Here is a 144,179-nt window from a genome sequence, read left to right on the forward strand (position 1 = left end):
GCCCTGGTATATGCTGTCCATTAATTAAGTGGGCACCATGTACCAGTCCAAACAACCCTTATGGTGATTTAAGAGGTCAAAGATAACCTTAGAAAGCTATCCAAGTGGTAGCAGTGGAGAGCAGCCTTCAGGCATAGTCTTGAAGGAATGTTAAGCAGCTTGTTTTACCAAAATGCAACCTTATTGTATTGGTTAAATGAAAAGAGAACCACACAGTAGTTATACAAATATGTATTTATTATTATAAAATACTTCACAGTATCTGCTACACACAGATAAACACAAAGCAAACAATACTGTAGCACAGAAACAATCGTAAGTAGCACTAATACACAGTGGGATCCAGGGGGAGACGAAACCAATCAATCAATCAGTAAATTTGTAGAGCGCACTATTTACCCGTGAGTGTCTCAAGGCCTTGGGGCGGGGGGGTTGGGGTGCTGCTACTGCTTGAATAGCCAAGTCTTGATTAGCCTCCTGAATGTTAGTAGGTCTTGGGTCTGCCGTAGGAGGGTGGGGAGGGTGTTCCAGGTCTTGGCAGCGAGGTAGGAGAACAAACTGCCGCCGGAGGTTGCTCTTCAGATGCGGGGGACGGTAGCAAGGGTGCTGTAGGCGGAGCGGAGCGGGCGGTTCAGGGTGTAGAAGGTGAGTCGTCTGTTGAGGTATGCTGGTCCGGTGTTGTGGAGTGCCTTGTGTGCGTGGGTGAGGAGCTTGAAAGTGATCCTCTTGTTGATGGGCAGCCAGTGCAATTCTCTGGTGGGTTGTGATGTGGCTGTGTCGAGGGATGTCGAAGGATCAGGCGGACAGAGGCGTTCTGTATGCGTTGCAGTCGTTTCAGCAGTTTGGCCGGGGTTTCCGTGTAGAGGGTGTTTCCGTAGTCCAGCCTGCTGCTGACAAGGGCCTGGGTGACCGTTCTTCTTGTGTCGGTGGGGATCCACCTGTAGATCTTGCGGAGCATGCGGAGGGTGTTGAAGCTGGAGGAGGAGACCGCGTTAACTTGCTTGGTCATGGAGAGCGTTGAGTCGAGGATGAACCCCAGGTTACGTGCGTGGTCGGTGGGTGTCGGTGCTGCTCCCAGAGCGGTCGGCCACCAGGAGTCGCCCCAGGCTGAGGAGTTGGAGCCAAGGATGAGGACCTCCGTCTTGTCCGAGTTCAGCTTCAGACAGCTGTTCTTCATCCATTCTGCGACGGCTTTCATTCCTCTGTGGAGGTTGGTTTTGGCGCTGAGGGGGTTCTTGGTGAGGGAGAGGATCAGCTGTGTGTCATCAGCGTGGGAGATGATGTTGAGGTTGTGCAGTCTGGCGACATGGGCTAGCGGGCCATGTAGATGTTGAACAGTGTTGGGCTGAGGGATGATCCTTGGGGTACGCCGCAGATGATCTTGGAGGCTTCGGAATGGAAAGGGGGGAGGCGTGCGCTCTGGGTTCTGCCGGAGAGGAAGGAGGTGGTCCATTCCAGAGCCTTGTGTCGGATCCCTGCGTTGTGGCGGTGTGTGCGTAGGGTGCGGTTGCAGACCGCTGAGGGGGTTCTTGGTGAGGGAGAGGATCAACTGTATGTCATCGGCATAGGAGAGGATGTTGAGGTTGTGCAGTCTGGCGACGTGGGCGAGTGGGCCATGTAGATGTTGAACAGTGTTGGGCTGAGGGATGATCCTTGGGGTACGCCGCAGATGATCTTGGAGGCTTTGGAATGGAAAGGGCGGAGGCGGACACTCTGGGTTCTGCCGGAGAGGAAGGAGGTGGTCAATTCCAGAGCCTTGTCTCGGATCCCTGCGTTGTGGAGGCGTGTGCGTAGGGTGCAGTGGCAGACCGGTGAGGGGGTTCTTGGTGAGGGAGAGTATCAGCTGTGTGTCGTCGGCGTAGGAGATGATGTTGAGGTTGTGCAGTCTGGCGACGTGGGCGAGCAGGCCATGTAGACGTTGAACAGTGTTGGGCTGAGGGATGATCCTTGGGGTACGCTGAGATTATCTTGGAGGCTTCGGAATGAAAAGGGGGGAGGCGGACGCTCTGGGTTCTGCCAGAGAGGAAGGAGGTGGTCCATTCCAGAGCCTTGTCTCGGATCCCTGCGTTGTGGAGGCGTGTGCGTAGGGTGCTGTGGCAGACCGTGTCGAAGGCGGCTCATGTCATCGGTGGCGGCAATGAAGGCAGTTTTGGTTCTGTGGTTGCTGCGGAACCCGGACAGGGATGGGTCCAAGATGTTGTTCTCCTCGAGGTTTGTTGATGGTTTTCTCGATGACCTTCGCCGGGAACGGTAACAGGGAGATGGGCCGGAAGATCTTGAGGTCCCTCGGATCTGCCTTGGGTTTCTTGAGCAAGGCATTGATCTTGGCGTGCTTCCAGCTCTCTGGGAAAGTTGCGGTCTAGAAGGAGATGTAGATGGCCTTGCGGAGGTGGGGTTGATGTCGGTCCAGGTGAGCAGGGGGTTTCTGTGTCGTGGGGTCTGAGGTGTCGTTGGCTCTCGTGGTGGTCTGGTTGTCGATGCTGTCGAGGATTTCTACGATCTTGCGATGGAAGAAGGTGGCCAGGGAGTTGCACAGGTCTTGCGATGGTGGGATGTCGTTGGTGTTGGTGCTGGGGTTGGAGAGTTCCTTCATGATGTTGAAGAGATCTTTGCTGTTGTGTGCGTTGTTGTCGAGGCGGTCCTAGAAGGAGGTGCTTTTGGTGGATCTGATCAGGTGATGGTGTTGGCACATGGCGTTCTTGTGCGCTGCGTGGTTCTCTGGTGTCTGTTCGATATGCCTTTTCTTCTCTAGTTTTCAGCAGGTTTGTTTGGAAGTCTGGAGGTCCACGGAGAACCAGCTGGCATTCTTGTTGGTGCGTCTGTTGGAGGATTTCTTGATCGGGGCGAGAGTGTTGGCGCAGTCGTCGATCCAGCGCCTTTGGTTGCTGCCGTTGGGATCGGCGGTTGGGCTTTGGGCGAGGGCGGTGTTCAGTTGGTCTATAGAATAAAAACAAAATACAGCTAAATACAGATAAACACAATACGGGGCAGAAGCACAGTTGCAGCAGTGCTGGCAAAGGGAAGGGGGCAGATCGAGCGCAGAGAGCTGCGTTCTCGAACCTATGAGCAATCGGCAGTAGCAGGCTCATGGGGACACGGATGCTCAGGTGGTGCTGTGCGGCGTGGGGAGCAAGCTGCCTGACAGAACAGGGTCAAGGGTCGCTCTCCTCACTGCGCAGCAGCCGCCATATAAGGTGAGGTGGGAGGGAGGAGCAGCTGGGAGGCGGCAGCGGGGTGGTGAATGGGCGAGCAGGGGGGCGGGGCTGCAGGGGACGCAGTGGCAGGAAAATCAGGAGGGAGAGCGGGCGGGGGATACAGGAGGCAAAAGAGAGCAGAACACTATAACAGTGTAAAAAGAAAGGAATAAAAACGAAATACAGCTAAATACAGTTAACCACAATACGGGGCAGAAGCACAGTTGCAGCAGTGTTGGCAGAGGGAAGGGAGCAGATCGAGCACAGAGGGCTGTGGTCTCGAACCTACGAGCAAGCGGCAGTAGCGGGCTCACGGGGACACGGACGCTCAGGTGGGGCTGTGCGACGTGGGGAGCGACCTGCCTGACAGAACAGGCTCAAGAATCTCTCCCATATACCATATACCATATACCATGTACTAAAATAGTGGTATAAGAACCACAACTCGAGTCAAGACAGTGTCTAGAGGATGTAGAATCACTGGGACCCCAAGGAACCACCAAAGGTGAGCAAGTAGGGACCTCATGGAGGACGGGTGCAGTGTGGGAACATGACCGCCTGTTCCGTACAATTCTATGGGAGAGTTGCGGTTGCAGTTTTTAAGTTTAAAGACCCTTCCCAGTGGATTACGAAGAAGCCCTTTGAATCATAGGAGGTTGAAGAGCCACCTCACCCATGGATACCATAGCACCAGAGTTACCTATCCCAGGGAAGCTGGGTGCATAGGGCTGAAGTGGTGGTGGAAACCGCTGTTGATCTCAATGGAGCACTTCAAGGAAGAACCACTGCTGGGAAGAAGAAAAGTGTCCATTGGAATCCAAAGGTGGATTCTTGGTGAAGAGTACCTGGAAGCAGAGGGGACAGAGTCTGGGTCACTCAGTAGTGACCAGGGGCTTGGTAGACGAATGCCCACCGATGTCGGGTGTTTCAGGTGTGAAGAGGGGGTCCTTGACTCTGCAGCCAGGGGGACCAGGAGATGTCGAGGATGACCAGGAGCCAGATATGAGCTGTCCCACAAAAGATGTCGAGTGCTAAGGGGTTGGTGTCCGGCAGGAGCACCAACATGTTTTGGCAGTGGCAACCCATGAAGATGGTCAAGCAAAGTTAGGGTACAGACCAGCAAAGTCCAGTGGACTCACCAAACACAGGGGAGTCAGGGCAAACCAAGAGCAACCAGAGGAGCCCAGGAAAAGCAGTGTTGGCCCTCAAGAGGACCCACAGGACAGAGGCACAGGAGTCATGAGGGGACCTCTTGCAGAATTATAATGCAACCGGCCATGGAGCACTCAGTGTGAGGAAGCCAAAGTTCTTTGGTGCAAATGGTGCCAGAGTTTGGGGCTACTTAAAGCCCAGTGCACTTGTTTGGGAATGCCAACACGCATATGCACTTGCAAAAGTACGCTGTGTACAGGGGTACGGGTATTGCAGCCCCCACAAGGGATTCTGACCTCAAACTTGTTGACAGGGCAGATCGGACCTCAAGAGACTTGGAAAACCACCTCCTGTGTTGCTGGAGCCTTCGGAGTCCATAGGAGCTCAGGAGCAGCATACCGGTCAATCGTGATGTTGTGCCTGCAGTTGCAGTGTTGTGACTCCTTCACTCCAAGGGAGATATCCTCCATTGTCCTTGATGCTCCACAAGTCCTGCACAGAGCCTGTATGTTGCACAGGCACAGACAATGCCTCAGACTGAGAGGGAGATGAAGTCGGTCCCAAACAAAGTCCAGTGAAGTCCAGAGTGTCCAGATGGTCGAAGCTCAGTGCGTTCTGGTTCAGAATCTTGTCCACATCGAATCTAGGGTCCTACGGCCAGGTAAGCCCTCTTGTACCGACGGGAGAGATTTCAACAGATTCAGGGGACCCTCCCAGGGGAGGTTCAGGACAGTAGGAAGGTTACTCCCATATCCTTCGTCCAGTTTCGTGCCAGAGCAGGAGTCAATGGCTCCCATGACGGATGTGAACTGGACTATGCACAGGGACACTAAATGTGCCCCTCATGCAGATTTTTGGTCGCTGGCAAGCGCGCACCCACCCAGGTCTAATACACTAAATCCTGTCTGGAAGGTGGTCACACCTCCCTGTGACAGGATGCCCATTGTTCTGCCTTACCCTGCTCGGGCTTGGCTCAGCAGCAGGAGGGCAGAAATGTGTATCTGTTTGGCAGTGATCATTTTGGGCTGCCCGGGACTAGAAAGCTGGTACCGGGAACACCAGGTACCTCACAAAGCTTGTTTCTGAGGGGTGGAATTATACCTCCCACACTGGTTACCGGTGTGGGGGTATGATTCCACAATGTTTGATACCAAACACAATGGGATTACTTTCAGACGTTTTAGAGTTGGTCATCACGCGGGCGCATAATGCCACTCTATATGTCGTAAATAGCTGCAGCACTAACAACCCGGGAGAATGGACTCCATAGGCTGCAGGGGTGCCCTGCTCATGCAGTGGCACCATCTCACTTAGAACCAAGTACCCTGTCTTCAGGATTGTCAAGGCCTGCTAAATTGGTGACTTAGATATAGTAAACCTATATCTTAAGTAAGTGGTGCATGCACCAACTTACACAGGCTGCAATGGCAGGCCAGTAGATCAATTTTGCATGGCTTCTCATGGGTGGCATAATAAATGCTTCAGCCCATGGGGTTTCCTCTGGGGTGAACAACAAACAGAATGTCTGAGGGTCAACGTGAAATACTAATGTGTGTAATGGAAGGTACAATAAAACAGGTTGGATGAAAGTGCAATATAGAAATGTGAATTAACTGGCAGATTTAACAAAATATCCGCCTGCAAGTAGGGTCACTTGACCCTACTTGCAGGCGGATATTTTGTTAAATCTGCCAGTTAATTCACATTTCTATAATTTTTAACATTGGGAGAGTTGAGAGAAACCATTAAAATTGATTCCCTTCGACTCAATCTCTACCTAATTTTATTACATTACACATTTGTTTATTCACATTTGAGCACTTCAAAACAGTTACCCATATTTACTACAAACATAATATATTTTGGTTCCACCCATCACATATTTTATGTATCATCTACATCTAGTCAAAAAAAGTCATTACAACACTAATTGACTTTTACATACATTAAAAAACTTTCTCCTGGGTAATGATGACTAGGGCGGAACCGTTTGGGAACTGATGGGCACTTTTTCCCAATTGTGGGATTGTGTTGGGTAGCACATATTGCACTTTCATCCAACCTGTTTTATTGTACCTTCCATTACACACATTAGTATTTCACGTTGACCCTCAGACATTCTGTTTGTTGTTCATGCTTAGTATTGGGGCATATGTCTGACAGGGTCGGTAATCTAGCCTCTGGACCCTCTTTCTAAATGTTTGTTTTTTGGTTTCCTCTGGGGTACCTATGCCCTGGGTACATGGGTACCATATACTAGGGACTGAAAAGGGTACCCCAGTATCCAGTTTGGAGTGTCCCTAATTACATGACATAACATTTTAGGGAGAATGCAGATAGACTGGGGTCCTGATTAGCAGGATCACAATCAGACTAGTCAAAAAAGTTTAACATGAAGCAAAAAGTGGGGGTAACCATAAGAAGCTGATCCTACTTTCCTACAATGGGAAACAATTTACATTTAGTGGCAGGGGAGTTGAATAGCACATTTCGCAGTTACTCTCTTAGGTTTGACTCTAGAGTGGGACAGGAACTGGAAAATCCTCCACATAGAGTTTCCTACAGTAAGATGGACTGAAAAAGCAGCCTAGGTGCTGTCCTACGCTATAGTATAATCTGAGAGCTACAAATGGAAGGACTAACTCTGATCGGAAGGGCAAAATGACTTATAATAGACCTGGCAATTCAAGCTACATTGATTATTGTTTGGTTTATTGAAGGCTTTGGCCTCCTGTGCATGACATGGAAGTCGTCGAAAAGGATAGATAGCGACCACAATGCTTTGAGCCTCACTATACTTGACACTATAGGGGTGAAAGTTGCCTTAGGGGGTTTCCAGGGATTTGGGTGTACTGTTCCAATATAACAATCTAAGGGCCATAAAATGGGATTAGTTGGAAAAATACCATGCAGCCCTTGCAAAAGTTAATTATTTAGTATTAAAGTTTAAAGAAATTTTTTATTGAATAAAGAGATTGCAATAAACAAACTTACGTTACATTGTCAATGGAAGATGAATGCAATCAAAGTAAAAAATAATATTATGCAAGAGGAGGAGGGAGAAAGAATAAGAAAGAGAGAAAGAAAATAAAAGACAGAAAGAGGGAGGGAAAAAGCATGAAACATAGAACAATCTATATAAACTGCGTAATAAGCATAAATATAAAATCTTCCATGAAAAGGATCATATAATATCCAAAAAGATCTAAGTATCTACAATAAATGAGTAAAGTTATGAAAAATTACATCAAGGAGGTTTGGGGTACTTCCTCAATAGAAGGGGTATGCATTGGACGAGATTGAGCAGATAAATCTAAAAAATTTGGTAATTGGCAACCATAACAAATCACGTTTAATAGCAAGTGTAATAGGATAAACATATGCCCTGTCTAGTCTATGATTGAAACAGACACCATACCACCAAGCTTGAAAAGAGACGTTTGGTGCATTTTTCCAAGATTTTGTGATTTGTTGAAATGCCACTGCTAAAAGAAGGTCAATAATGGAGGTGTTAGACTCAAGGGAAGACCAAATGTCAGATAGGCTACCTAGAAAAATATGGGTGCGTGAAAAAGGAAATTTGGTGGAAAAATAGTATTAATTTGTTTCCATACTTTGGACCAAAAAATATGAATTAAAGGACATGTAAAAAGCATGTGTTCGAGATCTGCATGTGTATTTGAGCAGGACCAACAGGTAGAAGGGATAGAAGGATCTATTGTATGCAATTTAGAAGGAACGATTAAAAGTCTATTGTACACAAAAAATAAAGTTTGAGTGGTATTGGCTGCCCTAGAAGATTTCCTTAATTTATTCCATATATTGTGCTATAATGAGATAGGGAAAGATTCTCCTAAATCCATTTCCCAATCTTGTTCAATTGTAGACTTATCTCTAACAACAGGTATGTCTTGTAATTTTTTATAAATTTGTGAAGCCGAGGAAGAAGATAAAAGAAAAGGAATAATAAGAGAAGAGGACACCTTGGAAGAAGAGGAGTCAGTGAAGGAATCATAGCCAGTCTGAACAGCATTGCGCAATAGATTATAGTCATGAAGGAAGGAGGGAGGGAGAGAAAAACGAGATTGTAGAGAGGAGAAAGGAATACAAAGACCATCATGAAAACATTGATGAATCCAAGTGAGTCCAAGAGAGTGCCACGCTTTCCAGAAAAAAGTCCTATTCTTGATTCTAATAAGAGGATTATACCAAACAGGAGATTGTAAAAATCGAGCCCGATCATCAAGACCATTAAGAAAAAGAGGAAGAAAGAGTTTCCTAGAAGTTTTAAGAATAGGGAGAGACATCTTTTGTGGAATATGTGATAAAGAGACAAATTCCTTAAAGGTAAAGGGATGAAAAAAGGAGGATTCGACCTTAACCCATAATGAGGAAGAGGAGATATCTGATAATGAGTCCGATAAAAAAGAAATGGAATGGGAAAGAAAAAATGAAGTATGATAAGAGGAGAAGTCTGGAAAATTGACTCCACCTAAATGTTTGGGCCTTTAAGTTTGGAAAAGGACATCCTAGCTTTTCTGTTTTGCCACAAAAATCGAGAGAGGATAGAATAAATGTTTTTATAGCAAGACTTTGGAAGATTGATAGGAAGATTAGAGAGATAAAATAACATGATCGGAACTAACATCATTTTAATAGAGTCTAACCTACCCCACCAGGACAGAAATAGAAGATGCAATCTAGTTGTGCATTCCAATAAGGTGGTTTGTAAGTTCTTAACATTGAGAGCCACAGTTTCTTTAATTGATGGAGTAAACCAGAGACCTAAATATTTAATTTTAGAAGGACTCCAGTGAAAGGAAGATTCCAAAAAGTCAGCGTGAAAACAATACTTATTAAGAGGAAGAATTTCACACTTATCTACATTGAGTTTATAACCTGAGACCGTTGCAAAGGATGAAACTTCAGATAAAAAAGCCGGAATAAAAGTCTGAGCTTGGGAGATAAATAAAAGAATGTCATCTGCATAAGCAGAGAGTTTTAGATTGGTCTCTCCATAAGGAAAACCTGTGATAGCATTATTCATTCTAATTTTTGATAAAAATGGTTCCAAAGCTAAAATAAAAAAATGAGGAGAAAGAGGACAACCTTGACGAACACCTCTAAAAAGAGGAAAAGAAGAAGATTCGAGACCATTAGCAAAAATAAAAGACCTTGGAAAAGAGTATAATAATGAAATATAAGAGATGAATTTGGAACCAAAACCAAACGAAGAGAGAGTCGAAAGCATAACTGACCAGTTAACTCTACTGATAGCTTTTTCAGCGTCTAAGGCGATAGCAGCTAAGGATTTATTATAAGTATGGGATTTACTAAGGACATTAAAGAGGCGAGTATTATCCGAAAGATGACGTCCCTTGATAAAACCACATTGCTCCCTGCCAATGAGTTGGGGAAGAATTTTGTCTAAACGCAACGCCAATATTTTGGCAAAGATTTTGTAATCAAGATTGATCAAAGAAATAGGTCTATAATTTTTACATAAAGTGTGATCTTTGTTATCTTTGGGAAGAAGACAAATTAGGGCTTCCTGAAAAGAGCCCTCAGATTTCTGAGAGGTTATAAAGAAAGAAAATAACTGGTGAAGTTTAGGAACAAGTAAAGTGGAGAAATGAGGATAAAATTCTATTGCGAAACCATCCGGACCAGGGGCTTTGCCTTTTTTGAGGAATTGAATGGCTTCCAAAATATCTTTGGGAAGAATATCTTTGTCTAAAGAGGAAAAATCCACATCAGACAACGAAGGGGGAGGAATAGAAGATACATAATAATCAATGTCAGAGGATGAGGGAGGGGATTCCGGGGTGTATAGATTTTGGTAAAAGTTAGTAAATTCAGCCAAAATATCTTCATCTTTGTGGAGAGTGGTATTGGAAGAGGAAACAATAGATTCACATTTCGTTCGTTCCTTTTTAACCTTAAGGTAATTAGCAAGCACGTTACCAGCTTTATTTTGGGTAGAGTAAAATTTAGCACTGGATTTGAGCAAAAACAAGTTGGCAGAATTAGTAGATAGTTTATTAAAAGAAAGTTTAGCATTAATGAGTTGAGTAAGATCAGAATGGGATTTAGTGGTATAATAAGAGTGTTCTAATTGCTTAATTTGTGAGGTTAGAGAAGATAAAGATTGGTTTGCGAGGCATCTCTTCTTGGCAACATAGGAAATAATGAAATCTCTAGAGGCCGCTTTAAAGGTGTCCCAAATTAATTGAGGTGATGAGTGTGGAGATTCATTATCTGAAAAGAAGTGGGAAGCAAAGTCAAGGAAAGCAGATGTAAAAGCTTTATCCAAAAGAAGTGAGTTATTAAACTGCCACCTTCGAGTTCCTTTAACAGGAGGGAGTAAGTCAAGACATAAGAACACAGGAGCATGGTCGGAAATTAATATAGAACCAATGTCTGAATGAGTGATGAGTTGTGTCAGAGCCTTGGAAATAAAGAGATAGTCGATTTGTGACTGGGAAGAGTGGACGGGTGAGAAATATGTATACTCTTGTAATGTTGGATTACAGAGCCTCCATGAATCAACAAGAGATCTTTGAGATATAGTGGATGTGAATTGAGTATGGATAGGAGAGGGAGAAAAACGAGCGTTGGATTTCCTATCTAGAAATGGGTCTATAATCATATTACAATCCCCCCTGAGAATAAAGTAATCATCAGTGTATTGCATTGAGGAGGAAAGTATTTGAGGCCAAAATAACTTATCTTGTATAGTGGGGGCATATACGTTAAAAATAGTTAAAGGAATCTTGTTGACCAACAACGACACAACCACCCACCTACCCTCTGTGTCAGCATCCTGAGTGATAAGTTTAATATCTAACCGTTTATGACAAAGAATTGCAACCCCATTACGTTTCCCCGTGCCAGGAGATGCAAAAACATGGCCTACCCAATTACGACGTAACTTAGAAACTTCAATATCTTTGATATGAATTTCTTGCAATAACATTATGTCTTCTTTCAAATGAGCTAAATGAGAAAGAACATGTTGTCTCTTAATAGGAGACCCAAACCTTTAACATTCCAAGAAATTACATTAATTGACATCTAAAACTTTAGAAAATATCTCAAAACAGGAAAACTAATAAGCATTAGCATGAATAACCAATAGAAAATGTAACCGACATAATTAGAAATAATAAGACAGGAATAGAAAAGAGTATAAAAAGGAGATCTGGAAGAAAATGTAGGTAAAGATTTAAAATAGAATAATAGATAATTGAAAGATAGAAAAACACAGAGCGGAGAAAAGAAAGAAATGAGAAAGAGAACAGAAAAGAGGGAAAAAGAAAACATAAGATGAAGAAAACAAAAAATAGTCATAGAAAACAAACTAAACAAAAGACATACCACAGGAAAACAAAAAGAACAGGGATGGTGATTGTGGAAAAGTAAATGTTGCCATGTTCTGTGTCCCTACGTGTCCCCCATCTTATGTTATGTGTGCATGATTAATATGCATATGTATCCCCCATGTTTGATTAAAGACGCAATTACAGTTGTGTCCATCCTTAGTATGCCAGTTCCCAGTTCTCGTGAAAGCTACGAGTATTAGGCCTATGTAAAGTTACGTTGCCACGTTTCTCAGTGTGCACGTTATTTCATTGTAAAGTCCCCGTTTCTAGGCCTCAAAAGGGCCCGGACACCAGATTCAGCTCCTGTCTCCTGAACCCTCGCTGAGGAGCGATACAGCCCCCACCTGTATCCTCGACCCTTCACTTACTTCCTGCCTCACAGTGCCCGGCTCAGCCTGGCTCTGCCTCTGAGTCTGCCAAGAGTATGTTATGATTCTAGTTATCAGTCCAGCCCTCCTTCTCTGCATTCCTAAGCTACTGAATCGCATCAATAGTTTCCGTCATTGTCTAGCCTTTACGTCTCCATGTAGGAGAAATACTGCATTTAATGGTCATTTAATATTCTTCATCACGCACTACATGTAGAATAATGCATGCTCCAGTCTTAGAGTCTGTTAGCCTCTCCCCTCCTGACTCTTAGTTTATATCAACATGTTCTCTAAACATTAGATACTAGATAGGGTTTAGGTACATGTCGCCCTGACTCTCCAGACTCCAGTCTCTACTCCTAGCACAGAGTTCATAGCCCCCAGCTTCTCCTAGTAACACGTCATTGTCAGTTTGCGCGCACCATTAGGTTAGAGGTCCCGGCTCCTTAGGTAGCCCCCTCCATGTTTCCGCCCCATTTATGACATATTCTGTTACGTTTACATCACATGTCTATGTACACGCCTCTTGTTACACCCACTTTCACCCTTATCTTTCGCGACTGCTATTGACCACACCCACTGCTCCGCCTACTGTATTCATTGTAATGCAACTGTTTTAGTATATATGCTTGTGTACTGTTATTAAAGTTTAGCGCGCTCATTCCAGATCCTGCCCGACAGCTGTCGGGGCCCCCCTGTCAGGCCCTGTCATCCTATTCCTGTGCAGGTTGTCCTGTTCCTGTCCTTTATGCTATATTAAACCTGCAAACTCCTACTACCTCGAATCTTGACTCTTATTTATTGAGCTATCTGTTATTGCTATGTCCAGTAAAACCTAGATCCGGTATTATTTATTTATATACCACATAATGGCGCCCGAATAGGGACTTGCCCTTTCCCCACGCGCCGGTGAAGCCACGTATGCCCCCTGACCCTCTGCAGCCGTGACGGAACTCTTCTGCGCACCGGCAGATATTTCTGCTTCAAGTATCCCTCAGGCCCACGGAGGAGACGGAGGTTGCGGTCCAGCATCCAGACGAGGCGGTGGAGGAACGCGGCGAGTCCCGACCAGAGCCCAAGCCGAGAGTCCAAGGTCCGAGGTATCCGGAGGCCCACCCGTAACTGAAGTCCGAAGTTCGTCCATCCGGCGTCGAAGCAGTCCAGTCCAGTCCGAGGCCTTCCGTTCTTGCTGCCCGGTGAGTACCGTTGCTGGGGTAGTATCTAGACAGGGTCAATCTAATTGTCTCTGGTCCGTGGGGTTTGGTGGTACACAGATCCCAAAACGAAGTGTCCACTTCGGTGGATGCGGGTCCTGACGTGTCTCTTTATGAGACCGGTAAGTTTCGTACTGTTTTAGCAGTGCATCTAGTTTCTGTTCTAGTCAGTTCTGTTCTCGAGAAAATTCATGTATTCTGTTTTCCGTATTCCAGGTAGTATTCTGTTCGAACTGTTATTTTTAAACGTTCTTCATGTATTTTAATGTCGTGGTATGAATGTGGAGTAATTATCGTGTTCATTGTGTATTGTAATTACGTATTGTGTCTAGGTTACAGTTCAGTCATGCCCTTATTTTCTAAACTACGTCAGTTAAAAACCAGAAAAGGTCTGTTAGAAGCAGCAGTTCCTGTCCCGCCTAGGGACAGTCCAGGTCATTTTATGTATCAGAAGCATGGCATAAGTGCCATATTGTATCTAGATTTATGGGTAGAGTACACCAAACAGTTAGAAGAAAAGTATAGATGGCCTGTATCAGGCACATGGGATGCCGAGTGCATCATGCGAGTAGAAGAAGCATTATGGAGAAAGAAAGCCAGACAGTCACAGAAAGATGCCATCGAGTTATGGCGCAAAGAATCTCATAAAAGAACCGAAAAAGAAATCAGAAAGTCAGAATTAAGTAGAGAATCCTTAGAACGAGCCCAAGAAAGGGAACTAATCGAGATAGGTGAACGAGTTAAAACCGAACAGTCAGACAGACAGAGGCATGCCCTCATTAAGGGTATGTATCCTCTTCTTGCCGAGGGCTTGCCAAAAGCGACCCCGGAGGCATCCAGTAATTTTCCGCCACCCTTAGTTCCGACCAAGCTACGTCACAAACCGACCGCAGCTGATATTTTTATTTCGTCCTATTTGGACGACACAGTCCCAGAATATGCAAATCCGCCAGCTCCTGTAAATAATGTAAATCCTGCTCCTCCAGACACCGGAGTACCTGCTACGGTACCCCCGGTCCAGCCTACATTACAATTTCCCGCCGCGCCAGTACGGAGAGTATCAGTCGACGATTCTAGTTTAGGGGCCGCAGGAGGAGGTCCTCCTGGTACCCCGCCGCCACACCAACGTTTAACGTTAGTCGAGTTACATGAATGTGCGTTACAGCGTACGCCCAAATATAAGTCCGTTGCAGATATCCGACGAGCTCTTACTGAATGCCGCTATGATCCAGTTGCAGGTGATGATAGTACGGTTATATATTCCATCCGTGTAAGACGGGTGACCGGGTATTTGGACACCCTACCGAATATGAAAGAAGATCTAGACAGAATATATCGTTTTATCCGTACAGGGAATGATCCAGAAAGTATTGGCGAAGCCATGTCTCAAAGGAAAGCTGAGATCCAGCTCATGTTATTAAAGTTTCTGATTAATTGTTTAATAAGAGGACAAGATTATCCGACCAAAGATCCAGCCGAAATGAGAATCCTGACAAGGTGGAGTGATAATATAGCCGAGGGTAAGCACAGAACCATCAGTAGTATAGAGAGTATGTACAAGAGAATCCGTAAGGAAATAATAAGGTTACACGAACAACGCAAAGCAGCACAAGTAAGCGAGAAAGAGAACGACTCTTCTACAGAGGAGGTAGAGGACGAGAATTCCGCCAGAATAGCGTATGTAGGAAAATCTAGATTTCCAGACCGCCATTTACGCCTAGAACACAAGAAAACTGTCCCTCATCCAGCACCAGAACAAGGTTCTCTAGAACAAGTATTTCAAGCTACCGATCATATTTTGAAATCACGAATCGGTTATAGTGAGTTAAGTACTATGCATGAACAAGAACTAGTCCGATCAGCGGTCCGATGGACTACTGATTCTACCACTTTTCCAGACGAAATAGTGGCACAAATGTTTCTGAAACTGCCCCCAGCCGAGCAACGACTGGTGGGTATGTATATGATCCAGCACCTCATTACTCTGTATGAGGGTCAACATTCTGATCCAGGTCCGTTACACGATGTCCTGAACGAGTTACTCCAGTATAGATGGAAAGGTTTAGGTACCGATTTAATTAGTGTCATTCTAGAACAGCGCCACAAATATAGAACGTTCCTGAACCCGCATTTTGTTCATGTCTCACCTCCAGAAAGTAAACCCTTTTATATAGATAGACAGAATCCGTTACGAGAAGTACACCCAGTTAGGACAACAGATGGTGAAATGCAACGAGTATTTGTTTACACCCCGATTACAAAGATGGAACTCTTAGAGATGAAGAAATTAATTCCCTGTCATGACAAAGATCCAGCAGGGTTCCACCGAGAATTAAAAGACATGCTCCGTATGGGAGAATACACGTATCCAGATATAATTAAAATGTTAAAGGTCCTGTTGCCCGCAGGGGTATACGAGAAACTCAAGGAAAAAGAATGGGAGGTGGGAGAGAAAAAGATCGATTGGGCAGTTCTAGAAGCTGAAGATAAGATACGAGTACCAGGTACCGGTCTTGGAGAGAAATGTAAAGAATTACCTGAATTATTGATACAAGTTTTGCCAAGATTATTAACCACTAAAAAGGAAGACTGGGATGCAATCTCAGCCTGTAAACAGAAACAAGACGAAGACACTAGTGATTTTTATTCTAGATTTGAGAAATGCTTTAGTATTAACAGTGGCCTCAAGACAAGTAGCGAGTCATACCCTCATCTTTTTGTTACTAAATTAGTCGAGAATTCAAGTCCACAAGTAAAGAATCGAGTTTTGAAAGTCGAAAGTACCTGGCAAGCTAATACCCCGTCCCAAATGTTACAGATGCTCCAGTACCACCAGAATAGAATCAGAGAAGAGCAAGATCATGAAAGAAAACGTATGAAAGACACGAAAATGAAAGTACTAGTTGCACAATCTGTTCCTCAAGACAGTCAGAAGAGGGGTACGAATCAAGCCAGTCATCCTGCAGTTCCCGTTAAAGGGACATGCAATTATTGTAAACAGCCAGGTCATTATATAAACGAGTGTGCAGTTCTGAAACACAATATAGCTACTGGTAAGACTAAAGAAAGACCACGTCCGCCTAGACAAGAACAAGTTTCACAGACTTCTCAGCCACAGAATGCACAACAGACAGTTCCAGCACCGCAGCCTATTGCTGCAACACAGCATGTTACACAGCAGATGTACCAGTATGCGCAGTCTGAGTATCCAGAGTATCAACCGTATTCATGAAACAGCCTAGAGAGGGAGGTAGGCTTGCCTCTCATCGAGATACCTGTAGATCAAGAGGGTCCCTATGTTCATAGTCAAGTACTAGGGAAAGACAGAAAGTTCCTGATTGATACAGGGGCAAGTAGGACCACCATTAGTCACGCCGAAGTTCCAGGGGCTCCGCTCTCAGGCTCTAGAAATGTTTCCCTTGGATTTTCAGGAAAGCCTATTGTAAACGAGATATCTAAGCCAGTTACTCTAGAAGTAGGTCCATTGTCCCGCACTACTGATCTATTACTTACGAAGTCATGTCCAGAAAATTTATTAGGTATTAAAACACTGAAAGAATTAGGTGCAGTTATTTGCTGTTCCCCCGAGGGAATACGACTGTTTTTACGTGACTTCAAGGGTCACTATGTATTACGAGATTTTGATCCGAGATTGTCCAATGTTCCGCAGCATCTATGGGCGCAAGGCCCAACTGATGTAGGTTATATGCAAATCACACCCCATCGTGTGACTCTCAAACCAGGTGTAGTGTTACCACGAATCAGACAGTACAGATTGCCACCTGAGGCTGTAACAGCCTTATCCAAAATTATTGACGAGCTCATGGCTCAAGGAGTAGTTGTAGAAACTGACTCCAATGTATGTAATTCTCCGATCATTCCAGTCATGAAACGTACTGATCCAAATGCACCCCCAGTATATCGATTAGTGATTGACCTTCGAGAACTCAATAAATGTATTATTCCTCAGTACCCAGTTGTCCCAGATATTTCTTCCCTATTGACAGCCATTGATTCCGAAGCCTCATTTTTTACAGTCATAGACCTCAAGAACGCGTTTTTCAGTGTCCCCATTCATCCAGACAGCCAGTTTCTTTTCGGATTCTGTTTAAATGGAAGGAGCTATATGTTCACACGAGCTCCTCAAGGTTTCACAGAAAGTCCTAGTATTTACAGTCAAGCACTTAAGAGACAACTAGACAATATTCACATGCCAACTGACACTGCCCTGCTCCAGTATGTCGATGATCTACTGATCACAGCCCGTTCTGAACGTGCTTGCGAGCGAGCATCACTTACAGTCTTGTATTTCTTAGCAGAGATGGGGCACAAGGTGTCCCCTTCGAAGCTTCAATTCTGTGTCCAGCAAGTGATCTATTTAGGCCACTTACTGTCCAAGAGGGGTAGGCAGTTGACACCCGACCGTATCCAGTTAATAGCGAGTCTTCCTCAGCCCAAGACCCAGAAGGAGGTACGTGCTTTTATCGGCCTTACTTCTTATTGCAGACAATGGATTCCTCAGTATGCATTCCTAGCCAAGCCACTGATACAGTTAACGACACAGGAGGCAGCCGTATCGACTGTCCTCCCTTGGACATCTGAACATACACTTAGTTTCAATGAGTTAAAGAAAGCTCTATGCCAAGCTCCTGTTCTAGCTACACCGAACTACAGTAAGCCTTTTACACTTTTTGTCACAGAACGTGAAGGTACAGCATTATCTGTTCTCACACAAGATCAAGCAGGACAATACAAGCCTTGTGCTTATTTTTCTAGCACACTAGATCCTGTAGCCCAGGCTCTGCCTGTGTGCCTCAAGTCAGTTGCAGCCACAGCACTAGCTATCAGACAAAGTGATTCCATAGTATTAGGACATTCCTTGACAGTACAAGTTCCACACTCCGTGGAAGTTCTTTTAAACCGAACACAGACTCAACACTTGACAATTGCACGTTTAACAGGTTATGAATTGACATTGTTCCAGCCACACATAGAAATCAGACGCTGCAACGTTCTAAATCCTGCTACACTGTTACCGTCAGTTAATTCGAATCCTGCCACACATGACTGTGTGGAAGTAGTTAACATTATGACTAAGCCAAGACAAGATCTGACAGATATTCCATTACCAGATCCCGACCTGACACTTTATGTGGATGGTTCATGTATGAGAACAAGTACAGGAGAACTAGTAGCCGCGTATGCAGTGACTACTGACACTGAAGTTATAGAAACACACCGTATTGACACCCTGTCTGCTCAAGCCGCAGAGCTAGTTGCTCTGACCCAAGCCTGCATTCACGCCAAGAACCTGAAAGTCAATGTTTACACAGATTCACGCTACGCATTTGGAGTCGTACACGACTTTGGAGTGCTCTGGCAGGAGAGAGGTTTCATGACTTCTCATGGAACCAAGATTCAGCATGGTCTCCTTATTCAGGCTCTGTTAGATGCCATACATTTACCGACATCTATTGCTATCATGAAGTGCAAAGCACATACGAAAGTTACTGACACTATTTCCCAAGGTAATGATCTAGCAGATCGCACAGCCAAGCTTACAGCACAGACTCCAGACATTTCAGTTAATCCGACACAGACACATACTCCAGATCCGACTACCTGTATGACAGTTAAGGACCCCACTCAAGATGTCATAGATATCCAGTCACATGCTACTCCCGATGAAATCAAGAAATGGTCCGAACAAGGAGGGGTCCAGACAGATCAGGGATGGGTAACGAAGGGAAAAGCCACATGGTTTCTCCCCGACTCTATGGTTCAAGTCATTATCAATACCGCACATAGTCCAGCACATTTAGGAGAAAAAGCTATGTTGGATAGTATCCAGAACATTTGGTTTAACAAGCATTTACGAGCTGCAGCCAAGCAGAAAGTCCGTACCTGTATGATATGTTGCCAGTTTAATCCAGGTAAAAGTGTCCCGGTGGAACAAGGTGGATTCCAGCCCCCTGACCACCCTTTTGAAGTCCTCCAAATGGATTATATTCAGATGGAGCGATGTCGAGGTTTCAAGTATGTCCTTGTAGTTGTATGCGCTTTGTCCAGATGGACAGAAGCATATCCAGTTCCAGATTACACAGCCACGACCACTGCCAAGCAGTTGGTTCGTGAATTCTTCCCCCGTTATGGACTCCCTAGAGTTGTATATTCTGATAACGGCCAGCCATTCTCATCTGAATTGATGAAACACATTTCCCTTTTGTTAGGGTACCAGTGGAAGTTCCATTGTGTACGCCATCCTGAAGCAGCCGGTCTCGTAGAGAGACATAATCAGACCCTGAAAATCCGTATTGCCAAGATTTGTAAAGAGAAAGGTGTGGACTGGCTAGTAGCTCTGCCAGTCGCTTTATTTTATATGCGCATGGTCGCACACTCCAGATCAGGTCTGTCCCCGTATGAGGTCGTATTCGGCCGCCCCCCTAACATGTGGGGTACACCTAGACCCCGAAGTATTACAGATGTTTCAAGTAATATGCTGACAGATTACCTAGCTTCCTTGATGTCTGCCCTCAACTCTTGTCGTTCACAGGTTGCTGCCGCATTTCCAGACAATACCGAGGTGGCACCGCATGAAATCGTTCCCGGATGCATGGTTCTCGTGAGGAACTTTGATCGTTCAAGTCCGCTGGAGCCTCGCTGGAAAGAACCCAAACAGGTCCTCCTGGCCACCCGTACTGCCGTCAAGCTGGAAGGCAGGAAGGGCTGGGTCCATTTGTCACATGTGAAAAGATTTTTTGGATTGAAGTCTGTTACCAAGAACATTTCCGAGGATTTTAAGGACTGCCAAAGTACTATTCTTAAGGACTGTCCCGCAAAAGACAATGATACTGAACCCTCCCTGTTAGAGAAAACTCCGCAACAGGAGTATAAGAAGAAATTAAGGTCTAGTAAAAATAAGTCAGCCAGTTTGATTGTCTAAGTCCTCCCCTAGGTGAAACGGTTAGACCGGTTTCTGACATGTATAAAATAGACCCCCATAGTGAGAGAGTTAGTCAAAACTCAATCCGATGTATCGTTTTTCTAAGTTTCATATTGTTTTTCAGCCTTATGTTTACCTGCACAAGTTATGCATTTTATTTGTATTTTCCAGTTCCTCATGTAAATAAGTCTTCTATTGTTACAGTAGAGCACACGTTTAGTGATCTGCCTCCTCATGAACTATCTTATCGTCTTGCTATGCGTAATAATTCCTTTATCCGCATGTTACATTATTCACACCAGACCAGCAATGCCACTAATTGTTGGGTGTGTGGTCGACTCCCCCCTTTCCAGACACCGAAGGGAGTTCTGCCACTCTTTCCTTATCCATTTTCACATAACGGTTCATGTGGAGCATGGTCCACGTTAACGTCATCCTCAACAGATATGTCTTTTCTTAACAGTACATGTTTTCCAGACAAGCAAGGTCTTCCCCACAGAACAGGGTTAGATCTAGAAAATGAAGTTTATAATTTAGGTAATTATTCTTCGAATTTCATGGTCCTGAATGTTCAGTCTGATACTACTCCAGACTTTCCTGCTATTTCAGTATTACCAGTCAAAGGTGAATTATGTGTCCGAAATAATGGTTCCGTACATGTAGGACATAGTGATTGTACTACTATTGTCAAGTATAGTGACAGTAGGAAATCTATTTTCAAAGCTTCACGTCATTCTTATTTTGTTTGTGGTCAGACCGCATATGTTCGTCTGCCCCTCGAGTGGGAGGCAACCTGTTACATTGCCTTCCTACTGCCACCAGTTTTTCTAGCTCCACCTGACTATCATAGGAATTCCCACCTAGTACATACTAGACACAAGAGAAATCTCCCGACTGTCGATTATACTGAAACTACTCTAGAGCAATACATAGATATTAATAAAGGTGCCTTTCCCTATTTAGGTACTGTCGTGAATAGTAAACTGATACGTAGATTAACCAGAACCCTTGAAGCAGTAGTGATTGAGACTACTTCTGCTCTAAGTAATTTAACCGAAGAACAATCCTTTATGAGAATTGTCGTGCTCCAGAATCGTCTCGTCCTTGACGTCATACTGGCCGATAGGGGCGGGGCCTGTAGAGTCATCGGATCTAGTTGCTGCATTTTCATTCCTAATAACGCGCCGTCTGTTTATTCAGCCATAACCAGACTCCATAAAATTGCCCATATGTTACACCAAGATCCAGGCACCTGGACATGGTCCGGTTGGTTCTGGAATATGATTTCCGCCTGGGGATGGAAAGTATTGTCATTTCTGGGTATTGCAGTAGCGATCATATTCAGTTGCTGCCTCTGTATACAATGTGGCCCTGCGATTTGCGGCATTTGTGCTACCTCTTGTATTCCTAGTCCCAAGTCCCGTTCTAAATCCCGTTCCAAGAAAATTCGAGACGAGCAAATGATACTGTATGAAATGATAGATGGTATCATGAATATTGATGTTTCCTGATGGAAACGTAGTGACAAGGAGGGAATGTGGAAAAGTAAATTTTGCCATGTTCTGTGTCCCTACGTGTCCCCCATCTTATGTTATGTGTGCATGATTAATATGCATATGTATCCCCCATGTTTGATTAAAGACGCAATTACAGTTGTGTCCATCCTTAGTATGCCAGTTCCCAGTTCTCGTGAAAGCTACGAGTATTAGGCCTATGTAAAGTTACGTTGCCACGTTTCTCAGTGTGCACGTTATTTCATTGTAAAGTCCCCGTTTCTAGGCCTCAAAAGGGCCCGGACACCAGATTCAGCTCCTGTCTCCTGAACCCTCGCTGAGGAGCGATACAGCCCCCACCTGTATCCTCGACCCTTCACTTACTTCCTGCCTCACAGTGCCCGGCTCAGCCTGGCTCTGCCTCTGAGTCTGCCAAGAGTATGTTATGATTCTAGTTATCAGTCCAGCCCTCCTTCTCTGCATTCCTAAGCTACTGAATCGCATCAATAGTTTCCGTCATTGTCTAGCCTTTACGTCTCCATGTAGGAGAAATACTGCATTTAATGGTCATTTAATATTCTTCATCACGCACTACATGTAGAATAATGCATGCTCCAGTCTTAGAGTCTGTTAGCCTCTCCCCTCCTGACTCTTAGTTTATATCAACATGTTCTCTAAACATTAGATACTAGATAGGGTTTAGGTACATGTCGCCCTGACTCTCCAGACTCCAGTCTCTACTCCTAGCACAGAGTTCATAGCCCCCAGCTTCTCCTAGTAACACGTCATTGTCAGTTTGCGCGCACCATTAGGTTAGAGGTCCCGGCTCCTTAGGTAGCCCCCTCCATGTTTCCGCCCCATTTATGACATATTCTGTTACGTTTACATCACATGTCTATGTACACGCCTCTTGTTACACCCACTTTCACCCTTATCTTTCGCGACTGCTATTGACCACACCCACTGCTCCGCCTACTGTATTCATTGTAATGCAACTGTTTTAGTATATATGCTTGTGTACTGTTATTAAAGTTTAGCGCGCTCATTCCAGATCCTGCCCGACAGCTGTCGGGGCCCCCCTGTCAGGCCCTGTCATCCTATTCCTGTGCAGGTTGTCCTGTTCCTGTCCTTTATGCTATATTAAACCTGCAAACTCCTACTACCTCGAATCTTGACTCTTATTTATTGAGCTATCTGTTATTGCTATGTCCAGTAAAACCTAGATCCGGTATTATTTATTTATATACCACATGATGCCACATGAGGGAGATGAAACGATGGACGGAAAACTTCAGGACGAGACTGTAAGGGGCAAGACAACCCCAGGAAGCAATGAAGAAGATATGGGATGGTGAGGGACCATAGTTAAACCACCTAAAAAGGAGAAAAGGAAGAAAAATTTGTGAGAGGCAAACGTATGACAAGGAAATATAAAAACACAAACAATTTCACTATATCTGCACATAAAGCGAAATACAATAACAAGAAATCACCACGGGAGGAAGACAACAGCTAAAGACAAATAAAACAAAATACGGAGGATAGCAAGTTATGAAGCTTCAGTCTTCATGGTCGAGGAATGTCCATTTATTCCACTCTGCAGCTATTCAGGAACTGTTGAAGAAGTGCAGGATCTTTATAGGTGGTGGTTTTATTATTATACGTCACTTTAAAGAGGCAAGGATGGAACAGCCCATATCTCGCATTCAAACTGCGCAGCGCAGGCCTCATTTCCAAGAATTTCTTTCGACGTTCCACAGTGGTTTTAGCATAGTCCTGAGCAAGAAAGAGAGTAGAGCCATTCCAAATAATCTTCCCGCGTTGTTTAGCAGCTTGGAGAACCCGGAGTAGTTCCGTATATTCAAGAAAGTACAAAATAACTCCTCTGGGTTTGGTAGAGGAAGATGAAGAATTCGGACTAGGACCAAGGCGATGTGCGCGTTGAATATTCAAAACTGGAGATTCAAGAAGACCCAGAAGAGTTGGTAAAAAAGTTTGAAAAAAGGAAATCGGGAGTGGGACCTTCCAAACATTCAACCAGGCCGTAAATGCGTAGATTATTACACCTGTTACGATTTTCTAAATTTTCAATCTGTTGTTTAAGCTGCACTATCTCTCTGGACATTCACGGAATTTGGTCAGTGATACCTTGAACAAGATCAACACGAGATTCCAGTGCACCAACTTTCTGTTCAGTAATGGACCAGTTGGTCTCTAGATTAGATAAGCGAAGATTAGTTTCCTCCATATGAGGCTTGAGAGCACGCAGTTCTTCAAGAATAAGATTTGAGGAGTTCAAGGAAGATGAATTAGTAGGAGATGGAGGGTTAACTTTTATACGTTTGCCTGGTAGAGTTGTCGAAGTTGACGCTACAGAAGATGTTTTAGCACCTTGTTTAGAGTTTGAGCGAGAGACAGGAGTAGCAGACCCCTTAGAACTAGCAGAGTCTGTAATATTGTCATCTCTGGAGTCTTGTAAAACATTAAAGGGGTTAAAATCATCCAAAACTGCGTCATTGGAAAGAAGAGACCCATTTAGGTTGGTACGTGGCTTGGTCATGATAGAAGTCAAGGGGAAAACCACTTCCTGTTCTATGTATAGCAAGTAGACCATGAAGGTACCAACTGGGCAGGAGTAAGCTGAGGAAATATGCTATTCCGCAAAAACCAGGAGAGAATAGTGCCAAAAACAAAAGCAGCAGAGAGAGAAGGTCATAGGTGGTCCAAAATAGGGAAAAAACATTGATATGCCTAAAGAATTAGAGATTCATGTGAGGAACAAGCGGGAAAAACGCGTGCACGCCGAAAAACAAAATGGCGGCTGCGCCGCTGCGAGAAAATGCGGCAGCATAAAGGTCAAAAATGGAACAATAGCCTCATGTTCATGGGTCGTCCTGGCGATATGTGAGGCGCAGGAGAGCCATAAATTCCGGGTCCGGTAGGCAGAGTAGAGTCCTGGAATCGGCCGTTCCCTTACGTCGCAGCGGAGCTCCCGAACACCGCGGACATCTCCTTATGCTCCAAAGCCACGCCCCCAAGTGTTTAGTATTAAAGGAGGTGGATTTATTGTCCTCCCCTCCTCATGGTAAAAGAATCGATAAATTAAAGTTACACATGATGCATTGTATCCACAGATTAGGGATATCCTGGGCCAAGCCAAACAAGTGGGGAGGAAAGAACCCAAAGGCACGGTATGGTATAACCAGAAATGTAGTAAGGCAAAGGGCAATCTCTTAGCAGCAGCAAAATGTAACTCTCACCAGGACCTGTTGTGGTGCAGGTCTAGGTACAGACTGGCACTTGATCGGGACCTACTCTGCCTCACATCCTTCTGTTCCCGGCCACTGCCTCCGGCCAGATGACCCATCCCATCAGTAACAGGACCCTTTTAAAAATAGACTAGATCGGTTTGACCTTTTCTCCTTTCCTTGGGGATAGAGGTAGCTACCTCTGCTAACTCCATCTTTGCCAAGACACCTCCCAGCTTACCGAAAGAGGTTATCCACAGCTGGAGTAACCCCCACCATGATCAACAGGGGGCCTAACTTGCTATTTGACATGGTTCCATACCACCATGCCAGGGACAGTGCAGCCATAACGGCTACCACCCAACAGTGGCCATTGCCAACTGTCAGTACCCAGAACCACACCTTTAGCTCTCCACTGGCAGGCTTCTTTGGCTTTAGGGGATTCTACTGCTATTTTAGAGTGGGGCGTTACCACACCCTGAAGCAAACACCCTCCTTCCACTCTCTCTTCTTTTAACTGAGGAGCATCATCTCATGTTTAACGGCTGCCTGATTAGTCAGGACTTCTTATGGGGCAGGTAGGGCTTCACCAGAACCAACTTTGGAGTTCTCTCCAGCAGGAGCAGGGTCTCCCTGGCTCACTGGAACTTGGCTAAAAGTTGCCCTCCTTTCCTAGACCTTTTCCTTCTCTTCCTTTGGGGCTACTTGTACTAACAGCAGATTCAGCACCCTCAGAATCCTTGATAGAGGACTGATACTGGGCCAGTACCTCTTCTGGGCTCAGACCAACCTCTGGGAGGTCATTTCTAAGGAGATAGTCAGGTAGGGGAGTCTGAACTGACTACCTCGCTCTGCCAACTAAGGGACCCAGCTATCCTTAGAGGTACTAAAGCCACAGGCACAACAGTAACCACGCCAGAGGCAACCCTTACTTTTTTAGTCTCCCCTAGTAAATACTCATCTTGGGATACCAGCCTATCATGCACAATGGCATCACTGACACAAGTATCCCTCGGGGTAGTGATTGGGATTCCATTTACCTCCATGGGATGATAGTGTCTTCTCCCCTATGGGGAATCACCAGCTCATCTTCTGGCCCAGTTTCTCAGTTAAGAGCTACATAGATATCCTCATCTGAGAAGTAATCCTCTAAGGCTCCACTGACAACCCCAGTGCCTACCTTTTTCTTGGGACAAGTTGAGTCTACCATGCAGTGCCCAACCGGCTGACCATCAAAGCAAGGCCTCCAATCCATGACTTTTTTTTAACTTAGGGTCCCCACTACTCTGTTTATCACTAGAGGAGGGCTGGGATGTGCAATCCATCTTTCTAGGGGCCTTGGTCTCCGAAGGAGCTTCTTTGGTGGAAGTATACCTCTTCCCTTTCTCTTCTGTGAATCTGAACCGCCTTTCTTGGAATCTCCCCACTGATGATTTTTGGGAATCCTAGTATTAAGCCACTCATCAGCCATCTTAGCCAGTTTAATGGGACTAGAAAGTGCTGTGCCCACTAGATGGTGGTGTAACTTTTCTGATGTACAGTTTTCTAAAATGTGCTCCTTCATAATGAAATTATAGAGCCCTTCATAGTCCTGCACTGTGCCACCTTGTAGCCAGCCACCTAGTGTTTTTACTGAGAAGTCCACAAAATCTACCCAAGTCTGACTCTAGGTTTCCTGAGACTCCCTGAACCAAATTATGTACTCCTCAGAGGTGAGTCCAACGCCCTCTATCAGGGTGTCCTTCATGAGTTCAACGGACTTAGGCTCTGATTCACTCAGTGTCAGAAGTCTATCCCTGCACTTGCCTGAGAACAGCTCCCAGAGTAGAAAGCCCCAATTTTTCTGGTGTTTCTACAGGCCCTCTCAAAGTCAGAGAAACACTTGATTATACTGTTATCTTCTACATATTTGGGGACAATCCCTTTGGGAATTTTAAGGTCAAAAGTTTCCTCTCTCTCCCTATTTAGGTTTTTGCTGCCACCAGAGATGGAACATAGGCACATCTCAGTTCTTTCTTTTTCTACAGCCAAGAGTTTAGCCTCTAATTCTATCCTCTTTGATAGTTTCTGAACATCTGCATCCTCTGGTGTACTACCAGTAGTACTCCCAGTAGAGGTATTGTCAATCGGTGAAATGGAGACTTCCTCTTGACCCTCACTGACATTTCCCTCTTCTGTATTATCTGCATTTTCTTACCTTGCCATGGTCCTATCATTCTCAGCAAGCAGTATCTTTTGAGGTAGGGTGAGGCCCAATGGCAAGGTCTCATGCTTTGCAGCGTTCCTTACGTTTGGACACCTTAAGGTTTTCGTAAGGACTCAGGTTGAGTGCCTGGGAACTGCCCTCTGTATTAGCATGGTGTTTTAGAACAGTTGGAACCTTTTTTAGCAAGCTAGAACAAATTGACCAGACCATATTTTTAAAAGGGCCTATCTGTCGTGGATACTTTTAAAATTCCTGAACAACCAGGACTGGGGGACTTAACCAAAGCCCTAACAGACCAGATTAGAAAAAATTGAAAAACTCAAAAAAATATTTTTGTCTATCTAAAGTCAATTGCTGATTCTTTAGTGGAATTACAATACTGACAGAGTGGTACAATAAATGCAAAGTTTGGACCCCACAACTGTACCACCAATGTATGAAGCTGGCTCTCTATATAGTGCACCATAATGAGGTATACTGTGCAGAAAGTCCAGGCGAACCACAAAGGAATTGGTATTTAGCAAGCTTCGTCCATCCCGAAACTATTAAAGAATGTTTTACATTCTTTGTCTATGAAACATCAAGGAGCAGAGCAATAACTAAACAATGAAAACATATTCCTCTCAGAGCACAAGAATGAGCGCAGGGTTCAAAATCGGCTAGGAGTCCCTGCAGTTGATCCTTGTACCATAAGCAGTGCACTAGTAATGCAAGTTAATGACTTTCTTTGTTTTGTTTGCCCTGTGGTATGTGAGAGGGAGATGAGGGTTGCTGAAAATGAACACTTGAAAAAGTCCAGCTGATATGTTCGTATGTGTGGAATGTTCCTTACCCTCGGTGGAACCTGAACACAGACACTGCCACATCGAACTGTGAGTCCCTTGGCTCGAGCCAGGGCACTCTAAGTACCCCAGCACGGGAGACACAGTTCCTAACCCGGGTTAGATCATGGTAAGAAAGACAACCCATGCAACAGTTTGGAGTGTTCTCTTGCAACAACACAGGTGGAGCTCACCAGGACTCATTTTTGGGGGGATGGCACAGAGGCACTTATTTTTCCTCATCAGACTTTGACCCAAAGCAAGGCAGAGAAAAGCACAAAAGGAGAAACGGAAAGATGTAAACACGGCGAGATAAAGGGGCAGAGAGTGTCTGGTGGTGGATGAAAGGGGCATGAGGTGGAGTCAAGCCTACCCGGCATCGGGATTCAGCAGCCCTGACATTCAATAGCACCGGCCGTGGGCACCTGAGCACAACGTTTGGCCCCGGAGCCTATTCTTTTGGAAATTAAGCACCGATGGTAGAACCCTAACAGGTCTGTCAGGCATTGCAGGTCACATTCCTCGTCGAGTGGAGGCCTAGCACGAGTGACTCGGCTGGGCAGCATCCCTCCACAGACTCGCCACCAAGTGCCCTCACTCACAGCTTCCATGGAGTGAAGGTAGTCTGCACTGCTAGTGCTGCTAGGCCTAGTAGATAGCAGCTGCTGCTGCCATGCCCCTGCTCTTCAGACAGACCTCCTCACTATCTAAATGTTTCAGCTGTTTCACCACAGACCTTTTCTCTCACAAGTGTGAAACTGCAGACAGGTGGAGAAAATCAATAGCTGGCTTAAAAATGTCTGCAGATTTTATTTTTACCACACTCATTGCCAAAGCAAAAAAATCTACAAAAAAATGTCCTGAGTATTTCGAATGTTCCTAGACATTACATTACAGTGAGTTCTTGTTGTAGAAAGATCAATTGACAATTGATGTGCCCGCAGAGTAATAAAACGCGGCTTTTGTACAAATCACGACTGAAGCGTCCCTTAAATAAAAGGAATCATTATTACTCAACCCAAATAAATTCATTTTTACTACATTAGAAAGATGAAAGGAACAGTTGGTTGCCCCCACAATAGAAAAAGACATCTATGCAAGATGACGTTGAACCACAGATTTAGGGCCGAAACTCTCAGTCTGTGAGAAATGTAGAAATATTACCATCAGATGTCAACTAGAAGCATAAGGCACAGCAGGGCGCCCCACTGTAAAGAAAGTTAACCCCTGACCTCTAGTCCTGATTACGAGAGTTCTGGGAAAGGCCCTTCTGATTTACAGTCCTTTTGACACGGGAATCTGGCGCACTCATTACTCTAAGCACTAGCTGTGGATTCCTTTTGTTGGTAGGCAGACATTTAAGTTGTGGTTAGCTTTCATGTCTCTTGTTTGTGTGCGTCACATCTGAGTCATCCGGAGAGGTGAAAATAGGAATGGAAAATCTGGAAAAAAACATGACTCCTTGGGGGATGCTTCTCAGGCGTGTAAACTGCGTGCACTAGTTAAAGCACAGTTGCACGCATGCGAAATGGACGCCTTCATGTCTCTAAGTTGAATACGCATCCGTAGAAGGGCTTCCTTCCATCCTTACTCCCTCTCCAAACACCTATGTGCCTTCCTTGTTCCTAGAGGCTGGCTCATGTCCACCGAGTGCATTTTAAACCACAATTTCCTAAGAGATTGGCTATATAGCCAAGGGATTTAGATTTGCAGTTCTGAAAGAAATTTTCGAAGGGGGTGTGTGAACTATTTCTGGAATCCTGTGCCTTGTGGTATTTGTAGGGGGTTCCCATGAGGAAGATATTTTGAAAGAAAAAGGTAATTTGCTAAATTTTGCAGCTCCATTTTGTACAGTAGTGGGCTCTAGGCCCACATACTTGGAAATTATGGACGCAGACACAGTGGTATAGTAACTGGAGCTAGTCCAGGGCACGTGCTTGTGGCCCCATTTATTAGCAGGATCACTTGACCGGTGACGCCTGTAATGGGTGGGTTTAGAGCAGAGATCTTCAAACTTTTGTAGGTTGAGCCCCCACAGCTGAATTTTTTTAGATGTTGGGCCCCCCCACCACCTGACAGAAATTTTTGGACTCGACCGCCACGCGCACATTCCGGGCATATTCAGCGAATACCATTCAATACAATAAGAGTGTTTAGTAAACTGCAGGTTTGTGAGTGGGTGGGTGTGGTGAAATGACAGAGGCTTATTACACAGCTCAAAACACCACTTGTTTTCTAGGGCTGCCTGAATGATCAATGACTGATAATAAAAGGGAGCAAAGATAAAAAAGTCACATTACAAATGAATCGACAAAAAGAAGGGGGGACCGGGAGCTCGTTAACATTACAAATGAATACATACTTATTTATAACTATATTTAGCAATTTGCAAGCTGTTTAAACACAAGGCTGGCTGGCATTTTGCGCGCCTGCCTGTGTAATTTTAAAAGCAACTTTCAGGGACGTTTTAAGGATTTTGTGGCCTGTGGGCCAAATGTATTTTTGGGGCCCCTGTTCAGACCAGCTTTGATTTTATGATCTAGTCTCAGCTCTTTCATGCCTTCTTTGGTCAAATACTAAATGTGTGTACATAGGATATTCAGGGATAGTGATGTGTGTTTTCAGTTTGTAACACAACAGCAGTTCACTGGTAATACTGTAAATAATCTGTCACACCCTTCTATTTCTCATATGTGAGGTCATGTATTGATCTAAAATAAACTTTTTATATGGATGTTGTATGATGCATAAACACATTTTGTCTGCAAAATGTATGTAGTAGACTTATACACATTGAAAATTAATGATTGAAAAACGTTATTTACAACATTGTTTTTTAAAATGATTCAAGGCCCCCCCACCCCTCCCCCACACACACACTCCCACCCCCTTTGAAAGGCTGGGGCCCTGGGCCAGAGCCTACTTTTTGTTTTTTTACAGAGATTTATATAGCGCGAACTTGACCTGAATCAGGTATCAGAGCGCTTTACATAGCACCAGTTGCATTACATGAGGACATATTAATTTTCTTTGTCAGGCACGGGGAGAATAAGTGATTTGCCCAGAATCACAGGATGTTCAGCTTCAATGCCGAGACTCAAACTCTCTTCGTTCTGGGAAGAGCTAACTCTCCCAGGAGGGGGTTAATTCATAGAGCTGAAATGCTTCAGCTGCAGTGGGAGGCGAGGGGTCTCCTCTGCTAAAATCGAAAGCGTGTCTGTTTGTTTGCTTTCGTTTTTAGCAGAGGAGACTCCTTGCCTCACACTTTAGCTGAAGCTAACAGCTCCGTGAATTAACCCCCTCCTGGGAGAGTTACCCAGACAAAAGGACGGGCACCTCCTGCCCCATCGATCTCCCCTCCCTCCCCCTTCCACATACCGGAGTCCTCTTAGAAGATTTGCACGGAGGGAACAAAGGGCAGATTGCAGTGGAGGACGCGCCCCCCCCCTGGGAAGGTGTCACGCCCCCCCAGGGGGGCGCGCCCCACAGATTGAAGAACACTGGTTTAGAGTGTGGATCCAGCACAAACCTGGAACACTAGAAAGTGTCCAGCAGTACACTACACATTTCCCACAGACATCTGCTTAAAAGCCTAAAAGTGTGCTTCTCCGATCCACCCACTTGCACCCGGGTGTTTCTCCCTTGTGCTCCATGTTGCATTCTTGCTCTTGAACTTCATCCCTGCCCACTCCACGTTACTCACACGTGTGTGCTGCTTTTCCCTTCATCCACCATCTCCCCATTGCTTCATCTCCAACCTCACTCATTCTTTAAGTCCCCACCCATGCGGAACATTTTCTAAAAAAAATATTTCATTTTATTTTATTTGGTGGTGGGGAGAATCCTGCAGCTCATTGCTGCTGGCCCCTCCTCCTTAAAATGTGCTTTCTCTCTACTTTTTCATTTCCCATCTCAGATCAGTAGATTTTTTTTAAAAACTGGTCGCCCATGTCATTTGTAGGTGCGCGCGCATGTATATGCCCTGCCCACATTAAGACCCATGCGTGCACCTCTTTTGCTCATGCCGTGCGTTTCATTTTCCATCATATTCATTTGGAGTAGATTTTCACCCATAAAATACGACTAAAACTCTACTTGGAAGAGGGAGAATAGGAAAAAAAATAAAAATCGTTTCACAGACATCGCACGTTTGACCGATTTTACCTGCTCGTACAGTAGTGACTGACCTACATTATACCAATAACACAGGCTTAAAAAGATAAGGTATATATAGAGATAGAGATAGTACTGTAACATAGCATAAAACCAATTAAAGCTATCAATATAGACGATAAATTCCTCTATCTGAGTCATGAAATAACAGCATTATCAACTACCGTATTTGCCGTATGCCACCACAGAGAAAATGCCATTACTTCAACTATCGAGGTCTTGAAATCAACATTAAATAACACTCAGATGTCAGCTTGAAGCCACAAATGCACTCGTTTCAATAAATGAACACGTCTTAGTAACTGTTCTGGTGTCAGGGGACACGAGGCAAAGCTCTGCTGATACTATTGTAGGAAATCAGACCCTTGAACCAGAGGCTTAATTTACTGTTTGCAAGATGATGTGCTTTTTCCAAAACACCCTTAATGTAAAACCATCGCCTTAGAGCAACTGACTCCTCAGCCATGTTGTTTTCTTGCTCATACTAAGGGGCCCATTAGGATGGCGGGCGGATTGCCCCTGCCAGGCTGGCGGAAGCCACCGCCAGCCTGGCGGGGGCAATCCGCCCGCCATCCGCACCTAAATCCCCCCCGCCATATTAGAATGGCAGGGGGGACCGCGGCGGACGAAAAGACCGTCCGCCGCTTTTCCGCCCCGGTCGCCTTGCGATCGGGGTGGAAAAGGTTTAATATGGTGGCGGTGACACCACCAGCCATATTATGATGGCCTTGTGTAGATGCCTTTTCGTGGAGCCACGGAAAGGCATGCGGTCTTCACTCTGGGGGCCCCCTGCGGGCCCCCAGAGTGAAGGGGAGGTGGGGGCTGCACACAGGGGGTACCAGTGGTACCCCCCTTCATTTGCATAAACAAAGCGGCAGGCAACGCGCAGTGCCTGCCGCTTTGTTTATGCAAATGCATTAATGCATTTATAGCATTGTGGCGGGCGGTGCAGAGAACACCGCCCGCCACAATGCTATAAATGCAGGATGTGCCCGCCACTGTGGCGGGCACATCCTAATACCCCCCACGGGACCCCCGCCCTAATGGCGGGTGGTCCCAAATTCCGACAGGATGGCGGGCGGACAAAGTCCGCCTGTCATCCTAATGAGCCCCTAAGTCTGCCTACAGGATGATGCTTCCATCACCTCGTTCACACCTTGGCTCCCAAGACCATAAAGCCTTGATTAGATGCTCAACCAAAAAAAATCAATATTCTTGTGACAACTAAAGGTTGTCTTCTTCCTCTCTAACGATCTCTGTCGCTGGAACCTGCGTACTCCCTTTGTTTCCCAAAACCAGGTGATCCCAATAGGAAGCTTGTTTGTAGAAGAGTATACATTTGTGCCTTGTCTTTGCTAAGCAGGGATCACATTACGGTTGCCCTGGGACCTACTTATCGATCAATTCTGCGATTCACAGATTATATATATATTTTTTTGTGAATAAACATTTTAAGACTTCAGTTGGGATGGGTGCCTGCAGCGGTCCCTGAGTTTGTTGCCCCGCAACAGCCGCATGTTGTGGGAGGTTTGGGAGGTGGAGTTGCTGACAGCTGCCGATAAAAGTGATGGTGGGTCTCTGTATGGCAGCAATCCCTGCTTCATGCCCTGTGACGTCCGCAAGTAATAGCGAGGGGGGGGAGGATCACCGCCCCAAAACCAGTGCTTTAAATGGGCTGCTACTCACTTGTACTGAGTACCGGCACTTCTTACATTTACAGAGCCGAGTACCGGCACTTCTCCACAGTCAAGGAGAGTACCGGTACTCAGGGTCAGGTTAATAAGGTGGGCACTGGACTGGTGCCCGAGGGCCAGCTACGTGCCGTTTGTTTGACAGCATGTAGGACTTTGCCGTATGTATTATTCAGTTGTGGCAAGCAGCCCGATGGGGCCTGAGCGGCCTATTGTAGGCCTGCTGCAGGGGCAAGAGGGCCTCTGCTCTCTTCATACCCAGATGGAGCCTCTCCTTGTCCTCATCACCATCGATGGATGGAACGCAGGCACAAAGGGCCATTTTCACCCCTTGACCTCCCACTGGAGTCTGAGTGTCTTTCTCATGACTCACTAGTCCCTGTGATTCCAACCCCACCCGCGGGGTAATTGAGTCCATGATGGGCGGCATTGAGGTGGTGAAGATGTCTTAAGCAGCATCCCTGGTGCCCATGTGAGGTGGGGGAGGTCAACTGTACATTGGAGGCCAGTATTGTTCTTCCTCTGACCTCTACCCTGCTGGACTCTTCACAGACTCGGGACCCTGCAGTGTTCACTGCCTGCCAGTGCAAACTCTCTGGCAGTGGGGCCTCCTGCCGAGGGGAGAGGAGGGAAAATGGGTGTGAGTGAAGGTGCAGAGTTAGGGGGAAGGAGCAGAGAGTTTAAAGTAGGAAAAGGTAGAGAGGCAGAATCGGTAAGCGACGGTTATGGAAAGAAGTGGAGAGGTGTGGAGAGGGCAGATTAGAAATAGAAAGAGTGATAGGATACAATTGGGGTAACGAGAGTGGTACAGAATTAGCTACAAACGGGGGAGAGGTGAGTGCGGGAGGGATCTCAAGCTAAGAGATGTGAAAACAGAGAGTGTGTGTTTGAGAGGAACAGAATCAGGAGGTATTTGAAAAGAAATGTGTGGAATGCTTGTTTGTGTGTGTACACCCTTGAATATTTAAGGATTGCAGCAAATGAAACCAAGTAGAAACATTAAAAATGTTATATTAAGCAGCTGCAAATATTTTAAAACAAGAAAACATGAACATTGGGTGTGTCCCCTTCATTTTGCATATTGAGTTAACACATTTTGTTTGGATTGATACATTTCTCACATGTTTTGTTCTGTTGCACAACCGGTGTAAGTGTGTAAGTGCTAGAGTCTCTCTTGTCCTAGAGCACATTGATTATTAGCCTGAAAGTGCTAAAAGTACTGTTGATGGATTGGCTCATTCAGGGTATTAGTTGTTAATCTGCACAATGGAAAGTTTGAGACCACTATGCAGAAATATGCAAGGACAATATGAATATTCAATAGAAGTGTTTTTGTATCATGTCTAACTCCGCCTTTAACCCCACCCACTAGCCACGCCCCTAGCTCTATTTAATGAGTACCTGCACTTATTTTTTCCCATTTAAAGCACTTCCCAAAACTTGTGCCCCCCGGGGAGGTACCCCCCCTTTGCCCCCCCCACTGGCGCACAGAGCTTCTTTGACACTGCCACTTATGTGGAAGCATTTAGTGTCCCGTGGGTCTGAACCAGCAGTGGCAGGACTCTAGGCTTGGGGCATTATGAGACCACTTCATAATACATTTACACCAACAAATGGAAGTAGTGTTTAGTAAAATATGAAATAAAATATATTTCTTAAAAACACAAACTCTTTCTATAACTATAAGCTATATTCGGAACCATGAGACCGCTATTATAAAAGACAGTACCACTTCTAAAATATTGTACAAGGTGAAATAATATCTTCTGACTAAAAACACTAGTAAATTGCTGAGTCAAGGAAGGGTACAGAAAGTTTGTTGGTAATTCCTTGTACCTAGAAATGTAGCATCACAATTGAGGCACAATTCCATCTACGTAATTAGCCGGCTGCATAGGAAAGTTCGGTGTTAAGAAGCTGGCATTTCCAACAACATGTCTCCCAGTGCTGGTGAAACTGGTAAGCACTCTAGTTCTTTATTAGAACCCTGTGATTTTCACAGACGTGGTATGGAAGCAAGGCATAGTGGTTTGTGGTTTATGATGAAATAAAGCTCGTTCTAGGTTCAGTCAAATGCAGAATTTTGGTATTGTACACATACTTGATAAAAACTGTATTATGGTGCATTGAAATAAATTATTTTAAAATGAAAGTGAGGGATCAACGTGAATATCAGATGTCAGGATGGTATTTTGTCTCTACAATGCACTTCTGAGTGAGGCTGGATATCTGATTGTTGCCAGTTTGTACATCAGGAGACTTCAGGCAATGGATCTGGAATGACAATAACTTTTCGTCTCAGATCAATTGTTTTATTTCTCAATAATCAATTCCTGTTTTGCAAGAATTGATCCCTTTTGTCACAAACTGTTGGTCTTTACAGCGATTCGACCAGTTTTCCCTTTTTTAGGTCTCGGCCTGCGTAGGCTGCACTTGCGCAGTCTCGCCGGCGAGATCTTATGTTTTTCAATGGGGGCTTGAACCCGCCCCTCTTCTCAATTGGCTGGCTTCCTAAACGGAGGCCAGCCATTGGAGGAGAGGGGCGTCTGTCCATTTAAGCCCCGTGTTTTTGGGATTGAGGGGTGTGTTTTTTTAGGGTCTTTTTCTCCTCTTTCCATTGCTGGAATTTTACATTCCAGCCAATGGGAAGAGGAGAGAATGAAAAACACGCCCCCCAGTCCGAAAATGACGGGGCTTTTCGGAGAGCCGCGGGAATAAGAAGAGAAGCTGCCGAGTCCTCCGCCCCAGCCTGTGAGTGCTCGCTTTTCTGGCCTCTGTTCCCTGATTGTGCCCGTTTTCTTACCTGCCTCTATTCCCTTGTTGTGCTTGCTTTTCTGCCCCCCCTGTTCCCTCGTTGTGCTTGCTTTTCTGCCCCCCCGTTCCATCATTGTGCTTGCTTTTCTGCTCCCCGTTCCCTCGTTGTGCTTGCTTTTCTGCCCCCCCCTGTTCCCTCGTCCCTCGTTGTGCTTGCTTTTCTGCTCCCCCTTGTTCCCTCGTTGTGCTTGCTTTTTGGCCCCCCTGTTCCCTCGTTGTGCTTGCTTTTCTGCCCCCCCCTGTTCCCTCGTTGTGCTTGCTTTTCTGCCCCCGTGTTCCCTCGTTATGCCCGTTTTCTTGCCTCTTCTTGCCTCTGTTCCCTCTTTGTGCTTGCTTTTCTGCCCCCCTCCTGTTCCCTCGTTGTGCTTGCTTTTCTGCCCCCCCCTGTTCCCTCGTCCCTCGTTGTGCTTGCTTTTCTGCTCCCCCTTGTTCCCTCGTTGTGCTTGCTTTTCTGCCCCCTGTTACCTCGTTGTGCTTGCTTTTCTGCCCCCGTTCCCTCATTGTGCTTGCTTTTCTGCTCCCCGTTCCCTCGTTGTGCTTGCTTTTCTGCCCCCCCCTGTTCCCTCGTCCCTCGTTGTGCTTGCTTTTCTGCTCCCCCCTGTTCCCTCGTTGTGCTTGCTTTTTGGCCCCCCTGTTCCCTCGTTGTGCTTGCTTTTCTGCCCCCCCTGTTCCCTCGTTATGCCCGTTTTCTTGCCTCTTCCTGCCTCTGTTCCCTCTTTGTGCTTGCTTTTCTGCCCCCCCTGTTCCCTCGTTGTGCTTTCTTTTGTGCCCCTGTTCCCTCGTTGTGCTTGCTTTTCTTCCCCCTGTTCCCTCGTTGTGCTTGCTTTTCTGCCCCCCGTTCCCTCGTTGTGCTTGCTTTTCTTCCCCTGTTCCCTCGTTGTGCTAGCTTTTCTGCCCCCCTGTTCCCTCGATGTGCTTGCTTTTCTGCCCCCCCTGTTCCCTCATTGTGTTTACTTTTCTGTTCCTCCCTGATCCCTCGTTGTGCTTGCTTTTCTGCCCCCCCTGTTCCCTCGTTGTGCTTGCTTTTCTGCCCCCCCCGTTCCCTCGTTGTGCTTGCTTTTCTGCCCCCTGTTCCCTCGTTGTGCTTGCTTTTCTGCCACCCCCTGTTCCCTCGTTGTGATTGCTTTTCTGCCCCCCCCGCCCCCTCGTTGTGATCGTTTTGTCTGGCCTCTGTTCCCTGTGTGTGGCTCTGTGTGTGTGTGGGGGGGGGGCTCTGTGTGTGTGTGTAGGGCTCTGTGTGTGTGTGTGTGTGGGGGGCTCTGTGTGTGTGTGTGGCTCTGTGTGTGTGGCTCGTTGTGCTTGCTTTTCTGCCCCCCCCCCGTTCCCTCATTGTGCTTGCTTTTCTGCCCCCCGTTCCCTCGTTGTGCTTGTTTTTTCTGGCATCTGTTCCCTGCGTGTGGCTCTGTGTGTGTGGGGGGGCTCTGTGTGTGTGTGTGTGTGGGGGCTCTGTGTGTGTGTGGGGGGCTCTCAGTGTGTGTGTGGGGGGGGCTCTGTGTGTGTGGGGGGGGCTCTGTGTGTGTGTGGGGGGGGCTCTGTGTGTGTGTGTGTGGCTCTCTGTGTGTGTGTGTGTGGCTCTGTGTGTGTGTGGCTCTGTGTGTGTGTGTGTGGCTCTGTGTGTGTGTGTGTGTGGGTGCAAATGCAATAGGTCTCGCATTTGCGAGAGATTAAGCTATTGACATTGTAAATGACAATGCCATTTATTTATCTGTTATCTGTTTTCAAAACCAACACATAAATAAAAATGTTGTCATTTACAATGCCAATAGCTCTAACTTTGGCAAAGGCGAGACTGTTGCATTGTAAATGCTTGTTCTTTAGGCAATTACTTGGGAGAAAAGGTTTGCGATTCACAAAAAATCTGGGCCATAAAAATGATCAATTTGATTTTGGGGGATTAAAAAGGTATAACCAATTTTATAAGCAAAGGTAGGCAGAGTGATAATGATGACATGGTGGTTGCATAAAAAGTATGAAGCAGATGGGGCAAGCGAAAGTAAGGGGACAGTACAGAGGGAGGCCCTTGGTCTCAGTGGGATTGGGATTAAACACATGTAAGTGTCTAACCAACATGCTCAGACGTGAGTCCCTTGCTCACTTTGCCACTGGATTCAAGCAAGCCGGGCTGAAGACGGCTGTAATGCCAGAAACCGGTCCTCGGAAGCTTGTTTCCGGTCCAGGGAAGGCATGGCTTGGCAGATCGGGCTGGACTGTTCCCATGAGGCACAGGGTCAGACTGATTTGCATATAGCCATGTCTGAACTGGGGTGGCAGAGTGGGCTAAAGAACGGTGATGGATCAAACCCAGATCTTTTGACTGGGTGTGAGTGTTTGATTGGTTCAGATGCTCCGTCCATCACCACCCCCTTTTGTACCGCTTTGGCCGCAATAAGTGTGGCAGGGTATGCTCAGATGTGAGTCCCTTGCTCACTTTGCCACTGGATTCAAGCAAGCCGGGCTAAAGACGGCTGTAATGCCAGAAACCGGTCCTCTGAAGCTTGTTTCCGGTCCAGGGCAGGCATGGTTTGACAGTTCGGGCTGGACTGTTCCCATGAGGCACAGGGTCAGACTGATTTGCATATAGCCATGTCTGAACTGGGGTGGCAGAGTGGGCGAAAGAATGGTGAAGGATCAAACCCACATCTTTTGACTGGGTGTGAGTGTTTGATTGGTTCAGATGCTCCGTCCATCACCACCCCCTTTTGTACAGCTTTGGCCGCCATAAGTGTGGCAGGGTATGCTCAGATGTGAGTCCCTTGCTCACTTTGCCACTGGATTCAAGCAAGCCGGGCTGAAGACGGCTGTAATGCCAGAAACCGGTCCTCGGAAGCTTGTTTCCGGTCCAGGGAAGGCATGGCTTGGCAGTTCGGGCTGGACTGTTCCCATGAGGCACAGGGTTAGACTGATTTGCATATAGCCATGTCTGAACTGGGGTGGCAGAGAGGGCTAAAGAATGGTGATGGATCAAACCCAGATCCTTTGACTGGGTGTGAGTGTTTGATTGGTTCAGATGCTCCGTCCATCACCACCCCCTTTTGTACCGCTTTGGCCGCCATAAGTGTGGCAGGGTATGCTCAGACGTGAGTCCCTTGCTCACTTTGCCACTGGATTCAAGCAAGCCGGGCTGAAGACGGCTGTAATGCCAGAAACCGGTCCTCGGAAGCTTGTTTCCGGTCCAGGGAAGGCATGGCTTGGCAGTTCGGGCTGGACTGTTCCCATGAGGCACAGGGTCAGACTGATTTGCATATAGCCATGTCTGAACTGGGGTGGCAGAGTGGGCTAAAGAAGGGTGATGGATCAAACCCAGATCTTTTGACTGGGTGTGAGTGTTTGATTGGTTCAGATGCTCCGTCCATCACCACCCCCTTTTGTACAGCTTTGGCCGCCATAAGTGTGGCAGGGTATGCTCAGACGTGAGTCCCTTGCTCACTTTGCCACTGGATTCAAGCAAGCCGGGCTGAAGACGGCTGTAATGCCAGAAACCGGTCCTTGGAAGCTTGTTTCCGGTCCAGGGAAGGCATCGCTTGGCAGTTCGGGCTGGACTGTTCCCATGAGGCACAGGGTCAGACTGATTTGCATATAGCCATGTCTGAACTGGGGTGGCAGAGAGGGCTAAAGAACGGTGATGGATCAAACCCAGATCTTTTGACTGGGTGTGAGTGTTTGATTGGTTCAGATGCTCCGTCCATCACCACCCCCTTTTGTACCGCTTTGGCCGCCATAAGTGTGGCAGGTATGCTCAGACGTGAGTCCCTTGCTCACTTTGCCACTGGATTCAAGCAAGCCGGGCTGAAAACGGCTGTAATGCCAGAAACCGGTCCTCGGAAGCTTGTTTCCGGTCCAGGGAAGGCATGGCTTGGCAGTTCGGGCTGGACTGTTCCCATGAGGCACAGGGTCAGACTGATTTGCATATAGCCATGTCTGAACTGGGGTGGCAGAGTGGGCTAAAGAACGGTGATGGATCAAACCCAGATCTTTTGACTGGGTGTGAGTGTTTGATTGGTTCAGATGCTCCGTCCATCACCACCCCCTTTTGTACCGCGTTGGCCGCCATAAGTGTGGCAGGGTATGCTCAGACGTGAGTCTCTTGCTCACTTTGCCACTGGATTCAAGCAAGCCGGGTTGAAGACGGCTGTAATGCCAGAAACCGGTCCTCGGAAGCTTGTTTCCGGTCCAGGGAAGGCATGGCTTGGCAGTTCGGGCTGGACTGTACCCATGAGGCACAGGGTCAGACTGATTTGCATATAGCCATATCTGAACTGGGGTGGCAGTGTGGGCTAAAGAACGGTGATGGATCAAACCCAGATCTTTTGACTGGGTGTGAGTGTTTGATTGGTTCAGATGCTCCGTCCATCACCACCCCCTTTTGTACCGCTTTGGCCGCCATAAGTGTGGCAGGGTATGCTCAGACGTGAGTCCCTTGCTCACTTTGCCACTGGATTCAAGCAAGCCGGGCTGAAGACGGCTGTAATGCCAGAAACCGGTCCTCGGAAGCTTGTTTCCGGTCCAGGGAAGGCATGGCTTGGCAGTTCGGGCTGGACTGTTCCCATGAGGCACAGGGTCAGACGGATTTGCATATAGCCATGTCTGAACTGGGGTGGCAGAGTGGGCTAAAGAACGGTGATGGATCAAACCCAGATCTTTTGACTGGGTGTGAGTGTTTGATTGGTTCAGATGCTCCGTCCATCACCACCCCCCTTTGTACCGCTTTGGCCGCCATAAGTGTGGCAGGGTATGCTCAGACGTGAGTCCCTTGCTCACTTTGCCACTGGATTCAAGCAAGCCGGGCTGAAGACAGCTGTAATGCCAGAAACCTGTCCTCGGAAGCTTGTTTCCGGTCCAGGGAAGGCATGGCTTGGCAGTTCGGGCTGGACTGTTCCCATGAGGCACAGGGTCAGACTGATTTGCATATAGCCATGTCTGAACTGGGGTGGCAGAGTGGGCTAAAGAACGGTGATGGATCAAACCCAGATATTTTGACTGGGTGTGAGTGTTTGTTTGGTTCAGATGCTCCGTCCATCATCACCCCCTTTTGTACCGCTTTGGCCGCCATAAGTGTGGCAGGGTATGCTCAGACGTGAGTCCCTTGCTCACTTTGCCCTGGATTCAAGCAAGCCAGGCTGAAGATGGCTGTAATGCCAGAAACCGGTCCTCGGAAGCTTGTTTCCGGTCCAGGGAATGCATGGCTTGGCAGTTCGGGCTTGACTGTTCCCATGAGGCACAGGGTCAGACTGATTTGCATATAGCCATGTCTGAACTGGGGTGGCAAAGTGGGCTAAAGAATGGTGATGGATCAAACCCAGATCTTTTGACTGGGTGTGAGTGTTTGATTGGTTCAGGTGCTCCGTCCATCACCACCCCCTTTTGTACCGCTTTGGCCGCCATAAGTGTGGCAGGGTATGCTCAGACGTGAGTCCCTTGCTCACTTTGCCACTGGATTCAAGCAAGCCAGGCTGAAGACGGCTGTAATGCCAGAAACCGGTCCTCGGAAGCTTGTTTCCGGTCCAGGGAAGGCATGGCTTGGCAGTTCGGGCTGGACTGTTCCCATGAGGCACAGGGTCAGACTGATTTGCATATAGCCATGTCTGAACTGGGGTGGCAGAGTGGGCTAAAGAACGGTGATGGATCAAACCCAGATATTTTGACTGGGTGTGAGTGTTTGATTGGTTCAGATGCTCCGTCCATCACCACCCCCTTTTGTACCGCTTTGGCCGCCATAAGTGTGGCAGGGTATGCTCAGACGTGAGTCCCTTGCTCACTTTGCCCTGGATTCAAGCAAGCCAGGCTGAAGACGGCTGTAATGCCAGAAACCGGTCCTCGGAAGCTTGTTTCCGGTCCAGGGAATGCATGGCTTGGCAGTTCGGGCTTGACTGTTCCCATGAGGCACAGGGTCAGACTGATTTGCATATAGCCATGTCTGAACTGGGGTGGCAAAGTGGGCTAAAGAATGGTGATGGATCAAACCCAGATCTTTTGACTGGGTGTGAGTGTTTGATTGGTTCAGGTGCTCCGTCCATCACCACCCCCTTTTGTACCGCTGTGGCCGCCATAAGTGTGGCAGGGTATGCTCAGACGTGAGTCCCTTGCTCACTTTGCCACTGGATTCAAGCAAGCCAGGCTGAAGACGGCTGTAATGCCAGAAACCGGTCCTCGGAAGCTTGTTTCCGGTCCAGGGAAGGCATGGCTTGGCAGTTCGGGCTGGACTGTTCCCATGAGGCACAGGGTCAGACTGATTTGCATATAGCCATGTCTGAACTGGGGTGGCAGAGTGGGCTAAAGAACGGTGATGGATCAAACCCAGATCTTTTGACTGGGTGTGAGTGTTTGATTGGTTCAGATGCTCCGTCCATAACCACCTCCTTTTGTACCCAACATACTGCACACTTTTCAGCCTAGTGTTTCTGATGGAAGTCAATAGGCTCGTAATGTTCTACACTAGACGCTATGTTTAAGACTGAATGGATGGGTGACGTCTTTCCTTCTTGCAAGAACTGTGCTTGACGAATAGTGTGAGCCTGCGTGTGTTTTATGGGTGCACAGTTTTTTTTTTCAAAATGTGCATTGCTCCGTGAAAATCTTTCGAAAATGTTGAAGACTTAAATAGATTTACACTTTCCCACGCTAGTGTGAACATCGTGACTTTCAACATAATTTATGTCGTATATGGTAATTCCAGAGAACATTCTGCATATATTTCCCATTTTGCATAGAAATTCTGTAAAACCTTTCATGGTGGCTGGGTTTGTTTGGAGTAAATGTGATCTCACAATGCAACGATCTTACAATGTGCACAACAACTTTGTACTGCTGAAAATGATTTTAAAAAGGCTAATTGTGCAAAGGCCACAAATGGTGATCAAGAGGAACTCTGCTAAACACGACCAGAAAACTTTGCACGACCTCGTGTCCCGTGTGTGTATACACTTATACGCTCCCAGCTAGCTTCCAGGTAAACATTGCAAACTCCGTCCATGCATTGTACGAGAAGCTCAGAATTCGGTGGTGTGCCAAGGGAAGCAGAAGGTATTGGCATTTGAAAACAATATCACTTGCTGTGCAGGATTACCCCATCCTGTCTAGGGCCCTCCTCGGATATTTTTGTGGAACAGACGTTTTTCTTCCACTCCTATTCAGAAGGTGCAGTTCTAAATTCCTCCCAGGCCTAATCCCATTTTCGACAGGCCCCCACGAAAGTTCAATATCCTTTCTTTGTTTAGTAATCTCCTCGGCTTCGTCACGGATATTTTAAAACAGAGTGGGTCGTAGGAGGCGCTGACGTGATCAAAAACTCCGGCCTTATTATCGGCCAAAAATAATTAAAAACTGTCTTGCTTGCCGTGTAAACCTAGAAAAGGACGGGCCCTCTTACCAGAAGGAAATAAAACAGCAACATATAAGACACGAAATTATTTTATTAATTTGTATTGTCGCAAAACCACGTGAACGTTTAAGAAATGGACAAACTTGGCAAGCAAATATGAAGTATTTATTTATAACAGGTTTTAATTTGTATTACTTGTAAATATTGCGACGGTTTTCATTAACATAACAATAATATGATTGAATTGAATTAGAATAGGGTGGAATATTTAATTTATGAATGCGTGCAGGAGATAAAGTAAAGGGCAATGTAGGCTAAACTGTGCAGTATACATATATCACTCATGCCCTACTGCATCTATTCACGCATTTTTCGGCAATACCTCTTGCACATGCGCAGCTTCCAGTGCGCCCTACAATGTGACACGCACGTCTCATACACATCACAAGCGGGTGGCCTGGTTTGTTAAAAACAAAGGGGGAGATTTACAAAAAAGTAACACAATGCAGCGCAGCACCCTGTGAGGCTGCGCTGCGTTTTGTCACAAGTAGGGAGCAGGAGAGCGCCATATCTTCAGAGATGTGGCTGTCTCCTCCCCTTTCCCTTGCGCCGGCCCGCCGCCGGTGCTGATTACAGCTGCAGTGCGCCACCCACACATGTAGGCACCGTAGGTTTTGTACAGAAAGAATACTCTTCCTCAGGGCCCAAGTCCTCAAAAAAAAAGTGGGGGGGACGCTGACGTCACGACAGGAAGTGACATCACGAAAGTTGGCTTGCACATCAGACTCATTGCCTCCCTCGCTCACCCCTTAGATGCGATTGCATCAGAGAAGCCAGCGCGTGAACAGTGTTCTGAATGAGCTCCGATCTCGCCCCAGAGAGGCCAAAGAGTGAATGTGTGGCTCCATTTGCTCCAGTTATCAAGCTCCCGGTAAAATAAGTGCGGGGACGCCGTCCACCCATGTGGTACCCCGACAAGCGCCCTGCTCTTCCTGTACAAAATACTATGCCTAGATGAGGTAAAGCTTTTCCCGTTTTGTATGCGTACTGCACAGTGCAGCACGCATGCAAAGTCAGAAAAGGAAGGAGAAATTAAAGCATTTCTCCTTTCTTGCGCCTAGTTTAAAAGGGCACAGTTTTCTCACACTAAACCCAATGTACTGTATTCAGTAAATTGGGTTTAACGGGATAAACCTTGGGTGATTGCATGAGAATGCCCATGCCCCGCCCTTGGCATGCCCGCCTGGTGCAAACTAATGCGAAGCTTCACATTACTTTTACGTTATTTCCAGCACAAGTTTGGTGCTGGAAAGTAAATCAGGAAAAATAGATTTTGCGCCAAAATCTTAGTAATTCTCCCCCTAAGCTTGGACAAGATGGACAGCTTATCCCACTTTGTATGTGTGCTGCACAGTGCAGCACACATGCAACGTCAGAAAATCATGGAGAAATTAAAGCATTGCTAATGTTAGCGCCCCCTTTGAAGGGGCATCAACTTTTGACGCAAAACCATGTATACAAATCTTTGTAAATATGGTGTTGCTTCAAAAGGCATGGGTGGTTGCAACGCCCATGTTCCACCCATGTCATGCCCCGTCGGCGCTAAGTAACGCAAAGCCTCTCCTTCTGTTTCGTAAACTTCTAAAAACCTGGGGGCATATTACCAAGGCAGGCGAAAGGAAATTATCGCTGCTTTTGCATCCATTTTCGGCCGCAAAGCGGCAATAATTTCATCACCCTATTAGCAATCTGTCGCTAACATCAGTTAGCGACAGCTTTTAGGTGATAGCGAGTGGTTTGGGGCCCGCTTTGCATGTCAGCGATATTTATCGCTAATGACATGCAAAGTGGGCATACCCAACCTGTTAGCGACTGAAAGCAGTCGCTAACATCACTATCGCCTATTATCAGCGCAGTCGTAGCGATTATCGCCAAATCCTAATGCCTGCTCAGACCACTTCTTAGCCTGTACATCCAATAGGAGGTGGATATTCAGGTTAAGTCCCTATTAGCAATAGTGCCTGAATATCGCTGAATTTCCAGCGATATTCACGCATTTCGCCGCTATCGCCGGATATTTTATCGCTTTGGAGATAAACGTTGCTGATAGCACGTTATCTCTGTGATAAAATCCGGCGATGCGCAGCGATAAAAAAAATTTCGCTAAGCTTATTTAGCGTTAAATATCGCTACTTTAGGATAATATGCCCCCCTGGTTATTCCTATAACTTCACCCGTTTTCTCTGTTCAGTCGGTAGCGCTGGGATGCCCGAGGTTAGCTATGCGCTCTACAAATGCTCAATAATAATAATAATAAAGCAGTGCTTCATGCTTCTTTGTGCTACTTTGAGGGTGCTTTCCAGCACAAATCAAGTTTTGTGCTGGAAAGTAAATAGGGAAAAAACCCAATTTGGGCTGGTTAGCGTCACTTTTGTGACGCTAAGTTAGCGCAAAATGTTTGTAAGTATAGCGTTAGGGTTCCGTCCAATAGAGTCAAGGTGGTCTGGGCGACGGTCCCTGGTGACTGCAGACGGGCCTTTTCCTTGTATTGTTTAGAAATGGATGCTGTCAAACTGTGTGAGGGATATTTAAGTGTGCTGCATGCATGGGTGCATATGCCAAAGGACTTTGAGGTCTGTTTCTCCTTTGTGACTGACTGCGCAATTACCCATCACCCGGCTGTTGAGACTTATGTATTCAGTAGCAATTTTTCCAGCTTATTTTGCTTAATTGTAAGGTGTGTGTGGCGTGTTTGTGTGTTAAGCTAACTTGTTAATCGTTCTGAGATACATGACGATAGGAGTGCAGGGGTCCGCCCTTGAGGCGACAAAGTTTTCCAGCTTTTTTTAGCCTGCCTGGCTTTGGTGCCATGTTGTGCACATGAGGGTGCCAGGTGGTCTGTTGCCCGGGTTCTGTCTTCCATGATGAATATATCAAGTTATTCAACAGCTTGGAAGATTCCCCTTCGCGGAGCCTGCGGTCTGGCGGCCCTTCCCTCTCTTCCCGACATCATTACAAGCATCTTGAACTGGAAACACATATCCTGCTCGAAGTGCAGTGCCTCTGAGTTCACATGCGGCCTACAGAATGAGCTATTGTTCGCATTCATCGCCTGGCTCTCGGGCCCAGGCTCTTCTCAATTAGAAACGAAAACACAGGGAGGGATGGGATACGGGCGCTTCCAAAATGGCCCCGCTCGCTAAGCCAGCCCAAGAACCCAAGACACCAAAACAATAATTAGCACAGGAAGCTTAATTCCACTCCTTAATGGAGCAATTCAGAAAAGGGACGTCTGCAGCTCTTTCTGCAAGTAGTAACACATCGGTAGCCGGAATGATGTCAAGGCCTTATCCTTTCCATGCGTCATGAGACAACGAGGGCAGGGGTTTGATGCAGGAGTTGTCATTGAAACCAACAGACCCTGAATTCTAATCTAAGCCTTGGCACTTGACCAAACATAGAAGCATAGTTATGAATTTTGTGGCACAGGGCAGCTCAGCATGTCATCTTGCTGTGCTGCCCTGTGTTACAGGGAATGGGCAGGATTGCACCGTATGTATCCAATACAGTGCATTTTGGTCCTTTTCCCTTGCACTGGCACCGTTTTGGCAGACTAGCACCAACGCAGGAACCCTTGCACCATTGTGCAAGGTTGCCTGTGGTGTTGGCAGGATTCTTTTGTGCTGAAGGCCCACCTTCCTGCACATAACCAATCCTGAGAGGCTTTGTCTTCTTTCTAGGTGTGTTGCATTCTGCAGCACACAGCAGCAAACATAGAAAGAGGAAGAAATGAGGAGAAATAAAGATATTTCTCCTCGTTACGCCTCACCTAGGGTGGTGTATCTTTTTGGCGTATTCCCATGTTTACAATGTTTTGTGAATCTCGGAATGCTTCAAAAACCATGGGAGTTGTGTGGGAACACCTGCGCAACGCCCATGGAACACCTACCCAGGGCAGAGTAACAAAACACAGCGATTTGCACGGCGTTGCGTTACTCCATATTTTTGACTCAAAGCCATGCAAAGTCACTTTACATAGCTTCACAAATCTGACTTAAGGTTTGCATCACAACTCAAACCTGGTCATAAATATGGCCGATAGTTTTTTATTGGGCATGTCATTTAATCTGACTATGAGCCAAATTGAAGATAAGGATAATTGTCTAATGTAAAAATAAATGAGCAAATGTATGTGGTAAAAAAACTGCACGCTGTGTTTAAATCTCTCCGACTTTCAGGGTGTCAGGCCTCCCCACACTCATTGTTAACCTTTACATCATGATTTTAATAATCCACTTTAGATTGAATACCAGGAACAACTCTTCCGTGTAAAATGCCAAATGTTGCTGTAAAACACATTTTCTATGTAAATATCTAAAATATACAAGAAATGTATAGATTTAGGGCTGCTCGCTAGACGTTAGCGCTGTGAACAACCAAGAAATGACAATTTAATTAGGTGGCAGATGATCTGCAGGGACATATGCAGTTCATACCTGCAGTTTAGGCTATAGAAAAGCTGTAGAAGCAAATATATTAGAGTAGGATTGCAAATGGAAATCTGTGACTTGCAGAGGTCCAGAGAAACGGGAACTAATAGGAGCTGAGTTCCACCACTATTATTTTTACTTTTAAGCAGTTCAACTAAATTAAGTGAAGATTTTTACTGTTGTAATACATTTCTTTTTGCAGTGAACACATACAACCTGATATACTACGTTGAGTGGTTTTATCATGTTTACATGAGCATATGGTGAAATCTGGTGTCTATTTTTTAATGTATCTAAATTTCAATCAAAGTTATTTGAGACAAAAATGTGGCTTCATTTTATAATTGTATCTGATACTCTCTCCAAATATAATTGTTTCATTTGTATTCATCAAGAGCTGAGGGTGAATCAACACCATAATGTGTTTTGACCTTCACCTTCCACCTTCAAGTAGTTTGCCTTGACTCAACCCCATCCCAACTATCACGGTCTCACCTATGCAGCTACATTTAAGTTACACTTCGAACTCTGATAATTTGCATAGATTTCAGAGGCATACATCTTGGGCATCTATGTGTCCTGAAAAAGTGAAAATCAACCTATTGTAAATTGCCTTCCTTTATTTGTGATTTGGACTGATATATACTTCCAAAACCAAGCCCCTGATAACAATAGCATTAATTCAGCTCACCTTCATCCACATAGAACTACATAACCATAGAATGCCACTGAGAAGTCTACTTTAAGGATTAATGTTTAGTGGCCTGTGCCCATTATAGATGGACTGAGACAGAAAATAGGCCTGGGGACCAAAATAATGGTGGCCCCATTTCGTAAATTGGATACCTAAAAAGTGGCCCATTTGTGCAAATTGGGGCAGTTTTGAAGATGTAAAGACACACTGTATAAGTGTTTTTCAAGGTATGGAAGATTGCATAGATTTGAGCTCGCTGCAACCAATGTTTGTTTTAATATCAGGGAAGTCAACAGTAAAAACCAGTGCAGCAGACCATAAACAGGCCCACAAAGAGAAGAAGAAACGTCCCACACACTGGCCTGTCAGACCAGCCCATTGGGCACTGCTTGATTGCACTTCTGGCCAGTCTGACCTTGTGCCTCATTCATGGTAAACATACTGTATTATACACATACTCTGATGGACTTTAGTTCAGTCTTATTCAGCCATTGGATTATTTGGTCTGGAAACTTTCAGCCATTAACTTGAGATATTGTCAATCACACCTTGGATCAGTTCACAAGAGTATTTTACTCTCACATTGTTTCTATTCATTGTTTGGATGTAGGCTTCGACTGCCACTGGGAATTATTTTAATCTGAGAAGTACAATTTGTTATCAGAAATGTAATTTTTTATTTCAATCATGGAGTGTATACCCAAAAATAATCTATTCTTCAATTGTTTTGCATAGGAATCTTGCAATTCAATTGGTTTTGTCATCTCTCTAGCGCCGATTTTCGCAAAGCTTATATACAGTGGTAAATGAGCTCAAACACTATTAACACTGTGATGAGAAGGCTGGACACAATCACTGGAAAGTCAGCAGTTTCAGAATGTGGTCTTTATCCATGTTCATTTCTGAGAATGGCTCATGCCAAATGTCAGGCTTTTGCTCAATACTAGGGGGCCTATTAGGATGGCGGTCGGACATTTTTCGGCTGCCATCGTAGCGGAGATTGGGTCCGACCGCCATATGTGCGGCGGACCCGCCCATGGTATTATGATGTGACCGCCGCACGCATGGCGGTGAGTGGGTCCATCCGCCATGCTTCCAACGGTCCCGCCCATTGAATTATGATGGGCCCGCCACGCAGTCTTAACATTGTTACTGGCGGTGCTGGCGGCAGCACCGCTGCATCACAAAAACAAGGATGTTGTGCATTTCACTGCACTACGTGGCAGGCACTTCACTGCAGGCAGGCATTTCACTGCACTGTGCCTGCCACTAGGTGCAGTGACGAGTAGGGGGTATCATGGGTACCCCCCCAGTGCACCCACACCCCCAACACGAGGGGGGCCGGCAATGGGCCCCCAAACAAAATCCCCGCCAGCCTTTCCATATCAGAGAGACCGCCGAGGAAAAGCTGGCTTCCTCATGCATCCTAATCCGGACGGCGGAAAAAGCTAGGCACCGGCACCATTTTAGCGGTCCAGCTCCGCCCGCCAGGGCAGCGGGCGGATTGCTACCGGCGGAAAAGTTGCAGACGATTTTCACACCACCGTGGTCACCACCGCCATCATAATCTGACCAGCGGTCTTCAAGGTTACGATCGCGGTGTGAAGGCCACCACCGGCCCGGCGGTGGTGATCCGCCCGCCATCGTAATAGGCCCCTAGGTTTTGATTGACAGGCAACAGCCAAGCCCGGGTACTGCCCTCTCATTCCCCTTCCTAATGCAGTTTTTGGGGAAAACAAAATCAAGCAGCTTCCTGCTACATGAAGGAAAGTTGTTGAATCACTATGAAAATAAAATCTGAAACTTACGTTTATCCCCATTCACTGAAATAAATCTAGCACAAGAATGTGACAATATATCTTGAAGAGGAAGAGGTGTGGCGCAGCGGCTAGGGTGACTGACTCCGGAATCTGGTGATCACGGTTTGATCCCCAGCACCGGCGGCAGATTAGCCCAGCACCATGTGACTCTGGGCAATAGCTTGCTTAATCTTCCTGACGTCCCCCAGCGCTTAGAGACCCTTACAGGTGATTGTGCGCTTTACAAATGTGGATTATTATTATTATTAAATGGTGACCGAGGTGAGCTGCACAGTTGTCTCTGAGAGTCTGTATGTGTCGAAATACAGCACATTTGATGATAGTATTACTTCTTTATTGGAGCAGCTTAATTTGGCTCTTCCCTTACACTTTAGTTCTTGACACTGTTTCATGTAGATTAGCAATTCTTTTATTTATGGGTTCTAACTTTTAATAAACTAGGGGGGTTTGAATGTATTACTGAAATGCTCCATGATCAATCAATCAATCAATCAGTGGATTTGTAAAGTGCACTACTTACCCGCTAGGGTCTCAAGGAGCTGGGGGGGGGAGGGGGAGGCGCTGCTGCTAGTGGTCGAAGAGCCAGGTCTTGAGCAGTCTCCTGAAGGCCGGGAGGTCTGCGGTCTGTCGAAGGTGGAGGGGTAGGGCGTTCCAGGTCTCGGCGGCGCGGTGGGAGAAGGATCTGCCCCCGGAAGTGGTTCTGTGGATGCGCGGGACGGCGGCCAGGGACAGGTCGGCGGAGCGGAGTTTCCTATTGGGTACGTAGAAGGAGAGTCTATTGTTGAGATAGGCTGGGCCGGTCTTGTGGAGTGCCTTGTGTGCGTGGATCATGAGTTTGAAAGTGATTCTTTTGTCGACGGGGAGCCAGTGCAGGTCTCTCAGGTGTGGGGTGATGTGGTCTCGGCGTGGGATGTCTAGGTGTTCTGGATTCTTTGGAGTCTGCTGATGAGTATGGAGGGGGCTCCGGTGTAGAGGGCGTTTCCGTAGTCGAGTCGACTGCTGACGAGGGCGTGGGTGACGGTCTTTCATGTGTCCGCCGGGATCCATCTGTAGATCTTGCGGAGCATACGGAGGGTGCGGAAGCAGGAGGAGGAGACTGCGTTGACTTGGTTGGTCATGCTGAGCTTTGAGTCGAGGATGACTCCTAGGTTGCGTGCGTGGTTGGTAGGTGCCGGGGGGGTTCCCAGTGATGCTGGCCACCAGGAATCGTCCCACGCTGAGGGGTTGGGCCCAAGGATGAGGATCTCCGTCTTGTCTGTGTTCAGCTTGAGCCGGCTTGCCTCCATCTAATCGGTGACGGCCTTCATACCCTGGTGAAGGTTGGATTTGGCGGTGAGGGGGTCCTTGGTGAGGGAGAGGATCAGCTCGGTGTCGTCGGCGTAGGAGATTATATTGAGGTCGTGTAGTCTGGTGATTCGAGTGAGTGGAGCCATGTAGACGTTGAAGAGCGAGCGTTGGGCTGAGGGATGATCTCTGCGGGACACCGCAGACGGTTTTGGTGGTTTTGGATTGGAACGGGGGGAGGCGGACTCTCTGGGTTCTGTCGGAGAGGAAGGAGATGGTCCAATCCAGGGCCTTGTCTCGGATCCCTGCGTCGTAGAGGCGCGTGCGTAGTGTGTGGTGGCAGACTGTGTCGAAGGCGGCGGAGAGGTCCAGGAGGATGAGGGCCGCTGTCTCGCCGTTGTCGAGTAGGATTCTGATGTCGTCTGTGGCGGTGATGAGGGCGGTCTCGGTGCTGTGGTTGCTGCGGAAGCCTGACTGGGAGGGGTCCAGGATGCTGTTGTCTTCTAGGTAGCGGGTGAGCTGGGTGTTGACGATCTTTTCGAGGACTTTTGCTGGGAACGGAAGCAGGGAGATCGGCCGGAAGTTCTTGAGGTCGCTTGGGTCTGCCTTGGGTTTCTTCAGTAGGGCGATGATCTCGGCGTGCTTCCAGCTCTCAGGGAAGGTCGCGGTCTCGAAGGAGAGGTTGATGACGTTACGCAGGTGGGGTGCAATGAGGCTGTCCGCTTTGTTGACGATGTGGTGGGGAAGAGGATCAGACGGGGAGCCTGAGTGGATGGTGCTCATGGTCTTGATCATGTCTACGGTGCTCACGTTGGTCCATGTGGTAAGGAGGTCGTGGTTGGTGGGGTTCGGAGTGTTCGTCGTGCCGGGGTCCGAAGGGTTCAGCCGGGGGTTGAAGCTGTTGTGGATGTCGGTGATCTTGCGGTGGAAGAAGGCAGCGAGGGTGTCGCACAGGGCTTGCGACGGTGGGATGTCGTTGGTGCAGGAGCTAGGATTGGAGAGTTCTTTCACGATGTTGAAGAGCTCTTTGTTGTTGTGGGCGTTGCTGTCGAGGCGGTCTTTGAACGAGGCTCTTTTGGTGGTCCTGATGAGGTGGTGATGGTTGCGAATGGCGTCTTTGTGGGCTGCGTGGTTGCCGGGCGTTCTGTCGTTGAGCCAGATGTTTTCAAGTTTCCGGAAGGTGCGCTTGGAGGCCAGGAGCTCTGGGGTGAATCAGCTGGCTCTCTGGCTGGTGTCTCTGTCGGTGGGTTGTCTCACCGGGGCTAAGGTGTTGGCGCAGTCTTCCATCCAGAGTCTGAGGGCGGGGGCCCCATCCTCGCGGTCGGTGGGGCTGGTCGGTGGGCTGAGTGCGAGGTGTGTTTCTAGTAGTTCCTTGGTGACTTTGCCCCAGCGTCGGTGGGGGATCTGTAGGGTGCGGTGATGTGTGACGGGTTTCTGGAAGGTGAAGTGGATGCAGTGGTGGTCGGTCCAAGTGAGCTTGGAAGCGTGGCTGAAGGCAACGTGGGGGCTGGAAGACAAGATGGCATTGAGCGTGTGGCCGGCGATGTGGGTCGGGGAGGTGACGATCTGTTTCAGTCCGAGGGTGGTGAGGTTGTCGACCAGGGTGGAGGAGTTGCTGTCGTTGTTGTTTTCCAGATGGTAGTTCAGGTCGCCGAGCAGGATGTAGTCGGTGGAGGTCAGTGCGTGCATGCTGATGAAGTCGGTGATGGAGTTGCAGAATTGGGGATGTGGGCCGGTGGTCTGTAGACGAGGGTGCCTCTGAGGGTGGTCTTGGGGTCAGTGTGGATCTTGAAGTGCATGTGTTCGGCGGTGGTGAGGGTGTCGTCGGTGTTTGTGGAGACCTTGATGGTGTTCTTGTGGATGATGGCAATTCCTCCTCCGACTCTGTTGGTCAGGTCTCTGCGGGAGATCTTGTATCCGTCGGGGATGGCCACTGCGATGTCTGGGGTGAAGGCTTCGTACATCCAGGTCTCGGTCAGGAAGGCGACGTCTGGTGATGTGGTGGTGAGTAGGTCCCAGAGTTCGACGGCGTGCTTGCGTGCGGAGCGGGTGTTGAGCAGGATGCATCACAGTCGGTTGGGTCCCATTGCTGTGGGAGCATCGGTGTCGTTGTTGCAGGAGAAGTTGCAGTTCCGGCAGGAGAAGGGATGTTTGGGGGTGGCCTTGTAGCAGTTGATGGTCCATCCGTGGTTGAGAGCGATGAGGAATTTGGCGTTGTAGCGGTAGCGGGCGTCCTGGGTGGTGTGGAGGCCAGGGGATCTGGCGCTGGTCGTGGTCCAGGCGCGGATGGGCGCAGACAGGCTTGCCTTAGGCATGCCTTTGGTGCGCCAGCAGCACGCCCGCTGCGCGCAGCCGCGCAGCGGCCGTCATTTAAAGGGAGGTGGGGAGGGAGGATCAGCTGGGAGGCAGGTGGCGGGTTGGCAAGGCAGCGAATGGGCACGGGGGGGCGGAGGGGCGGGGCCGCAGGGGAGACAGCGGCGGGAAAACACACACAGCAGCGGGGGACGAAAGATAGGTAAACGGGCAGGGGCACAAGTACACAGCAACGGGGGTACAGAATCAAGAAAGGGCAGGGGGCGCAGGTACACAGTGACAGGGGTACCTGGCACGCAGGCAGCAGCGGCGGAGGACAGCAAACCAAGGTGCAGGGGGCACCAGGAGCACGAGACAGCAGGGCGAGGCGGCAGCAGGAGGATGGCACTGGCACTGGTGGCGCTGCAGCGGAGGGGGAGCGACCTACCTGGAAGGTGAAGGGTATATGATAACCCTTAATAGAATCATTTAATGAGTGCAAATTAACGTTAAATATTTTATTAGAAGTGTAGCACTTACTCACAATTATACAAATGATTTAAATGTAGCACAGCAATTTTTTGTAAGCATGATTTATTCTGCTTAATATTTCATACATGTATTAATTCTCAATGTGAATGCATATATTCAAATGTCCGAAGGCACGCTAACTGCTTTGTTAACTTAGTGTAACCAAAGGCCCTAAGTTTTTGAATATCAATGTTTAGATTTCACTTGAGAATTGCTTTGTTTGAAAATTCTCTCCTCTGTAGGTACAGATACAAGGCTTTGTTAGTTAGAACAAGGCATTGTTTGTCGGTTGCAATAATAAACTACAGGAGGAATTTCTTGACACGAAGAAGACTTGTTAACAAGATGGGAGACAGGTTCTCATGGCGTAGAGGGACTATTAGAAATAGGGGTCTCTAGTTGGCAATGGTTTGCACATTTGTCCAAATAGGAACCCTTGCTTCTAGTCAGGGTGAGGGAGTTATGGCCTTAGACAACCCCTGCTCACCTCCTTGGTAGGTTGGCATGAGCAGACAGGCTTATCTCAGAGGCAGTGTATAAAGCATTTGTGGATACATACAGTAATACAGTGAAAACTATACAAATGGACACCACACCAGTTTAGAAAAATAAGTAATCTTTATCTAAACCAAACAAGACAAAATGACCAAAATCCACAATACATATACCAAGATATCCTCATAAAATAGGTTATTCAAACAAATGAAGCCTGTTGCAACAAATAACTCCACCTGGAGCTATTATGATGTTGTGACAGATGAAAATCCAATATACTGCGCCGACCATGAGTGGCGTCACATAGATCCCCAAAGAACAGTACCTTGGCAAACGATGAAAGCAAAGATGGTGCACGGTGTCGAGGAGGTGATGCTTCATTGGCGCAGGGTGGCGTCGCTTCCTTACGACCGCAGGGGAGTTGATAGGTCAGTTCTTTACGACCCCAGGGGAGGTGAGGCGTCGGTTCCTTACTGTGTTAGAAAGGTGAGGCATCGGTTTCTTACTGTCGCTGGGGAGGGGATGTCGCAGTGGCGGCATGGTGGCGTTTTCTTACATCAGTGCCGTTTTGATGGATTCAGGACACCACCCATGTCCAGTATTGGCTCCGCGATGATGGAGCACCGGTGTCAATGAGGTCGGGGCTGCGATGTGAGTCGGGCGGTGCGTTATGCTCGTCACGAGCGTTGCTCACTGCTTCATTGCAGGTTGCGGCGTCGCACGCCAGAGTCGGACGGCAATTTCCCTCTGTGACAGCAGAAACAGCAGTTCCAGATGCAGGAGGACAGAGGGGATGAAGTCTTTGGGGGATATGTATAAGAAAGTGGAGGAGAGAGGCGTTAGCCTTCCTGGCTTAACCCCTCTCTCCTCTACTTCTAAAACGCAAGGCTGTACCATATTTACTAGAATGTAGCGCAGGCATGCATTTCCCCCTGCAATGGTGCCAAGTTTAGCAACTTAGCGCCAATGCAGGCACCCTTGCACCAGAGTGCAAGGGTGTCTGCGGGCAGGGGTGGATTGTTTGTGTGTATGAAGGTGTCTCATCCTGCACATAAACAATCCTAGAAATGCCATAGTCACTTTCATGCATGCTGCTTCATGCAGCACACATGAAAGTGACAAAATGTAATTTTTTAAAACGTTTGTTTATGTACAGGAAGGTACACCTTCCTTTACATAAACAAACAATGGCATTTTGATTTTTCCATGTGTGCTGCACAAGGCAGCGCACATGAAAAAAGCAAAAGCGAGGATAAATAATGCATTTCTCCTTGTTTCGCCATCTTAAGACCAGTTTTCACATAGTCTTAATTTTGGTGCTGCCTCCTATGTACGCCACTCTTGTACATAGGGGGCAGCGTCAAAATAAATGGGTGTTGCGGTGGAACGCCCATTGCAACACCCACTGCCCACCCCTTTCACGCTAACCATAGCATGAAAGGGGGCCTTATGTACAAGGCAGCATTAAGCCACGTTAAGTGGCTTAATGCTGCCTTGTACATAAGGCATAGCCCCTACACCACCACACCGTCACTATAGGTAACATTGTGGTAGCAATAGGGGCTTGTACATATGCCCCTATGTGTCTCTGAGACTTCAGAATAGCTCTACTTCAAGCCCTTGGAGATCTTCTTCAAGCAGGATACACTGCACACAGTAAAGTCATTGTCCTCTCCTTGGCAGAAACAGCCACTGCACGCCAACCCCAGACAGAACTCAGCAATGGGGCAGTACTTCTCCTTCAGTTTTCCCAGCTCTTCTCCTTGGCAGAGGTACCTCTTGAGTCCAGAAGTATTCTACAGTTCTGGGGTCTGGGCCCCAACATTTATACTGCATTTCTCTTTGTTCTCTTGTGGCAGAAAGGCTCTGTGCTCAGTCCAAATCAGTACTGTCTTCTCTGGCCCAGATTCCTGGCAGAAGGTGGAGAGGGCATTGTGTAAAGCAGACCAGGCCTATTCTGGTGCAGGGAAATCTCCTCCCACTAATCTAAATGCAGCCCAGGAATATCCAGTGCCAGCCTGACTCATTCAGGAAAGGCAGGACACCCCTTAACACCCCAGTGGCTGTCTGCGAGAATGCACATCCCTAGCCCTGTCACTCCAAAGCCTGACAGTCAATCCACAAACCAGCATTGGCACACAGGATGGCTAAGCAACAAAATACCCACTTTCTAAAAGTGGTATTTTCATTCAAACAATATAAATGTTTATATTCTGAGTTTAGCCATACTAAATTCCATCTTTCTATCTTCTCCCAATGGGAAGTTATACTTATAAGATGTAATAAATAAACTCCCATTTTATCTTATGGGACAGATAGCCTTTCCATAGTGAAAAACAAAATAAACAGTATTACACTATCAGGACATGTCACACACACTAGTACATGTCCTACCTTTCATAACACTGCACCCTGTCCACAGGGGTACCTTGGGCCTACCGTAGGGGTGACTCACATGTAATAAAAGGGAAGGTTAGGGCCTGGCTAATAGGTGCACTTACCAGGTAGACATGGCAGTAGAGACTGCATGCTGACACTGCAATGGCAGGTCTGAGAACCCTTTGAAAGGCTGCTTATGTGGGTGGCACAATCAGTGCTGCAGGCCCAATAGCAGCATTTGATTTACAGGCCCTAGGCACACACAGTGCACTGTACTAGGGACTTAGTAGTAAATCAAATAAGTCAATCATGGAAACGGCAACCTATAGCACAATTTATAGGGAGAGCCTATGTGCTTTAGCACTGATCAACAGTGGTAAAGTGCCCAGAGTCACAAAAAAAACAAAAACAAATCAGAAACAGGTAGGCATTAGCAAAATGTGTGGGGATAAACCCGCTGAAAAAGCCAGGTCTAACAGGGGCCCTCAAGGAAATGTTGCAAATTTCTACCTAGTATGATGGAAATGTACTGGAAAGTGATGACGTTAGTCACCTTGAATGCTTTGTGTGTTAATAGATGTTGTATCATTAATTAGAGAGCCCTTTAGGTTTTCACGAGGTACAGAACTCTGATGTAATTTTCTTATTTTGTAGTTTCATGCTATACTTTGTAGCCTTAGAGTTCTTTTTACACAAGACTTCCTCATACTGACACCTGTTCCTTGCTTCCCATAGCTTACTAGGATTTCCCGAAGTTAGTATATAGTGGGAGAATTTAGATTTTATCAGAAATACTAACGACTAGGTAGGAAGATCAAATTCTGCAAATAAGCTTTCAGACTCTTTTTCTCATCTTTTGTATTGCAGCCACCAAGCTTTTGGTGGGTTTTTATTGTTTACAGTGAATTTTATTAGGAGGTTCGGAACCATTCTTGTGATACTATATTTCTATAGTTTGTTTTTTGTGTGACTAATTTGTTACACTGTTATTTAAGTGACTTATGTTCACGTCCTCTTTCATCTCATGCAACTAATAAGGATCCACCAACCAAGGAGGGGAAAGCAGTACCAGCTATAGAGCGTTCTCCTTATTTTATAATTTTTTACGCTTGTTAACACTGTCTGGGAATTAGTTGCACCTTATTGGTTTCAGTTTAACAACCATATATAGCAATAAGCAACAGAAGGTGGCCAGTGAAGCTTTGCAAAGAGCCTTGTACTGTGCAGCAACATGTGTTGCTGTGTTTTAAATAACTTTTGAACCATTTGAGCTAGAAGCCGATTTTTTTTTACTAAAATCTGCAAATTGTGCAACTGATGATGAATTATGTGGCAAATGTGGCAAATATATAATTAGGCGAAAAACACCACCACAGCCGCACAATCACATAATTCTAGGGGCCCTGCCTATATTTACCCTGGGAAACAAAGCATTGAAGAGGTCACGAAGATATCTTCTTTTAGTAAACCCTTTTTCATCATCAAGAACTAATAGCGGAATAGCTATTTGTAATCATCGAACCACACAGTAGTAGAGTGGAGTGGTGTGGCTCACTGGTTAGAGGCGGCATACCCGAGAACAGAAAACGGCCTGGGACCAGGGTTCGATTCCCGAGGCGGCAGGGTCTTGGACCAGGATCAGCGGACTTGATAATTCTTGCCTCGGTGCCTACTCTAACCAGGGATCACACTCGGCAACTCTGGGCATTAAGCTTGCCTCATCTCCACAACAGCCCCTCACAAACGCCGGGGATGCCTGGTTTCACCTTGGAGACACCCAGGAGGGACCATCTCACAGGGAAAGCCAGGACGGGTTCCCCAGTGGTCTATAGCTCTACGAGGCCTGCGGTGCGGGTAGCAGTGCGCTTTACAAGACACACAATTTACAATTTAATTTACAAATTATTTAGTAAACAGTTTCAGAACTAGATTTAGCAAGGATATTGGATAGTAATATCGAAAATGTATTACTGTTTCTCCTTTCTTTTAGCATCAAATACAGTACAGTCTCCGACCAAAAACTACTAAACAGATTTGCATCAAATCACAAAAAGCACAATCTGTGTAACAAATTCTAGCTTCCTGCCAAATTTGTCTTTTTCTGTTCAGCAGTTTTTGCTGTAGCCCTGTCTAAAGAACTCTATGAAAAAAGGATGGGGATTTTGTATTTTGGGACCCTACTTTTTTCTCTGCCCCTGCTTGATGGATCATCATGAACATTTTGTGCCCAAAATAGTCAAAATGGTGCACCATTTTGGAAAGGTTTATGGGGATTAGTCAACCAGTGCAAAAGTTATTAGCAAAACAAAAATGTTTTTCCTATGGAACAACTACCTAATGGAGTCTGCATTTAATACTATGTGCAAGCGATAATCAAAAAAGTCTGTTCTTAGCCATATCCCAGCAAAAATGTTTTGTTGCTGTGCTATTACAAACAAGCTGGGAGGGATGAGGAGCAACACCGTGTGTGGAGGTGTTTGAAGATGGGAGACGGTGCATGAGGGAAAGAGCTGAAAAACACATGTACTGACATGGAATGCTGAGTGAACAAAGAAAAAAGCAGTTTCCATATGTGAGCAGGTGTAGTATACAAGTCAGCCTGTCAAAATGATTATAAAGAGGCTATGCTCCAGTGGAGGGACAGACACAAGATGAGGAAGGCAAGTCACTAAATAAGAATTAAACAAATGGAGTGACATAAAAGCAACCAATGGTAAGCAATGGGCAGGCTATACACCCACTCGACGTGTTTGGTAGGCAAGGCCAAAAAGAAACAGTAAAATGCAGTGTGCAGTCAGAGCAGACTGAGACAGTCTCGTCACAGAGTCGGAGTGCGTTGTGGTGTCCTCATGGTGACTCAGAAAAGGGGGTGGTGATGAACAGAGTGCCTGAATTTAGCAGACCACTCTTACCCAGTTCAAAGATCAGGGCTTGATCCATCACCGTTTTTTAGCTCACTGCACCATCCCAGCTCAGAACTTGGCTATATGCAAATTAGTCTGTTCCTGTCCCAGTGCATGATGGGAACAGGGCAAACCAAACTACCAAGCCAATTCTTGTACTGGGAAGGAAACAAGCTTCCGGGGACCGGTTTCTGCCATTTCAGGCGTCTTCGGCCCGGCTTGCTTGAATCCTGATGGTGCAATGAGCAAGGGACTCACATCTGAGTATACCCTTCCACGCTTATGGTGGACAAAATGATTCAGAAAAGGGGGTGGTGATGAACAGAGTGCCTGAATTAAGCAGACCACTCTTACCCAGTCCAAAGATCAGGGCTTGATCCATCACCGTTTTTTAGCTCACTGCACCATCCCAGCTCAGAACTTGGCTATATGCAAATTAGTCTGTTCCTGTCCCAGTGCATGATGGGAACAGGGCAAACCAAACTACCAAGCCAATTCTTGTACTGGGAAGGAAACAAGCTTCCGGGGACCGGTTTCTGCCATTTCAGGCGTCTTCGGCCCGGCTTGCTTGAATCCTGATGGTGCAATGAGCAAGGGACTCACATCTGAGTATACCCTTCCACACTTATGGTGACAGCATAGAGGTCCATTAGAGGTAGCCATTGGTAGCAACAGCTACCCCTGACTTCCTTTTAATAGTACTGGCATGGCCCATGCTAACCCTGATCCCAGGGGTCATTCAGGCAGGAATACAAAAGCAAAAAGGGCTCTAAAAAGTATAACAACATTCTGTAGTCTCATATATTTGCCTTCGACATGCCCCTCAACAGGAAACAATTTTAATAGCGCTTCAAAATGCTACTTTTAAGAACTATTACCCAATGTACGGGTACTTGATTAAGAAGACTGCATACCGCTGTAAGCTCGATTCAAACTCATGATCTTTATATCAAATGAGTGGGTGTTCAATGTACTGAGCCATACTGCAAGCTTAAATAGGGCGGTGGTAAAGGGTTAAGCCGCAGGGACGAGCCACAGGACCAACACTGTGATGTCATTGGATGAATGGTGTAATTTGTGCTTTCCCTGGAACTTTAGGGAACTGAGATCTATGCTGTCTTACAGAGACTGTTATAAAGTTAGGAAGGGATGGCATGTAAATGTCATAAGCACAAGCTTGTAAGTCATCTCCTTGTTTTATTGAAACAGGTCTAAGGCTCCAGCTTTAGCCTGGCTGATCTCCAAAGATCAATTAAGTTTGTGAGCAGGAGCCAGATCTGCGCAAACTGATAACTCGCTTCTACAACACTATGCAGAGCTCCTCACCAATTACCTCCCCATGGGCATGTCTTACATGGGAGGAGGACATAGATCAGCCTCTATCGGATGTGCAGTGGTGTTTCTGTTGAGGCCAATTGGAGCTACTCTCCCCCAACTATGCACTGCATCGCATTCATATTAAATTATCACACTACTTATATCATTCCCCACAACAGCTCTTCAAAGTGGGGCTGTCCCAGACCCTCACTGTTTGTGATGCCACTTATCCCCAGCTTCCTTTATCCACCTCGCATGAAAGTGCCAGAAGGTGGCATCCTTCTGGAAGGAGGTTTATACGATTGTAAATACAATCACCGGACACTCACACCCCACTGGTGGGTCTGCTGGTATATGTAAAAGACACATCCAGTACTCACCGCTATCTAAATGCCCTGCTACGACTATTGGCAAAAAGTAGGGTGGCCGTGCACTGGGGCAGAAACCCCGCACCCACGATCAAAGCATGGATGTGCGATGTGGCGTACTGCAAAGACCAATTAAGCAACTTCTGGATATTAATGCTGCTAGGATATTGTCCTTGGATATTTGGAGGTAATTTACCTCCTCTCTTCTCCACAGGGATTCCCGCTCACCAATGGTGAATGGGCTGATGATGGGGGACACCCAGATGGGGAGGGCTCTCTGCCATTCACTTTAGTCCTCTGAACGACATGTTGAGCCAAGATATCGCCCAACTGTCCACGGCCTTGTATGTGAGGCTCCATTGTAGGCCAGACACTCCCTCTGTACTATGACTGGGAGTTCTACTGATGTGATTTTATTGCCATTGTAATGAAACTCTAGTCTGTGCTTTTAGATTCCCAAGTTAAAGTATTTTGAGTTGCAACATTTGTATTGTGTATTGATCAGGATCGTTTACTCCGTGCTCTGCACCTGTTCGTCTGACATTGCTGTTACCATTACACCTCCTTCTCCTCCCCTTGCTTCCCTCCAATTTGTCCCTTCAGATGCTGTTGTTGTACTGGTTTATATCAACAAATGCCAATCATAACAATTTTAAAAAAAACGTTTGTCAGTGGTAGGCTTTTTAAAATTGTGTTTGACATTGCGCCCACTTTCACCTGAAGGACATTTTCATATTTAACAACTTCGTCCCAACAAATTCTCTTTGCCATTTATCAGGGCAGCTCCAGGCGTTTTTTCTGAGTTATCTTGTACTCAAATTGCTGTAAACTTCAAATAAAAAATATAGCCTTCCATGAACACAACGTTCAAGGAACATAATCAGATACGTCATCTGTTGAAGAGAAGGAAAGGACAGCGAGTGATACATACGACCCTCGCGAGAACAGAATGCTCTGGAACAGTCTTCTAAAATCCAGCCAAGGCGGACTACAAGCACCCTTCTGAAGGACAGATGAAACTTGCCAGAAGTCTAAGGGCCTGATCGCGCAACAAGAACAATCCATACCGCGAAAGTTTTCTTAGCATAAAAGGTCACTTTATTTAAGACAGGTAAACAGTATAGCCATACAACATTGTACATTAAAACATTCTTTATGCATAACCTTTAAATACCAACATTTAAAACTTCCCCACAAACCTTGCATCAGCAATTTCCCCAATGAACAGAACAATGCCCTGGTTTATTTCCTCCTTCCAATTTCCCGTTTCCCCCCCAACCCATAGGGAAGGATAAGCCCGCTCCTGACCATCCCATCCCCCCAAAAAGCGCCCTAAAAAGCACAAAAAACACACAATGGCACTGTCACCTGTCCTATAGTGACAAAACAAAATAAATATACAACAAATTGAATCATAATTACCAGAGGGAAGGGAGGGTGGGACACGAAAAACAAAGCGACGCGCGAGCCCTCACAGCGCCCGCTCTCGTCAGCCTGACACACGCCGCGCTGATTGCCCCCGCCCGCGAGCCCAACCTGGCCCACAATCCCTTGCGCGTGGATTGTTCCATTCGCGCGAACAATCCCAGGGGGACACCGGTTGACCGAAATCCCCCTGGGCCCCATCGCGCAACAAGAACAATCCATACCACGAAAGTTTTCTTAGCATAAAAGGTCACTTTATTTAAGACAGGTAAACAGTATAGCCATACAACATTGTACATCGAAACATTCTTTATGCATAACCTTTAAATACCAACATTTAAAACGTCCCCACAAACCTTGCATCAGCAATTTCCCCAATGAACAGAACAATGCCCTGGTTTATTTCCTCCTTCCAATTTCTCGGCCCCCCCCCCAACCCATAGGGAAGAATGAGCCCGCTCCTGACCATCCCATCCCCCCAAAAAGCGCCACCCAGGAAAACCAACGAGTTTTCCTGGTCCCCAACCCCCCCTCCCCTTAAAATAGCAAAAAGAACATTGGAATTAAATCTCACGTTTAGCAGCGCACCAAAGATTGTCACCCCAGAAAACAGACAAAAATTCCCGCACCTCCAACAAGTAATAGGCTTGACCCAAGTCAGAAAGATGAACCCCATCCTGACGAAACAGATCCATATCCTTACCTGTGATGTTTGCATGGCACAAAACCTTGATACCCATGTTATTGCAATAGCACTTCATCGCCCTGTTTAATTTCCTACGAGACTTTTCTATTGCAGCCTGATTACGCGCTCCCACCCAATGGGGCCGATAGATAAACTCCGTCCACACCACAGTAGTGCCTGCCCAATTTTCTTTGATAACTGCCAAATCAAGTTGCATTTGTTTCAAAATGGATAAACCAGAGAGGTGTACCAGGTCATTTTAACCTAAATGAATAATAAGGAGATTTGGAAGGCCTCTGACTGAAGATAACTTTGATAACAAAGGAAACAAATGGGACCATTTCATCCCACCCTGTCCGTTCCATACAAGTTCATGCCGTTTGCTAGGAAGACCGAGCTCTCTGCCATAGATCTGCTTTTCTGCAAAAAACGCTGCCCATTTGATAAAAGAGTGTCCCACCAGCCACGTGGTGTTTTTTCCCCTGGACAAGGAATGGTAAACTCGACCTAGACAGAAAAATTGAGGTTAGAACAGACACTTAAAACAGCATATAAACTTGCAACCTAACATAACGAGCAAGCAACCCGACTTCCACCTACCAATCCTCTTGATACCCTCCCAACCAAAGCCCAAGTTGTATGCCTCGGTCGCTGCCCCAATACGAAAAGAATGCGTCCCAAAAAGTAAGGGGTCCTTCCCAGCTAACGACAATGCTTTTCGCAATACCGACAAACACTGCAAACTGTTAATGTTATCACCCACCCGGTGAATAAAAATAGGCCCATGTCTAAAATCAGGCGAGCGAAGCAAAGAGAACCACTCCTCAATTGGACAACACCCTTCCAAACCACTGGCGTACAAAGAAATCCAAGTCCCCTTACCCATTTGATCCGTCTTGGAACGATATAACCATATTTTTAATACACCCTCCTGAATCTGAATGGCCCCGGAATGCATCCCCAGTTGCCCTTTGAGCCCCAACAACTCCGAAACCCTAAAAGCACCAAAAAACAACCAAATCATGCAAAGTCTAAAACGTGAAACTTCCCAAGAAGCATAGCAACAAACGGGCAAATGAGAACATCTGTAACTAAATCCTGCCCCAAAAACAACTGACCATAAAAGGAAACCCCAGCCAACTTCCCTGCAATAGTAGTATGTGACAGACCTTTATTAATCAAATGCAATACAAACTGCAAAATAAAAGATCTGCTCCCTGCAACCAGCCCCAAACTTCTGTGAGATTCAGCAAAAGATAAATATTCAAACCAGGCTTGACGATAACTGCATCTGGTGGAAGGCGCAATAGAGTTCTCAACCAGATCGGTTATTCGGAGTGCCCCAGGACCCAGATGTCTTGCGGAATGGCAGTTTTGCAGTGATCTGCTCCTGGCACCAACTCCCGGAATTTCTGCCAATTAAAACGAGACAAAGCATCCGCAATTGAGTTATTGATCCTTGGAATATCCCGGGCCCTGAACACAATATTGTACTTCAAACTCTGAAGCATAAAATGCCGTAACAGCTGAAGCACCCGCAGGTCTTTCGCCCTTTGATTATTTATAAGGTGAACAACAGCCAAATTGTCTATGTGAAACAACACACATCTGTCACGCATTTCCTTCCCCCACACCAACAAAGCCACCACCAAAGGAAACAGTTCCAAAAAGGCAATACTGCGGCCTTGCTGTAACCAACTGCTCGGCCAAGGCTCCGCACACCAACATCCTTCCCAGAAAATGCCAAAACCATTCTCACCAGAAGCATCCGAAAAAATTTGGATCTGCCAAATCGTGTTGTCTTCCAGAAAAAATATAGAAACTCCATTAAAATCCTCCAAAAATCTCAACCACAACTTAAGATCTTCTTTGACAGCTTTAGAAAGCCTAACGCGATGATGTGGAAGGGTGGCCCCAGACATCGCCATTCCAAGCCTCCGACAGAAAGTCCTCCCTGCACGCACCACCCGACAAGCAAAATTGAGATAGCCCAGCAGACGCTGAATTTGCCTGAGCTCAATATTTGTCTTATCAAGAATTTCCAGCAAAAAAGAACGAATTTCCAGAAGCTTGTCACGCGGCAAGCGGGCCATCATGGCAGTGGTATCAATCTCAATCCCCAAAAATGTGAGTTGAGTGCAAGGCCCTTCCGTTTTGTCAGGAGCCTAGTGGTACACCAAAAACCTCTGCCAAACCTTGAAAAGACTGCATTGCCTTGCCACACTGACCTGACTGTGCCTCACCAATGAAGAAAAAATCATCCAAATAGTGACAAACTGACTGATGACCACTAACTTGCACAAAACACCATTGCAAAAAAGTGCTGAATATCTCAAATAGGGCACAAGAAATCGAGCAACCCATGAGGAGTACCCTATCAACATAGAAGGCGCCATCAAAATACATTCCCAAAAGCTCAAAATCTGTGGGATGTATGGGGATCAAACGAAAAGCGGACTGCACATCGCACTTAGCCAATTCAGCCCCAACTCGAGCCACTCTCACCATACGGAGTGCAACATCAACAGACGCATACAAAACATTGGAATCAGAAGAAGAAATATAGTCATTAACAGATTGACCCTCGGGCCATGATAAATGATGGATTAATCTGTACTCACCAGCCAATTTGTTGGGCACCACCCCGAAAGGTGACACGATCAAATTGACCAAGAGGCATTGTGTAAACGGTCCTGCTATCCTACCAGCTTGTAACTCACTCAACAGCTTCTGCTGAACAATATGAGGGAGCTCCTTGGCAGATTTCAAATTATCCGACCATCGCAAAGAACGCGGCCCTTGATAACCAATTCTGAAACCCTCCAGAAAACCCCAAATATTTTTGATGCTGCCTCATAATCCGGGTAAAGCTCCAACCATGGCAACAAAGCCTGCAACCTAATGGGTGTAGGAGCCCTTTGGCATAACTGCTGGAAACGCATCCCCCCCCCCCCCTCTTTGGAAATTCCCTGGTCCTCCATAAGGTCGTTGGGCAAAACATTGAGTAACGGCGTGTTTTCCACCACATTGGGAGCACTCATGTTTAAACCTACAGAAATGTCTAATGCAAGATCCTCTGTTAAAATTCCAACAGGCACCCAAGGGAGGCAGTTGTCCCCTCCCAACCAAACCCGCCCCTGTGTGGGCGGGACGCTGCAGAAAGGGCCGATAAGTAATAGGCAAACCACTTGCTGTGTGAAGGGTAGCATTAGGCTGTGAAGCCGTTATCCACTGGAGCCAAAGTTCCTGATCCACCTCACCCCATGGCTTATCCTGAAACAAACCCACCCGCGCCCTAAACTCCTCATCATAATTCAGCCATGCATATCCCCCAAACTGCAAATAAGCTTTGCGGATGGTATCCATATATTTAAATAAAGACACCGCCCTGTCTTGATATTTTTCACAGTACACACTAGCATAAATTAAAAATGCAGCAGTCCAGTTCTCTATGGAACGAGTAACCCGTGGCCTTCGAGCAATCTCCCACTCCTCCTCCTTGGAACCTTCTTTAGCTTGAATGTCCCTATGCAAAAGTTTAAAAACATCCACAAATTCTTGTCGCCAAATACGCTGTTTAGTCATGTTGGAAAGGTGTATACCAAGCGGCATGGCCAAACCCATATAAGGCAGCTTCTTATGTCTATCACTAGAGACAGACACATTAGATGAGACAACGGTGCCGCCCCTCCCACCCGAAATTGCACGACTACTTGCTGATCCTGAAGGAACAGATACCTGTGGAAAATCCAAACCAGTCTCCCTTCTGGCAATGCATAACGTGTCATTACCCACCCGACTCCTCCCCCCCACCTGTGGACCCACAGACGGCTCAGACCAAGCAGCCCACCAACGAGGCTCACCTGAAGTTAACTGGGTCGCCCGCTTGGAGAAATCTGGAAGGTCATCCCGGCGTTGAAAACTTGGATTCCGCTCAGGAACCGCAGAGGAGTCCGTTCTTGACTCCTGCAACAAACTAGAACAATTATTTGAACCCCCGCCTTTTGCTGGGCGTCCACGAACCTGCAAAAAAGAAGCATCATCTCCTTCCAAGACATTTCCCACCACCATATCATCATCAGCATAGTCTAAAGCATCTTCTTGATGATCCTTTGCCACATTTAACTGAAAAATGTCTTTGCTGGTACCCGGTCTAAACCCATCCCCAATTCCCCCATCATATGTCTCCCAATTGGACACAGGTAACAGTTCTGTCAACCTGGCCGTGTCACCAAAATCCGCACCTGATTCACCCGGAAAAGATAGCCCTTCAGGAACAAGCACCTGTTCTGCCCGCAAACCTCTCGAGGTGCCAGGTGCTGCCGTGGCTCGCGAATGCTGAGTCAACCTCCGTCTGCTCGTGACAGAAGCCGTGGACTTACCAGAAGAAGCAGCCGGGACTTGTCCACGAATACCCGCCCCAGGCATCATAGGGGCAGAGTGCTCCACCCATACCCACTGACCTCTCTGCGGCCCCAAAGCCGAGTCAAATGGGACCTGTGGATGAGAAAAAGATGTGCAAGACAAAGGAAAGACAGGCGCTACATCTGCTGACCCATGCAACTGTTCCTCAGAATCCGGTACCATGGCAACCCCAGAACCATTCCCCGAAGGATTGGGCCTTGACGAAAACGGAACCTTGTCAGAGTCAGTTAAGTCACACAAAGCATATTGCCGCATCTGCATGCGCCTATCCAGGCTGCCAGCTCTCTGTGTAGCTCTCTGAGTGCAATAAACCGCTTGAGGAAACTCCAACACCTGGCCATCCTCGCATTCCTCCTCAAAAAATTCCCCAAGCGCGGACTGATTACTGCATGCAAAGTCTACCACCTCCAACTCATCCTCCTCATCGCTATCGACAGCATAATCCACAAGGGGGGCTGACAAAACTGCTGCAGGCACCGGAGGGGCTAAATCCACAGGGGGCAGAACACCCTTTGACAAGGCTTGCGGCCACGAGGCACCAACGCCCAACAACGGCTGACTTTGTTGACGGGGCCCACAAACCTTTTGAGGAGCAAAAGGGATGCCACGCGCCCCCACACTACGCAGTTCAACGGGGGCCCTCAAAATGTCATGTGCAGCCCCCTTTCCCTTTGTCTGCCTCAAAGGCCTGCTTTCTTGTAAAACAGGTGCCCCCCCCCAGTCGCCTCCTAGCAGCTGCAGGTAAAGCTGGGCAACTCCTGGACACCAGCCTACTAGCTGAGCTCCTCCTTGCTGCCCTTCCACTGCGCACACTAGACTTGCCTGTATGAGGTGGGACCGAGTAGCTGGCCTGACGTCCCCGAAATGTTCTGCATGCTGCCACCGCGTCCAGGACACCGTCTGACGCCATCCTCTTCGGCCTCTGAGCACCTGGCGTAACTGCGACAGACGCCTCAGGCCAGTGTAAATATCGCCGGTCCTCTGCCTACACACCTTCCACCATCATCCCGCCGAAACCGGCAAATTTGCCGCTGGTATGTCGGCCAAAACACACTTATTGCGCCACAAAGCACTCAGGAGTCGTCACACCACACGAAAAACAAAGCGACGCGCGAGCCCTCACAGCGCCCGCTCTCGTCAGCCTGACACATGCCGCGCTGATTGCCCCCGCCCGCGAGCCCAACCTGGCCCACAATCCCTTGCGCGTGGATTGTTCCATTCGCGCGAACAATCCCAGGGGGACACCGGTTGACCGGAATCCCCCTGGGCCCCATTCCTAAACCCATTTTGAGCCATAAATTTACATTTATAATGACTACGTTTACACCTGTTAGTCGTTCACAAACAGAATCCTAGAGGGAGTAAGTGATTTTACTAGTTCCTATTTCTCTGCAATGAGTGTGTAGAAATCTGCAGCAGCAAATCCCAGGCGAAGGGTCAGAAGTGGGAGGATCCAAGGTATGGTTAGCTTTGTTGGTTTCTGAACGCTCACAAATATGTACGCTTGTGCAGCGGAGTAACGAAAAGTAGCGGCTGCTGCCGGGCCCGGGTGACGAGATGGGGGGAAGAGGTGGGAGAGACGATGAAATACTAAAGAAAAAAAAAAACACTTACCTGTAACGGCTGGTTTCCACCTCCCCTACGTTATCTTCCTGCAGTCCAGGCTGGTAGCACCGGGGCCCGAAGCTTCCCTGAGCCAATCACGTTGCAATGCAATTACTGGTGGATTCGCATCAGTTAGATGCTCTATTCATCACCGAGACCTGGACTCACCTTGATTGTGAGATCGAACTGGGTTGGGCCTGCCCGCAGGATTATAAAATTTTTCACCTTCCTAGACCTAAAGGACGTGGTGGTGGGGTGGGGGTCATTTACAGGGCTTCCTGGCATATTGAGACCATTGACATGGACCCGGTTATTGGTGCTGAGCTACTTGGCCTATCTATTAATAGTCACTCTGGGGCTATTTTCACGGGGATCATTTGTTATAGACCGCCTGGGACCTTTAGTATCCAGCAACAATAGTCGTTGCTTACTACCATTACCAATATGGCTGCCTCCCACAATAAACTGATAGTCCTAGGAGATTTTAATTTGTGGTTGAATGGCTCCTTGGATGCGGGGCTGCTCAACCTTCTCCACTCCTGTGAAAGTATTGGTCTCCACCAATATGTTAAGGGAGCCACTCACAGTGCAGGACATCGGCTTAATTTGATTTTTTCGGTCCCCCAGCTAGTGTATCTGAGTGAAATTCTGCCCATGGATTGGACTGATCATTTCCTTCTCAAATGTTATGTTAATAACAGTGGGGCCTGAACACAGGTACAAGATGCTACCACTGAATTTATGTGTAGGGACTGGAAAGCCCTTGGGCGGTTGTGAACTACTGATGCAGTATTTAAGGTTGGAGACAGTTTTTCCCCAGATTATCAGGTTGATGAGAACTACGCTTCATGTGTTTTAGGATTACCACGAGGGTAGACTCTCTTGCCCCGCTAAAAAACGCAGGTACAAGGGCAGAGCCTCGGCTCCTTGGTTTAATGATTCTTTAAGGGCTTTAAAACTAGCCTGTAAACAGGCCGAAAGGAAATGGAGGCAAGGCTATACAGACTCTAGTAGACTGCTCTGGAAACCAAACTTGCCAAATATAAAGCCCTGATTCATAAATCCAAAGCCGACTACTTCTGCTCCACGATTTGTACTGCGGCAAACAGCTCTAAGAGCATTTTTCAGATTCTGAACGGTCTAACTAGTCCTGACTGTTCTAAAAAGTCGACTCCCCCTACGCAGGCTCTTTGCGATAACCTGGCTTTGTATTTCAAAGAAAAAATTGCTGCCATTATTTATGATCTTAGTACCACTTCCGACTCGACCTGCTCCATTAGTCAAGGGGATGGGGGTGCAGAGGACAGGGATGGGTGCCCTGGTTGGCAGCCTGCTGACATACTCTCGGAGTTTCCCCCCCATTACGGAGGAGGACCTCGGCAGGCTGGCTCGGGGTATTTCATCGGGATCACCTCTGGACCCTATTCCTCATAAAGTTTGGAAAGACTATGGAGATGAACTATTTCCTACCCTCTGTAGGATCTGTAGTCAATCGCTGGCTAGTGGCACTGTTCCTGCATCCTGGAAACAGGCCCTGGTATCCCCGCGTTTAAAAAAACCTTCCCAGGACCCGGAATGTCTAAAGAATTATAGACCAATCTCCTTGTTACCGTTCTCGGCAAAAATCATTGAACGTTGGGTGAGCTCGCTCCTTTCTAAACATCTGGAGCAAAATCAATTTCTGGATGAAATACAATTTGGATTTCGCCCAGCCCACGGGACCGAAACGGCTTTGCTCACTGCCATGGATGATCTTCGAATGAGCGCAGACAGAGGTCAAGCAGCAGCTTTGATTCTGCTTGACCTGTCTGCCGCATTTGATACGGTAAATCATGAGATCCTCCTGAAAAGACTGAGTGAGGCCGGGGTAGGTGGTGCTGCCCTGCTTTGGTTTCGCTCCTTCCTGTTAAACAGAAAACAGGCGGTGTCTCTCCCCCCTTTTCAATCTACATTCTCCCCGGTGCCACATGGGGTGCCTCAGGGTTCGGCAGTTAGTCCGATCTTGTTTAATATTTATTTGAAACCCCTGCTTTGCATTGATAAAGTCTCATCGGATCAATGCTATTAATTACGCAGATGATACCCAAATTATTCTATCTTGGGAGGGTGAGGAGTCGATCCCGCTGGAGACATTTCATGATTGTCTGCGAAACACGGCTGGCTGGCTACATAACAACTCATTGCAGTTCAACGCTAGCAAGACTGAGGTGCTGTTCTGTGCTGGAAATCGGATTCCTCGCCCTTTTCCGGATAATTTCTGGCCACCAGAAACATTCCTAAAAACGCAACCGTTCACTACTGTTCGCAATTTGGGCGTTATGCTGGACAATAAGTTGAGCATGGAAGCTCAGGTGGCGAAAACGGTGTCCTGCTGTTTTGCCCTCATTAGGTCCCTTCGAAAGTTCCTACCGCTACTTCGCTTACAGGCCCGGGCTTTGGTAGTCAGGTGCACCATTTTGAGCAGACTCGACTATTGTAACACCCTCCTGCTTAAGTCACCGAGTCTGCTGTTAGACAGACTTCAAAGAATCCAGTCCGCTGCCGCCAAGCTGGCTCTTGGCTGGCCTAGAAGATCCTCTGCCTCAGCGGCGTTGGCTGAACTCCATTGGCTCCCGCTAAGGCAGAGAATATCCTTTAAATCCCTTTGCCTGGTTTTCAAAGCCCTTCATGTGCTCGGGCCTAGCTCTCTGCAAGCTAAATTTGTTTGTTACACCCCAACTAGAGCACTTCGCTCAGCAACTGCATGTTTGGTGAGAGTACCCAGATTTAAGAAAGCAAGGGCTGGGGGTAGATCTTTTGGAGTCGCTGCTGCCAAACTCTGGAACAGCCTGCCCTTGGAGATTCGTCAAACAGAGGAACTTCTCCTCTTTAGGAAACGTGTTAAAACCTGGCTGTTTCCGAAGGTTTAACCTGTTGGGACCTTTCTGTCATATCCTCTGTTTGCCACCTTTGTGGAGCTTCAGCGCCAGGATGCCTGTAAGGTGATAGTTGCGCTTTATAAATCTCCTAAATAAATAAATAAATGCACCATTGTGATTGGTCTGAACGCCATGTTTCAGCGCTCAGATAGGGAACGGGAGGCTTTGCATGTTCCTCACCAGGCTGTGTAATGCAGCTTGGTGCAGAAGATGCAAAGTGCGCAGGACTGTTTGACCGGCCCAAGAGGACCGACCAAGCAGTCAAGAGCATTTAGGGAGTGTGCAACCTACTCCTCCCTCAGCTCTTGCAAACCTCACCCGAGAGTCACTGATGAAATAGGAAAACTAAAATGATATTAACCTTAGTTATTATCAATGTATTATTTATTTTGTACAGTGGGGCGATGCTCCTCCTCCTTAGCAAAGGAGCAGCCACTGATAAAGAAACTTGAGGGCCCCCTGCAAAGTACATGGAGGAGTCCCCCCACGCTCAGGACCCGGCCAGGATCTCTCAGGCCTGCCAGTGCGCATGGCTGGAAGCGGCACCCTGGAGCTTGGGCCTCGCACCATAGGGGCTGCAGGGATTATTGTTACGCCACAGCGCTTGTGAGCATTCAAGAACTCCGATCCAGCCCGTAGCATCCTTGAAATAGTCAACGTTTCACTTCAGAAAGGTCTGGAGTAACTCCCCTTCAAGAATGTGAAGGTAATAAATCTAGCTGCATTTCCGTACTGCCTAAATCGGGAGATCTGTGCAGTTGTGCACAGGGGAGATTGGAGCCAGGGGATATGCCAAATGGCATTCCTGTAGTAAGCCTGGAAACCTTCATCTGGCACAGCTTTCAAACTGTACTATTGAGACCATTTTGTGGACTATAAAAGATAAAGTGTAAATCGACGATCAAGAAGAGATGTAAATCTCCTCATAAACTTACACACTTAATTATGAACCATGTCCAAGGCCCTACTCACACTCCTTTTACTTCCATATTTTCCCTTCAGTTTACCCTTTTATTAAGCAGACTGTTGAAAAATGCATGACTAGAGTATGTGCAGGGATAGTGTGAATACTACACCACAGTCACAGGGGTATGCTGGCTCTAGTGTATCCTTTAAAAAGTACTCTCCTAGAGACATTCTGTAAATGAGTCTTCAACAATCAAGTCACAAATTAATTTGGACTCCTTTCTTGTTACTGGCATTTCTAAGTTGTGCCAAATTTAGACTCATATTCCAACACATTTCTGGTTAACATGTCCCTCAGTCAATTTACATTTCTGTACAGCATCAAAATTTAAAGGTCTTATTTATGACAGCTATGCTTCACTTTTGCACCACGTAAAGTGGTACATGTGGGGCTCTCATAAAGATTTATGAAGCCATGCAAAGCCACCCTACGTGTCTTTGAGTGGCCTCATAAATCATGAGTAAGGTGATGCACCACAAATTGCTGAGTCACTTTACTCTGCGCTCGGGAGGCATTCCGCGGGTGTCGCAGTGGGTTTTCCCATGCAATCGCCATGGAATTTGACCCTGTCCCAGATTTACAAAGAAATGTAAACCTGGGGAAGTGTCAAATCCCAACGCCTCCAGAGGAGGGGCCTAACGAGGAGAGATATGATATTTTCTCCTCGTTTTCTCCTCTTTCCATGAGTGCTGAAAAACTCAGTATAGTGTGTATCTCTGCCATGGCGTTATCTTGCAACATATCTATTTAAGTTTTTTTACTTTTTTGCCTCAGCACCCATGGCAAACATTCATGTGTGCTGGAGCCTTCTGTGCAACGACATGAGGTCTACACTCTGGAAGACCATGGATGTATGATGTTACCACGTGATCAAAATGATCGCGGTACATCACAACGCAGCTTTTACAACGCAAGTTGTTACCACGACTTGCGCTGTAGGGTGCTGGACTTAGGAATAGTATGATTTACTATTCCAACTCCAGCCTACGTACAGTAGGGAAGGTGTTGGAATAGTAAATCTACTATTCCTTAGTCTAGCGCGCCCTCCAGTATAAGTCGTGGTAACGACTTGCGTTTTAAAATCTGCGTTGTGATGGCACTGCGGTGTTTTGACCGCGTTGTAAAGGTTGTTTACCGAAGACCACACCAAATGTACACTTCTTTTCAGCGAGCGACTAGTGGCATCTCACTCGGTTGAGACAAACTGACATCGGTGGCAGCAACTAACTTTAGGATAAGGAACAGGCCTTTAACTTATTGCCTTCAGTGGCAAAGTTGACTTCTAGCCTCTCCCCTTCAGAAGTTCTGGAAGTTCCTTTCCACCCGGTCCTTAGCTCCACCCATAAGGGTGGCATCAGTTATTTGCTGTGCATGCACAAGTAAGCGTGGGCACGGAGTGTGCATCTGACACTTTACAGTGTGAAAAATGGAATTCATTTTCCTATTCCTGTACGTGTGTTGCAGCCAGACATGAATGTGATGTCGTCGCAAACCAGGGAACACTAATGTGAGCTTTAATTTGAGTTTATAAGTTTGAAAACTCAAGGACAGACGCATGTTTTGAGATGTAGGGTGTTAGACGGGGACCTGGAGGGTCGGCCGAGCACAAGGGGAGAGGCCTCCGGTGAGGGCCGTCTCCAGCGATCGTACAGACAAGTAACTCCCCCCCCCCCCCCACAGATGGACACCACACGAAGATCAGAGTAACACCTTTTATAGGCAGTTCTTGAAGTAAGGTAGTATGATACAAGGAGATCAGGACACGATGATCCTCTCAATTCTAGTCTCTAGTAGGGAAAGGGGGTAGCGGGACAGTCTTGGTACCTACGGGTACTGAGGTGAAACGGCGGTAGCTCACAATCCTCGAGCTCGGCGGTCGGACGGGTCGGACCGCGGCAGCGCCAGCAGGTCCCGAAGAGATAGTAGGTGGCAACGGGCCGCGGCAGCGCCAGCAGGTCCCAACGAAGATGGAAGTTATAATGGGCCGCGGCAGCGCCAGCAGGTCCCACGAGGATGAAGGTTGCAGAAGGCCGCGGCAGCGCCAGCAGGCAGGACGATAGTTCACAAGGCAGGGCTGCGGCAGCGCCAGCAGTCCGTCAAGGATGAGTTCTTCTCGGTGTCTCTCGACTCCAGGATACAACTGCCTTCCTGCTCTGGGGCTCCTCGGTTATAGGTCTGGCGCCCTTTGATGTCCGGACCCTCGCACTGGGAGGTCGGGAGGTCCGGGATGAGGGAGTCCAGACACCCAGCAGGGGGGTGGAGCCAGCACCCGGGGAGGCTGGGGGCGATCGGCACCTGGCGGGGGAGAGCCATCGACACTTCTTTCTCCCATTAGCCTGCCAAGTGGTCCGTTCACCTCCTGGATGGATGGTGGTGCCGGGATGGCGGGGCCTGGCCGGGCCCAGGGTTGGGGTCGAGCTGAGGCCACGCGGCCGCGTGGTGCAGTGTCCAAGATGGCGGCTGGGCCGGGCAATGGGGCTGCCGGGGGCCCGGGCCCGTGACACAGAGATATCCGGGAGCAGGCGTCCCGGAGGGGACGGGTTGCGGGTTGCCTCTGCGGGTAGCCCCCGGAGACCCGGTGTCTGGGCCCTGTCATGCGGGGAGGGAGCGAGCCCTTCGTGGGGCCTGTCCAACATGCGTCCCCCCCAGCTGAAGGCGGGGAGAGTCACCCATCCTCTTGGGGACTCTCCTCGTCGAGGCGGAAAAAGCGGGACAGGCCATCCGCGTTGGCGTGGTCTTGGCCAGGGCGATGCTCCACAGTGAAGTCCATCCCCTGCAGGGAGATGGACCATCGCAATAGTTTGGGGTTCTCCCCCCGCATTTGCATTAGCCATTGCAGGGGCCGATGATCTGTTTGTACCCGGTAGTGGGTTCCGAAGAGGTAAGGCCGGAGCTTCTTGAGGGCCCATACTACTGCGAAGGCCTCTCGCTCAATGGTGCTCCAGCGCTGTTCTCGGGGCAGGAGGCGTCTGCTGATGAAGGCCACTGGTTGGTCGACTCCCTCGGGGTTCAGTTGGGAGAGGACGGCCCCGATGCCATGGTCTGAGGCATCAGTCTGGACGATGAACTCACGGCTGTAGTCGGGGGCCTGGAGCACAGGAGCGGTGCACATGGCGGCCTTCAGCCTCTCGAAGGCCGCTTGACAGTCGGGAGTCCAGTTGACTGTTTTTGGAAATGGTCTTGGATGTGAGTTCCGTGAGGGGCCCCACAATGCTGCCATAGTCCTTTACGAACCGCCGATAGTATCCGGTGAGCCCCAAGAAGGCTCGGACCTCGGTTTGGGTTACGGGGGGGCGCCAGGACTGGATGGCAGCGATCTTGAGCTGGAGGGGGGCCACCAGACCGCTCCCCACTTGGTGTCCGAGGTAGGTCACGGACCCCTGGCCGATTTGGCACTTGCTGGCCTTGATTGTGAGGCCGGCCCGTTGGAGGGCCTGTAGGACCCCTCGGAGGTGGCGGAGGTGGTCTGACCAGTGGCGGCTATACACCGCGATGTCGTCCAGGTATGCGGCGCTGAACTCTTCGAGGCCCGCCAATACCTGGTTCACAAGTCGTTGAAACGTGGCTGGAGCGTTTTTCATGCCAAATGGCATCACTCTGAAATGGTAGTGTCCATCCGGGGTGGAGAAAGCGGATCGTTCTTGTGCCCTGGGGGTGAGGCCGATCTGCCAGTAGCCCGCCATCAGGTCGAAGATGCTTAGGTAGCGGGCCGCCCCCATGCGGTCAACTAGTTCGTCGGCTCGGGGGATGGGGTGAGCGTCGGTTCGGGTGACAGCGTTCAGACCCCGATAGTCGACGCAGAACCGGAGCTCGGGTGTGGTGCCCGGGGCCGCAGCTTTGGGGACCAGTACAACCGGGCTGGCCCAGGGGCTGTCCGAGGGTTCGATGACTCCGAGTGCGAGCATCTTGGAGACTTCTTCTTGGATGCAGGTGCGTACCCGATCTGGTACTCGGTACGGCCGGTGTCGGATAGGAGGACTGTCGCCAGTGTCCACGTCGTGCAGACACCAGGGGGTGACCCCGGGTGTGAGGGAGAATAGGTTTGCAAATTGCAGCAGGAGGGCCCGACAGTCTTGGCGCTGCTCCGGGGTCAGAGCCTCGGAGAGTTGGACCCCGTCCACTGAACCATCTTTTTCCCCGGCCCCCAGTAGGTCAGGGAGGGGCTCGGAGTCCTCTTCCGCCCCACTGTCTGTAGCCATCAGCAGGCTGAGCTCCGAGCGCACGAAGTGGGGTTTGAGTCTGTTGGCGTGGAGGACCCGGAGGGGGTTCCGGGGGGATTCCATGTCGATGAGGTAGGTGACGGGGCTCTTACGCTCGATCACCTTGAAGGGCCCCGTCCATTTGTCCTGTAAGGCACAAGGTTCGATGGGGGACATCACCCATACCTGCTGGCCAGGCTCGAATTCGATGGAGGAGGCATGTTGATCGTACCACTTCTTCATGTCCTCCTGACTGGCTTCAATATTGTCTTTGGCGAGCTCTCTGAATCGCCGGGTCTGATTACGGAGGGTCAGGAGGTACTTGTAGACGTCTGGAGGGGTCTTCAGGGGGGCCATTTCCCACTCTTCTTTAACTAGGCTGAGAGGCCCGCGAACAGGGTGTCCGTACAGGAGTTCGAAAGGGCTGAAGCCGAGGGACTTCTGGGGGACTTCTCGGTAGGCGAAGAGGAGGCACGGTAGTAGCACGTCCCACTGGCGGCGTAGGGGTTCTTCCAGCCCCATGATCATCCCCTTGAGAGTGCGGTTGAATCGCTCGACCAGTCCGTTTCCTTGCGGGTGATAGGGGGTTGTGAATTGGTAGGTGACTCCGCACTGTTGCCATAGGGATTTCATATATTTTGAAATAAAGTTCGTGCCCCTGTCGCTGACGACTTCCCTGGGGAAGCCCACTCGAGAGAAGACCCCCATTAAGGCTCGACCTACCACTGGTGCTGTTACAGTTCGAAGGGGAACCGCCTCAGGATAGCGGGTGGCGTGGTCCACCAGGACCAGGATGAATCGATGCCCTTGTGCTGTTCGGGGGTCCAGGGGCCCCACAATGTCTATTCCCACCCTTTCGAACGGGGTGGTCACAACGGGGAATGGTTGCAGAGGTGCCTTGAGTTTGCGGCCGCTCTTCCCGCTGGCCTGGCAGGTCGGGCAGGACCGGCAGTGGGTGGAGACGTCATTTCTCATTTTCGGCCAGTAAAAGTGAGTCACCAGGCGGTTGTATGTTTTGTCTTGCCCCAAGTGTCCAGCCAGGGGGACATCATGGGCCAAGTTCAGAAGGAAGTCTCTGAAATGGAGGGGCACCACCAGCACTCGACTGGCCCCCAGCTCCGCTATTCTTTGTTCGCTGTACAGTAGGTCATTGTCCCAATAGATCCAGTGGGCACCTGCGGTGTCTCCTGCGCCCTGGCCGAGCGCTTGCTGTCGCAGTCCCTCGAGGGAGGGACATGTCTTTTGCTCTTGCCGGAATTGTTCTTGGGTGGGCCCCCCTTCCTGACGCCACTGAGCCAGGTCCGGAAGGTCTTGGGGCTGAGCGGGCTCTTCGTGGGTTTGTTCCGGGGTGTCGGTAGGGATGGAGTCTCCCTCTGGAGCGATCGGGGGAGGAGGTGCTGGCCATTCGGGTTCTTCAGATCTAGGGATGGTGTCGGCGGCCATGGACCGGGTTGTTACGCACGCCCAGCCCGGGAGGCCTAACATCCCCAGGTGCTCTCTTCTTTCAACGGCTGCCCACGGGGAACTCTCGAGATCGTTCCCCAGGAGGCAGTCCACGGGGGCATCGTCGCGGACAGTCACTTTTAACATACCGGAGACTCCTCCCCATTCGAAGGGGACGCAGGCCATCCAACACAGGCTCTCCGAATTGTCGGCCGATCGAACGGGGCAAAGAACGTTTGGCAGAATTTGTTCTGGGGTCACCAGGTGACAATGGACGGCCGTCACACTGGCCCCTGTGTCACGCAGGGCTTCGGCCTTACGCCCATTTCTGTTCACCCACTGGCTGTATTTCCTGGTGTTGGCTGGTAGGGGAGCCCGCGGGATCAGGTCTCTTCCCCCTAGGCAGGCCAGGGTCATGGCGGCAGGTTCCCACTCGGGCTGCTCCTGCTCATACTCTTCAGGCTCTTCGGAGACTTGCTCTTCTCCTAGGGCGGCGGCAGCCACCTGGCGGGGTCCGGGGGTCTGGTTCTTTGGGCAGGTCGGGTCACTGGCATAGTGGCCGACTCGCTGGCATCGATGACACGTAACGTTGGCTCGGAACCCCGGGCGCATCGGGGGGTTGCCCCGGCCGGCCGGGGGCGGGGTATTGTTGGCGGGAGCGGCCGGGACGGCGTCTCTGCCCCGGCCCTGTCCTCCTCCTCCTCCTCGGGGACGATGATGACCTTGGTTGGTTCTGTTCTGCTCGTTTGGCCCACTCCGGGTCACTCGGGTGCTCTCCCATCGGTCAGCCTCGGCGGCGAGCTGCCGTGGGTCAGTCAATTTACTGTCGAGGAGGTGCTGCCTGAGCTCGACGAAGCAGTTGTTGGAGAGGTGCTCCCACACAATGAGGTTGAAGAGCTGTTCGTAGGTTGTTACGTTGCTACCCTTGATCCATCCCTCGAAGGCTCGGCTGAAATAGTTCACATATTCTATCCAGGTTGTACCCGGGATCCGGGTGCAGTTGCGGAACCTCTGGCGGTACATCTCGGGCGTCAGCCCATATCGACTGAGGAGGGCGGCCTTCATGTGGTCATAGGACGTCATTTGATGGTCCGGAAGCTGCAGCAGGGCATCCCGGCCTTCATTGACGAATCTCCCCCATAGACCGGCTCCCCAGTCACTTCGAGCGATCCGGTGGGCAGTCATGGCGATCTCGTAGGCCTTGAACCACTGCTGTATGTCGTCGTTCCGATAGTATTCACGGACCACATCCTTGGGGATGTGGACCTTCTGTTCGGTAGTACCTGGGGGGCGCGGTTGCTCGGGCACCCCTAGGTCTTTGTTCTGTTTGCGCATTTCTATCTCCGCTAGCTTGCACTCGTGTTCGTATGCCAGTCTTTTTTCTTCGAGTTCTCTCTGTCTCTGCTTTTCCTCTCGCTCTTCTTGGAGCCGTAAGTGTTCTAAGTTCATCTTTTGTTCTGCCAGTTTCAATTCTCCGTCTAATTTGAGCCGTGCCAACTCTAACTCGTGTAGTCTATTTTTCTCTCGTTCTCGGATCTCTTCCCGGGAGAGATCCCTTCTCCTTTCTTCCGTCAGAGTGGTGTTTGTCTCCGGGGCTTCGGGGTCCCGGGGTCCGGCGATATTTGTCTCTGCCCAGGATTCTAGGGCGTGTTTGAAGTCCTCTTTCGTGCTCAGACCGGTGGTGGCAATGCCTAGTTCTATGCAAAATTGTTTTAGCTCTCGGTGGTTGTACTCTTCCAGTTTTTCCATCTGGAATTTCTCTGCAGATCCGCTCTCTCTGGTCGTCATTGTGGATTAGTCGTAGGGTGAGTTACTCTCTGTACGGTTACGCGTTGGTTCGGATCGCGCCGCTGGCCACCAATGTTAGACGGGGACCTGGAGGGTCGGCCGAGCACAAGGGGAGAGGCCTCCGGTGAGGGCCGTCTCCAGCGATCGTACAGACAAGTAACTTCCCCCCCCCACAGATGGACACCACACGAAGATCAGAGTAACACCTTTTATAGGCAGTTCTTGAAGTAAGGTAGTACGATACAAGGAGATCAGGACACGATGATCCTCTCAATTGTAGTCTCTAGTAGGGAAAGGGGGTAGCGGGACAGTCTTGGTACCTACGGGTACTGAGGTGAAACGGCGGTAGCTCACAATCCTCGAGCTCGGCGGTCGGACGGGTCGGACCGCGGCAGCGCCAGCAGGTCCCGAAGAGATCGTAGGTGGCAATGGGCCGCGGCAGCGCCAGCAGGTCCCAACGAAGATGGAAGTTACAACGGGCCGCGGCAGCGCCAGCAGGTCCCACGAGGATGAAGGTTGCAGAAGGCCGCGGCAGCGCCAGCAGGCAGGACGATAGTTCACAAGGCAGGGCTGCGGCAGCGCCAGCAGTCCGTCAAGGATGAGTTCTTCTCGGTGTCTCTCGACTCCAGGATACAACTGCCTTCCTGCTCTGGGGCTCCTCGGTTATAGGTCTGGCGCCCTTTGATGTCCGGACCCTCGCACTGGGAGGTCGGGAGGTCCGGGATGAGGGAGTCCAGACACCCAGCAGGGGGGTGGAGCCAGCACCCGGGGAGGCTGGGGGCGATCGGCACCTGGCGGGGGAGAGCCATCGACACTTCTTTCTCCCATTAGCCTGCCAAGTGGTCCGTTCACCTCCTGGATGGATGGTGGTGCCGGGATAGCGGGGCCTGGCCGGGCCCAGGGTTGGGGTCGAGCTGAGGCCACGCGGCCGCGTGGTGCAGTGTCCAAGATGGCGGCTGGGCCGGGCAATGGGGCTGCCGGGGGCCCGGGCCCATGACACAGAGATATCCGGGAGCAGGCGTCCCGGAGGGGACGGGTTGCGGGTTGCCTCTGCGGGTAGCCCCCGGAGAGCCGGTGTCTGGGCCCTGTCATGCGGGGAGGGAGCGAGCCCTTCGTGGGGCCTGTCCAACATAGGGAGAGCCCCCTCACACTTATTTCCTGTTTATTCCTCCACATAGATGTTCTGCACACAGTTCTGTGTGTAAGCCTTACAGGGAAACCCCGCTTCTATTTCTGCCATCGTTTTTCAGTCTTTGGTAGATAATATAGCCAGCACCACAAACTTTCTTGCCAAATGTGTGGATCAAGAAAGTTGTAGCTGAGCTGCCTTAATAAAAACAGAACGCTCCTCTGAATCCAAATTTACTACAAACAGAGCTGGACTCTGGGATGCAGATATGTGTCTGCCAAACTAGGATAAATCCTCCGTAAAAAGCCCAAGCCATGGTTCCAGGTATTTATCACTGACTGCTTACCGCGTTCTCCATAGCATCACAATGTCTTACCGAGCTCCGGGCCAGGATCCTGATAGCCAGCTTCCCTGACAGGTTAGTAACAAACCTGCACCTTTACAGCCTTCTAAAAGTGCTGCTTGGAAGTCTCCTGGAAAAAGTCTGCTTGCTGAACTGAGGATTGAACACTGGAGTTAAAGCACTGCATGGAAGAGGCATCCACAGCCCAGGGTTCTGGAGAAGAGGGGGTGTGGAGAAGGAACAAGAACATTGATCATATTCAACAGTACATGGGGCCCCAGAAAGGACTGGCCTGCCCAACACTGTACCATGAACCATGGTGTGCCATTGGGTTATTCTAACAGGACCTCAGTGCCCTGCTCATTTCTTCCTTCTTAGTCACCTGAAGGAGTTTCAGAAGGTTGGTCCAGTAATAGGAATCTTAACACTGCCAACTATGCGTAAGCCCCCACGATGGCTTTGGACATTTCATGTTCTGAAACTTGACTGCAAGCATGTCAAATCATTCTCGACCACTGTACTTCCCCTTTACCTGGGAGCCTCAAGCATTCACGCCAGTGCTGCTGGAAATCCAGATGTGCATAGACTTGATGACAAGTGTAGTCCCTCAATGTACCCCGGTGCTCCTCTCGTTGCCAAAGAATCACTACGGATTTGCGGGTGGACCATTCACCCCTGTTTTCGGTGGTGGGGATTTTGATGCAGCGTAACCAGAGCCAAAGGTCATGGAGAAATCTGGAGGGTCTCCTACTGTAAGCTGACTCTATTGGCATTAATGTACCTGCACTGGACAGTCACTCCTGGTCCCTGCGACGGTTCTACGAGTCAGCTTCCACCAGTCAGCGTGGCTGACTGCATTGGTGTGCAGTCTGAGTTCATCACCAAGAACTGCCTAAGGGCTGCAGAAGGCAGTAAAGAAACCACGGAGAGCTAACTGAAACTACATACCAAAGGTGCACACGTGTCTCAGAGTCATGCAGGGGCAGCTATTAAGCATATAAGACATTCCCCAGACATCCTGATACAGGTAGCTCTAGTCTTGACTGCTTCAGTACCTTGGTAGCCTCCATTTAGCAATACTATGGTATTAAAATCTGATGCTACTTCATTTATCTGTAACAATTTCTTGTTGTATTCAGAGATTAAAATACGTTTTTTTATTGAACTCAAATGTTAAAACGCTGAATGGGCTTTTATTTAGTAATCATTTTGAGTATGCTTATTGAGGTCCCAGTTTCTAGCCCACAATTTCTTCAGAGTAAGCCAGGCATTGCTTTTTCTAGCTACCTTGAGGATCAAGGGCTAAATATAGGTAAATCTTATTTACCGATTCATTAATACCGAATTTTAAAGATTCGGTATTTATGAATAGGTAAATAAGATGTAGGTAAAAATTCGGTAATTTTTACCGAATCGGTAGGATTCGGTATTTACCGATTCGGTAATTACCGAATCTGTATTTGCCATTGATTCCTATGGGCCTTGAAGCCCATAGGAATCAATAGCAAATACCGATTCGGTAATTACCGAATCGGTAAAAATACCGAATTGCCAAGGGGGACAGGGTGTCACTTTGACACCCTGTTACACCCCTGTTTCTGGCTTGTGTGCCATGTGACACACATACATGCCCTTAGGGCACAGATATGCATGTACACAGGAATTCGTTATTTACCACCCAATGGTATTAGGTGGTAAATAACGAATTCTAAAGGCTCTGTAGCACTGTTTAAAGTGCTACCTACATAAGAAATTACAGATTCGGTAATTTTACCGATCAGTAGTTTTACCGAATCTGTAAAATTACAGATTCGGTAAAATTACCGAATCTGTATGATTTTGCAACCCCTACATGCCAATGTCCAAATACCGGTCGGAAACGTCCGAAAATCGGTATTTTCGGCGTTTCCGACCGGTATTTAGACACCTACATCTGGCCCCAAGTGCGGAAGCGATGTAGTTGGTGTCCAATTTTGAGCCCAATATTCATCCTGTGCCCTTTCAAGCATTTCTCACATAACCTTTACAGTAAGGGGACTTACATCCTTCTCCCAAAACTATGGGACAGAAGGAAAAAAGTGAGCACTCACTGTTGGCAGAGACCAGGATCATCTTGTACAAAACCTCCACCATTCTGGGTTAAGAGACAGAGACACATGCACAGACACACACACAGACACACACACACTCTCCCGCTATCTCTCTCTCTCTCTATCCCACTCTCTCTCACTCCCACTCTCTCTCGCCCGCTCTCTCTCTCCAGCTCTCTTTCTCTCTCCTGCTCTCCCTCTTTCTCCCACTCTCTCTCTCTCCTGCTCTCTCCAGCTCTCTCTGTCTCCCGCTCTCTCCCACGCTCTCTCTCGCTCCCGCTCTCTCTCTCTCCCGCTCTCTCTCTCTCCTGCTTTCTCTCTCTCGCTCTCTCTCCTGCTGTCTCTCTCTCTCCCGCTTTCTCTCTCTCTCCTGCTCTCTCTCTCTCTCTCGCTCTCTCTCTCTCTCTCTCTTGATAACTATCTTGGCATTAATGATAAACGAGAAGTTATAAATATGGGAAGAGGCTGGGTTTTAGGTCTTGCCTAAGACAGAACATTTGGAAAGCCCTTTTGTTACCTTTCAGGGAGTGTAGAGGCTGCCCATTGCTTACCATTGGTTGGCTTCACTGTCAATCTCCTTTATTTGCTTCTTATTTGCCAGCTTCTATACACCTCCTTCTTATTTGTCCCTACCCTGGAGCATGAATGCATTACTTATGTCCTTATACTGCTCGCTTTTTCAGCCGCTAGTTTCTTCTTTTTGTGTAAGCATGCTACGAAAATGCGTATGTTTTTCAGCTATCTCCCAAGTGTACTTCTCCCCCTCCATGTTCCTTCTCAGTCCCATCCGTTGTCCGTGCTTTATGCTGGGCCCCAAATCATCTACTGCACATCTGCTTGCCCCCAGCACCTTCCACCTACCCTCCATTGTACATGTGCTTGCTCCCAGCCGACTTGACCACTCTCTATTATCCATCTGATTGTCTCTGGCCCTCCTGACCACAATTCTGTGTCTTTCTGCTTGTCCCTACCCCTTCCTGCCCACCCTCCGTTGTCTATGTGGTTGCCCACACCACTCCCCATTGTCTGTGTGCTTACCCCCAACTCCTCCAGATGATTCTCCATTGTTTGTGTGCTTATCCCTAGCCCCTCCAGCCCACCTTCTGTTGTCTGTATGCTTGCACTGAACCCCTTCAATTGGCCCTCTGTTGTCTGTGTTGTTCCCACACTCCTCCCACCCACTTTCCGTTTCCGTGCTTACCCCAGGCTCTCCTGCCCACCCTCCGTTGTCCATCTGCTTGACCCAGTGTAATGATGGGGCACACACATGGGGCACTAGGACCTGCCCGAGGGAGGACGAAGGCAGGCGGATATGGAGGAGCCAGGGACTAGGGAAGGCAGTTAGCCAGGAAACCAGGATGAAGCAAGACGTGCAATAAAGGAGCTAACCCTTATACCCTGTGTCCGCGTCTTTATCCCTGCTAGGACACTACATCTGGCGACGAGGCGGAAAGAACCTGCAGCGTGAAGAGGACGGCTAACTAGGTGCACGTCCCTAGAAGCGTACCCTGTGGGAAGCAGCCAGCACTGTGAGGCCGGTGACCGCGTGGCGACCGAGTCTCAGCGCGAGCGTCCTCGCGCGCTGGGAGCCCACCCCAGCCATCCGGAAGTGTGCTCACTAGCCCGGAGCTCACCCCGCTGCACCGTGTGTGTGTCTGGGGGCTGGAGCGCGAAGTCTGGCAACTCGCCGGGAGCCCACCCCGGCGGTGAAATAATAAAAGAAGGCTGCCTCACCTGATGCCCATACAATGACCCCCGCCTGAGAAGAGAGCGTGGGCTGACACCGACGATCGATGAGTGAGAGGGAGCTGCAGTGAATGCAGTTGTGTCCCCGATAGAAGGCCAAATCTTGTTGCACACGAGATTCTCACGGCGGCCATCTTGAAGTCAGGCAATTTTGTCCAATCCCCTGACAAGGATCTTCGGTGGCCATCTTGAAGTCAGGCAGAGACCCTGAAAAGTAAACAAGCACTGGCGAGTGCAAGAGGAAAATAAACAAGCACGGGTGAGTGCAAGACAAAAACAAACAAGCACTGGCGAGTGCAAATAAAAAAGTAAACAAGCACGGGTGAGTGCAAATGGAAAAGTAAACAAGCAATGGCGATTGCAAGAGAAAAAACAAAAAATAAACAAGCACTGCGAGTGCAAGAAGAAAACAAACAAGCACTGGCGAGTGCAAGAGAAAAAGTAAACAAGCACTGCCGAGTACAAGAGGAAAATAAACAATCACTGGCAAGTGCAAGAGAAAAAATAAACAAGCACTGGCGAGTGCAAGAGGAAAGCAAACAAGCACTGGTGAGTGCAAATACAATCAAAGAACCGACAGAAAGGAGCTTTGTCGGTACACATTCGGCTTAACGGGATCGCGCAATGAATGACCCCGTTCCCATGGGCGTGTTGGGAGTCTCATTCCTGCGCCCTCCGGAGCCCCTCACTCTTGAATCTGGCGGGATATGGGTTTGCGATGACAAGAATGGCTAGAAGACTTCATACACTTCATGAAAGGTTCCCATGTAATAGATGCTGGACAACAGTTGATTGCTCTCAGGAATCTAGTGGGCAAAGAAGTTGGACAGATCATAAAAGAGTTGCCCGCTGAGTCTGCTGCCTCATATGAAAAGGTCAGTGAAGCACTCAACCGGAAGTTCCTGCACAAAAAGAATGTTGATTATGAGCGATATACATTCAACCTGGCCTCACAAGAGAAAGGTGAGCAAATGGGTGTATTTGTCACACGTCTGAGACGCTTAGCAAGATATTGTGACTTTGATCATTTCTCCACCGAGGATGCCCTCCGATTGAGAATTATAGAAGGCTGTCTGTCAGAGCCTTTGAGACGCAAACTGCTCAAGAAAAGTTACCCGCTAGAGGAAATTGAGGAAATGACAAGAGTCGATGATCAAGCCGACGAGCATGCGAAGAAGATGGATGCCGGGAGAAATGAGAAACGTGAACAAGCGTTCAAGATGCAGTCTCGACAAGCGCACGGACGGTCCCCACCTCAAGCGCGCTCCTCCAGATCCAAGAAGCAATACCACCCTTCAAGTCGTCAACGCAGAAGCACAAGTCGCACCAAGAAAAGATCAGAAAGACAACTGAAGTGCTACAGATGCGGCTACGATTTCCCACATGCAGACGCATGCCCAGCACTAGGCCAACGATGTCGGAAGTGTGGTAGAGACAATCATTTCGAAAGCATGTGTGGGACGTCGCTCAAGAATGATCAACGAGAACATGCCCGGCAATATCGTCCCTCAAGCAGTTGTCACCATGTCAGAACAGTACAGGAGTGCGAGTATAAAAGTGGATGTCAAAGAAACCACTCCACTGTCTTGGGAAGTTCACGACCTATCTATCATATCAAGATCACACGATACAAGCCTACATTCACGTCATCAATGGGCCTGAGGCAGACTGCTTACTAAGCCTGCCCACCGCAGAGCGACTAAAGTTGGTGGACATACTGTACAAAGTGGATGACAAACCAGACATTACTCAGAAGTTCCCTAAGCTCTTCCAAGGTATCGGGAAGATGAGAAACTGCCAAATAAGACTGCACATCAACAAGCAAATCACACCAGTGGCACAACATCACCGATAAATCCCGTTTCATCTGCAGGAAGCCGTGGAGAAGGAGCTCCAAGATTTACTCGAGGCTGATATCATAGAGAGAACTGATAGACCAACGCCATGGCTCTCCCCGGTCGTAGTGGTTCCAAAGAAAGGAGAGACAGACCGAGTCTGTCTATGTGTGGACATGAGAGCACCCAACACCGCGATAGAGAGGGAGAGGCACCCAGACCCCCACATCAGTGACATGATCACGTCACTCAATGGAGCCAAAATATTTTCAAAATTGGACCTTAACAAAGGGTACCACCAACTGGAGTTGCATGAGCGATCCCGATATATCACGACATTCTCAACACATCTAGGGCTGTTCAGGTACAAAAGACTCAGTTTTGGGGTATCCTCAGCCGCGGAAATCTTCCAAGAAGAAGTCAGGAGAACAATTCATCACGTTCCCCATGTACTGAACTATAGTGATGACATCCTGGTATATGGAGCAACCACTCAAGAACATGACACGGCGCTAGATCGGGTCTGCCATGCACTGACGGAAGCCAACCTCACGCTCAATCAGGAAAAGTGTGAATTTCATAAGCCAACGCTGAAATTCTTCGGCCACGTCTTCTCTGGAAATGGCATGAAACTGGACCCCGAAAAGGTAGCAGCGCTAAATTACACACCGAGCCCAGGTGACGTTGGTGACGTGCGCTCGTTCCTGGGCATGGCCAGCTACTGTTCCAGGTACATACAAGATTACGCCACAATAAGTCACCCCCTGAGAACGCTCACCAAACAGGGGCAGCCGTTTCAGTGGTCCACTCAATGTGAACGAGCGTTCAGAGAGATCATGCAAGCTGTGGAGTCTGCTGAAAACATGGCTTACTTCAATCGAAAAAAGAAGACAGACAGTGGATGCCAGCCCCGTAGAGCTAGGGGCCATTTTAGCACAGTATGACAGAGATGAAGATCAACGGCACATCGTAGCGTATACCAGTAGGAGTCTGACAGACACGGAGAGGACATACTCCCAGCAAGAAAAGGAAAGTTTAGCTGTCATATGGGCCTGTGAACATTTCCACATCTTCATCTTCGGGAAGCATTTCACCCTGGTCACTGATCATCAAGCTCTGATCACAATTTTCGGAAACCCTCGAGCCAAAATGCCACCACGAATAGAGCGATGGGTCCTCAGGCTACAAGAATACACGTACACCATTATACACAAGCCAGGGAAAGCTGAAAACCCTGCTGACTACATGTCCAGACACCCCTCCAGGACCAGCAAATCCAAACAATCAATTGCGGACGAATACATCCACTTCGTGGTAGATCAGTCCAGACCTCCTGCTGTTCCACTGGAAGCAATCTGTGAGGCAACACAGTCAGACGTCATCCTACAAGAAGTGACACGTGGGATACAGACCAATAGCTGGCGACATTCAGAAACCAAGGGACAAAATGACCAAGAGATGTCAGCGTTCAAACACGTCCATGATGAACTGTCAATAGCGACAAATGGTCTCATCCTAAGAGACACTCAAATTGTGATTCCATGACAGCTAAGACAAGGGGTCATAAATCTAGCACATGAAGGACACCGGGGCATAGTAGCCACGAAAAGAGCACTCCGCGAGAGAGTCTGGTTTCCAACACTGGATCTAATGGTGGAAACAACACTGAAGGATTGCCCACAATGTCAGCTAGTGAGCCGTCCAGATCCCCCTGCACCGCTGCAAATGTCTCCACTGCCGGAGGGTGTCTGGCAACACATTGCCATTGATTTCTTTGGGCCATTCAAGTCGGGCCAATATGTCCTGGTCATCATGGACGAATATTCCAGATTCCCCATTGCGCAACTGTGCACATCCACAAAAGCCTCCAGCGTCACACCAATTCTAGATGAAGTCTTTTCTGCGTGGGGCATTCCTCAAGTGGTAAAATCTGACAATGGGCCCCCATTCAACAGCCACAACTTCGCCGAGTTTGCTCAACACCTAAACTTTAAACACCGGAAAATCACACCACTATGGCCGCAGGCGAACGGCATGGTTGAACGCTTCATGGCCACAGTCAAGAAAGCCATTCAGCAGGCGGAGCTCACTCAAAAGAGCATTCAGACGGCGCTAAATGAAGTACTACGGGCCTACCGAAACACGCCCCACTCCACCACGGGCAAATGTCCGGCCACCCTGATGCTAGGCCGATTAGTGCGCACCAGACTACAAATGATGAGTGTCTCGGCGAGTGAACAGTATCCCGATTCGGACCATGAGGAAATTGCGGCCGTGGACAATCTGAAGAAAGAAAATATGAAGGGCTATGCGGATGAACGTCGACATGCCTCTCATGCTGAAATTCGGGAAGGAGACTGGGTGTTGGCGCGGCAAGACCAACACCGAAATACTGACTGCAAATATCATGAGACTCCGCTGAAAGTGGTGCAACAGAAAGGAACTATGATCACCGCTGAAACCGACCGAAGACGAGTCACCAGGAATGTGGCGCACTTTAAGAAGTGCAGCCCTAATGTCAAAGAACTATTGACTGAACCGCTAGTGGAGAAAAGGGAACCAGAGACACCGTTCAGCCGCTGTCAGGTATTGATGGAGACTACCGATGAGCACGAGCGAGACATCCCTGATCATCAGTCGCGCCCCAGACGGACCATTAGAAAACCGTCTCGCCTCATTGAAGAACTTTAAGCGGCGATCTTCAGCGACGTGAAAGCAAAGGGTGTAGATAGATTGCTATGTTTTTTCTATTTGTTTACAGAGGGGGGAGATGTAATGATGGGGGCACACACATGGGGCACTAGGACCTGCCCGAGGGAGGACGAGGGCGAGGGCGGGTGGATAGGGAGGAGCCAGGGACTAGGGAAGGCAGTTAGCCAGGAAACCAGGATGAAGCAAGACGTGCAATAAAGGATCCAACCCTTATACCCTGTGTCCGCGTCTTTGTCCCTGCTAGGACACTACACCCAGCCCCTTCTGTGTCCTCTCCATTCCCTCCCACCACTACCTCACTCTCTTCCTCCATGTTGCCTTAGCAGAGCAAAAAGATAAAACTTTACTTTTAGTTATGTTTCACAGCAGCCGAGCTTCTATGCAGCATGGCAGCAAAACATTTCTAAAGCCGATAGCCCTTGTAAGTAAGATCTATTGGTTTTGCCAATGCTTCCTATCGGATGGTTGAAATCAAGATAGTTACTTGCAGGGAGCGAGTTCCACAGTGTAGTCATTTGTAGTGAGAAGGAATTTTATTGGAAGAAAGGATAGGAAAGAGCGGGGTCAGTGTTGAATGCAGTGCTCTGAAAAAGTGGTAGATGTTGCAATTTTGGTGAAGGAAGATGGGTTCTGAGCATTGATTGGCAGGAAGAGCTATGCATTGCACGGAGGGTGACACGTCTAGCCACAAACAGCCATTTTAAAGGCTGAAGTTTGGGAGAAATTAGTAATCTAATTTTCAGGTTAAGTAGTAGTCTTGCAGCTGCATTTTGGTTTCTCAGTAGTTTCAACATCCCTTGATTGGATGTTCAAAGGTATCAAACTCTGGTGCTGCCTACACCACAGAGTACTAGATTGATGGTGACAACCCTTTTGAAGAAATCCTATCTAGTCACCCCATCCACAGCTGGACTGGGAACAGGAACCAGCCCAGGCAATTTCGCTCAACCTGCCCAGGGATGTGTTACTGAGAAGGGCTGGCCTGGGTGGGGTGAAGTGGGCGGGGGATGCTAGTGTCAAGCACCACTGCTGTTTTTGCTACAGGGTACCAATGCTGCAGCACTACTGCAAAACTGGCCCCCAGTAACAAAACAGGCCCTCACAGGTCAAAAACCGGCTCCTGCCCTTCGGCCCACGGGGAAAATGCCCGGTGCCCTCTACAGCCAGTCCGGCCCTGATCCCATCATGTGCAATGATTACTTCATAAATTGGTTCACTTAAATTATTAGTGAGAAGGTCATATCCAGGGTTATACAAAGATTATTTACTTTAGTGGTGCTGGGTTTAGGGAAGTGAACCGAGCTCTTTTGCCCAGACAATGGACTGGTGGCAATCATAGATACTGATACAAAATAATTGGGAGGATTTATTTCCACAATTTACTTGAATTGACCTAGTTGCATTTTTAGGAGTAATAACGCAAAATAAAAAAAAAATCGATTTCTAAATCAGGTGTACCTCACTTGAGCTGAGTCTTTTGGCAAGCATGGTGGTAGTTGAATATTTAAAACAGACGAATATCTCAGTTTTTGATATGTTGAGTTTAACTCATCAGTACCTTTGGTCTATGACTAGAAGGCACTGGCAGATTGGTACAGAAATATAAGGAATACAACTTGAATGGGCTTTACATGTTTTGTATCTTGTAGGTGCATCTGCATGGGTGTGAAGGCTGAACTTCAAGGTGGAGATCAGTTTCAGAAGTGGTGTGAGGTATGACTTTAAGAGGAGGCGGAGAGGGGGAATACCAGTGGGACTCCCTCGAGCAAGGGAAAAGGAGGGAGAGGCAGAATAAGAGATCTGTTGGTCAGGAAAACGTCAATCCGGTAAAGGATGGTGCCTTGGTTCCTTATCATGTTATGTCTCTGGAGCACAATGGCATGATAAACTTTTTCAAAAGTAGCTAGCAGGGGTATATTTTGTGGGACCTTGTGTTCATTTTGTGGGATCTGGTCATAGGGCTTTCTTATTATGAATTATTGAATAAAATGAAGAGAGCAAAATTCCACAAATCCCATAATGCAATGTGTTGTTCAATAAAAACCCAGGATTGGCAGCACTGTGTTGTGACGACATCGAGTACTGTGGTCATTATAGAAGTGATGCTAATTGGTTCCACGTCATATGTCACTGTCACCAACAGAGGGACCAGGCTTTGGGGCGTAGAGCATGATGTATGCTTACACCTGTGGATAGGACTTTCCAACGCTGCATTACTAGAAGTTTTGCAACTTCAAGTAATTTTTGTTAGAACCTTACAAACCTTGCCATGTGCGAAGGTGGAGTAACAAAAGGTGATGGGCGTCAGTGTAATCCTTGGCAGCCACTTATCTCTGATTGACCAACCCACATCCCATTCGTCACTTCCAGATGTCGCATGTTTGATGAAAGGAATGGTGCGGCTGTTGAGCGGAACCTACTGGGATTTCACACTGCCACTCATGGTTAAGAGCAGCTCTAAGTGACAGGGGGCAAAACAGTTCCCAGCAGCCAGAAAAATTCTGTCTGCAAGGAATAAGGTCTCCGACGGAGTCTGGAAATTCACCCACCTTCAGAAAGAGTGCAGTTGTCCAAACGCGGGTAAGCTGCAAATTCGTCTATTACTACGTGTAGGCCCACACTTCGAGTACGAAAAGAACAACTGCAGATAGCAACAACAGACAAGCTTTTGTCCAGAATTGACTGCATGTGTCATTCATGCAGTCAGCCTTAAAATGTTTGCTCATTTTCAGTCAGGGCAGAGAGGGATATCTTAAGGATTTTGGGGCCTTGGGTCAAACGTATTTTGGAGGCCCCTTTTCGGAACAGTTTTGAATTTATCATCCAGTTTCAGCTCTTTCATGCCCTCTATGGCCAGGTCACTGGCAGTGCTCAGGCACACTTTTCCAAATTCTAAATGTGTTTACATCTAATATTGAGGGATAGTGATGTGTGTTTTCAATATTGTAACACAGCTGCAGCTCACTAATATTACTGCAAATAATCTCTGTCACACGTGAGGTCCTGTTTGAACCTAAAATAAACTTTTTATGGATGTTGCTTGAAACATTTCTCGGCAAAATGTCTGTAATAGACTCTCACCCATCACTCACAGTAAACTTACTTTAAAGGAAACTGTATTAAAAAAAATCTAACAATTATTCAAGGTAATCAGTGCAAGACGTTCTGCGAAACAGAGCTGGCTGTATCAGTAGGCCCCCTGAAAGGCAGGGCCAAAGCCCACTTTGCCCATGCCTGAAAAGGTCTCAGAGGACAGAAGTAGGAAGCAAGAGTTAAAGCCCGAGGGGCGGAGCAACACCTGCAGCCCTGCACTTTGCATGAACCTCTGAAATGTTGTTTCTACTCTCGACCCTGCGCTCTATAAATTACAGGGCCGGTCTACAAGAAGGATAATTTAGTGCACCCCGAAGGTATATCCCACTCAGGGAGCAGGAAAACACAGCTTTCATTTTAACAGTGGCAATGCGAGCAATGACGCACATCCTGGCACTTATTTCACTTTTATAAAATGGAAAAAGAATTATGAAAACTGGTGGTGGAAATTGGCGTGGTCGGTGATTGCACCGAATTGACAAGGGAGGAGAGCAAGAGAGCACTGTAACTCTGCGTCATTCGGAAAAGCTCAGTATAGAAACACAGATTCGCAACTGTTTTGGTGCTTCTAATTGCAATTTAGTTTTAAAAAAAAAAATAGGCACTTACGATTCTACAGTCAGCATTCAGTTTTCACGGAATCTGGAAAAGCGCTTTAGACCTCGCTGGGGATATAAATAACCCTGAAATTCTATAAATTGGAATTTTTTTTTTTTAGATTTTAAAAGGCTTTTATTGGCATCAGCACGAATAAACAGAAGCATACAAAAATATATATATATATAGGTGGAGTGTACATTAGCGTTTTTTTATATCTACAGTCCATTTGTGGATGCGCGCTCTTTTCGTTTGTTCTCCCTCAGTTACGAGGAGGGAGAGAAAAAGGAAGAGAAAGAGGGGGAGAGAGAGAGGAAGGGGGGGGGTCGTTGTCCTTTACTGGGGTTTCTTCAGGTGGTCGTCGAGTGGGCCCCACATGTGTAGTTTGGCGTTGTGTTCTTTCGAGAAGTTGCCTGTGATGTTGTCTGCCCCTCTCAGGAAGGTGACCCAATTAATCCATGTTTTAAAGTTTGCTTTGGCTGTGTTCTTCCAGTTAGTCAGTATTATTTTAAGGGCTGCTGTGAGGAGTAGGTCTAGTAGTTCTCTCTCTTCTCTACTCTTTAGGTTCGCGGTCAGGTGTTCTGTCGCCAGGCTTACGAAGCTGATTGTTAGGTCGGCTTTGAGCATATCATTTATGAAGGTGTTGATCTGTGTCCAGAACCTCTTGACTTTCACACAGGTGAAGATGAGGTGTTCGAGGGTGCCTTCTTCTTTCTGGCAGTTCCAGCAGTTGCCCGATTCTGCGATGCCGACCTTGTGGAGCTTGGATGGTGTCCAGTAGGCCCTGTGGAGTAGCCAATACTTTGTTTGCGCTAGTTGTGGGTGACTTTGTTTGTTGTCGCTGAGCTCCACATTTTTGCCCGTTCTATTTCATTCAGTTGCCTGCCCAGGAGCGTCTCCCATGCGTTGGTGGCTTTCTTGTTCTGCGCCAGCGTGGAGGGGCTCAGGAGCTTGTAGATCTTTGCAGTTTGGTGACCTGCTGAGTTGAGGACTTGCAGGTACTTGATGATGCTCGGCTCCCCTCTGTGTAAGTTCGCTTTCGTTATGGCTGTCTTGATCTTGAGGAAGTTGTAGAGCTCTTGGTTTGGGAGGTCGTGTAGCTGCTGTAGGTTCTGGAACGTCAGCGGTCCTTGCTTGGTTTCCGTCTGGTTGGGAAGGCTGATACCTTTCTCGATCCATATGTCGTTGTGCATTGTCGCTCCATGATAGGTTACTTTTGTGTTGAACCAGATAGATTCCCATGCTGTGCCTTTCAGCTTCTGCGCCATGCGTCTGTCTACTTTCATCAGTGCTTCCCTCGTGTGTTTCAGTATGGCGTTAGTCTTTTGTGGGTGTCTGTTTGCTGTTAGAAGGGCTATTGGCTTGAGCCCTCCCAGGATGTCTTGTTCAACCTCTAGCCATACTGGTTTGTATGTCTGTGTATCGTCTCTCCAGGCAATACCCTGTCTCGCCAGGCATGCCGTTTGGTATGTTTTGAAGTTTGCCAGATTGAGGCCTCCAAGGTCCCTTGTCAGTCTTAGTTTTTGTAGGCTTATCCTGGGTTTTTTGTTTTTCCATAGGAAGATGTTTATGAGTTGGTCTAATTTTTTGTGGAAGGCTTCTGTCATTGGGAGTGGTAGCATTGTTAGCGTGTAGTTTATCGCTGGGGTTATCATCATTTTGATGGTTTCTATTCTTCCCCACCAGCTTATGTATTTTGGCGACCATAGTTCCAGCCTTTCTTTTATTTTTTTCAGTGTGAGGTCCTCGTTGTGTTGGAGCGTTGATGTGAGGTCTCTTCCAAAGTGCAGTCCTAGGTATTTTAGTGGTTTCGTCTGCCATGCCAGTCCGGAGTCGCCTAGGACCTCTCTTGTGTGGACATTCATTGGCTTGCACTCCGATTTCTCCTTGTTGAGTTTGTAGCCTGAGGCTCCCGCGTACTCTCCTATTGTGACCATGAGCGCTTTTATTGACGGAGAGGGGTTTGCTGTTGTGATTAGGATGTCATCTGCGTACGCCGCTAGTTTGACTGTCTTCTCTTTGATCTTGACGCCTGTTATACCTGTGTTGTCTCTTATTCTGGCTAGAAGGGGTTCTAAAGCCAGCAAGAAGAGGCCGGGGGAGAGGGGGCATCCTTGTCTGGTGCCTCTTCCCAGCGTGAGCGTTTCGGATGCGCTCCCGTTTACCACTATTTTTGCTTTTGGTTTGTTGTAGAGGGCCATAACCATTGCCGTGTATTTTTCCCCCAGTCCGAATCTCCCCATGCAGTTCCTCAGGAAGGGCCACGAGACTCTGTCAAAGGCTTTTTCCGCGTCCAGCGCTATCATGACTGCTTGTTCATTGCTCCTTGCTGTGTGGTTGATCAGATGGCGCAGTAGCCTTGTGTTGTCCTGCGATAGCCTGTTTTTGATGTATCCCACTTGTGAGGTGTGGATGATGTCTGGCAGAACTCTGTTTAGTCTATTGGCCAGGACCTTTGCGTAGACTTTGCAGTCGACATTTATTAGCGAGATTGGTCTGTAGTTCTGGGGATATTGTGGGTCTTTCCCCTCCTTGGGGATTATGGTGATATTGGCCTCGCTCATGGACTCCGTCATCTTCCCGTTCTGGATGCATGTCGAGTACGTTTGTGCCATTAGCGTTTTAATGTGTTTGCCGAAGGTTTTGTAGAACGCTGTGGAGTATCCATCTGGTCCTGGCGCTTTGTTCTGTTTTAGCTGGCCTATGGCTGTTTCAATCTCTTTTTCCGTTATGTCGGCTTCGAGTGACTCCCTCTCCTCCTCCTTGAGTTTTGGCAGATTGGTCTCATTGAGCAGAGTTAGTCCTGCATCTTTGCTCAGGTTCTTATCCTCGGCATATAGCTCTTGGTAGAATTGTCTGAAGACTTCTAGTATTCCTTTGTTCGTTGTTTGGGACTTGTTCGTTTGATCTGTTATTGCTGCTATCGTGTGCTGCCTCTGTTTTGCCTTTAGGTAGGATGCCAGCTGTTTCCCTGCTTTGTTTGCTGCGCATAAGTTGACTGATTTGAACTTTGTTAACCAGGACCCTGCCCTCTCGCTTAAAATCTTGTTCAGTTCATATTTCTTTTTTGTGAGCAGGGTGAGCGTGTTCTTGTCTGTTATGTTTGCACAGTGACCTCTCTCCAGTGCTGTTATCTCCTCCTCTATCTCAGAGATTTTCTTGTGTCTGCTTCTGTTCATCCTGGATTTGATGTTTATTAGTTTCCCCCTTAGTGTTGCTTTGAGGGCGTCCCATATGATGTCCTTCCCTACTTCGCCATTGTCATTGTGCTTGAGGTACTCTTTAATTGTGGCTTCAATTTCTTTCACGTTCTCTCTGTTCTGGAGGATGTCGTCGTTGAGCCTCCATCTTCTCGTTGTGCTTTCGTTGTGTTTGCCACTTAGCGTGAGTGTTATGTGAGCGTGGTCCGAGATAGTTATTGGAGCTATCTCCGTTTCTTCTATAAGGTGCGTGTGGGTGTTGGACATCAGTATGTAGTCAATCCTGCTGTAGGAGTTGTGTGGGTGTGAGTAGAAAGTGTACTCACGCGCCGTTGGGTGCTGTAGCCTCCATGGGTCTGCTAGATGCTGTTTGATGCACAGGTCTTTCAGGGTGTTGTTGTTGTTGTTGGAGTTGTGGCTTGGTCTATTTGGGTGCCTGTCCGTTGCCTGGTCCATTGTCCTGTTCATGTCCCCGGCTATGATCAGGAGGTCCTCTTGGGGCAGGCCGGATAGTTTGCTGTCCACTTCCTGCCAGAATTGTTTATTTTCAGAGTTTGGGCCGTATATGTTGACCACGTGTATTCTGTCGCTCCCTCTCTGGACGCTCGTTATTAGCATGCGGCCGTCCTCGTCTACGTCCGTTGTTTGTGTTATTAGGCTGGCCCTCTTGCTCAGGATCGTTATTACTCCTCTTTTCTTCCCTTTTGCCGGTGAGCAGAGTACTTCCCCTATCCATCTGGCCTTGAGTTGCTTTGCCTCTTCTTCTGAGAGTTTGGTCTCTTGCAGCGTGTAGACGTCTCCCTTTAGTTTGGCCAGGTGTTCTAATATTTTCCTTCCTTTGACCGGGTGGTTCAGTCCTTTAACGTTCATGGATACTATCTTCAGGTCAGTAGACAGGCCAGCTTTTGTTGGGTCTGTCATGGTGGTCTGGTGTTGTCGCTGATGCCTGTTATCTTCGCACGGTCTGGCGCTGGCCTATATGTCCGTTCTCCCCGGTGCAGTATGCGGCCCCCCCCAGGGGTTTGGATGGGAATAGAGAGAGGGAAAAAATAAAGGATGTATGCAGAAAAAAGAAAGAGTAAAGGGATTTTGTTCATTACACAGATGGTGGCTGTATCATGTACTGTCCTGTCCACCTGCCCCACTTCCCCCCCCTGCCCGCCCCCCTCCCCCCTCCCCCCCTTCCTCCGTCAGTAGTAACTCGGGTGTGCGACAGCAAGGGTCCTCACACTCCCCCCCCCCCCAAGTCCTTGCTTAGTCTCTGCTGTTGGGTTGGCCCCCAGCCCTAAGGGTCTCTTCGTTCGGTCAGGCGATAGCTAAAAAGGATATGGCTGTTGTTGTTCTCCCCCTTCTTTCCGTGGCTGCGGTGGCACTGCTGAGGTAGCTGCGGTTGTTCTTGTGTGTGATTGTCTGAGGTAGATTTGTTCGTTTAAGTTCAAAGTTTAAGTTCAAAGTTGCGCGTGCATGTTACACAACGATTCCCTTTCCTATTCCTCCCCTTCATTTGTTTCATCCGAGGATGCTCTTCGCTTCGCCCCCGGGCTTGGTAGCTCCATTTCTTCTGGTGCCGGGCCTTGTAGGTATCTGTGTAGGTCGTTGGGGTCATCGAAGATTCTGCTTCCGTGCCTGTCTGTCACTCTCATTTTGGACGGGCCCGCAAAAGTGAAGGCGATGTTCTTTTTTCGCAGGTGTTCCCTCTGGGCTAAGAAGCCTTTCCTCACCTCAACTGTTAGTTTGGAGAAGTCTTGGGTGATTGTTACTTTGCTTCCGTTTACCAGCATCGGGCGTCCCTTCCTGGCTACGGAGAAGATCGCGTCGGTGTGATTGTCTCTTAGCGGTTTACATATTATAGGCCTGGGGGCGTTGCTATTCGCTTGCTTTCTGGCCGGTATGCGATACGCTTTGGTGATTTCGAGCGGTTTGTCGAAACTGAGTCCGGTGAGCTTGGGAATTAGAGCCTCCAGCATTAGGGCGCATGCCCCTGGTGTGTCTTCCTCCTCCTCGGGCACTCCCAAGAGTCTTATGTTGCCTTTGCGGCTCCTGTCCTCCTGCTCCGCCATGGCCTTTTGTAGCGCCGTGGTTCTCTTTATCACCAGCCCCAGGTCTTTGTGTGTTATGTTTGCATTGTCCTCCAGCAGGCCTATCCTTTTCTCTGCCTCGTCTATTCTGCCATTGGCTTTGCTTTGCTCTGCTCTAATCGCTATTAGTTCCATCTGGATGCTATCCACTGTCTTTTTCGTGGCTTTTGCCAGCTCGTTTCCTTCTATTATTTTCTTCAGGAGAGTGTCTAGTGTGATGGTCCCGTCACCCTGGCCGCTGCGCTCCTTGCTCGGAGAGGCGGGGGTTTCATTCTTGCTCTTTTTCAGGTCGTTTGTGCCTTGTTTCCCGTCTCTCCCTGCCATGGCGTCGGTGCCTCCTCTGGCCTGGTGAGTCTTGGGTTTCCCTTCTATTAGCTGTTGTCTTGTGGCGGCCTTGTTTTCCCCCTTTCCTTCCTTGTTTCTCAGGGTACTTATTGCTGTTAGGGGGTTGTCTCTGAACCTGGGTGGCCACTTGACCACTCTAGTTTTTGTCCTGTACTCCGCCAGCCTCTTGCGGTTCCACCCCTTGTCTTGCCTTTTTGCACTCTCTCAGGCTTCCGCTCTCGTGGCTCTGCACCCTCTACTGCTTCTTCTGTTGCGGGTTGGTTGGGGGTGTGGGGCCTGGCTGTGGCTTGGTGTTCCCACGACTACCTGGGCTTCCCCCTTTCACACCTTGCTTGCTCTGCGTCTGCTGCCTGCACACTGCCACTCCCCCCGCCTCTGCCGTTTGGGGGTTGATCACTCTCTGGGGTGGTTCTGCGCTGGGTTGGTGGCCCCCCTGCTGCTTCTTCCCCAGGTGCTCGTGTGGCGCTTCTGGGTGTGCTTCCCGCCTCGCCTTCTCCAAAATGGCCGCTTGCTCGCTTCAGCACCTCTCCTAAGATGGCCGCCCCCTCCTGTGCCGCTCCCTCGTGGTTACAGTGAGCGTTTCCCCTTCGGACTATATTGTTTATTTTATTTCCTCCTCTGCCGTGCGTTGGCACTTGCCTTCCACTGGCGGGTTCCGCTTCAGCCCCGAGCGCTTCTCCAAGGCGACTTGGTGGCGGGCTCTGCGCCTCCCGGCTACCGCTTCTCCTTGGGCCTCTTCCGCCCCTCCTCCCCTGTTCGCACTCGTCTCTGCAGCTCGCGCTTTTGCTTTGCGTTCTTCCCTCGCACCTTGGAGCGCTCTGCTTGAGGAACGAGCCTTCCTCGCGGTGTGGTCGCCCCTCGCTTCTACCCACACCAAGATGGCCACCTCATTTCCCTCGTCTGTGGGCAGCGGGGCGAGGGGGTGGGGGGGGGTTGTTCTGCTCGCCGCTTTACATACGGTGTCCGCGGGTTGCTTCTCCTCCCTTCTATGGGCCCGGGGGGGTCTGCGCCTGGGGTCGGGTGCTCTTACTTGGTGGCTCGGTGGTCCGTTTACTTCCTCTCCGAGACGTCCGCCATCTTGCGCCTACTCTTTCTCCTCTCGGCTGGCTTCTTTTCCGCTTTTTTCCTGCTTCCTGGTGGCAGCACCTCGACTTGGCTCAGCTCTCGTGGTGCCCCTTACGTTCATGCACCCTCTTTCTCCGTTGTTGTTGCGCTCCTCCGCGTTTTGCCTCACTTGCTCGCCGTTCTTTGACTTGGGGGTCGGGAGCTCCGGACTTAGGTCTGCTTCCTCCTTGCCATCCAAGCCACGCCCCTATAAATTGGAATTTTTAAGATGTAAAGGGCACATACGAAGGTGGAAAATCCGCCAGGGGGTCAATTTTCCTCTATTTTAAGTTTATGTTTATAGGTGGAAATACATTTTCACAGAGGGAATAATTTCCCTGCATATAATAAAAAGAGAAAGAAAAAAGTTAAATACGCAATTGCATATTTTTACTTACCTTAATCATTGCACAAAGAGGTACGGATCACTGACTAAATATCGACGGACACAATATAGACTACCCAAAATATCGACGACAAAATATCGACGGACAAAATATCGAATTCCTATCTACAAACAGGTAAGTACCAAAATATCGAATCCAAAATATCATTATATATATATACATTGTAAAAATATCGAATTTGTTAAAAATAATGTAAAATTATATTAAACATAAATAGCTAAAATATACTTAAAAATACTTAAATTACCTTAAAATTATTAAATAATTAATTTAACTTATAAAAAAAATATACTATCATATCTGTTAAAACATATATATATATATAAACATAATATTAATAAAATATACACAATATTATTACGGTAGGATAGCGGGGGTGTAGAAATTACTATTCCCACTCCTGGAAGTGCAACAGTGGGGAAAGCGTTGGATAGCGTAGGGGTAAGGTAAATATAACTATTCCCACTCCAAAGAGTGCAACAGTAGGGGAAGCGCTGGATAGCGTAGGGGTAAAAATGACTATTCCCACTCCAGAGAGTGCAACAGTAGGGAAAGCGTCGGATAGCGTAGGGGTAAAAATGACTATTCCCACTCCAGAGAGTGCAACAGTAGGGAAAGCGTCGGATAGCGTAGGGGTAAAAATTACTATTCCCACTCCAGTGAGTGCAACAGTAGGGAAAGCGTTGGATAGCGTAGGGGTAAAAATTACTATTTCCACTCCAGTGAGTGCAACAGTAGGGAACGCGTTGGCTAGCGTAGAGGTAAAAATTACTATTCCCACTCCAGAGAGTGCAACAGTAGGGAAAGCGTTGGATAGAGTAGGGGTAAAAATTACTATTCCTACTCCAGTGAGTGCAACAGTAGGGAAATCGTTGGATAACGTAGGGGTAAAAATTGCTATTCCCACTCCAGAGAGTGCAACAGTATGGAAAGCGTTAGATAGCGTAGGGGTAAAAATTACTATTCCCACTCCAGAGAGTGCAACAGTAGAAAAAGCGTTGGATAGCGTAGGGGTAAAAATTACTATTCCCACTCCAGAGAGTGCAACAGTAGGGAAAGCGTTGGATAGCGTAGAGGTAAAAATTACTATTCCCACTCCAGTGAGTGCAACAGTAGGGAAAGCGTTGGATAGCGTAGGGGTAAAAATTACTATTCCCACTCCAGTGAGTGCAACAGTAGAGAAAGCGTTGGATAGGGTAGGGGTAAAAATTACTATTCCCACTCCAGAGAGTGCAACAGTAGGGAATACGTTGGATAGCGTTGGGGTAAAAATTATTATTCCCACTCCAGAGAGTGCAACAGTAGAGAAAGCGTTGGATAGCGTAGGGGTAAAAATTACTATTCCCACTCCAGAGAGTGCAACAGTAGGGAAAGCGTTGGATAGCGTAGGGGTAAAAATTACTATTCCCACTCCAGAGAGTGCAACAGTAGGGAAAGCGTTGGATAGCATAGGGGTAAATTGTACTATCCCCACTCTAGTGAAAATAAATTAATATAAATCACATAATTATAAATTAATCAATTAATACATTTTAATTAGCAATTAAGATTTAATTAATTACCAATCAAAAATTAATTAACAATTTATTTAAAATAAATACCAATTAATTAATTAACATGTTTAATTAATTATAATGAAATTACTTCCCACCCTATCCCCCTATAAACCCACAACCTGCTACTAAAAATAAAATAATATTATTCACATAATTATCAATTAATCAATTAATAAAAAATAATTATCAATTAACAATTAATTAATTACCAATTAAAAATTATTAGACAATTTATTCAAAATAAATACCAATTAATTAATTAGCATATTTAATTAATTATAATTAAATTACTTCCCACCCTATTCCCCTATAGACCCACAACCCGCTACAGAAAATAAAATATTATTCACATAATTATCAATTAATCAATTAATATAAATATTTATTAATTAACAATTAATTAATTACCAATTAAAAATTAATTGACAATTTATTCAAAATAAATTCCAATTAATTAATTAACATATTTAATTAATTATAATTACATTACTTCCCACCCTATTCCCCTATAAACCCACAACCCGCTACAGAAAATAAAATAATATTATTCACATAATTATTAATTAATCAATTAATAAAATTTAATTATCAATTAACAATTAATTAATTATCAATTAAAATTAATTAACAATTTATTCAAAATAAATACCAATTAATTAATTAACATATTTAATTAATTATAATTAAATTACTTCCCACCCTATTCCCCTATAAACCCACAACCCGCTACAGAATTAAATTACGCTAAAATTAAATAACATAAAATGAATTACTTACAATAAATTACAAATAAATATACACTTTTCACACATATACTAACATACAAAACACTTAAAAAAATTCGATATTATTAAAAAGTCGATATTTTTAATAACCTATATTATGTACTTCGATATTTTGACTGTCTATATTTTTTAATTCAATATTACAGTACTTACCTTCAAAACGATATTTTGGATGTCTATATTCTGTCCAGTCGATATTTTGTCCATTCTATACTTTGGACTCGATATTTAGGTTCCTCGATATTTTGGAATCGATATTTAGCCCATTTACCAGTAGGGCAGTGTTAGACGGGGACCGGGAGGGCCGGCCGAGCACAGTGATCGCACAGACAGGTAACTTCCCCCCCACAGATGGACACCACACAAAGATTAGGGTAACACCTTTTATAGGCACTTCGGGTAGTAGTGTGGTACGATACAAGGCGATCAGGACACGATGATCCTCTCAATTCTAGTCTCTAGTAAGGGAAGGGGGTAGCGGGACAGTCTTGGTACCCACGGGTACGGGTGTGTAACGGTGATAGCTCACAATCCTCGAGCTCGGTGTTCGGATGGGCCAGACCGCGGCAGCGCCGGCAGGTCCCGAAGAGGTCGTAGGTGGCAACGGGCCGCGGCAGCGCCAGCAGGTCCCAACGAGGATGAAGGTTACAACGGGTCGCGGCAGCGCCAGCAGGTCCCACGAGGATGGAGGTTACAACGGGCCGCGGCAGCGCCAGCAGGTCCCACGAGGATGCAGGTTGCAACGGGCCGCGGCAGCGCCAGCAGGTCCCAACGAGGATGAAGGTTACAACGGGCCGCGGCAGCGCCAGCAGGTCCCACGAGGATGAAGGTTACAGAGGGCCGCGGCAGCGCCAGCAGGCAGGACGATAGTTCACAAGGCAGGGCTGTGGCAGCGCCAACAGTCCGTCAAGGATGAGTTCGTCGCGGTGTCTCTCGACTCCAGGATACAACTGCCTTCCTGTCCTGGGGCTGCCCCAGTTATAGGTCTGGCGCCCTTTGATGTCCGGACCCTCGCTCTTGGAGGTCGGGAGGTCCGGGATGAGGGAGTCCAGACACCCAGCAGGGGGGCGGAGCCAGCGCCCGAGGAGGCTGGGGGTGCTCGGCACCTGGCGGGGGAGAGCCATCGACACTTCGTACTCCCATTGACCTGCCAAGTGGGCCGTTCACCTCCTGGGTGGAGGGTGGTGCCGGGATGTCGGGGCCTGGCCAGGCCCAGGGTTGGGGTCGGGCTGAGGCCGCGCGGCCGCGTGGTGCCGTGTCCAAGATGGCGGCTGGGCCGGGCAATGGTGCTGACGGTGGCCCGGGCCCTGTCCTGCGGGGAGGGAGCGAGCCCTTCATGTGGCCTGTCCAACATGCGTCCCCCCCAGCTGAAGGCGGGGAGAGTCACCCATCTTCTTGGGGACTTTCCTCGTCGAGGCGGAAAAAGCGGGACAGGCCATCCGCGTTGGCGTGGTCTTGGCCAGGGCGATGTTCCACAGTGAAGTCCATCCCCTGCAGGGAGATGGACCATCGCAATAGTTTGGGGTTCTCCCCCCGCATCTGCATGAGCCATTGCAGGGGCCGATGGTCCGTCTGTACCCGGAAATGGGTTCCGAAGAGGTACGGCCGGAGCTTTTTGAGGGCCCATACCACCGCGAAGGCCTCTCGCTCAATGGTGCTCCAGCGCTGTTCTCGGGGCAGTAGGCGTCTGCTGATGAAGGCCACTGGTTGGTCCACTCCCTCGGGGTTCAGTTGGGAGAGGACGGCCCCAATACCCTGGTCGGAGGCATCGGTCTGCACGATGAACTCGCGGCTGTAGTCGGGGGCCTGGAGCACAGGAGCGGTGCACATGGCGGCCTTCAGCGTCTCGAAGGCTGCTTGACAGTCGGGAGTCCAGTTGACTCTTTTTGGGTGGTTCTTAGACGTGAGCTCCGTGAGGGGCCCCACAATGCTGCCATAGTCCCTTACAAACCGCCGGTAGTATCCGGTGAGCCCCAGGAAGACTCGGACCTCGGTTTGTGTCTCGGGGGGTTGCCAGGACTGAATGGCAGCTACCTTGAGTTGGAGGGGGGCCACCAGACCGCTCCCCACTTGGTGTCCGAGGTAGGTCACGGACCCCTGGCCGATTTGGCACTTGCTGGCCTTTATGGTGAGGCCGGCCTGTTGGAGGGCCTGCAGGACCTCTCTGAGGTGGTGGAGGTGATCCGTCCAGTGGCGGCTGTATACCGCGATGTCGTCCAGGTAGGCGGCGCTGAATTCTTCGAGGCCTGCCAATACCTGGTTCACCAGTCTTTGAAAAGTGGCTGGAGCGTTCTTCATGCCGAAGGGCATCACTCTGAAATGGTAGTGCCCATCCGGGGTGGAGAAAGCGGAACGTTCTTGGGCTCTGGGGGTGAGGCCGATCTGCCAGTAGCCCGCTGTCAGGTCGAAGATGCTTAGGTAGCGGGCTGCCCCCATGCGGTCGACTAGTTCATCTGCTCGGGGGATAGGGTGAGCGTCGGTTCGGGTGACCGCGTTCAGACCCCGATAGTCAATGCAGAACCGGAGTTCAGGGGTGGTGCCCGGGGCCGCGGCCTTGGGGACCAGGACGACCGGGCTGGCCCAGGGACTGTCCGAAGGTTCGATGACTCCGAGGGCGAGCATCTTGGAGACTTCTTCTTGGATGCATGTACGTACCCGATCCGGTACTCGGTACGCCCGGTGTCGGACAGGAGGACTGTCCCCCGTGTCCACGTCGTGCAGGCACCAGGAGGTGACTCCGGGTGCGAGGGAGAACAGGTTTGCGAACGGCAGCAGGAGGGCCCGGCAATCTTGACGCTGCTCTGGGGTCAGGGCCTCAGAGAGTCGGACCCCGTCCACCGAACCATCTCTTTCCCGGGTCCTCAGTAGGTCAGGGAGGGGCTCGGAGTCTCCTTCTGCGCCACTGTCGGTAGCCATCAGCAGGCTGAGCTCTGAGCGCACGAAGTGGGGTTTGAGTCGGTTGGCGTGGAGGACCCGGAGGGGGTTCCGGGGGGACTCCAGGTCGATGAGATAGGTGACGGGGCTCCTGCGCTCGATCACCTTGAAGGGCCCCGTCCATTTGTCCTGCAAGGCACATGGTTCGATGGGGGACATCACCCATACCTGCTGACCCGGTTCAAACTCGATGGAGGAGGCATGTTGGTCGTACCACTTCTTCATGTCCTCTTGACTGGCCTCCAGATTGGCTTTAGCGATCTCCCTGAATTTCCGGGTCTGATTACGGAGGGTCAGGAGGTATTTGTAGACGTCCGGAGGGGTCTTTAGGGGGGCCATTTCCCATTCCTCCTTCACTAGGCTGAGAGGCCCGCGAACGGGGTGTCCGTACAGGAGTTCGAAGGGGCTGAAGCCGAGGGACTTCTGGGGGACTTCTCGGTAGGCGAAGAGGAGGCACGGTAGTAGCACGTCCCACTGGCGGCGTAGGGGTTCTTCCAGCCCCATGATCATCCCCTTGAGGGTGCGGTTGAACCGCTCGACCAGTCCGTTCCCCTGGGGGTGATAGGGGGTGGTGAATCGGTAAGTGACTCCGCACTGCTGCCAGAGGGATTTCATATACTTTGAAATAAAGTTCGTACCCCGGTCGCTGACGACTTCCCGGGGGAAGCCCACTCGAGAGAAGATCCCCATCAAGGCTCGACCCACTACTGGGGCTGTTATCGTACGAAGGGGGACCGCCTCAGGATAGCGGGTAGCGTGATCCACCAGGACCAGGATGAAGCGATGTCCCTGTGCTGTTCGGGGGTCCAGGGGCCCCACAATGTCTATTCCCACCCTTTCGAACGGGGTGGTCACCACGGGGAATGGTTGGAGGGGTGCCTTGAGTTTGCGGCCGCTCTTCCCACTGGCCTGGCAGGTCGGGCAGGACCGGCAATGGTTGGATACGTCATTTCTCATTTTGGGCCAAAAAAAGTGAGTCACCAGGCGGTGGTAGGTCTTGTCTTGGCCCAGGTGCCCGGCCAGGGGGACATCATGGGCTAGGTTCAACAGGAAGTCTCTGAAGTGGAGGGGCACCACCAGCACTCGCCCGGCCCCCAGTTCTGCGATTTTCTGTTCGCTGTACAAGAGATCATTGTCCCAATAAACCCAGTGGGCCCCGGTGGTGTCTCCTTGGCTCTGGGCGAGCGCTTGCTGTCGCAATCCCTCGAGGGAGGGGCAGGTCTTTTGCTCCTGCCGGAATTGTTCCTGGGTGGGCCCCCCTTCTTGACGCCACTGAGCCAGGTCGGGAAGCTCGGGGGGCTGTGTGGACCCCTCTGGGGTGGGGTCCGGGTGGTCGGTCTGGAGGAAGTCTTCTTCTGGAGTGATCGAGGGCGGAGGTGCTGCCCATTCTGGTTCTTCTGGTCTAGGGATGGTGCGGGTGGCCATGGACCGGGTGGTTACGCACGCCCAGTCCGGGAGACCCAACATCCCCAGATGCTCTCTTCTTTCCACAGCGGCCCACGGGGAGCTCTCGAGATCGTTCCCCAGGAGGCAGTCTACGGGGGCATCGTCACGGACAGTTACTTTCAGCATGCCGGACACTCCTCCCCATTCGAAGGGGACGCAGGCCATCCGACACAGGCTCTCCGAGTTATCTGCCGATCGGACGGGGCAAAGTACGTTTGGTAGGATTTGTTCTGGGGTCACCAGGTGACAGCGGACGGCCGTCACACTGGCCCCGGTGTCACGCAGGGCCTCGGCCTTGCGCCCATTGATGCTCACCCATTGGCTGTACTTCCGAGTGTTGGCGGGCAGGGGAGTCCGCGGGACCATGTCTCTTCCTCCTAGGCATGCCAGGGTCATGGCGGCGGGTTCCCACTCGAACTGCTCCGACTCATAGGTCTCCGTGTCTTCGGAGACTTGTTCTTCTCCCAGGGCGGCGGCCGCCATCTGGCGGGGCCCGGGGGCCTGGTTCTTCGGGCAGGTCGGGTCACTGGCATAGTGGCCGACTCGCTGGCATCGATGACACGTCACGTTAGCTCGGAACCCCGGGCGCATCGGGGGGTTTCCCCGGCCTGCTGGGGCCGGGGTGGCGTTAGTGGGTGCGGCCGGGGCGGCGTCTCTGCCCCGGCCCGGGCCTCCTCCTCCTCCTCGGGGACGATGGTGACCTTGGTTGGTTCTGTTCTGCTCATTCGGCCCACTCCGGGCCACTCGGGTGCTCTCCCACCGGTCAGCCTCGGTGGCGAGCTGCCGGGGTTCAGTCAACTTACTGTCGAGGAGGTGCTGCCTGAGCTCGACAAATCAGTTGTTGGAGAGGTGCTCCCACACAATGAGATTGAAGAGTTGTTCGTAAGTGGTTACGTTGTTACCCTTGATCCACCCCTCGAAGGCTCGGCTGAAATAGTTCACGTATTCCAACCACGTCGTACCTGGGATCCGGGTGCAGTTGCGGAACCTCTGGCGGTACATTTCGGGTGTAAGTCCATATCGACTGAGGAGGGCGGCCTTCATGTGGTCATAGGACGTCATTTGATGGTCCGGAAGCTGCAGCAGGGCATCACGACCCTCGTTGACGAATCTCCCCCATAGACCGGCTCCCCAGTCACTTCGAGCGACCCGGTGGGCGGTCATGGCAATCTCATAGGCCTTGAACCACTGCTGTATGTCGTCGTTCCGGTGATATTCTCGGACCACATCCTTGGGGATGTGGACCTTCTGCTCGGTAGGACCCGGGGAGTGCGGTTGCTCGGGCACCCCTAGGTTTTTGTTCAGTTTGCGTATTTCTATCTCCGCTAGTTTGCACTCGTGCTCGTATGCCAGTCTTTTTTCTTCGAGGTCTCTCTGTCTCTGTTTTTCCTCTCGCTCTTCTCTGAGCCGTAAGTGTTCTAAGTTTATTTTTTGTTCCGCCAGTTTCAATTCTCCGTCTAATCTGAGTCGTGCCAAGTCTAACTCGTGTAATCTATTTTTTTCCCGCTCTTGGATCTCTTCATGGGAGGGGCCTGTTCTCCGTTCCTCCGTCCGGGTGGTGTTGACTTCCGGGGCTGCGGGGTCCCGGGGGGTTGCGGTATTTGTCTCTGTCCAGGCCTCTAGGGCGTTTTTGAAGTCTTCTTTTGTGCTTAGCCCGGTGGTAGCAATGCCTAAGTCCATGCAAAATTGTTTGAGCTCTCGGTGGTTGTATTCTTCCAGCTTTTCCATCTGGAACTTCTCCGCCGATCCACTCTCTTTGGTCGTCATTGTGGTTTTAGTCGTAGGGTGAGTTACTGTCTGTACGGTACGCGTCGGTTCGGATCCCGCCGCTAGCCACCAATGTTAGACGGGGACCGGGAGGGCCGGCCGAGCACAGTGATCGCACAGACAGGTAACTTCCCCCCCACAGATGGACACCACACAAAGATTAGGGTAACACCTTTTATAGGCACTTCGGGTAGTAGTGTGGTACGATACAAGGCGATCAGGACACGATGATCCTCTCAATTCTAGTCTCTAGTAAGGGAAGGGGGTAGCGGGACAGTCTTGGTACCCACGGGTACGGGTGTGTAACGGTGATAGCTCACAATCCTCGAGCTCGGTGTTCGGATGGGTCAGACCGCGGCAGCGCCGGCAGGTCCCGAAGAGGTCGTAGGTGGCAACGGGCCGTGGCAGCGCCAGCAGGTCCCAACGAGGATGAAGGTTACAACGGGTCGCGGCAGCGCCAGCAGGTCCCACGAGGATGGAGGTTACAACGGGCCGCGGCAGCGCCAGCAGGTCCCACGAGGATGCAGGTTGCAACGGGCCGCGGCAGCGCCAGCAGGTCCCAACGAGGATGAAGGTTACAACGGGCCGCGGCAGCGCCAGCAGGTCCCACGAGGATGAAGGTTACAGAGGGCCGCGGCAGCGCCAGCAGGCAGGACGATAGTTCACAAGGCAGGGCTGTGGCAGCGCCAACAGTCCGTCAAGGATGAGTTCGTCGCGGTGTCTCTCGACTCCAGGATACAACTGCCTTCCTGTCCTGGGGCTGCCCCAGTTATAGGTCTGGCGCCCTTTGATGTCCGGACCCTCGCTCTTGGAGGTCGGGAGGTCCGGGATGAGGGAGTCCAGACACCCAGCAGGGGGGCGGAGCCAGCGCCCGAGGAGGCTGGGGGTGCTCGGCACCTGGCGGGGGAGAGCCATCGACACTTCGTACTCCCATTGACCTGCCAAGTGGGCCGTTCACCTCCTGGGTGGAGGGTGGTGCCGGGATGTCGGGGCCTGGCCAGGCCCAGGGTTGGGGTCGGGCTGAGGCCGCGCGGCCGCGTGGTGCCGTGTCCAAGATGGCGGCTGGGCCGGGCAATGGTGCTGACGGTGGCCCGGGCCCTGTCCTGCGGGGAGGGAGCGAGCCCTTCATGTGGCCTGTCCAACAGGCAGTATGCCCTCCTGGCGGCCTATCTCTTGCTTATGCCACAGATCATATGGCGTCCAGATTTAACCTGACTTAAATGCTCATCATTATTGTCCCCTGTGCCGATGACTTGTCTTTATTAATTCTTTGACTATTGTTCTCTCGACCTCTTCTGATGGATGGCTGCTCCATGAAAAAGCTACATTTTATGTCAGAGCTCCATTCCTCAAGGTGTCCCTGAACTTCTCCCCGTCTTGCCTCATATAGGGATGCCCATTCTAGCTGTAATCTTTCTGAAAATAGTTTACGGTTTATAGTATGACGATACTTTTTCAAAAGGTCTGGTCTGCACCTTTTGCCTTTGCGCTGACGGATCTGCCACAATATCACAAAAGTGAAACATGTTGACCCTGCTAAAATGGGCGAGGGCATTACCCTTATTAGGGATGACGGTGTAAGAGCATGCGCTAGCGCATGCATCTCACTTGCGAGACACTCTTGTATACAGAAAAGGGCTGGGCTGGAAGCTCGCCTGTTGCTTGCCATTTGTTGATTGTGTGGCACTCTTTGTTACAGCCTGGTTATTCGTCAAGGCAGGCCTAACATCATTTCTATTCCTCTCTGTAAAGCAAGGACCAAGTACTGATTGATTCAACTTAATCAGTGCCAGTCCGCTGCTCACAACGTGATTCAGGTACTATTTTGTTCTTTTTAACTTTTAGTGCCCTGAAAACAGAAGGCGTGTGACTGGCAAAAACGTGACCAGCAGAACAAACAGAATTGCAAAGATTTATTTACAATAGTTAACTTTCTTTTATTTTGCCAAGTCTTCTTTTCTCACTTTGCACTCATGGTTTCTTTTGTTTATGATCGTGGGAGCTGTTCTCAAAAGATGAGGATTATGTTATTGCAAAGTGACATTGTTTCTTTCTTATGAGTAATTTCAGAAATTATACTTTAGCACATAATTGCGCAGTATACCCCAACTCACCCAATTCCAATACACCCTACTCCTTTCCACGCCCATCCACCCCACCTCACCTCACCCCACACCAATCCACCCCATTCAATCCAATCCACCCCAGACCAGTCCATTTCACTCCACTCCAATTCAAACCACTCACCCCAATCCAACCTACTCCAATCCACCACACTCCGATTCTCCCAACCTGCCCGACTCCAAAGTCTCCCACTCCATTCCAAAACAATCTGCCCCAATCCAATCAAAAAACATTTACCAAAGTCAATCCAAAACAATCTGCCCATCTCCAATTGAAAACAACCATCTCCACTCCAATCGAAAACAAAATGCTTCACGCCAATCTTTCCCCACTCTAATCCAAAACTTCTGCCCCATTCCAATCTGCCCCACTTCAATCTACCCCACTCCAATCTACCCCACTCCAATCTACCCCACTCCTATCCAAAATAATCTGCCCCACTCCAGTCTAGCCCACTTGAGTCTGCCCCTTTCCAATGCAAAGCAATCTGCCCACTCCAATCCACCCACTCTAATCCAAAACAATCTGCCTTCTCCAATCCACCCAATCCAATTTGCCCAACTCCAATCAATCTGCCTCACTCTAATCTGCCACATTCCAATCCACTTTACTACCAACTGCCCCACTTTAAACATCCCAACTCCAATCCAACGCACCCACCCCAATCCACCTGCCCTATCCATCCCAATTTGCCCCATTCCAATCCACCACAATCTATCCCACTCCAGTCCACCCCACACCAATCCAATGCCCCAATCCAGTCCAATGCAATCTACCCCACTTCAATCCTGTCCACCTCACGCCAATCCACCCCACTACCTCCCTAATCCACCCCACTCCAATCCAATCTGCCACAATCCAAAACAATTAGCCTCATTCCAATCTTCCCCACACCAATTGCACCACTTCAATCCAAAACAATCTGCCCCATTCCGATCCAAACAATCTACTCCACTTCAATCCCAAACAATACATCTCACTCCAATCCAAAACATTCTGCCCCACTCCAGTCCAAAACAGTCTGCCCCACTCCAATCCAAAACAATCTGCACCACTCCAATCTGTCCAACTCCAAACTGCCCCATTCTAATTTACCCTTCTCCAATCCAATCCCCCTCACCCAACCCACCCACTCCATCCCAAGTCACCCCATTCCAATCCATCACAATCCGTCCCATTTCTATCCAGTCCACCGCACACGAATCCAAACCCCCAATCCAGCCCAATCCAATCTACTCAACTCCAATCCTGTCCACTTTACCCCAATTCAATCCACCACACTCAACCCCACTCTAATCCAAAACAGTCTGCCCACTCCAATCTGCCCCTACTCTATTCAAAACATTGTGTCCCACTTCAATGAGCCTCACTCCAATCCAAAACAATCTTCCTCACTCCAATCTGCCCCACTCCAATCCAAAACAATCTGCCCCACTCCAATCCAAAACAATCTGCCCCACTCCAATTCACCCCACTGCACTCAATCCAACCCACTCTACCTCAATCCAATCCACCCCAATCTACTCTAGGCCAATCCACCCAAGTACCTTAATCCACTTCAACGTACTCCACCCTATTCCACCCCACTCCACTCTACACCACTCCACTCTATGACACTGCACTCTATAACACTCCCTGCCACTGAACTCCACTCCCCTCTACTCAACCGTATGACTCTCTATTCCCCTACTCCAATCTACGGCACTCTACTCCAACAAATCCAGTCTACGACACTCTACTCCTCACACTCCACTCTAGGACACTCCACACCACTAACTTTTAGCCATGCTGAACATCAACCACACTGGTGTACAACATGACAAAACCACCTTGCCAAAGCCAATAGTTCTTGCATAGGTAAGACCTATGGCTTTGCCAATGCCTTTGTGTTTTATATGTGCACAAGTTAAGGGCCGGAAATCTAATCCAATGCTGTAATTGGCACTGTTTTATTCTGAGGCACTCAAAAGTAACATTTATTCACTCTTTCTGCTGTGAAGTGGCTTAAGGCCCGCACTAGTTACAGTCAGTATTTCTATTAGAAGGTGGCTCACCAACATTACCATAAATATAAGGTGGCAAAGAGGAGCTAGTAATACGACCAGCTCCAGTTGTTGCCACTCCAATAGAGCACCACCACACTGAATGGACACCATTGACATGAGTCCACATTCGTTGTTGTTTTCATGGGTGGTGAATGCATCTGCATGGTGCCTTTTCATACTCATACATGCACACTACAGGGAGTACACTCTAGTTTCAATGCTGGAGAAGAGTTCATTGTTTTCCAATGGGGTTGTAATTGTTAATGGCTTTATATAGCACTTATTACCCCAGGCGAGGCATTGAAGTGATTTGTGGGAAAAGACACGCTACTCCGGACTCAAGATTAGAGGTAAATAGTAGTAGATTAGTAATACTTTTTCCCCCTTTTTTGCATCCGGTAGTTTTGTGCTCTTAATTTCTTGTGTGCTAAGTAGAGTTTAGAGTTGTGACAGGATGATGGTAATGGGTTTGAAAGAGGTAAAAGTACATTATTTTTGTAAGTAGTGATCGTGTGTGTCTGTTAGTTAGGTGACATGGCTAAACAAGCATTAGCAATGCAATAGGTCTCGCAGCATTAAAGTTTGAGTTATTGGCATTGTATATGACAATGTGTTGCTTTAAATTTTTAGCAAAGTGTGTATTGGTGTATAAAGATGATGTGCAAGATACCTGTTGCAAAATATTAAGCAATGTTGGCAAAAATATTATACTATAATAATATTGTAAGTTACTGTTGTACGTATATGCATTTTGTGATGGTGTGAGACCGCAGGTTTTGTGATGGTGTGACAGTGCAGGTTTTGAGATGGTGTGAGAGCGCAGGCTTTGGGACAGTCTGGGATTGCTGGCTCTTGTGATGGTGTGAGAGCGCAGGCTTTGGAGCAGTCTGGGCTTGCTGGCTTTTGTGATGGTGTGAGAGCGCAGGCTTTGGGATTGTGTGAGTGTGCAGGCGTTTGGTGGCTCTTGTGATGGTGTGAGAGCGCAGGCTTTGGGACAGTCTGGGATTGCTGGCTCTTGTGATGGTGCGAGAGCACAGGTTTTTGATGCTGTGAGAGCGCAGGCTTTGGGATGGTGTGACAGCAAAGGCTTTGGGATGGTCTGGGATGCTGGCTCTTGTGATAGTGTGAGAGCGCAGGCTTTGGGACAGTCTGGGATTGCTGGCTCTTGGGATGGTGTAAAAGCAATGTCTTTGGGACAGTCTGGTATTGCTGGGCCTTTGATGGCGTAGGTTCCCTGGCAACATGGATGCTTTAGGAGCTTTGGCTTGGAGGGTGGTACAGAGTGTTTGCTTCTGGCCTGGTGTATAAACTCTGGCCTTGAAGATTACATGGGGCTTATTTTGTGGGGTGGCAAGGCTGTTAGTGGATATGAACTACAATCCTTGGCTTTGAGTGTTGCGAAAAGCACGGTGGATGTTATAAGAGGAGTGTAGTGTCTCTGGGATGGTGTAGGTGGCTGACTCCTGGTGTGGCATGAAAGGGCTGGCTCTCGGAATGGTGCGAGTGCAAGTTCTTGGGGTGTGCCAAAAGCATGGCCGCGGCGAAAGACCCATGGTTGCAAAACGTCCGATGCTGAGGATGTGAGAGGATGTGGCCTAAGGGCTAGGGCGGTCACCACAAATCTGGGGAACCTGGAGTCTTAGCAAGGACTCTCAACATCCTGTGATTCTGGGTACATCACTTAATCTCCCCGTGCCTACCAAAAATGAATGTGTTCTTGTGACAACTGGTGCTCTCCTCGTCAGGGTCATTATGAGGCGCTATATAAATATTACACTATTGGAACGCTTCTGCATCCCTTTCGTTTGTTATGTGGCTTTTACAGCAATATCAATCCCACACAGTACGTGCACCCGCAGGTTACCTCATGGTAATTATGTGAACCACATTTCAAAAAGTTGGCAAGCGCTCCAATGATACTCTGCCCTGTCCCCGCCTCCCACAGCACGCAGGTGTCCCCCAGAATCTACATTTTCTGCCGCGCGCTGTAAAAGGTGGTTCTCCTCCGCTCCAAGGGTCTGTTTACTAATTCACCTGAACAAAGGTAGGCGCCGGGCCTATTGTTTGCGTTTCAACACTGCCCGCACCGCGCCGAACACGCACAAATCCTCGGGGTCTGCGGCCTGGCGGTTGCATAGCTGGTGGCGACGAGGCTGACCCGACCCTGCTCAGGAGAGCCTTAGGGGAAACGGTCATTTATTTCTTTGTCTTGGGGGTTTGGGGAGGCGTCGACGTGCTGCGTTTTTTCCGTTTTCTTTAGAACACTACGACGACCAGGATGCACTGGTGTTTCTGCCTTATGATATGAAGCTTGCATAGCGCCCTTCTCAGGGTCATGTGCTTCAAAGTACTTATCCAGTCAGTTGCCAGAAATATCAAGATATTAGTGTTCTGGACATCTCTCTGTGAGTTTTGCTCTGTTTAACTATTATTTTGTGATTTGGAATGTGATTGCTACTAGACGTAAACTGAATAAGGCTGCAGAGCACATTCCGTGGGTTTTGCTCTGTTTAACTATTATTTTGTGATTTGGAATGTGATCGCTACTAGACGTAAACTGAATAAGGCTGCAGAGCACATTTTCCTCTACCACTCACCCAGGACGCCGCAGGAGTCCGAGGCGAGCTCGCAGACGCCCGGCCCGCTGCCTGTCTTAGCAAGTCCTAACAAGAGGTGCAGGGCGTGTGCCGTTCTGGCGAGAAGGGGCGGGACTGCGAGAGCCGATTGCGACGCGCGCCTTCGGATTGGGCCACGTGACGTCACGTGAGCTGTCTACGGTAGAAGCTCACGCGCGCGACCCGATCCGAAGGCGCGCGTCGGAATCCGCTGCCGCCATAGGGAATGCTGGGCGCGCGGCCAGCTCTTGTCTCCCCACGTCGCGTTTTTCTGCTGAGACGCCGACTATAGTTCTCTGGCGAGAACGCGCTTCGCGCGTTACTAGCCGAGAACTAAAAAAGGAGGAGAAAGTATGAGAAGGAAGTTTGGAATTTCACAGTAGTCAGAAAGGTATGGAATGAAGATTGAGGAGGGATGGGACAAAGGTCGAAAGAAGTATTTTGTTTTACATAACAACATTTTTTAAATTATCTGACATACATATATGCATATGACACTTGGTAGGTTTTATTGATTGGAGAAACACTTCCGTAGAAATACCCATGCATGCATAAAAGCAGTGAATTTACGTGGTCGGATGTGCACATTTATCTTGTGGTGAAGTATGCTTATTTTTTCATGACATTTCTTAAAGTTTTGGTAGCAGGCATAAACTCCTCTGTATATGCACCTATATGTCCATATGAGCAGCAAGTATTATATTGTCTTATATGCAAATGCTTCTTGCATTGTAATATATTTCATCATCATCAACATCTTTATTTCGGCAACATTTGCCATAAAAGATAAAACACAACTATTATACAAATAAAACAGTTAATTACATCATGGACAGTTAATCAGATATCATAAAAGCAGCAGCATGATTCCTTAATACATAACATCATACCATCATACAGGCAGTTCTGATTAGTCCGTAAAAACTTTAAAAGTATACTAAAGCTAATTGGATGTTGATATTTATTAAGATTAAACAATTATTCTGGACCCCTGGATATTAAACGTCTTCTCTTCTGCCAGAAGGTTTCCAAATATTTGGCTACCGCAAACACTACCATGCCAGAGAAATCCGTTTTAAGAACCCTATATGCCTGGAGACAGTGGGTAAAGCCCAGGTTTTTACAGGCCGGTACAATCCAGTGCCTTCTTGCCTGCGTATAAGTTCGACAAAAAAACAATATGTGCAGCTCAGTTTCCTGCTCATAGTTGGAATCGGTCAAAGTGCCAGACTGTATGCCCTGTCTATATGCCACGATTGTACTTTCATGGTACAGAGAAAGCAACTGCTTCCGGGAAACCATGGGGCAAGCAGTCGCAGGATCAAACCATAAATTAGCTAGTCCCAAGCGCACAAGCTCATTTTTTATGTGTTGAAACCAGGGGATATTCCCTACAATCGAGTAGGTCAAGATTTCTTGCAGCTCGGACCTATAAGTTACCAACTCTGGTGTGGTCCATACTCTGCGCCAAAAGGTTAAGGGCCTAACACCCAGATCTTCATCAAGTGGCCTTAATCCCAAATCAAGCCTCATCGGCAATAGAGGAGTACTAGGGGGGAGCGATAAAAGCTGCCTGATAAATTTGTTCTCAGTTGCCACCATCTCACGATTGCACATATGGCCCCAGAGTTCACTACCATACATTACCTCTCCCCTGGCCAGTGCTCTATATATCTCTAATGGGGGACCGATCGCCTTGATAGTAGATTTGTTTTTATTTATAAGGCTAACAACTCCTCCCGCCAGTTGGGCCAGTCTAAGCTGGGACTTTATTTGATGGTGACCCCAGGACATATTCTCATTTAGAGTCACCCCTAGATATTCAAAGGTTCTGACCCTCTCCAGCCTATTTGCACCAATACATGGGTTGGGGCGTGTCTTTGATGGGGGATTAAAGATCATATATTTGGTCTTAAGAGTGTTAATCTCAAGGCCATGGTTTCCACAGAATGCCTCGAATCCATTAAGGACTCGTTGAATCCCATAGGTGATTTAGACAGCAGCAGGGTGTCGTCTGTGAACATAATCGCCGGCACCCTGCTGCCAGCAAGTCTGGGGGCATCACCGTCCTCTACCCCATTTAAATGGGCGATTACCCCGTTGATATGAAGGCAAAACAGGGTCGGTGCCAGCACACAGCCCTGTCTTACCCCCCTGTCAACGGGGAATCTATTAGATAGAGAGCCATCCCGGCCACATCTAACCTGCGCATAGTTATCCGTATGTAAACGGACAATCAAATTTAGAAGGTGTTGTGGTACCCCCATATTGGATAAGACGGACCAGAGTTTTCTGCGGGGTACGAGGTCAAAAGCCGCTTGTAGATCTATGAAAACGGTATAGAGGCTGCCACCCTCCAACTTTACCGTTTTCCAATATAAAAGGGCCAAGCGGAAGATTTGATCTATGGTAGAGACTTCCTGAACCCTGCGTGATAGGGGCTCAGGACTGAGTGATCAAGCATCCACTCTAATAGACGGTCCAAGATCAGCCTTGCAAAGACCTTTTGTGGAACGTCTATGAGGCTGATAGGCCTGTAGTTGGCTGGGAGCAGAGGAGAGCCCTTTTTGAAGATAGGTACAATCTCTGCCCCCAGCCAAGTACTAGGAACCTCCATCCCACCCAAGATTGAATTAAATAGGACCTGTAGATAAGGGGCCCAGACAGTTGGTTCATGTCTGAACAAGTCTCCCGGGAGCTTGCCCAAAACCGGAGCTTTCTCCGCTGTGAGTTTGCAATTGCGGCACCAACCTCCGCCACAGTAAATTCTACCTGGGCCACTAAGGGGCTCGGGCCTATCACTGGATTATCTGTGTCTTCTACGTGATCTGTGCTAGCCTGTGAATTTAGAATACGGAAGTGAGCCTCCCAGACACTAGGAGCAATATTAGCTTCTACTGCTGATGTTGTATCCACGGAACCATTTTTAACAATCTGCCAAAATTTCCGGGCATCTCTACAGTTAAGGGCACCCACCATTTTAGACCAGTTTTTCATTATCCCATTCAGTCTTGGCAGTTTGAATTACGTATTTATATTCATTCCTTTTAGCCCTAATCAACACGGTGTTACCCCTTTGCTTCATGGCCTCGAGGAGTTCGGCTTTAGCCTTCCTACAGGCTATATTATACCATGAGACTTTCGTCGGCTTGCCATTCTTTTTCAATACTCGCGGGTTCAATACCTCAGCTAGTGCGCTGGTAAGCTCCAAGTGAAGGTCCCCGAGTTTATTGTGTTTCTCCACAGACGGGCATAATAAAATAAGTTCTTCAACTCTTTCTAGAACCGGGACTATTGTGGCATAAAGCCGGGAAATGGCTTCTGGGTTCCCTATGACTTTAGCCCATCTGATTCTGCGTCTATCTCTAGATAGGATCGCTCTAGGGTCCAGGGAGGTATTAGCCATCTGGTTCTCAATGGTAGTGCCGGGTAATATGAATGCACAATGACACAAGGTTCACAACAACTTTATCTTAATGCTGCAAGAAGCATAGTTTCCCATGTCTGTGAACACCTTTGTGGTACACTTTTGTGTTGTGAGTGTAGTTGTCATTTGGGGAACAGCCAGCTATTGACTAATCTTCTGAAGTTAAGATGTTTGTCAGTTGCTCTTATGTGAGCAGGTAGTCAATTCCGTAGTTTGGCTGCTGGAACCGAGAAATATGTTCCACCCACATTTTTCTTCTTGTATGTAGGAATGTTGAGGCGGGGAGCTATTCTCAAGTGTAGGTTCTTTGTTTTCTGTATTTGTTGATTTTTTTCAGATTAAGATTGGTCCTTTACCATGTATTGCTTTGTGTGTGAGACAAAGCAGACTGAAGGTGGATCTATTGGCAACTGGTAACAAGTGTAGGGCCCACAAGGCATGGGAGATGTGTGCTTGTGACTTTACATGTAGGAGGAGTCTAACTGCAGCATTCTGAACTCTCTGTAATCTTCTCATAGTTAACAAAGATGAGCCATGATAAAGGCCCATAGTGTAATCTAATTTAGATAGGACAAGCAAGATGGTGGCTTGAATCTTGTGAGAGAATACTAGGTGAGGGCTGATGTGTCGTAGTGTTTTATTTTGAGAAAGCCTGATTTTCCACATGTGCATTCATTGGCAGCTTGGCGTCAATGGTAATTCTGAGGTTTCTTACCTCCATAGATATTACTGTTGGTGGTCCTAGATCTTTCAGGCTGGGTGCAGAGCTGGTCATAGATTTTCCAATTCCCACATGTCAGTATTTCGGTTGGAGGCATTCAGTTTGAGGTGGCTCCATGTCATCCATTGGTCAACAGCAACTGAAGATTTTCAATGTTCCAATACCCTTGGGTTTTCCAATTTCAGATTTATCTGTGTGACATCTGTATAGTTGTAGCAGCTAAAGTCAAAGCCATTGATCAGATTGTTAATGACTTCATATAGATGTTGAAAAGCATGGGTGAATAAATGATAGAGCCTTGGAGGACTCCATCTTCAATTTTGTATGGTTTAGAAGAGACTGGAGGAGCATATATAATATTTGTTGTATTTTGCAGGTACCATGCGATTTGAGCGAGAGCTGTGTTCTCTATTCTGGCTTCCTCAAGTCTTTAAATTAGTATGACATGATCCACAGTGTCTAAGGCTGCTGAAAAGTCCAAAAGAAGGGCAGCAACCCTGTTCTGGTCTACTGTGTTTTGAAGGTCATCCCACTTAGAGATGAGGTCTAATTCTATGCCTCTTCCTGGATGGAACTCAGTTTGGCATCAGAACGTATGGAATTGTCTTAAGTGAATTTTAACATCTGGGAGAGAGCTGCTCTTACTATAAGTTTGCCAGGAATAATCCGTTTGCGATAGGTCTGTAGTTGAAGTGTCTTAATTGCCCAGATTAAGTTTTTTAATAATGAGCATATGTATTCCTTTTTTTTGAGTTTTCTGGGAACACTCCTGTTGTTAAGGAGTTGTTGATGAGTGTTCTGAGAGGGGTGCTGTAGAAGTTGATAGTAGAATGTTTTTAAAGATGTTAGGTGGGCAAGGGTCAGAGAGGCAGCCTGCTTGCTTGCTCACGTTGACAAGATCTAGAAATTCAATTGGTGAAAATTCTTTGAAAAAGCAGAGGCTGTGTTTGCCTTTCCCTGGAGGGTTTTGTATGAAATGGGTTGGAGCCATCGTTTTTTGTTATTGTTTAAATAAGGAACCACATGTTTGCTTTAGTTGTGTAATGATTTGCTAATTTGTTACAAAATTCTTGAGAATTCGTATAGGTAACGTCTGTGCATTTTGGCTTACGAAATACTGTATTTTATAAAATTCTTTAGTAGCACACTTTACATTCTGAATTCAGTTGGTATAGTGTAGTTTTTTTTGCCTTTTTTCATTGTTGACGTGTATTCAGCTGTGTCTGTATAGGCATATCTTGTTTTGAGGGTAGTATGTTTTGAGCCTGTTGAGTTGAAGTTTAGTTGTGGTCATCCTAGGACACCACTATAGAGTTTTGAGGTCCACTTTCTATTATGATAGTGTACGGATCAAGTGAATTTAGACCTTGGGCCACACTATCTCATCCAGTGTCTTGTATACAGCAAGACAGCTGCCAAGACAACCAATGCTACAGTCAGCTACAGGCAGACGCCACTGCAGAGCCAAATTAGCTTGGGACCTGAAGGCTAGCACCATGAATGGGAAAACCAAAACAACGAGTCCCAATGAGTGGTGTGTTGTTGCCTAAACTTCTAGTATTGGCAAATGTATCAAATGTGACATGAGCCAACTAGAAATATTGAAACTTGATGGTTTAAATCAGAGCAATCGAGTGCACAGGCTGACCACCAGTGAGTACTTCCATATGCATACCATTTTCATCATCATCATTACCTATCAGTGAGAAATACATGTTTGAGAGTTTGACCCTTAGAAAGAAACATCTAATACAAATGTTTTATTTTATGAGTAGTATAAGTCTCACTCAAAACCTCTATCTGGACATTAACCATGCCTTTAAATAGATATCAGAACTTAAGCCTGGCCTTCTGATAGTTATTGGAGTTTTAACGACAAGGCCCACAAAAGGTAATCCTATTGGGGTGGTGTGCGAATTTCTAGTGACAGATTGCTGCAGCATAATTATGCTTGGCTCTCTCATACTATTGGTTAATCTTTCCTGATGTCTAGTAATGTATATCAGGAAGAGCAGATTTTTAGCATGATTAATTGCTGTAGGTAATATTCAATGTAACAATTTTTGGGTTGCCTATCCTATTAGAGAAGTGGACCACCCATAAGCAATTCGCTCTGTTTTTACAAAAATCAATGTTGACCTCACCCCAGAAGAAGATTTACCGAGATTGCCAAACAGTGAACGATGGAAATACTTAACTACTGGAAATTCATATCATCATTTTTTAGCTCACACGTGCCAATAATCTTACATTCATATTAGAAACACCTGCACATAAATGCAGTGTGTCCTGCACATATTAGGCCTCTACAGATTCATCCAATGCAGTTTATCAAAAAGTCTAAAGCACCCTTAAACAGATAAAAAGCTGCCAGGTAAGGTATGCCTTCTGTTTTCTGCCACTGGGAGAACAGCGACCTCAACAATGTATTTCACTATAAGTGGGGGAAAAATTGTTTGCAAATCCAAGGGGTTCATGTTTTGCAGACCACATGGATAAGGCAATGCTCTTCAGTCATCGATAAAGAGGACGATTTTGTTGTGTCATCTAAAGGGAGCAATACATTGAAGAGAATCAAAGAAAGATCATATTCTTCAATCAGTGAAAGGACGCCAATATGTTTAAATCAATCAAAGGATAACAATATCTTTCAATCAGTCAAAATGTAAATCATAATCTTCTACTTCTGAGCAGTTTCTTCGAATTCGAAGTAGCTGCCACTGATGGAATTCTACCATCAGTGGCTGAATAACAAACATCAGGACATTAAATTCTCTTTGGAACACAGTAGCTCCAAAATGACCTTTTTGGATGTAGAGATCAGTTGTGTTGATGGTCACTTAAAATCATCTCTCTTCAAAAAGAAGACAGATAAAAATACCATCCTTCACCACCGAAGTGCGCACCCAAGAAATCTGAAAACCAACCTACCTTATGGGCAGCTACTTCGAATTCGAAGAAACTGCTCAGAAGTAGAAGATTATGATTTACACGCACATACATTCTGCGACGAAATGACCACCAGAGGCTACCCCAAGAAATTACTGAAACACTCTTACAAAAGAGCGCGATACACTCCTCGGGAGTGCCTACTTCAAAGTAAAGAAAAACAAGAACTGGACAAAATGGTATGTGTAACAACGTTTGGCCCTCACACTCACAAAATTCGACAAACAATATTGAAGAACTGGCATCTATTAGAAAAACTAGAATGCCCCTTCCCCCGACCTATTTTCGCATATAAAAAAAATTGCAGCATTGGCCAACACATTGTGCGCGCCGATGTAATGGTGGTAAAACCCCTACATGACTTACTCTCAAAATGGGGCCTGAAGCCGATTGGGGGACCTCATAGATGTGGAAACTGTGTATCCTGTGGCACAACGATTGAGGGCAGTGAATTCCTCCATAAGAACGTAAGATGGAAAAATGAAGGGTTATCCAACTGTAGGACCCGGAACGTTGTGTACGCAATCATCTGTGGTTGCAACAAACTGTATATTGGAAAAACTAACCAGCAGGTTAATACTCGAATTACGCAACACAGGTCATGATTAAAAAACAAAGTGATGAATGCCCCAATGGTCCAACATTTCACAGAAAGGGGTCATACAGAAACCGATTTTAAATGGACGGTTCTATATACAACGGCCCATACAAAATACACCAAAGATGTGGATGATGTGTTATTGAGAAAGGAGGCATATTTAATATTGCGATTCAATAGCATTCAAACTGGTCTGAATACCATGTCTGAAATCTCCCGACTATAAAGATATGATGCATTGCAAATAGGCGTATGATGCTCCACACGAGAGACCCACTGCCCAATATCCCAGATCAGTATAGCACGACATGGAGGGACTACATATCCCAGTATTCCAGCAACCACGTGATGTAGGTAAATACCACGTGTTTTCAAACATGGCGCACTGACGGAGAGCTGCGGTAACTGAGTGTAGCAGCGCCGAGTGGGACGATAACGGGTAGGTGAACAAAATGCGATAAGGGTCAAAAAACAAAAAACAGCGAGGGATAAGTAGTCGGCGGCTAACCGCATGTTCACAACTTTGACAGGATTACGATTGGATCACGAACGTAAGGGACACAGTGTAGAACACGCCGCATCGAAGAAGAGTTGAAGCAAGTACGCTGAGCCTAGAGACAAAGGTACATTTTTACTGCTGGGGGCAGGGCGTTTCAATACCTAACAGGAACGCATCAGTTACACAAATTATTCTTTTCAGGCAGATGGATAGGAACCTTGCGGGCACCTACGAACCTGAGGCAGACGTATAAAAGTGCATTTACGGTGTGTTGACACCACTAAGGGAAGTAACACCGAGACAGAAATGACCACATTTAAAAGGTAGGATTTAAGAGTGTTAAAAGCGTCACGCCACCGGCGACGCGCCTGAGCAAACGTCTAAATTTAGACTATTGGCATTTTTCAGAACTTCTAACACAGACAAAGAGACAGAGTGAACCACGGAAACCTGCTACAAATTCTATCAAAGGTACACCACTTGTGATAAAGTAGCATAGTGCAATATGAAAGGGACGGTAATGAGATATAGACCAACCTAGTTTTATTTTTTATTTTTTTGCACACAACTTGCAGATAATAAGTGATAAAGCCCTGATGAGAACCCGTAGAATGAGATAACGAGTTCGAAACGCGTCGGCAGAAAGGAGCAAATAAACTTTTGGCAGAAAGGAGCAAATAAACCTTTGGATTGACTAAATATTGATCAATTCGCTTAGTCAAATATATTTTTCTTTACCAAATTTGTTTTCATCTCCTTTTGAACGTGACTTTATCCTTTAAATATTCGATGAAACACAATGCAAAGATTGAATATTTGCTGCATAATAATGGTGCAATGTATATATAATGTGCATAGAATGAATTGTTGCTTTTATGTATAATGTCATGAAGTATGTTTATGTGTAATGTCTAAATGTAATGTTTTTCTCATGCAAAGTAATTTCGATTGAACAAATGAAAAAGTAAAGGGTATAAACAAATTATACCGAACAAATCTAGAAATAAGACTGATTTGTTGCTCAAATCTACGAGCTCTAAAAAACGAATTGTAGGGCCAGCACCTTGTTTTTCAAAAAGTATTATATGGTCCAGCTGAACCTACGTCCCAGGACCTACCTCCTTATTTTCACAAACTTCCTTTCTATGATGGCATGTTTATAGGAGGAGAATGTAGATTTATAGGAGTTGAAATCCTCTAACTTGTAGTTTTGCCGCCACCTCCTCTCGGCTTGGTGAAGTTTTTTTTAAAATCCCTGAGTATATCATTGAACCAAGGGGCGCCATGGCCTTGGTCTCTGATTTTGACCTTTCTAACTGGTGCTATTTGGTCCAGGGCGGAGCGAAGGATCGCCATGAGTTGGTCATTCTCCTGTGCCAAAGTACTTGGCTGGGGATTAGTATCAATGACTGCATCTAGGGTGGAAGCTAAAAGGCTGGTTTCAACCTTTTTCCAGTCACGTATCAGTCTCCAGGCTGGTGGTGACTGTAATGGCTGGCTGTCACTCGGACCCAGCATCTAACTAGAGAGTGATCAGACCAGACACACAGACTAATTTTTATCTGTGTAGCCAGCGGCTGCGATGACCAGATAAGATCAAGAATGTGGCCTTTAATATGTGTGGGGCTGTCTACCAACTGACGGAGATCAAGTGCTTTCATAGCGGAATCAAACTGGCGTGCTGTGGGATCTGTTTGGACGTTGTCCCAGTGGAAGTTAAAATCGCCTACTATTAGTAGTCTTTTATAGCGGGTGCATAGATCCATGACAACTTCCATAAAAAGGTCAGTAAATGTCGGGAAAGGCCGCGGAGGGCGGTAAACTACCATAAGTAGGAGGCAAGAGTTTTAAACAAAATTTTAGCCCATAGTAAATCGGTCCCCTCAAGGTGTTCAACAAGGACTTTAACAATCGTAAGATGTTTCTTAGAAATGATGCCCACACCGCCTCCTCTTTCATTTCCCTGTCTGTTGTGCCATAGGGCCTCATAGCCATCTGGGAGGGCCGCAATAATGTCTGAGGCTGAGGTATCCCCTAACCAGGTCTCTGTGAGGGCCAGAATGTCAATGTCGCTCATATGGAGCAAGGTAAACACCTCTAGATGATGTTTTTGCAGGGAGCGTGTGTTCAGGACTGTTATATTGAGTCCAGATGGTTTACCGGAAAGGGGGGCCGCTAAAACAGGGGCAATTTCCTGCTTAATTTCCACCTCATCTCTCAGTATCTGGTGTTCCTGGAGCTTCTCCCTAGTCTGCCTGTCTAAGTAGTAGCTCCCTAATGCTAGAGACTTTAGTTCTGTGGCTGAATAGTTTCGCGGGGAACCAGGGGGAGTGGCCCCTGGTCCCGGCTGGGCGCAGACGGGCTTGCCTTTGACGCGCCTTTGGCGCGCCCGCTGCGCTGACAAGGCATACTGCCTAATATAGGAAGTGAGTGAGGGAGGAAGGGAACCTCGACGCTGATGCTGCCAGAACAACTAGAGCATCTACAACCCCAGCGCTACTCTTCAGGCGGGTCTGTTTCTGGACACCGCGTTAGCGCTGTGGTTGTAGAGAAGTGCACAGTGGAAATAGAAGCAATTTAAAATACAATTTTTAAAAGAGCGCGTTTCGCGCTAAATTCAGAATAAATGCAAATATCACCATAAAACCGAACCCACCACTCGGCAGAGAAGTGTGGTAAAATTCAGCCCTCTAGTGCCCGGACAAGCATCCCTTCCGTCCTAATGTAGGAAGTGAGTGAGGGAGGGAGGGAACCTCGACGCTGATACTGCCAGAACAACTAGAACGTCTACAACCCCAGCGCTACTCTTCAGGCGGGTCTGTTTCTGGGCACCGCGTTAGCGCTATGGTTGTAGGGGAGTGCACAGTGCAAATAGAAGCAATTTAAACTACAATTTTTTAAAGAGTGCGTTCCGCGCTAAATTCAGAATAAATGCAAATATCACCATAAAACCGAACCCACCTCTCAGCAGAGAAGTGTGGTAAAATTTAGCCTTCTAGTCACTTATAGCATTTAATCACCATGGGAGTGAAAGGACCCTTATCTCCTTTCCCCTCCTGGTGCTGACTAGAGGCCCCGTTCCCCTTAGACTCTTGTCCTGACTGAGAGCCTTGGGAACCGTTCTGGCCCTTCCCGTCTGGTTTAGGGCCAGCCTGCTGGGAGTTATTCTCCCCCTTGCGCTTGGAAAGGGGTTTCCCCTGCCCCCTGTTCACTCTGTTGGCAAGACACTTATCTGCCATCACTGCAAGTTTCTCAGGATCCCTCTTAGGAAGGTCAGACAGATACTGTCTGAGTAGGATAGAGCACTCCTCCCGGAGATGCTCTGCAATCATCACCTGATTTAGGGACTGGTAATTAATTGCTTCTATCCCTCTTTCTCACTCATTCCAGTCTCTCACTATGTCATGGACCCAATTCTCAAAAGGAACCCCCTCTGCCTTCTTGTTCTCACGAAACCTCTGCAAGTACTGGGCTGGTTTCAACCCAAACCGCCTAATTAAAGCATCCTTCATGCACTCATATGTCAGACTGTCTTTCTCAGGAATCCTTTCAATTACTTCAGTCCATTCCTGAGGGAGGTGACTCAGTAAAGTCGCTGCTTTGGACTGACCATTAAGACCTTGAGCTTTACATGCTAGATGAAAGGCATGCATCCAACTGAGAATATCAGTGCCAGGGACATACATGTGTATCAATTCATTTGGTACCTTGGTGATATTTTCCTTTCCCTGGGACTTTGAAGTGGACTCACCATACATAGAGCTAACCCCTCTATCAGCTGCTAACTTGAGCTTCTCTTTCTCCAGGGCTATCCTCTCTTTCTCCAATTCCCTATCCTTTTCTTTCTCCTGTCTCTTTCTTTCTTTCTCCAGCCTCTCTCTTTCCCTCTCCTTCTCTTTCTTCTGTCTCTCCCTTTCTTTCTCCAGCCTCTCCCTTTTCCTCTCGTTCTCCTTCCAAGCCCACTCTTCCTGTCTGACCCTTCGCTGCTCCTCCTCTGCCTGGCGGGTCATCCATAGCTTCTTCCTCTCAAACTCCCTTGCTTTCTCCTCCTGCTAAATCCTTAGCTTCCTGGAGTTTCAGCTGAAGTTTAAGGGTCTCTGCTAGCTCAGTCCCTCCTAAGGAGGTGAATCCTGGGGCAGGGGAAAATGTAGCCCTGGAGATAGGGGGAGGTGAAAGTCTACGGGCAGGTCTAGGGGAAAATCTAGGGGAAAGCATAGGGGAAAGCATTGGGGAAAGCCTTGGGGCTGGTGTAGGAGAAGCCTGCACTGACTGACTTGGCAGGCTTGTGGTAACAGTGTTCTCCAACTCTTGCACAACAGTGACCTCTTGCTCAAAGCATTTTGTCATGTGGCTAATCAAGTGCTCCCTGTCCTTAGACCTTAGGGACTTTCTACCCCCTGTCAGCACACATTTGCTTTAATTGCTCCACAGTCATGTTCTGCAGTTCCAATTCCTCTCCAATGTTATCTGCCATTTTACATATAGCGTATGGGTATCTGCTGGAATTATCAATTGGCCTCAGTGTTCACTGACCTGAAGTCTAGTGATCCCTCACCACTTACCACCAATGTTAGACCCGGCTTACTGGGCACCAGGGCACTCATGGGTAACTGCGCTCCAATTGCATCAACTGGAGTGTTCCCTCACTGGTGTCCTGGGGCCTCAGTACTAGTGGACCCAAAACTGGATAACCAAGTACTCCTCTCCAGCACTTGGCTCTCTCAGGGTAGCAAGACAGCGAAGTCCAAGGCTTACTCAAGGAGGTGAGGTGGGGTTAGACATTCAAAATACAGTGTAAACCGTACCACCAGCTGATAAACTCAAAGTCCAGTCAGTGCTTTACTTTTTATATAAGAAAAGTACTTTAATACACACAAGATAATTATACTACACATAAAACTAGGATAAACAGTGAAAACCAGATGTCTCTACAACCCTCTGGGACAGAGTTCTGACCCCAAACAGTATTATAGCGCCTAGACGCCAAGCACTATAAAAGCACAGTTAACATGAAAACACACAATAAGCATTGCATATTACAGACCATGTTACACAGGGCTGCTCTCATTCACTAGAGCCTGGATACCAATCTTTGGATTGAAAGGATATAGTTTCAGCATATGACGTGAAGTCAAATGTTCTGGATCAGCCCCATAACCCCCCACCCAAAGCAACAGAAGTGCCCTTCCGTCGTGAGTGAGGACACCACTCTAGTGGGGTCAGGGATCTGACCACAGGTGACTGCTGATGTCTTGGCACAGTTTACTGGAGTACTACTAGTCCAGTAGCCACTTGCTAGCTGTAGGAGGGTAGTGACTGGACAGAGTGCCAGTTCACCCTGTTACCCTCAGAGATCACAAAAAAGAAAGGTGGGGCCTGTTTCACTGGCCTCTATTCCCAGCTACTGTTTGTACGGGCTCCAACAGCGCAAGGAAGGAGCTTAGAGGGGATTTGATCTCACCTTCAAAGACTAGAATCAAGCTTCCTCCTCTCTGGCGTTTCTTGATGTGCTGCAAGCGTCCTTCCACCAGACTCCATAATGTGCCGCAAGCTTCCTTCCCACACCAAATCCTTTGATGTGCTGTAAGCTTCCTTTTCACACCTTGGGCAGCTGTCTGTAATTTCCTTGGTCAAAAGTGCACGCTCCCCCAAGCCTCACAGAAACAGAAGGTCTTCAATGTTGCTGATGCCTTAGTTCCAAACGCAGTGAACAGAGTCTTATCTCCTGCCTTCACACTGCGGGTCGCGCCTTATCTTCAGACGGACCTGGTGTGGCCGCCTCTTCAGTCATAGACCAGTCTTGAACAACAGCTGACCACTCAGGCCAGACTTGTATCACCTCTGATTGATAGGCTCATCCAATCAGAGGGTCTGCTACTTTTGCATCCTGAATACACTTCGAATCACAAACCATTCATGGCGTGTTCAATGCATGGGTAAAGCATGCACAAGTTCCCTTCCTGGTATCAGGCTGTGCAACTCCCTAAAGAGGAATTTTAATTAACTCCAGCCCAGGAGGCCCTGACCAGTGGGGGAGGGTCCTCTTCGCAGAGTTACTGCAGCTACACCCAGATAAGAGCTGAGAGTCTACCCCAGCCCACCAGGCCTTTACAGGGAACTAGGGAGGGGCACGGGGGAGCTGGGATGTCCAGCAGAGCAGCTCGCATTCCTCACAGTGGCTTAAATCACCATTTTTCCCAAGTACACCCACGGGCACACATCAGGTAGACAAAGGCAACAGGCCCACAGGCATGGCAAACTGCACAGATTTGGTCAGGAGGGTGCCTAGGGACTCACCCCTCCTGACTATAGATTTATTGCTGCCATCACTGTCAGTCTACCACAGCCTTAATAGAGACGGCAGTAGCCACTCTCTGAAAAATAGGGGTGCACTAGGCATGCCCCCTTGACCTGAGAACCAAGCTCTAGGGTCTCAATCAATAAAAACAGGGAGACCCTCAGTGGACATGTATGATTGTCATGCTCACTGAGGTAGGGATCCAGAAACCATACAGTAGGTTTTTTTTTCATTACTTGCCTGGAGATTAGCATAAGGCAGGGGAAGCACTTTCTCAAGAGACATGCAGGAGACTTCCCGTCCCAACATACTTACTAGTGATCTCTGTTAAATCTTTGTAGTTTGTCATGCCTGGAACCCCTCATTTCCCCCTACATGTGAGATGTGTAGCATTTCTGTGCTGTACATGATGAGTTGGGAGACCCACAGGCTAAGAGTCCCAGAGTATGGCCTGTTCTGGAAAATGATGACTTACCCTCAATAACAAATGCATGATTGGCTCTAGGACAGTCCGAATGACGTTCATAAGCTCTGGTGGCCTTATGGGATGTCTGCCATGACCAGGGGACCATGGGAAATCTGACAACAATATGGGATGTCCATTATCAGGAGTCCAAAGAGAAATTTGAGCAAGATGCACTTTAAGCTGATTGGCTATCCCTAACAATTTTACAACACTTCTGTTTTACTTGCGAACTACCACAATTGACACTATATGTGGATAGAAGTGGGCCCGGTGATCCAGGAAAGTGTGTTCACTTTGGCAGAGACGTTGTACCCAGTCACACAAAAATGGAACCAAAGATCCTGAGGGCCACAGTGAGAATCATGACTAAAGTGTAGAGTGAAAGTCAAGATCAAAGAACCCGGCTACTGACCAGCACAACCCAAAGATGCTATTGCATATAGTGAAACCTTATCAATCTCTGAAAGGTCAGAAAGCAACATCCCTCTTCTGCCTCCCACCAAGAGTGCGAGGGAAGATCTAAGGCTAGCTACTGGGCAATCCACTGTGTAAGCAGATTTCCCAAGATTCTCCTCCTACCCCAAAACAGTTTTTTAGGTTTTGCCTGCAAGTGCGCACGTAGTGCGCATGCGCTAAAAAACCTATTGAGTTGTATATGTGATAGATGACCCGCCTCTGTCTCTCATTGGCTAGCTCCATAAATGGAGGCTAGCCATTGGGAGACAGAGGCTGTCAATCACGCTTTCTCGGGGAAAACGCGATTCGGGGGCGTTTCTCGGGCTTTTTTTAAGCCCCGCCCCTTTGTCCCGGGCCGCGCTGTGATTGGCTGCCGGCCCGGGACACCCCAGTGACGTCATTTCCCGGGCCGCGCTGTGATTGGCTGCCGGCCCGGGACACCCCGTGACGTCAGCCAATCACAGCACGGCCCGGGACCTGACTTGTCTTGTTAGTTTTTGGAAGCGGTGGTAAATAAAGCCTCTGTTCCTGATTGGGCCCAGCGTTGTCACATGACCCGTATTATCGTCTGCACGCCTCACGGCGGTGCTGAGCCTTAGCCTGGCTTCCTCACCAGATTGTTGGCGCAGATGGCGTACTTGTAATTAATAATAATAAAACATTTTTTTTTTTAAACGTTGAGGCTGGTGGAAACAGAGTTTTATGTGCGTTGCGGTGTTTTTCGCGGTGCCTGGTGTGTAGTTCGAGTGGAGTTCTGGATGCCGATGTCTGGAGGGGTGGGCTTTACTGACAGCCACTGAGAGCGTGTGCTGTGACGGTAGCCGGCAACATGGCGGAGAGCTGCGCCTGGCTGCTGGTGCTCAGCTCAGTCTTTCTCTGCAACCTCTTTAAAATCCTGCTCCCCTCTTTTTCCTCTATAGTAAGTAGAACCGGACGGGGGAGCTAGTATGCTGAAAGACTTATATGGTCCCAGGGACTGGGTCATTTTGTGCGGAAGCAAAGGTGGCTTCAGCTGGGTATTTATTGATACCTGTTAGTGCCAGTTCTTTGTATGATGGAAACGCAAAGTGCAAGCGCCGTACCCCTCCATTTCCCGATCTTACTGCCATTCAGAGTCATATTCCGAATTAAATAATAAAAAAAAAAAAGCATTCACACGATGTTTCAAGCGATTATCTCCGTGCAGCGTAAACCCAGGCTGAACAAAAGGGCTGGTGGTGCAACAGAGTAATGATCAGGCAGGTTACCACAGCACTATAAATGTCTTTTTTTCAGTCCAGTAAAGAACATTTAGGGTTATGTGATGGACGTTTCTTATTTCCACATCGCAAACTGAGTGGGGAAATGGATTTAACACGTGGTAGGTTCCCTTTCTTTGACACGGTTGATGTTTTGTAAATTTACCATAAAATGGCGTCCCATTTGTGCCAGATTTGACATTTACTTTTGCCATTAAGTAGTCTTTGTATAGTGCTGAACCCGCGTGTTTGCGATACATAATCTGCGAAAATAAATCATTTTTTTGCTGTGGTTGGTAATACTGGTAAACATGTAATATACAAACTGCTGTCTTTCTGGTTCGTGACAAATAACATACACAGACATATCCATATTACGAGCAGACGCCCGTTTTCCCGATCGTCCTAATTGGGTGGTAAACTATAAATCTCTTGCAAAGCGGAACGGGGGCGTTGTGGTTCTGAAAGAGGGCCCTGTTCATATCTTCCCTGAAACGAGCTGTGCTAGGTGTTTTTAAAGAGAAGTGCGGGCATTGACAAGTGGCCAACCTCAAGGAGTATAAAATCCTTCTCTGACCAGGGTTGCAACTGAAAATCTAAATTTTAACGTACCCATCCTTCATTAAGAGAGATATATTTTTAGTAGCCAAATATGCTGATATGTAAATATATTGTGCTTTATTTGGGGTTGGTCTTCTAATCCAATGGCAGCCATGTGCTAGTGTAAATTTTACGACATTCGTTTATGAAAACCTAAAATGTCTTTAATTTCATATCAGGGATTAAGAAGTGCTCGAAAATGAGGTAATTTATTCATTTGAGACCAAATCCATACACAGAAGAGAGTGGGAGTAATAATGAGCATTATTCTACAAAAATGCTCTTTGACTTAACTTCTCTTTGGCCTTTTTGTTTTCTTGTTAAAGATGCAGCAATCTTTTGCAGGCAGGTACATCTCTGACACTTCCTAGTTGTAGCATGTGACATAAAACTTGCAGACGCCCAGTTGTCCAGTCTAGGTACTATGAAACTGCTTTGCTGTGTTAACATATTGGATTATAATGACCCAGTACAGCAATTAAATGCATATTTAAAGGATAGCACGTTGTTCGTAAGATGTCATGAACTTTTTAAAGGTCTGTGTCCTTGGAGCAAAGTGATAAGTCATGTGTTGGAGATGAGAAATCTAGAGTAGTTTAGCACAGGGAAGACCGTATTAGATTTATATGACACTTGAAAGGAATTAATGTGTTAGATTCTTGTAAGTGACCTCACCAGTGCTGAAGGAGTAGAATGTTATGGTGCATTGAATTGATTTAACATTCAGGTAATATTAACATTGTATAATCCCACAATCTTTGAAGAGAGACCCGTGTGCCCCATAACACTGCAGGAGGTAAGGCTGAATTGGCCCTGGTCTCCCTTAATTTTGAAAAGACATTTGAAACAATAGAGTGGGGATATTTAATGGCCGTGCTCCGAGGCATGAGGTTCAGGCCCAATTTTTGTGCTTGGATACAACTCCTGTATACTGGACCCTCGGAGGGGGAGTGGTGACCTCTCTGACCTGTAGATGGTCAGTAGAGGAACCTAGTCAGAGGGGTCCTCTTTTGCCCCTTCTTTTGTACTAGAAAGCAAGCCTTTTGTTCTATTGTTGCATAGAGAAATGAAGCCTTGGGTGATGCGGGTGGGTGGTTCCACTCATTTTTTCATTGTATGCGAGAGACGCACTCGTTTGTCTGATCCGCCGGGAAGTCTGTCCTGCTCTTGTTTAGGTTTTGCCTGCAAGTGCGCACGTAGTGCGCATGCGCTAAAAAACCTCTTGAGTTCTATGTCGGATCGATGACCCGCCTCTGTCTCTCATTGGCTAGCTCCATAAATGGAGGCTAGCCATTGGGAGACAGAGGCTGTCAATCACGCTTTCTCGGGGAAAACGCGATTCGGGGGCGTTTCTCCGGCTTTTTTTAAGCCCCGCCCCTTTGTCCCGGGCCGCGCTGTGATTGGCTGCCGGCCCGTGACCTGACTTGTAGGCAAAGCTGTCCCGGCAAATTTCAATAAATGAAGCTCATGTCCCAGTTTTTAGAGGGTCAGCTGGAAACGGTGGGAAGTATCTGTTAGCTGCTGTTATAAGTCAATTTGATTAACAGGCATGCTACTGGCTTAAAAAAAAAAAAGCATTTTATGTACGTTTTTACTTCTGTATTTCTCTGCTAAGGAGCAATTCTGTGCGCAAGTAAAATTGTAGTCCTTGTATTTTTGGGAAATGTCCCGGATTTTGGCTTTAACATGCTGGTCACCCTACCCGGTGCCCTCTCCCTTCAGGTGCACCACTGATCCCCGCCGGGCCCCCGCCCCGGGCAGCCACGGCCGGGAGCTCCATCCACTCCCTGCCATTTTCGGCAAAAAAGAAAAGCTTTCCCGAGGAGCCGGTCCGGACCCTCCTCCCGCCTCAGACAGCAGCAGCAGGCCGGGCGGCGCTTGACTGCACCCCGGCGTCGGCTGCAGGAGGAGGAGGCGGGGTGGCCCCGGGACTCTGACTGGCCGCCCAGGGAGTGTGGGGCCCGCTGGAGAGAACCGAGCTTCGTCTGCTGGACCGGAGAGCGCTGATCCGGGGCTGCGAGGAGCTAGGGACGAGGGATCAGAGCGGCGGCCGGAGGACGGGACTTTTGTCCGCCTTCCGCCTGGGGTTCCCGGCCCTGCCTGGCCGTTGTTCACCCTCAGCGCTGCCCCCGGGGAGACGGGACTGTCCCGCGGTGTGAGGTGAGTGATCGAGGCCCAGCCCCCCCTCCAGGGGTCCGGCGGTAGAGATCCGATGGTTCACCCCTTTGGCTGGTGAAGCTCCCCTGACTCCTCTCCCCTTGTCCTGTGCACACCACGGCCCCTTGGACACCCCCACCCACTGTTGTGGGGCCTCCCCGGGCAGAGCAGGGCTGCTTCTGCCTGGCACCGCCGCGGGCATGAACCGCAGAAATGGCTGCTGGCTTGGAGCTGGTGACCGAGACACGACCACATTTCATTGCACAGAAAATTGTACGAAAACTGAGGAAACGAAGTGCTGAAACCGGGTTTTGATGACTATATTTGTTCAAAGGTGTAAACTATGCCGGACACTAAAGTGTTCCGTAAACTTGGTCGGCAGGCAGGACGTTGTTTGTGCGTTCTTTGAAGTGGAGACCTGACAGCACGTTTCGTCCCCCTGCGTTATGTCCTGTCTGGATACACTTCCATCTCACTGTGCATTCTCCTTTTAGTATAATGCGTGCCTCCTCCATGTTTCCTTTCACTTTTATATCTTAATTATCTTCCGTCGTTATCAATTCCTATTCTGCTGACCTTACCCTTTCAGCATTCGCCTGTCCTCTTCTGGCTCCAAAGCTGCCCTTGCCTCCTGGGCTTTCAGGTGCCCTTACTTTGTGTCTTCTGCAGCCCTTACCCTTTCTGCCGACGTTAACCTTTGTGTATTCTACTGCATTTACCCTGTGTCTTCTGCTGCCTTTCGCCCTTTGTGCCTTCTGCTGCCCATACCCTGTTTGTCTTTGATGCCCTTAACCTGTTTGTCTTTGCTGTCCTTACCGTGTGTGTCTTTGCTGTCCTTACCGTGTGTGTCTTTGCTGTCCTTACCGTGTGTGTCTTCTGCTGCCCTTACCGTGTGTGTCTTCTGCTGCCCTTACCGTGTGTGTCTTCTGCTGCCCTTACCGTGTGTGCCTTCTGCTGCCCTTGGTGTCTTCTAGTGCAATTAACCTATGGGTCTTCTGCTTCCCTTGCCCTATGTGTCTTCTGCTTCCCTTGCCCTATGTGTCTTCTGCTTCCCTTGCCCTATGTGTCTTCTGCTTCCCTTGCCCTATGTGTCTTCTGCTGTCCTTGCCCTATGTGCCTTCTGCTGCTCTCACCCCGTGTCTCCTGCTGCTCTCACCCTCTGTGTGTGTCTTCTGCTGCTCTCTGCTGCTCTCACCCTCTGTGTGTGTCTTCTGCTGATCTCACCCCGTGTCTTCTGCTGCTCTCACCCCGTGTCTTCTGCTGCTCTCACCCCGTGTCTTCTGCTGCTCTCACCCCGTGTCTTCTGTTGCTCTCACCCTCTGTGTGTCTTCTGCTGCTCTCACCCCGTGTCTTCTGCTGCTCTCACCCCGTGTCTTCTGCTGCTCTCACCCTCTGTGTGTCTTCTGCAGCTCTCACCCCGTGTCTTCTGCTGCTCTCACCCCGTGTCTTCTGCTGCTCTCACCCTCTGTGTGTGTCTTCTGCTGCTCTCACCCCGTGTCTTCTGCTGCTATCACCCCGTGTCTTCTGCTGCTCTCACCCTCTGTGTGTGTCTTCTGCTGCTCTCACCCCGTGTCTTCTGCTGCTCTCACCCCGTGTCTTCTGCTGCTCTCACCCTGTGTGTGTGTGTGTGTCTTCTGCTGCTCTCACCCTGTGTGTGTGTGTCTTCTGCTGCTCTCACCCTGCGTGTGTGCCTTCTGTTGTTCTCACCCTGCGTGTGTGCGCCTTCTGTTGCTCTCACCCTGAGTGTGTGCCTTCTGTTGCTCTCACCCTGTGTTATTTAATTGTACCTATTGTAGGTATTTGCTATCCTTGAATGTTTTAGGTCTTATAAATTAGATAGGAGTAATTTATTACTGTGCTGATTTTTGGAAAATGGCTGATTTTGGAAAACATGACGATTCGTGTTACACTTTGGATTTCCTCATTTGACTTGCTTTCATTTGTTTAACATTCTGCAAGAAGTCTTTCACCCACTCAAATACAAAATCCTGCTGTGATCATTCAAACCCTGCCAAAATAGTCTAATAAAAAAAGTAGAATTGGATAAATACAGTAGCATACGATAAAAAATATGCACTTGTTTTGATCTGCATATATATACGAATTTAGAGTAGATAAAACGGTGCGGTAGATCAACCATTTGGCCTCCTGAGATAGATATGTAGACAAAATATTTATCTGATGGGAATATATATAACACCCACCTGTTCATCATAGTAACTTGTGCCAGGAATGAAAAAGCCAGCGTATGGAACATCTCTTCGTGTTTGGCTTGGGTGCAGTTATCTCATAAATGAGATGCATGAAGAAGGGTATTTTTCATCTGGAAACATATTTTTGAAATAGTGATGTACCGTTTGTCTACTAAACTTACTGAGTGTACCTGGGGTGTAAAGTAAACCCTCACGTCAAGAGTATTGCCCGCTCCAGTCCACGTGTTTTTTCCCTTGAATTCTGGGACGTGTACTCCTGGTTTTGTAATGGTATGAACAAGACAAGAAGTCCCAGATTCAAAGAAAAAACTGGAATGCGCATTGTCCTGGGGAAACTTGGCTGGGCTGTAAAACGTGCCAGGCAGAAAAGTATGAATGCATATTTATTAGTAAACTAAATGTAAAAATATACAATTTTACGGCTCAATTTATTCTCAAAATACAAAATAAATATGGGTAAATACCAAAAAGGTGTTTAAAAAATAAATACACCAGTTTTGTGTGTGCCTCTGTTGCCTGCTTGCGACCCGTTTTTGTGTGTATCTCTGTTGCCTGCTTGTGACCTGGTTTTGTGTGTGTGTGTGTGTGTGTGGGTGCAAATGCAATAGGTGTCGCATTTGCGAGAGATTAGGCTATTGGCTTTGTAAATGACTGCCATTTATTTATGTTTTCAAAGCCAACACATAAATAAAAATGTTGTCATTTACAATGCCAATAGCTCTAACTTTTCCAAAGGCGAAACCGTTGCATTGTAAATGCTTGTTTGTTTCTGTAATGACAATGATGTGCAGACCCAAGCATAGTTTTCAGGAGGCTGAAGTGTTGAACATGAAGGTCACTTCTTACTGTTGACACTATGCATTCCCCCACACATTTTGAAAGTGACATTGTGTTTCATGTGTGCTATTGCTGTGGAGGACCGTGGACGTGTTTTTTTTTTTATTGATACAGACACCAGCCTGTCAGCCACAATCTTACCCCACACTGCAGGCTGACCAAGGGGAGTCTAAGCACATGCATCTCAACTCACACAGTTGACTAGAAACAACTGAAGCAAAGTCACTTGCCGTCTAAAAGACTGCAAGACTCATACACAGAGCCTGTCAAGAACTTGCTGAGTCTGCGCTGCAGGTTAGATAGGGGAACAGTGTGATAATGCGTATCATGCCTTGCTGTGCCTCTACAGATTATGTTAATGTTCACAAGGTTGCCCTGATTACCAGGGAGAGTCAATTGTCCACACGTGTGCTGAATGTAACTTAGAATGTTGCTGAAGGTTTAAGCTAAATTTGAAACAAGGTATGTTTGAGACGAGGTAAAGTTGCGAGAGGAAGTGAGGAATTTGAGTTAAGCATGATGCAATGTGGGGTTGAGGTGATGTTACAATGGGAAAGGGTTGTAGTGAGGCTGAGAGTGAAATAAGTTTGGTAGTGACAGTAAGGGTGATGTTGCTAAGAGATGGAGGGATAGGAGGTTTTGGTGTGGTGAGAGAGTTGGGTTGTGATTGGTGTGGGTGAGGTTGAGGTGAGGGAGGGAAAGGGAGGCAGACAGAGGGAGAGGGAGGGAGGGAAAGGAGGGAGGGAAAGGGAGGCAGACAGGGAGAGCGAGGGAGGGAGGGAGGTGGAGGGAGGGAGACAGGAAGGGAGGGAAAGGGAGGTGGAGGAAGAGCGAGGGAAGGAAAGGGAGGGAGAGCGAGGGAGGGAAGGAAAGGAGGGAGGGAAAGGGAGGCAGACAGAGGGAGAGCGAGCGGGGGAAGGAAAGGAGGGAGGGAAAGGGAGGCAGAGAGAGGGAGACGGAGAAAGGTAAACAGACAGAGGGAGGGAAAGAGAGGGAGAGGGAGGTAGACAGAGAAAGGGAGAGGGAGGGAGACAAAGAGAGGGAGAGGGAGGTAGACAGAGAAAGGGAGAGTGAGAGAGACAGAGAAAGGGAGAGGGAGGGAGACAGAGGGTGACAGACAGAGGGAGGAAGGAGGGTGACAGACAGAGGGAGGAGGGTGACAGACAGAGGGAGGGAGGAGGGTGACAGACAGAGGGAGGGACGAGGGAGGAGGGTGACAGAGGGAGGAGGGGGACAAACATAGGGAGGGAGGAGGGTGACAGACAGATGGAGGAGGGAGGGCGGAGTGTGACAGACAGAGGGAGGGAGGTCGACAGAGGGAGGAGGGCGACAGAGTGAGGAGGGCGACAGAGTGAGGAGGGCGACAGAGTGAGGGAGTCAGAGAGGGAGAGGGAAGGAGACAAAGAGGGAGAGGGAAGGAGAGAGAGGGAGACTGAGAGGGAGAGGGAAGGAGAGAGAGGGAGACAGAGAGAGAGAGGGAGACAGAGAGAGAGGTAGACAGAGAGAAAGAGGGAGTGAGAGAGTCAGAGTGAGTTAGACTGAGGGAGTCAGAGAGGGAGTGAGACAATCTGAGTGAGACAGAGGGAGAAATAGGGAGAGATGGAGAGAGAGAGTGAGGGAGAGAGTTTGAGAGCCATTGAGAGAGGGAGAGAGAGAGAGAGAGAGAGAGAGAGAGAGAGAGAGAGAGATGTGTGTATGCCGGGTCTGGTGGCTCAGTCGACGTAGGCGTCCGCTGCAGGGGCATGTGTTCAACCTCATGGCCACAGTTTTTTTTTTTTAGCCCCGCCCCTTTCCCACTGACCCCGCCCCCACCGGTGCGGCCTTCGGACACAAGCCACACCATGCTCCATGGGATGGACAAACTCAAGAAGAGGAAAGCATCAAGCAAATGAGAGTGACAGTAAAGCCAAACAACGGTACACAACGGGCAGACTATACACATAAACACTAAAATTTTGGTAGGCAAGACCTAAAAAGTAACACACAATAAAATGTAGTATACAGTGATAAAAGACAGAATGCGTAGCACACATAAGCCACAGAGTCGAAGGTGCGCCTAGTGGCGCTCTCATGTCAACTATAATTTTACAAGAAGGTCAATTTCAATTTCTTTACAGATCATGTGGCACGCTCACTGCGTACGTAAAAAAAAGGTGGAGATGAATCTGACTCCCAGACCCACATGGAGTAATCCCAAACGAGCCTACTCTAAAATATTTCAAAATGCCATTTGTCCCTAGGGGCTCGCAAAAATCTGTGACACATTTGGAGGATTCATGTACTTGGCTTTTACGTCTACGAACCATGAACTAGGTCTTGTAGGTCCTTTACCTTTTTGCTTTCTTTGTGTGAGATAAATTATGTGGTATAGAACGACTTCGGACCCACGAGTTGGCGATGCAGCGAGCTCAAGGAAATTAGTTTTATTTATTTATTTACTTACTTTACTCCTGGCCGTCGTATGTCCGACTCCACTACCCCCCACCCTGCCCCTCCCCCGGCTTACCAACCCGCAGCCCTCCCTCTGCGAGCCGCCACTGGCTCACCCCCTCCGACCCACTGAAATCAGACAGGTTCCACCTCCAGCTGAAAGGTAACTGCGAAGGCTCGAGCGCAGGTCCTGCCTGCTACACACTTGAGCTTCGCAGAGGGACCTACAGGGGGCACTGTTGGTGTTAGGTGGGATCTGCAAGGCAGGAGCTGCAGCACCGAATGCGTGCTTGCGAAGTACGTTTTCAACTTTAGAGATGCTGTTAAGTAGAGCTGCATGTTACTTTAGGGTCTCGGGAAATTAATTATAACCAATGTATCTAACGCAGGAGCTGTTTACCATTCGTGTTCCCTACTTGTTTCTCGTGGTTTGTCGTTTTTTTCATTTTATTTTTATTTTTTGTGTATTCTGTTTTTCGTTGTCACACGAGCCCCGTTGCTTAGCTGGCGTTTTCCTTTACTGACTGCTGAGGCCTCTAAAGCAGACTGACGTGGAATGCAAACTCACACCTCTTAACAAAGTGTTCGTGCTATCAATTTAAATCACCCAGAAGTGAAAACAGCACAGTAAATCAGAGTTCGCAACGGCCCCATTTGCATATCTTTAATTCAGGATGGAACCTCAAGCGAATCCATCACATTCCAGACCTGATTAATGGAACAATGATAAAAATACAATGTGGATGATGACAGATCTAGATTGACGTGATGTACGTGTGTGGTGAGGAGAGACCTCTTCGCCCTCCCCCAGCTTTAAAGCATCGAGATAACTGAATTATGAGGCGAGGAGTAAGAAGGGGGAGGGGGGCAGCATCTCATAACGACGCTCTCTAGTGCTCCACACACATTTGCGCTTTCCTCAGTTATTAATGTCAAGCCGCCTCAGACACTCCAGGAAATCATTACCATTCACAGCCACAAACAGCCATTACATTTCAATCAATTCAACTTAAGACAAGTGTACTTCAGGATACTGAGCCCGCCTTAAAGAGGCAGGCAGCGGGCCCTGCCTGACTTATTGCACTGCCTGCCCCACAAAGAACCACTTCTAGGGGCCTGCTCAAAGACGTAATCTCTCCATGAATGGGGTCGTCTGTTACAACCTCACGCAGCAACAAACCTCCGTTTTGGGGAAAAAAATCAATATTGTGCTATCTGGGATGCTCAACCTGTTGGGCATGAGCGACAGAACAGAATCTAAATACTCTTTTGCCATTTTAGGTGCAAATTTGTT

The sequence above is a fragment of the Lissotriton helveticus genome, chromosome 3_1, assembly GCF_964261635.1.
Source record: "Lissotriton helveticus chromosome 3_1, aLisHel1.1, whole genome shotgun sequence".
NCBI lineage: Eukaryota > Metazoa > Chordata > Amphibia > Caudata > Salamandridae > Lissotriton > Lissotriton helveticus.